The 120,414-nt window shown below is 47.5% G+C and overlaps 14 protein-coding genes and 2 long non-coding RNA genes across 20 annotated transcripts; 9 read left to right on the top strand and 7 right to left on the bottom strand.

Moving 5' to 3' along the window:
• The first annotated feature begins 3,682 nt into the window (after positions 1-3,682).
• mad2l1bp (MAD2L1 binding protein) lies at positions 3,683-6,400 on the top strand. Its single transcript, XM_088610524.1, has 3 exons — positions 3,683-4,605; positions 5,221-5,483; positions 5,614-6,400. The coding sequence occupies exons 1-3, from the start codon at positions 4,353-4,355 to the stop codon at positions 6,130-6,132; spliced, it is 1,035 nt and encodes a 344-aa protein (XP_088466650.1). The 5' UTR covers positions 3,683-4,352; the 3' UTR covers positions 6,133-6,400.
• A 70-nt stretch (positions 6,401-6,470) lies between these two features.
• Positions 6,471-25,688, bottom strand: ephx5 (epoxide hydrolase 5). 2 transcript variants are annotated; one of them, XM_088610521.1, is made up of 9 exons: positions 25,549-25,688; positions 23,341-23,560; positions 22,297-22,477; positions 9,711-9,923; positions 9,397-9,526; positions 8,657-8,871; positions 7,921-8,029; positions 7,470-7,595; positions 6,471-7,051 (listed from the first exon to the last, which is right to left on the bottom strand). In XM_088610521.1, the coding sequence occupies exons 1-9, from the start codon at positions 25,569-25,571 to the stop codon at positions 6,841-6,843; spliced, it is 1,428 nt and encodes a 475-aa protein (XP_088466647.1). In that variant the 5' UTR covers positions 25,572-25,688; the 3' UTR covers positions 6,471-6,840. The 2 variants fall into 2 exon arrangements, with proteins under 2 accessions (XP_088466647.1, XP_088466648.1); XM_088610522.1 differs by lacking the exon at positions 23,341-23,560 and having other exon boundaries at positions 25,549-25,682.
• On the top strand, positions 25,160-28,591 carry LOC148645942 (uncharacterized). Its single transcript, XR_015927993.1, has 3 exons — positions 25,160-25,174; positions 25,552-27,344; positions 27,456-28,591. It is a non-coding gene; the product is annotated as an uncharacterized LOC148645942 (long non-coding RNA).
• Positions 25,860-27,704, bottom strand: LOC148645943 (cystatin-POGU1-like). 2 transcript variants are annotated; one of them, XM_088610527.1, is made up of 3 exons: positions 27,513-27,704; positions 26,937-27,056; positions 25,860-26,342 (listed from the first exon to the last, which is right to left on the bottom strand). In XM_088610527.1, the coding sequence occupies exons 1-3, from the start codon at positions 27,702-27,704 to the stop codon at positions 26,259-26,261; spliced, it is 396 nt and encodes a 131-aa protein (XP_088466653.1). In that variant the 3' UTR covers positions 25,860-26,258. The 2 variants fall into 2 exon arrangements, with proteins under 2 accessions (XP_088466653.1, XP_088466654.1); XM_088610528.1 differs by having other exon boundaries at positions 26,210-26,423; positions 26,917-27,056.
• Positions 28,592-32,926: 4,335 nt separating the features above from the next.
• On the top strand, positions 32,927-35,719 carry LOC148645941 (cystatin-like). The gene is made up of 3 exons (XM_088610525.1): positions 32,927-33,334; positions 34,458-34,574; positions 35,399-35,719. The coding sequence occupies exons 1-3, from the start codon at positions 33,116-33,118 to the stop codon at positions 35,477-35,479; spliced, it is 417 nt and encodes a 138-aa protein (XP_088466651.1). The 5' UTR covers positions 32,927-33,115; the 3' UTR covers positions 35,480-35,719.
• A 2,664-nt stretch (positions 35,720-38,383) lies between these two features.
• On the top strand, positions 38,384-41,012 carry LOC148645940 (cystatin-like). The gene is made up of 3 exons (XM_088610526.1): positions 38,384-38,841; positions 39,101-39,217; positions 40,683-41,012. The coding sequence occupies exons 1-3, from the start codon at positions 38,623-38,625 to the stop codon at positions 40,761-40,763; spliced, it is 417 nt and encodes a 138-aa protein (XP_088466652.1). The 5' UTR covers positions 38,384-38,622; the 3' UTR covers positions 40,764-41,012.
• A 2,014-nt stretch (positions 41,013-43,026) lies between these two features.
• Positions 43,027-48,245, top strand: LOC148645939 (glycine N-acyltransferase-like protein 3). Its single transcript, XM_088609536.1, has 5 exons — positions 43,027-43,321; positions 43,500-43,607; positions 43,694-43,814; positions 44,304-44,436; positions 45,567-48,245. The coding sequence occupies exons 1-5, from the start codon at positions 43,247-43,249 to the stop codon at positions 45,964-45,966; spliced, it is 837 nt and encodes a 278-aa protein (XP_088465662.1). The 5' UTR covers positions 43,027-43,246; the 3' UTR covers positions 45,967-48,245.
• Positions 48,246-48,753: 508 nt separating this feature from the next.
• On the top strand, positions 48,754-55,091 carry LOC148645938 (glycine N-acyltransferase-like protein 3). Its single transcript, XM_088609534.1, has 5 exons — positions 48,754-49,034; positions 49,641-49,748; positions 50,923-51,046; positions 51,983-52,115; positions 52,337-55,091. The coding sequence occupies exons 1-5, from the start codon at positions 48,903-48,905 to the stop codon at positions 52,761-52,763; spliced, it is 924 nt and encodes a 307-aa protein (XP_088465660.1). The 5' UTR covers positions 48,754-48,902; the 3' UTR covers positions 52,764-55,091.
• Positions 55,092-57,601: 2,510 nt separating this feature from the next.
• On the top strand, positions 57,602-61,579 carry rbbp9 (retinoblastoma binding protein 9). The gene is made up of 5 exons (XM_088609537.1): positions 57,602-57,811; positions 58,178-58,220; positions 58,836-58,941; positions 59,194-59,279; positions 60,933-61,579. Exons 1-5 carry the CDS (start codon positions 57,716-57,718, stop codon positions 61,154-61,156), a joined length of 555 nt encoding a protein of 184 aa, XP_088465663.1. The 5' UTR covers positions 57,602-57,715; the 3' UTR covers positions 61,157-61,579.
• Positions 61,375-69,760, bottom strand: polr3f (polymerase (RNA) III (DNA directed) polypeptide F). The gene is made up of 9 exons (XM_088609533.1): positions 69,569-69,760; positions 68,829-68,946; positions 68,285-68,352; positions 67,573-67,640; positions 66,443-66,555; positions 65,983-66,126; positions 63,726-63,833; positions 63,192-63,383; positions 61,375-62,227 (listed from the first exon to the last, which is right to left on the bottom strand). The coding sequence occupies exons 1-9, from the start codon at positions 69,622-69,624 to the stop codon at positions 62,150-62,152; spliced, it is 945 nt and encodes a 314-aa protein (XP_088465659.1). The 5' UTR covers positions 69,625-69,760; the 3' UTR covers positions 61,375-62,149.
• Positions 69,761-70,574: 814 nt separating this feature from the next.
• dzank1 (double zinc ribbon and ankyrin repeat domains 1) lies at positions 70,575-85,047 on the top strand. The gene is made up of 21 exons (XM_088609992.1): positions 70,575-70,784; positions 72,130-72,275; positions 72,775-72,928; positions 73,604-73,796; positions 74,004-74,088; positions 74,641-74,765; positions 75,156-75,238; positions 75,481-75,598; positions 76,162-76,275; positions 76,720-76,812; positions 77,412-77,534; positions 77,955-78,110; positions 78,536-78,767; positions 78,869-78,972; positions 80,276-80,350; positions 80,691-80,790; positions 80,972-81,060; positions 81,292-81,372; positions 82,439-82,566; positions 82,760-82,834; positions 83,779-85,047. The coding sequence occupies exons 2-21, from the start codon at positions 72,167-72,169 to the stop codon at positions 83,942-83,944; spliced, it is 2,403 nt and encodes an 800-aa protein (XP_088466118.1). The 5' UTR covers positions 70,575-70,784; positions 72,130-72,166; the 3' UTR covers positions 83,945-85,047.
• A 393-nt stretch (positions 85,048-85,440) lies between these two features.
• kat14 (lysine acetyltransferase 14) lies at positions 85,441-92,320 on the bottom strand. The gene is made up of 11 exons (XM_088610773.1): positions 92,184-92,320; positions 91,389-91,721; positions 90,355-90,476; positions 90,011-90,132; positions 89,726-89,907; positions 88,853-89,272; positions 87,728-88,323; positions 87,327-87,460; positions 86,987-87,162; positions 86,506-86,696; positions 85,441-86,124 (listed from the first exon to the last, which is right to left on the bottom strand). Exons 1-11 carry the CDS (start codon positions 92,203-92,205, stop codon positions 85,951-85,953), a joined length of 2,472 nt encoding a protein of 823 aa, XP_088466899.1. The 5' UTR covers positions 92,206-92,320; the 3' UTR covers positions 85,441-85,950.
• Positions 92,307-93,307, bottom strand: pet117 (PET117 cytochrome c oxidase chaperone). The gene is made up of 2 exons (XM_088610778.1): positions 93,073-93,307; positions 92,307-92,450 (listed from the first exon to the last, which is right to left on the bottom strand). Exons 1-2 carry the CDS (start codon positions 93,166-93,168, stop codon positions 92,307-92,309), a joined length of 240 nt encoding a protein of 79 aa, XP_088466904.1. The 5' UTR covers positions 93,169-93,307.
• Positions 93,308-93,646: 339 nt separating this feature from the next.
• On the bottom strand, positions 93,647-98,466 carry mgme1 (mitochondrial genome maintenance exonuclease 1). 3 transcript variants are annotated; one of them, XR_015928014.1, is made up of 6 exons: positions 98,309-98,466; positions 97,114-97,730; positions 95,462-95,684; positions 94,863-94,995; positions 94,121-94,558; positions 93,647-93,802 (listed from the first exon to the last, which is right to left on the bottom strand). XR_015928014.1 is itself a non-coding variant. In XM_088610776.1 (5 exons), the coding sequence occupies exons 2-5, from the start codon at positions 97,658-97,660 to the stop codon at positions 94,424-94,426; spliced, it is 1,038 nt and encodes a 345-aa protein (XP_088466902.1). In that variant the 5' UTR covers positions 97,661-97,730; positions 98,309-98,466; the 3' UTR covers positions 93,865-94,423. The 3 variants fall into 3 exon arrangements, 2 of the variants coding, with proteins under 2 accessions (XP_088466902.1, XP_088466903.1); XM_088610776.1 differs by lacking the exon at positions 93,647-93,802 and having other exon boundaries at positions 93,865-94,558; XM_088610777.1 differs by lacking the exons at positions 93,647-93,802; positions 98,309-98,466 and adding an exon at positions 98,209-98,292 and having other exon boundaries at positions 93,865-94,558.
• A 133-nt stretch (positions 98,467-98,599) lies between these two features.
• Positions 98,600-109,388, top strand: snx5 (sorting nexin 5). The gene is made up of 13 exons (XM_088610775.1): positions 98,600-98,805; positions 102,288-102,392; positions 102,681-102,791; positions 103,035-103,156; positions 103,530-103,653; positions 104,813-104,908; positions 105,420-105,525; positions 105,619-105,694; positions 105,865-105,904; positions 106,158-106,244; positions 106,328-106,487; positions 107,372-107,457; positions 107,683-109,388. Exons 1-13 carry the CDS (start codon positions 98,770-98,772, stop codon positions 107,731-107,733), a joined length of 1,200 nt encoding a protein of 399 aa, XP_088466901.1. The 5' UTR covers positions 98,600-98,769; the 3' UTR covers positions 107,734-109,388.
• Positions 109,389-111,702: 2,314 nt separating this feature from the next.
• Positions 111,703-114,831, bottom strand: LOC148645930 (uncharacterized). Its single transcript, XR_015928015.1, has 3 exons — positions 113,293-114,831; positions 112,884-113,001; positions 111,703-111,885 (listed from the first exon to the last, which is right to left on the bottom strand). It is a non-coding gene; the product is annotated as an uncharacterized LOC148645930 (long non-coding RNA).
• Positions 114,832-120,414: the final 5,583 nt, after the last annotated feature.

Raw genomic sequence — 120,414 nt, 5'->3', positions numbered from 1 at the left:
AGGTTGCAAACGCCAAAACATGTTTTCTTAGTTCAACAACAACAAAAACCATGGCCGGCCCAAGCTCCCTGCGGGCCCTAGGCAAGCTCTTGGAAAGGGGCCTCCCTTATTCACGATTTGCACAGACACTACTAGTATCAGCTCCCAACACAACCTTGTTTTACTGTTTAGAACCATTAAATAAATTAATTATTTAACTGGAAAACGTACTGTTCAACTTTGAAGAGCACATGATACGTTACAGACAAGAACAAGAAGCATACATTTTACAAAGATAACAGGCCAAGCAGATGGGAGCATCCAAAAAATGTTCTATAAATCATTCGACTAGATTTTCGGGAGGCAAAATCATCAATTGCATCTTCATGCCATAGTAGTCGACCCACAGCGTGACTGATGCTCATGATGGCCTTGTGCCAGGGCTGACCTCAGGAGTGTTTTAATCATCTTGAGCTCTGAGCAGCTCCTCTCTGCTCCTGCCACTGTCACTGGGAGAGAGACTGCAATCTGAAGGGCTACAGGTTGGGTTCACGATACCCCCATTCATTGAAATACAGCAGAAACCCCAAGGAAAACAAATATGTTTTAACTCTGATCACGTATAAACACTGAACAGTTTTTTGTACTGCGCATTCACCTTCAAGCTTTTGTTTGGCCTAGCAGCACTGATTTTTAGCCAGGTATCCCACACAGCTTGTGTACAATTAGAGAAACATGAATCTGTTAACTTCAAGTAAAACACCTCTCGTAGTCTACATCTTGATCTTGAAAATGTGGTTCGTCTACTATTTGCTACTAACATGGATCTGATAGACTCAAAAGCAAATTAAATCCAAATTACATTATCATGCAAATGATGTATTATTAAAATGATTGGAGCGTACCTCTGTTTTGAGATCGCTTATCCTGCTCTTCTTTTCTGCGCTTCAGAAACTTATTTGGTTATTGGTTATGATTGGTTATTTTTTGAGCGGGCTTCCATTAGGATTATCCACATGGAAATGTTTCCATGGAGATCCTTATCAGTGATCACTGAATATTCATGAGGAACCAAAAGTGGGCTGGGTTCTTAACCCAATCTCTCCTCCTATTGGCTACAACTCAAATCAGAATCCCCGTCCACAGAAGAGGGGATGTCTATGCTTGACTCTTGCCTGTCTTTGCGTCAGCAATGGGTGAGGTTAGAGGTGAAGAATATCAAATGAAGCCAGCAATATTGTTGTCCTCATTGTGAAACTACTCCTAGGTTGCAAACGCCAACATGTTTTCTTAGTTCAACAAAAAAATACTTGCAGGCCCTAGGCAAGGTCTTGGACAGGAGACTCCCCTGATCACGATTTGCACAGACACTACAAGTATCAGCTACAAATACAACACAACAACAGCAGCAACAGAAAGTGCCACACTAGGGAATTTTTCACTCACAAATTGAACATGCTGAGTAAAAAAAATGTTGTGTTGCACATTAAGGGGGATCCCTGATTGCTCTAGACAGTCTCCTAGTTTGCCCGTGCCCACACAACATACTGTAGTGATCTCAGGATCACAGGATCTCATCCAGCTGTGTCTTGGGAGAAGCCAGGCTATCATCTTCAGAAACATGACAGAGTATCCTGTTCCCTACTCTCACAACTCTTTTTGTCATTAGACACCTCAGGATGTTGTCTGTGGAAGTGTAACATTTTTCTTGTTTGAATCGGGGCTGCAGTAGAGCAAATCTCTATCAGGTTCTTTGACTTGGCAATGAAGTACTGAACTGAACCGTAAAGAAATGTCTCCTGTTCTTGGTTTTAAATGCACTCCTACCTAGTTTCCACTTGTGTCCTGTGGTTTGTGTTTCGCTGTTCCACTGGGCTGGAGTTCATTTCAGGATTTTGAATATTTGTATTAGGTATTCTCTGTACAAGCCTAGAAATATTTAGGTCCTTTTGCCCGACAGTGCAGGACATTCCTTTGAGTTCAGGAATGTATGTGGTTACTCTATTCTGGGCTGATTCCAGAGCAACAATATCATTTTTATAACACACAGATAACAGTTGTATACAACATGCTAAATTAGGTCTTTCTGGTACATCAAGTCAAGTCAAAGTCAAGTCAAAGTTTATTTATCAAATGCACAACAATACAGCGTGCAGCAGTAGTTGCTGGCAATGAAATGTCTTTTTCTGCGAGCTCACAAAAATCACAAAAATCACAAAATTCACAAAAACACAAAAATCACAAAACTGAGGTTACATTTTTGAAATTGAATAAAACTCAATATGAGTAGAGCTGTTATGTTTCCATGGTGTGTGCAATATATACATGTAGTGCAGTTATGCTGAATACAGTGAAAACTGTGTGTCCATGTAGCCATTACAGGTGATTTGCTAAAGGAGCTGCAGATTGGCTATTTCGCAGTTTTATTGCCTGGAGGTAGAAGCTGTTCCGTAGTCTGTTGGACTTGGACCGAATGCTTTGGTACCGTTTACCAGACGGTAGGAGGGAAAACAGTTTGTGACTGGAATGACTGGGGTCCTTGAGAATGGACCTGGCCTTCTTCAGACATCTAGCTGAGTAGATCTCCTGGATGCTTGGTAGCTCACAGCCGGTGATGAGCTGCGCTGACTTCACCACCCTCTGCAATACTTTGCGATCCTGGACAGAGCAGTTCCCATACCAGGCAGTGATGCAACCAGTCAGGATGCTCTCAATGGTGCACCTGTAGAAGTTGGCCTGGATATGTGACGGCAAGCTGAACTTCTTTAGCCTGCGGAGAAAGAACAGGCGCTGCCGTGCTGTCCTGACCACGGTGTTGGTGTGGTGGGTCCAGGTTAAGTCCTCTGAAATGTTAACTCCCAGGAACTTAAAACTGCTGACCCTCTCCACTGCAGTCCAATTGATGTAAATAGGTGTGTGGTCTCCTCCCTGATGTTTCCTATAGTCCACAATCATCTCCTTTGTCTTACTGATGTTAAGAGAGAGGTTGTTCTCCTGGCACCATGCTGTCAGGGTTTCAACCTCCTCCCTGTATGCATTGTACAATTTCGACAAAAAAGACCTTGATACAAATTAATTTTGTCTTAAGGTGTGTTCTGTATCTTAGTAAGATCACTTTATTAGCCATATAAAGTTTCTTGCATTAGGAATTCATCTTTCACATACCCCAGCTTGCTCTCCATGAGACACACAGACAGGGAGAGAAGCTTGGGGTCAGAGTGCAGGGTCAGCCATTTATACGGCGCCCCTGGAGCAGCTGGGGTGAAGGGTCTTGCTCAGGGGCCCAACGGAGTAGGATTCCTCTGCCAGCCACGGGACTTGAACCAGCAACCTTCCAGCCACAGGCGCAGATCCTGAGCCACAGAGCCACCACTCCGCCCTGTACATTTGCTGCACTACGTGTCTTAACACTGAGGATATCCATAAGCATAACTGGTAATATTGAGATTTACTCTTCTGCTCTCTATGTCTGCATGACAATTGTGGAGTCCTGATGACTAGTAAAGACAGTGAAAACGTTGACTGTGTGCGCCCAGAGAAATTGAAGTATTAAAGGTGGACAGTGTCTCAGACAGTGGAAGACTGCTGCCGCCTTGTGGTCAGGCGTGAGATAGACCTGAAGACCAGCGGCATGACATCTTTATTCGTGAAAGATAAGAAGGATGAAGTCCACAGCGGCTCGTCGATTGGAGCTCAGCCCGGTTTCCAGCGAGTTAAGCGGACGAGAGAGCACGTGACTCCCCTCCGTGTAGGAATTATCCCCCAACTTATTACACAACTGGGTGAACTGGAGCAAATGGGGTACAGTATCTCACTCAAGGCACACCAGCAGCGCCTGCAGCAGGGACTCGAACCCGCAACCTGCCGCTGTTGTGTTCAAACCCAATAGTTTATACCGCTCCCTTATTCAAGATTCAAGAAGAGCGAGCAGAAAATAAAACAATCTTAATAATAAAGCTGCACGCCGCGGTGACCAGGCGTCAGGAGTGTTTTTTACATTTCACCTTTCAGCGGCATCCGGGGCTATGGCACTTTTCGACAGAGGGTAATGAGATCTTATTTGTGTGCCAGAGTAATTAAGGAAGTGGACTGTACTGTCTAGGCGGTGTCAGACATTAAGATGTCCGCGTGTGCCTCAGCAGCTGGACTGCCGCTGGTGCAGCTGCGCAGACTGTAGGGCTCGGCAGTCCGTCTGACGTACAGGAAGTGACGCGTTTTTAAAAAACCTGAAAGAGATTTAAAAAATAACAATACAAAACCAAATCAAATATACGATTAAAATTAAGAGCGCACGGCACGGCCGGGGCTGAGTTTTGCGCTGGGGCTGTGAGGAGCCCCGTGCTGTCAGACCCGACTTCCTGCGGGCTCCCGTGATGCCGCAGCCGCGGCGGCGGATTCAAACCGAGCCGGGGCTGAGGCTGAGGATGGCGGAGCAGCGGCGGCCGGGCAGCCCGGTGACGGTGTACCGGGACCCGGAGCCCCTGGACCAGAGGATGGCGGTGCTGGACATCGGTGCGGCGGTTACGTCGGAAAACACAGACGTCTCCTTGCCTGGCAAGACGGGAGCGGGCGGCCGCGGCGAGGAGGAGAAGGAGAACCGGCTTCCCGGGCCGGGCCAGGCCGCAGGTGCGCTCGGCGGTGCCGCCCCGGCCGGACAGGGGCCTCCGCTGGCCCAGACACCTCGCGTGTCCTGTATCAGGAATAGGAATCCAGCTAGATTAATAGTAATCATTTAATTGGGTTAAGAAGTTCATTTCCGAAAGAACTACATAAGCATATTAAATATTTTACTACTTTAAACATGTTTGTGGTTTGTGTGGGCATTCAGTATACAGACCTACGTTTTTTTGTACTGTAGCCTAGACGGCTGTACTTTTGAGATTAAATTTGTCATTAAAACGCTCCTGACAGTTTGGTCTAGGCGTCACTGATTGCCAGCACTAGAGAATAGGTGGGTGTTGTTGTCCAACTGTCTGATGTTTCACACGTGGGAGCTCTTTAGGATGAATAATTAACAGCTTTTCAGACCTGGGCGAGCTGAAGCCCCCAGGTGTGTATTTCCAGCACAAATCAAGTTCTGGTTGAGCTGATCTGGAATGGTCTTCCAGGTTAGTGTGGGTTACTGAGCTCCTGTGTTTTACAACAGTGTAGGACTGTCCAGTGTTGTTTTCCTCCTCTGTGCATGTGGTGTAGAAAATTAAATCCCTGACAGGAGGATTTTCCGCTGTGATTTCCTTTCAGTTTTAGTGGAAGTCGACACTGCGACTGGGGGGTCAGCCGGCTGCCCTCGGTGTGTGGACGCCCCGGCCAGAGGCTCTAGGCCTCGCGCGCAGGCGGAGGACGGCCGTGTGTGCGTGGTGTTCCGCGGTGCCGTTGCCCACACCAGCTGCTGCAGGTTTGCCTGCGAGCTGCTCAAGTTCGTGCTGTACGAGCGCCAGCAGCTGCCCGCGCCCTACGACCAGCTCCTGCTGCTGCAGGAGGCGACAGCGCCGGCGGGCCGCCAGGTGAGCTGGGCGCCCGCACTCCTGTGGGCACGGACACGCGGGCCTGGCTTGCTATCGGGACTCCGGGCGGTGCATGGAGCAAGAGTACAGGAAGCGCCGCTCAGGTCTGACCTCTGCCCTTCCTCCGCAGGGCGCCCTCCGCAGGCCCATGAAGACGGGCGGCCTGGACGGCCGGCGCTGTCAACAGACGCTGCGGGAGCTGAAGGAGGTGCTGCAGAACCTGGAGGTGCTGTTCTCCCTCACCCTGGTGCCCCGCGTGCTGCTGCTCCTGGGGGGCAACGTCATGGCGCCCAAGGAGCTGTTCGAGATCGATCTGGAGGCCCTGGTCCTGGGCGAGGAGGCTGGCAGCCTGGGCACGGCCGCATGCCTGCGTCAGCTTTTCCACACCCTCTTCGTGGCGGACGTCCTGTTCAAGCCGCAGCCCAGGAGCCTGGTGGCCACCACGGTCATGGTGCTGGGCCACCGGGACTGCGGCGTGGGCTGGTTCCGGCCCAGGCAGGACTACACGGTGCCCACCAGGGCGAAGAGGCAGGTGATCGCTCTGTCCTCCGACACGCACCCCCCCACCCCCGCCCAGGGCGAACAGCGGGACTGGGAGGATTATATCTGGTTCCAGGCGCCTGTGGTCATCAAGGGGTTTTGCAAATGAGAGACAATGGGGTGAGAGCCAGACGAGATACGCGTTACACTAAGCGATGTGGCAAAATAAAGTTGGGCATGAGTCAGCATGGGACTGTGGGGGTTATCCGCACAGGGAGAAAGCCCCCCTTTCCTGCTTTAAGAAATTTACCTCTGCGGAGCCTCCTCATGGTCAGTGCGGGAGGCCATCGGTGCTGTTTTTTTAACTTGTAAGTTGTGTGGATGTCTTTCAATTCTAATGTAAATTCGTTTAAAGTATTAAAGTTTTAAAGAATGCAGCACAGGAAGTGAGATTTTCCTTCCCTAATGATGTGGAAATTCATTGAAGGTTACAGCAGCAGCCGTCAGTTTCATTGCTGTTGGAAGCTTTTTATTGTGGAGAAGGAGTAGACCTGATGGTTTTTCCATGGGCCTTCTCTAAAGTTTAGATTAAATCTGCTGTAAAGTGCCTTTCTGAAGAGCTGCAGTGTAGTGTGTTGTCAGATTGTGTTAAACTCTTAATCTAAACATCATGTCACCTTTCACAATTAGTGCTAATTTAGAATCCCCTTCAGCAGTATCACAAGCCCATTGTGGAGAACCCAGTCTATCAGGTTTAGATGCCTCATACAATCTCATTGATCTGAACTAACAAAGCCAATTAGTGGTCAGTAAGTAACAGATCTCAAAATCAGAACATGCAGCAGTGCTCCAGGACCAGGCCAGCAGGATCCTCCTCTTAATTTTTTTCAATTTTCTCCACTTTCTTTGCGAACTCGCGGAAGTCGTCGGTAAGCAGCTCTGGCTCCTCGAAGGCGGCAAAGTGCCCCCCCCGGGGCATGTAGGAGTAGGAGACGATGTTCTTGTAGCGCCACCTTGCCCAGGACCGCGGGCAGTGCAGGAGCTCGTGGGGAAAGGCCGCCAGGCCGGTGGGAACGTACACGCCCACCCTGCCAAAACACGCAGGCCAGGGACGGTGTTAAAACAGGCCTTGATTTAGCATCAGACCCACTGCTGTCTCCCCAGCACTGCAGCTCCCTGCTAGAGCTGTTCCACACCTGTTTAACCCAGACCAGCACCGTGGCCAGGAGCCCTACTGAACACCTGGACAGAGGCGGAAGTCAGACATGACCCACTAGTCTGCCTCAACCTGCCTCAGCCTCTACCCAGTGAGGCCCTGCCGGGAGCCTGCACAGCGCCAACTGGAGAGGGAAGTAACAGCTTCCCTGCGCTGTTATGAATGTTTTGAAGTTGCATCCTCCAAGCATGATTTATCTAATTGGGAACCAAAGGGAGAGGAGGCCAGAAACTGAAAGGAGTAACCCTGTAAAGACCCCTTGTTCAGGGTGTCCAGGAAAGTGATCTCACCTGGCATCCACCCTCTTGTGAATGTTCTCCTTCAGGTTCTCTTTGTAAAACCGCATCGAAGGCACAATGGAGCCTGTGGTCCAATACAACATGACGTTCGTCAAGAGATCATCGAGGGAAAACTTCCTGGAAGAAAAGGCGGATCTCCTGTGAACAAACCACCTCGTGTCCTGCTGCTGTCCCCGCTGGGTCACACAGCTCTTGAAACTCGTTCCTAAGCAGAGGCGGGTCCCGGAGCAACTGCAGTATTTCCAGTGCTGGTTTATACCTGCTGCACACAGCACTGGTCCCCAAGGTCTTAGCTCTACCAGTTCTGTGCTCTTAGCATTTTGAAAACAAATTATTAAAATGTTCAAATATACATTAATTTCACAGTCTATGTAGAGAGAGGTCAGCATTTTATTTATTCCAGTCCCTGGAGGGGGTTTTGGGAGCAGCAAGAGGTTCTTACCTCTCCAGCCCCCCGTCCTCCAGGCCTCTGTGCTGGAAGTCTGTCCAGGTGGAGAACTTCTCCAGGATGTAGGCAGCCAGGCCCACAGGGGAGTCGTTCAGCCCACAGCCTGCAGGGGGGAGACACAGCCCCTCTGAGCTCTGGTGAGCAGCAGACCAGCTGCATTTCAGAGCCCAGTGTTCTCCCAGATCATTTTCATCCCAGTTTAACATTAACTGGGCTAATATCGGCTGACTGCTCACGTTCTTCATTTCCAGATTTTTAATTCCCCTATTTTAATTTACATTTTTATACAGCAGACGTGAGGCCTTTTCTAATTCAGTTAATCAAAGTAAGATATAAAACAGGTGTTTTGATGTAGTGAAAAGTTTTGGATTTGTCTTTTCCTGAATATGGGTTTTACCTGTTTATTCATGGTCCTACTCCTATGTGTTCTCATACAGTAGGTGCTCAGAGTTGTCTATTGTCTACAAACAAGTTTTTTTTAATAAAGTTTAAATAATCAAATTAAGCACTTGCATTTTAACCATGTGTGAAAACCCTCACAGTTCCATCCACACCATTGATCATAAAGAAGCAGTGCAATCAGAGCTATCTCCCCCTTACATATAAATTGACACAACATACTTTACAATACAGCTCTGTAGCTCATCTGCAGAAGAAACTGCAGTCAGAGGTTCACCCAGCAGTTGGGCTCCCGGTTCAAATGGCTCCAGCTGTGCGCTGCTACACTCACCTGCGCTGTCTGGCTTGGTGGCCTGGATGTGCAGGTACCCTGACTCCCTCAGGATCTCATACACGTTCCTCTCCATGTAGGGGAAGAGCCGCCTGACGTCCTCTCGGGTGAGCCCCACCAGGAATGGCAGGTAGGGCCCAACCAGCAGGGAAAGGAGCATCCCCAGCCCCCCCCGCGTCACCGAGAACATGTTGAGGTGGAGCCCCTTCACGCACCTGGGGGAACACGCAGAGCATCTCCTGACCTGATTTGCTCACCTTCCAACTTCCTGATCTCCTGACCTCCTTCTCCCCTCCCCTTCCGTCTTCCTGATCTCCTGACCTCCTCGTCCCATCACCTCCTGACTTCCTGATCTCCTGAACTCATGATCTCCTAACCTCCTCACCTTCTGACGTCCTCAGATGCTGGCTCACCAGGATGAACTCAGACTTTAACCACTGAAAAGCCTAATTTCAGAACTCAAGATGCATCTCAAAACTCAAAACCTCTTCCTTGAGACTGATTAAATCAGGGTCCTTGTCTCAGAGGGCCAGACTATCTGCAGGTTTTCTTTCTTTTAAAAATGCTGCATCAAAAGAGCTGGGAGAAGTTGTTAAAATCATCCAGATAGTCCAGCAGCAAGCTGATTTAGCACATTAGCTGCCAAATTGAAATGAAATTCTGCAGACAGCCTGGCCCTTCAACATGAGGACTGGACACCCTTGGTGCCGCCCCAGGGCTGTGTAAAGGTGGGCTCTTACTCAGGCTTCATCTGGGCCATGTTGGTGGTGATCAGGGACCCCCAGTCCCCCCCCTGCAGGTAGAAGTCAGTGAAGCCCAGCCGCTCCATGAGCTTGAGGAAGACCCGGGCTGCAGCCAGCGAGTCAAAGCCTGGAAACAGCAGTGGGGACACACTGTTAGAGACAGGAATACACAAGGCAGACATTTATATTTTTAAATTGCAGCAATATTCTGGATTCCCAAAATAAATGGATTACTCAGTTTTGGATTACTCTGCTAAAATTGACTCCGGCTTTACAAGAGCAGCTGGCCTCCGTCTCTGCACATCTCTCACCCTGCTTGTGGGGGGCTTGGGAGTAGCCATAGCCAGGGATGGACGGGCAGATGACCTCGAAGACCAGGCCGTCCCGGGGCTGTGTGAGCAGGGGCAGGACCCTGTAGAACTCGTAGAAGGAGCCTGGCCAGCCGTGGACCAGCATCAGGGGTCTGGGGGTGCAGCCCGGCGGGACTGTGGCAGGGCGCACATGGATGAAGTGCACATCCAGGCCTGAGCGGCAAAGAGACTGGCATCACGTCACCTGCTGCACAATGCCCAATACACACACCCTCCGCACACACACACACACACACACCCCACACACCCTCCGCACACACACACACCCTCCGCACACACACACACCCCACACACCCTCCGCACACACACACACCCCACACACACACCCCACACACACACACCCCACACACCCTCCGCACACACACACACCCCACACACCCTCCGCACGCACCCTCCGGACACACACACCCTCCGCACACACACACCCTCCGCACACACACACCCTCCGCACACACACACACCCCACACACCCCACCCCACACACACCCTGCAAACACACCCCGCCCCCACACACCCTCCGCACACATCCTGCACACACACAGACACCCCACACACACCCTGCAAACACACCCCGCAAGCACACCCCACCCCACACACCCTCCGCATACTCTCCACACAAACCCCACACACACACAAGATTTAATTCCCAGAACAATTTACAGGTCACGTCACCTGCTGCACAATGCCCAATACACACACCCTCCGCACACACACACACCCCACACACCCTCCGCACACACACACCCCACACACCCTCCGCACACACACACACCCCACACACCCTCCGCACACACACACCCCACACACCCTCCGCACACACACACACCCCACACACCCTCCGCACACACACACACCCCACACACCCTCCGCACACACACACACCCCACACACCCTCCGCACACACCCTCCGCACACACACCCTCCGCACACACACACACCCCACACACACACACCCCACACACACACACCCCACACACCCTCCGCACACACACACACCCCACACACCCTCCGCACACACCCTCCGCACACACACCCTCCGCACACACACACACCCCACACACCCTCCGCACACACACACACCCCACACACCCTCCGCACACACACACACCCCACACACCCTCCGCGCACACACACACCCCACACACCCTCCGCGCACACACACACCCCACACACCCTCCGCACACACACACACACACCCCACACACCCTCCGCACACACACACACCCCACACACACACCCCACACACCCTCCACACACCCCACACACCCTCCGCACACACACACCCCACACACCCTCCGCACACACACACACCCCACACACCCTCCGCACACACACACACCCCACACACCCTCCGCACACACACACACCCCACACACACACACACACCCCACACACACACACACACCCCACACACCCTCCGCACACACACACCCCACACACCCTCCGCACACACACACACCCCGCCCCCACACACCCTCCGCACACACACACACCCCACACACCCTCCGCACACACACACACCCCGCCCCCACACACCCTCCGCACACACACACACCCCACACACCCTCCGCACACACACACACCCCACACACCCTCCGCACACACCCTCCGCACACACACCCTCCGCACACACACACACCCCACACACCCTCCGCACACACACACACCCCACACACCCTCCGCACACACACACACCCCACACACCCTCCGCGCACACACACACCCCACACACCCTCCGCACACACACACACCCCACACACCCTCCGCACACACACACACCCTCCGCACGCACCCTCCGCACACACACACACCCCACACACCCTCCGCACGCACCCTCCGCACACACACACACCCCACACACCCTCCGCACACACACACACCCCACACACCCTCCGCACACACACACACCCCACACACCCCACACACCCTCCGCACACACACACACCCCACACACCCCACACACCCTCCGCACACACACACCCCACACACCCTCCGCACACACACACACCCCACACACACACCCCACACACACACCCCACACACACACACCCCACACACCCTCCGCACACACACACACCCCACACACCCTCCGCACACACACACCCCACACACCCTCCGCACGCACCCTCCGCACACACACACACCCCACACACCCTCCGCACACACACACACCCCACACACCCTCCGCACACACACACACCCCACACACCCCACACACCCTCCGCACACACACACACCCCACACACCCCACACACCCTCCGCACACACACACCCCACACACCCTCCGCACACACACACACCCCACACACACACCCCACACACACACCCCACACACACACACCCCACACACCCTCCGCACACACACACACCCCACACACCCTCCGCACACACACACCCCACACACCCTCCGCACACACACACACCCCACACACCCTCCGCACACACACACCCCACACACCCTCCGCACACACACACACCCCACACACCCTCCGCACACACACACACCCCACACACCCTCCGCACACACACACACCCCACACACCCTCCGCACACACACACCCCACACACCCTCCGCACACACACACACCCCACACACCCTCCGCACACACACACACCCCACACACCTTCCACACACACACACACCCCACACACCCTCCGCAGACACACACCCCACACACCCTCCGCGCACACACACACCCCACACACCCTCCGCGCACACACACACCCCACACACCCTCCGCACACACACACACCCCACACACCCTCCGCACGCACCCTCCACACACACACACACCCCACACACCCTCCGCACACACACACACCCCACACACCCTCCGCACACACACACACCCCACACACACACCCCACACACCCTCCACACACCCCACACACCCCACACACCCTCCGCACACACACACCCCACACACCCTCCGCACACACACACACCCCACACACCCTCCGCACACACACACACCCCACACACCCTCCGCACACACACACACCCCACACACCCTCCGCACACACCCTCCGCACACACACCCTCCGCACACACACACACCCCACACACACACACCCCACACACACACACCCCACACACCCTCCGCACACACACACACCCCACACACCCTCCGCACACACCCTCCGCACACACACCCTCCGCACACACCCTCCGCACACACACCCTCCGCACACACACACACCCCACACACCCTCCGCACGCACCCTCCGGACACACACACCCTCCGCACACACACACACCCCACACACCCTCCGCACGCACCCTCCGCACACACACCCTCCGCACACACACACCCCACACACCCTCCGCACACACACACACCCCGCCCCCACACACCCTCAGCACACACACACACCCCACACACCCTCCGCACACACACACACCCCGCCCCCACACACCCTCCGCACACACACACACCCCACACACACACACACCCCGCCCCCACACACCCTCCGCACACACACACACCCCACACACCCTCCGCACACACACACCCCACACACCCTCCGCACGCACCCTCCGCACACACACACACCCCACACACCCTCCGCACACACACACACCCCACACACCCTCCGCACACACACACACCCCACACACCCCACACACCCTCCGCACACACACACACCCCACACACCCTCCGCACACACACACACCCCACACACACACCCCACACACACACACCCCGCCCCCACACACCCTCCGCACACACACACACCCCACACACACACACACCCCGCCCCCACACACCCTCCGCACACACACACACCCCACACACCCTCCGCACACACACACACCCCACACACCCTCCGCACACACACACACCCCACACACCCTCCGCACACACACACCCCACACACCCTCCGCACACACACACACCCCACACACCCTCCGCACACACACACACCCCACACACCCTCCGCACACACACACCCCACACACCCTCCGCACACACACACACCCCACACACCCTCCGCACACACACCCCACACACCCTCCGCACACACACACCCCACACACCCTCCGCACACACACACCCCACACACCCTCCGCACACACACACACCCCACACACCCTCCGCACACACACACACCCCACACACCTTCCACACACACACACACCCCACACACCCTCCGCAGACACACACCCCACACACCCTCCGCACACACACACACCCCACACACCCTCCGCACACACACACACCCCACACACACACCCCACACACACACCCCACACACCCTCCGCACACACACACACACCCCACACACACACACCCCACACACCCTCCGCACACACACACACCCCACACACCCTCCGCACACACACACACCCCACACACCCTCCGCACACACACACACCCTCCGCACACACACACACCCCACACACCCTCCGCAGACACCCCACACACCCTCCGCACACACACACACCCCACACACACACACCCCACACACACACCCCACACACACACACACCCCACACACCCTCCGCACACACACACACCCCACACACCCCACACACCCTCCGCACACACACACACCCCACACACCCTCCGCACACACACACCCCACACACCCTCCGCACACACACACACCCCACACACACACCCCACACACACACACCCCACACACCCTCCGCACACACACACACCCCACACACCCTCCGCACACACACACCCCACACACCCTCCGCACACACACACACCCCACACACCCTCCGCACACACACACCCCACACACCCTCCGCACACACACACACCCCACACACCCTCCGCACACACACCCCACACACCCTCCGCACACACACACCCCACACACCCTCCGCACACACACACACCCCACACACACACACCCCACACACCCTCCGCACACACACACACCCCACACACCTTCCACACACACACACACCCCACACACCCTCCGCAGACACACACCCCACACACCCTCCGCACACACACACACCCCACACACCCTCCGCACACACACACACCCCACACACACACCCCACACACACACCCCACACACCCTCCGCACACACACACACACCCCACACACACACCCCACACACACACACCCCACACACCCTCCGCACACACACACACCCCACACACCCTCCGCACACACACACACCCCACACACCCTCCGCACACACACACACCCTCCGCACACCCTCCGCGCACACACACCCCACACACCCTCCGCACACACACACACCCCACACACCCTCCGCACACACACACACCCCACACACCCTCCGCACACACACACACCCCACACACCCTCCGCACACACACACACCCCACACACCCTCCGCACACACACACCCCACACACCCTCCGCACACACACACACCCCACACACCCTCCGCACACACACACACCCCACACACCCTCCGCACACACACACCCCACACACCCTCCGCACGCACCCTCCACACACACACACACCCCACACACCCTCCGCACACACACACCCCACACACCCTCCGCACACACACACCCCACACACCCTCCGCACACACACACACCCCACACACCCCGTCCCCCCACACCCTGCAAACACACCCCGCCCCCACACACCCTCCGCACACACACACACCCCACACACCCTCCGCACACACACACACCCCACACACCCTCCGCACACACACACACCCCACACACCCTCCGCACACACACACACCCCACACACCCTCCGCAGACACACACCCCACACACCCTCCGCACACACACACACCCCACACACACACCCCACACACACACCCCACACACCCTCCGCACACACACACACCCCACACACCCTCCGCACACACACACACCCCACACACCCTCCGCACACACACACACCCCACACACCCTCCGCACGCACCCTCCACACACACACACACCCCACACACCCTCCGCACACACACACACCACACACCCTCCGCACACACCCTCCGCACACACACACACCCCACACACCCTCCGCACACACACACACCCCACACACCCTCCACACACACACACACCCCACACACCCTCCGCACACACACACACCCCACACACCCTCCGCACACACACACACCCCACACACCCTCCGCACACACACACCCTCCGCACACACACCCTCCGCACACACACCCTCCGCACACACCCTCCGCACACACACACACCCCACACACCCTCCGCACACACACACACCCCACACACCCTCCGCACACACACACCCCACACACCCTCCGCACACACACACACCCCACACACCCTCCGCACACACACACACCCCACACACCCTCCGCACACACACACACCCCACACACCCTCCGCACACACACCCCACACACCCTCCGCACACACACACCCCACACACACACACCCCACACACCCTCCGCACACACACACACCCCACACACCCTCCGCACACACACACACCCCACACACCCTCCGCACACACACACACCCCACACACCCTCCGCACACACACACACCCCACACACCCTCCGCACACACACACACCCCACACACCCTCCACACACACACACCCCACACACCCTCCGCACACACCCCGTCCCCCCACACCCTCCGCACACACACACACCCCACACACACACCCCACACACACACCCCACACACACACACCCCGCACACCCTCCGCACACACACACACCCCACACACCCTCCGCACACACACACCCCACACACCCTCCGCACACACACACACCCCACACACCCTCCGCACACACACACACCCCACACACCCTCCGCACACACACACCCCACACACCCTCCGCACACACACACACCCCACACACCCTCCGCACACACACACACCCCACACACCCTCCGCACACACACACCCCACACACCCTCCGCACGCACCCTCCACACACACACACACCCCACGCACCCTCCGCACACACACACACCACACACCCTCCGCACACACACACACCACACACCCTCCGCACACACACACCCCACACACCCTCCGCACACACACACCCCACACACCCTCCGCACACACACACCCCACACACCCTCCGCACACACACACACCCCACACACCCTCCGCACACACACACCCCACACACCCTCCGCACACACACACACCCCACACACCCTCCGCACACACACACACCCCACACACCCTCCGCACACACACACACCCCACACACCCTCCGCACACACACACACCCCACACACCCTCCGCACACACACACCCCACACACCCTCCGCACACACACACACCCCACACACCCTCCGCACACACACACCCCACACACCCTCCGCACACACACACCCCACACACCCTCCGCACACACACACACCCCACACACCCTCCGCACACACACACACCCCACACACCCTCCGCACACACACACACCCCACACACCCTCCGCACACACACACCCCACACACCCTCCGCACACACACACACCCCACACACCCTCCGCACACACACACCCCACACACCCTCCGCACACACACACCCCACACACCCTCCGCACACACACACACCCCACACACCCTCCGCACACACACACACCCCACACACCCTCCGCACACACACACACCCCACACACCCTCCGCACACACACACACCCCACACACCCTCCGCACACACACACACCCCACACACCCTCCGCACACACACACCCCACACACCCTCCGCACACACACACACCCCACACACCCTCCGCACACACACACACCCCACACACCCCGTCCCCCCACACCCTGCAAACACACCCCGCCCCCACACACCCTCCGCACACACACACACCCCACACACCCTCCGCACACACACACACCCCACACACCCTCCGCACACACACACACCCCACACACCCTCCGCACACACACCCCACACACCCTCCGCACACACACACCCCACACACCCTCCGCACACACACACACCCCACACACCCTCCGCACACACACACACCCCACACACCTTCCACACACACACACACCCCACACACCCTCCGCAGACACACACCCCACACACCCTCCGCACACACACACACCCCACACACCCTCCGCACACACACACACCCCACACACACACCCCACACACCCTCCGCACACACACACACACCCCACACACACACCCCACACACACACCCCACACACACCCTCCGCACACACACACACCCCACACACCCTCCGCACACACACACACCCCACACACCCTCCGCACACACACACACCCTCCGCACACACACACACCCTCCGCACACCCTCCGCAGACACCCCACACACCCTCCGCACACACACCCTCCGCACACACACACACCCCACACACCCTCCGCACACACACACACCCCACACACCCTCCGCACACACACACACCCCACACACCCTCCGCACACACACACACCCCACACACCCTCCGCACACACACACCCCACACACCCTCCGCACACACACACACCCCACACACCCTCCGCACACACACACACCCCACACACCCTCCGCACACACACAGACCCCACACACCCTCCGCACACACACACACCCCACACACCCTCCGCACACACACACCCCACACACCCTCCGCACGCACCCTCCACACACACACACACCCCACACACCCTCCGCACACACACACCCCACACACCCTCCGCACACACACACACCCCACACACCCTCCGCACACACACACACCCCACACACCCTCCGCACACACACACACCCCACACACACACCCCACACACCCTCCGCACACACACACACCCCACACACCCTCCGCACACACACACACCCCACACACCCTCCGCACACACACACACCCCACACACCCTCCGCACACACACACACCCCACACACCCTCCGCACACACACACACCCCACACACCCTCCGCACACACACACCCCACACACCCTCCGCACGCACCCTCCACACACACACACACCCCACACACCCTCCGCACACACACACACCACACACCCTCCGCACACACCCTCCGCACACACACACACCCCACACACCCTCCGCACACACACACACCCCACACACCCTCCACACACACACACACCCCACACACCCTCCGCACGCACCCTCCACACACACACACACCCCACACACCCTCCGCACGCACCCTCCGCACACACACACACCCCACACACCCTCCGCACACACACACACACCACACACCCTCCGCACACACACACACCCCACACACCCTCCGCACGCACCCTCCACACACACACACACCCCACACACCCTCCGCACACACACACACCCCACACACCCTCCGCACACACACACACCCCACACACCCTCCGCACACACACACCCCGCACACCCTCCGCACGCACCCTCCGCACACACCCTCCGCACACACACACACCCCACACACCCTCCGCACACACACACACCCCACACACCCTCCGCACACACACACACCCCACACACCCTCCGCACACACACACCCCACACACCCTCCGCACGCACCCTCCACACACACACACACCCCACACACCCTCCGCACACACACACACCACACACCCTCCGCACACACCCTCCGCACACACACACACCCCACACACCCTCCGCACACACACACACCCCACACACCCTCCACACACACACACACCCCACACACCCTCCGCACGCACCCTCCACACACACACACACCCCACACACCCTCCGCACGCACCCTCCGCACACACACACACCCCACACACCCTCCGCACACACACACACACCACACACCCTCCGCACACACACACACCCCACACACCCTCCGCACGCACCCTCCACACACACACACACACCCCACACACCCTCCGCACACACACACACCCCACACACCCTCCGCACACACACACACCCCACACACCCTCCGCACACACACACCCCGCACACCCTCCGCACGCACCCTCCGCACACACACACACCCCACACACCCTCCGCACACACACACACACCACACACCCTCCGCACACACCCTCCGCACACACACACACCCCACACACCCTCCGCACACACACACACCCCACACACCCTCCGCACACACACACCCTCCGCACACACACCCTCCGCACACACACACACCCCACACACCCTCCGCACACACACACACCCCACACACCCTCCGCACACACACACACCCCACACACCCTCCGCACACACACACACCCCACACACCCTCCGCACACACACACCCCACACACCCTCCGCACACACACACACCCCACACACCCTCCGCACACACACACACCCCACACACCCTCCGCACACACACACCCCACACACACACACCCCACACACCCTCCGCACACACACACACCCCACACACCCTCCGCACACACACACACCCCACACACCCTCCGCACACACACACACCCCACACACCCTCCGCACACACACACACCCCACACACCCTCCGCACACACACACACCCCACACACCCTCCACACACACACACCCCACACACCCTCCGCACACACCCCGTCCCCCCACACCCTCCGCACACACACACACCCCACACACACACCCCACACACACACCCCACACACACACACCCCGCACACCCTCCGCACACACACACACCCCACACACCCTCCGCACACACACACCCCACACACCCTCCGCACACACACACACCCCACACACCCTCCGCACACACACACACCCCACACACCCTCCGCACACACACACACCCCACACACCCTCCGCACACACACACCCCACACACCCTCCGCACACACACACACCCCACACACCCTCCGCACACACACACACCCCACACACCCTCCGCACACACACACACCCCACACACCCTCCGCACACACACACCCCACACACCCTCCGCACGCACCCTCCACACACACACACACCCCACACACCCTCCGCACACACACACACCACACACCCTCCGCACACACACACACCACACACCCTCCGCACACACACACCCCACACACCCTCCGCACACACACACCCCACACACCCTCCGCACACACACACACCCCACACACCCTCCGCACACACACACCCCACACACCCTCCGCACACACACACACCCCACACACCCTCCGCACACACACACACCCCACACACCCTCCGCACACACACACACCCCACACACCCTCCGCACACACACACACCCCACACACCCTCCGCACACACACACACCCCACACACCCTCCGCACACACACACCCCACACACCCTCCGCACACACACACCCCACACACCCTCCGCACACACACACACCCCACACACCCTCCGCACACACACACACCCCACACACCCTCCGCACACACACACACCCCACACACCCTCCGCACACACACACACCCCACACACCCTCCGCACACACACACCCCACACACCCTCCGCACGCACCCTCCACACACACACACACCCCACACACCCTCCGCACACACACACCCCACACACCCTCCGCACGCACCCTCCACACACACACCCCACACACCCTCCGCACACACACACACCCCACACACCCTCCGCACGCACCCTCCACACACACACACACCCCACACACCCTCCGCACACACACACACCCCACACACCCCGTCCCCCCACACCCTGCAAACACACCCCGCCCCCACACACCCTCCGCACACACACACACCCCACACACCCTCCGCACGCACCCTCCACACACACACACACCCCACACACCCTCCGCACACACACACCCCACACACCCTCCGCACGCACCCTCCACACACACACACACCCCACACACCCTCCGCACACACACACACCCCACACACCCCGTCCCCCCACACCCTGCAAACACACCCCGCCCCCACACACCCTCCGCACACACACACACCCCACACACCCTCCGCACACACACACACCCCACACACCCTCCGCACACACACACCCCACACACCCTCCACACACACACACACCCCACACACCCTCCGCACACACACACACCCCACACACCCTCCGCACACACACACACACCACACACCCTCCGCACGCACCCTCCGCACGCACACACCCTGCAAACACACCCCGCCCCCACACACCCTCCGCACACATCCTGCACACACACAGACACCCCACACACCCTGCAAACACACCCCACAAGCACACCCCACCCCACACACACCCTACACACACCCCGCACACACACCCCACACACACCCTCCGCATACTCTCCACACAAACCCCACACACACACACACCCCACACACACACGCCCCACACACACACGCCCCACACACACCCTGCAAACACACCCCGCCCCCACACACCCTCCGCACACATCCTGCACACACACAGGCACCCCACACACACCCTGCAAACACACCCCGCAAGCACACCCCACCCCACACACCCTCCGCATACTCTCCACACAAACCCCACACACACACACAAGATTTAATTCCCAGAACAATTTACAGGTTGGTGGGAGCTCATGAAACTTCTGGTTTGGCAGTGGAGATTCTCATTGTTGTGAATTTGTTTCATGTCCTACAGTTAAAGAGACACTAATAAAACTTCATTTGCCTCAGCAGTATGGCTCACCAGAGTCTTACCTTCGATTCTGGTTTTGAAGTGGGGGTATTTGTTGAGGACTTTTATTTGCTTTTTCCAGTCAAACTGGTTCCTCCAGTAAGAAACCACCTTCTGCAGGTAAGTGAGATTGAAGCCATAATGGAAGCAGCTGTTCTCCAGGGGCACACTGAACCTCATCTGATCAATACGCCTGTGAAGATCCTGACAGAGATACCACAACCAACACATCAGGAATCAGTGGAGGCTGCATATTCTCACTCTCTCCCTCACACACCTCAAGAGGATCCATAATTGTGTTCTTCTTCTTTTACTTTTCAGTGTGGAGTTAATGAAGTCAGTGGGCATTCTCTTACCTCAAGTATTCTAGCTGAAAGCAGGACAGGGCTTATAAATTGCCTGGTGTTGATATGTTTACCACCCCTCAGCTGCATAAAAACTTTTAAAGTGTACAATTTTTCAACTCCATTCAGTTTCACATACACTTTTTTAATCCTTCACATACTATCAAGACATAAAAGTCTGGTCAGTTGAAAAATCTCCATCTGTGTACTCTGAATCTGGGCTTTTAGTCAGGCAGGACTGCAGTATAATGTCCAAAGGCACCAGACTGCAGAGACCTCAGCTTAGTTCTCCTTTACATGAATAAAAAAAACTGCTTTTATGAGTTACACCGCACATAATAAAATGTTTTTTTCATTTAACTCTTTGATTTGTAACTGAATCATTATTATCGAATTAATCATTCATTATTCTATGAATGTATCTCACTTTATTATCTTTGCAAAATCTATGCACTGTGTGTGGAAAACAATCATTAACCAACCGAACAGCATCAAGATATTCCACGTGGGTGCAGAGACCTGTTAGCAGCCTATACCTATTCTGCTGTAACAAAGAAATTCTTTATATTTTCTATTAACCAAAGCCTTTCTACAGTATTATGGCAATTGCTTCTATTTTTTTCTTCAGTCCATAAAAGTTTAAAGCACAGACTATTACAAAAGAGACCTGGAATGCGGCACCACTCTTGGGAGTGGACACACGTCCAGCAAGCCTGGTGTTACCTCGATTTCTGTGTCCGAAGTCGTAATGACGAAAGGCCGAATCTCCTGGTCCTCCACAGCCGGCCTGTCCCCAGCCCCCCACCAGCCCTCCCCCACTGGCAGGGTCCTCGCTCTCCTGCGGCAGGCCAGGTACCCCACCAGCAGCCCCCCGACACCCACCGCCGTGGACACCGCCAGGAGCCGCAGGCCAGGCGCCTCCAGGGAGCAGGCAAGAGCCTGGCTGCAGGACAGGAGGCACTGCTTTACCCAGAGGGTGGTGGGGGGGTGGAACAAGCTGCCAAGCTATGATGCTGAAGCAGATATCCTGGCTTCTCTCAAGACACAGCAAGATGTGCTTCTCCAGTCAGGACAGGAGGCACTGCTGTACACAATGGGGTGTGGGAGTGTGGAACAAGCTGCCCAGCCAGCCAGCAGATACCATGGCTTCTGTCAGGACATAGTTGAATGAGCTCCTGGGATCAATTAACTAATAATTACCAAAGGGACAAAATGTTTGTAAACTTTCTTAAAATTCTTGAAAGCTTATTTTTCTAAATTGCACTTCAGGTTGCCATTTTTGTTCTCTGAGTTACTACCATTAGAATTGTTAAGTGACTCAGACAACAGATGTATGGCCATTTGCAGTTTTACTGTGCAAATTAAGGTGATGATAATATTGATATACAGTTTAAGATGAAAAAGGGTGTAAAAATGTGTAACTGCAGTACAAATAATTAAAGAAAACAATAACCTCCTTTTGTCACCAGGACAAGTGGTTATAAGTAAACAGAAAGAAGGATAACGTTCTATTTTAATTTTAACTTTAATAAACGCTCTCTGCTGAGAGCTCACACCAGAAGAAGGCTCCACGGTGGAAACGTTGTGTTTTCTTTCTTCTTTTAAACCTATTACTTGTTCTTCTGCAGCCTACGCATGCTGATGCAGCTCCCCACCTGAACTACAACAGCCTAAACCAGCATTTCGTCTCTTCACAGCTATCTGTTCCAAGACCAGGCTTTCTAACCACCTCCTATTCCTTTACAGATGTCGTCGACATAATATCATCCCTAAAGGATTTCGCCTGAAATTTAATACCTTTTATTTTGACTCTGATACCACCCAGAGTAACACTCAGAGACTTCTAAAACAATTTTCTAGGAAACTGATGCTCTCTACCATTTTCTCCCTCAAAACAGATTATCCTTTCCAATAACAACAACAAAGAGGCTAAGGAATTTCTACGGCAGACAGCTCCGCATCATCTTCCCAGCTAACACCTGAAGAAGGCTCCGCACTGACCTTTCTTCTTTTTTTTTCAGCATGGAATAAGCCTGTTACTTGTTCCTTTGCATCCTCGTATAACGTTCAACAAAAATATATTTGAATGTGATACTAAAATCCATCCATCCACCCAGAGCCGGGTTTTGGTGTTCATAGGCCCTAGGTACTTTCACTCCGAAATGTGCAAGAAGAGGGGTAAACTATTTAAACCGATTTCGATTTTTAAGAACTTTATTTTCTTTTTCACAAAAAAATACAGGGCATCACATATTAGAATTGATTGATGGAGGGGAGCCGAGCTACCAATCAATTCGAGACTTTTAGTTTCTAGAACAGCCGCTAGAGAGCGTATGATTATTGATTTAGAGCACCTAGAGTCGATCGCAAGCATGTTGTTTCAGCTCGTTTTTTGTCAGTCACTAATGTTTCCCTCCTTCGTAGGCCCTAGGCCCTGTGCCTAGAGTGCCCAATGGGATATCCAGCTCGGCATCCACCCATTTTCTAACCGCTTCTTCTAACTCAAGAGTCGCGGAGGAGCTGGAGCTTATCCCGGCAAGCAATGGGCGCAGGGCAGGTACAGCTACAATCGGCGTTTCTTGTGTCGGCGCTGCCGCCCATTTAGAACAAGTAACCGTTCATTTTATACAAATATACTGCACGAACTGTGATATCTACATGACACAATGACTTCTAACAAGGGCGTTTTCGACAAGTTGTGGAAAAGGATTAGTTAATCGTTTCAAAATTAGGAAAACTTTCAGAATAATGAAGGGGAATCTTATTTTAATTCCGTCTTGACCCTACATCGACAGATTTTTAAAGCTACATTGCTGTAATTGAACTAAACAAATATGGTAGAAAAAAAGCGTATAAAATACAATTTGAATATTTTACACACAAATATACAGTGACTTCGGTGCAATTTGTACACTTTTTGTTTTTACTCACTAGGCGGCTTCCAGAGATTGCATATCAGGATCCGTAGAGTACAAGACGAAGCACACCTGAAGGACTCGGATTGTAAACCTGAGTCAACACTCTGCAGCGCACTGGGTAGTTTGTGTCGACGCTTTAAAACACACGACCTTAGTTCAGAAGTTCAGAAGTTGGAGGCTCGTCACTGCCACCGTGTGGAGAAGTAAGAGTGCAACTATTTTGCTGTTAACGTACTGATCTCAGTGTTGAGTTAACCTGTCGACTCAATTTTTTTAATAATGTAATGAGGACTTTAAGAGACAATAAGAATAAAACCACTCAAATGAACTTCATCCATAAAACACTTTATTGACGCATCAGCAGATGAATGGGAGGAATCCTGCAAGATCTAGCAGCTTTTGAAGACAGCGGATTGTTTCAATTGAAATTTGTTTTCCCCAATAAAATCTCATTTTGAATATTCAGTGAAAGAAAATGTAAAGTCTAGCTGCATTCCCCACTATAGACTTTGAAAAGGAAACAACATCAGTGGCATCTGTAAGGTCATACAGCCATTATAGGTGGTAAGAAAACTGCTCGCTACCTGTGTCAAGCACAGATCAAACACTTCAGTGCGTTCTTCTGCATGCCCACTCCGTGTCTTGTGCAGGATTATAAAGGCCAGATTTAAAACGGGACGAGTCCTGGGCTCCACCCTTCCAAACCGTCTGCTGAAGTTCAGTCTATTCCTGGCACTGGTCTTCCAGGAGGTGGCTGGGGACGCTGGAGTTCGGCACGGCCAACACAACAAACCTACACACCACGGTCTGAAAGGGAACAGAGAGGAACCTCGGATGTCAGGTTCTCCCCAGTAGAAGGAGAAAGCAGCAGCAGCAGTAGTAGTATCGCTGGAGTTGCATCTCTTCTACCTTGACTGAAAGGGATAAACATCGAGACACTTTGAATCAGGCCTTCGAAGGCAGAGGTTTGGAATAGCTTTACTCCAGACACAAAGCTTTAGCTTGGTTTCACCCTTCCTGTGAAAACCACCCAGCGTCCTCAGTGCTCAGATAACACCCTGAGCAAGGCCATTGGCATCGACAGGCTCTCCTAACGCACCACCGCAAATCCTGTTCAGGTGTTACTATCAGACAGGAATAAGAGCCTGTAAATCCTGAATACATACTGAAGGAAGAGATGGATAGAGAACTTTATTAAGTGAGATAGGTTCTACTTTACTTGAAACTGAATTTTCAATGCATTGTATCTTTAATTGGGAAAAATAGCCATAGTGGGCACGCTCTATGTTTATCTTCAGTCGATAGCAAGAGAACTGTTGACTCAATACATAGTCTGGTAGCTTCTGGATTCCGGGTAACTGAACACAACTGTGGCTGCGACTGTATGAGACGTCATCGTACCTTGGCGTCTGCTCCGCTCTGCAGGGCGCAGCCCGATGGGTTCAAACCCTGCTCGTTCCTGCACACGGTCCTGCCCACTTCTGCTGTCAGGAAGTACTCCACTCGAGATGGGGGAAACATCTGCACCAAGAACACAGGCGTCTGCTTTAAACCTGCAGCCACACAGGCGTGTAGTCTGAATGAGATCCTATTGTAACACAGTAATGCCAGTAATCTTGATCACTGGGAGCAGGGGGTTCATTCAAAGTGAAAGTGACAGTGTAGAATTTAACACCCTTGACATCTCTCTGTAATATTCCTCAACATCAGCACACATTCCTTACAGACTCCTGGAACCACACCATGGGGCTCCTTCAGGAATTCTGCTGTAAGGACAGGAAAGGGACACTTGTGGATTTTCGGGAGTCGGTAAGGATCTGGGCCTTTTTGTCAAATCTACTGTGATTTGTTTGCTTGCAGAAGCTGATCTGTTTTCTAGCAGGTCGAGAGTGCATGACGGCTTGTTTTCTGCGCTATCAGGAGGAAATCAGGCCTTACCCAGAGGACTGCAGGCCAACTGAGAACAGAACACTTTACCTCAAAGCTGGCCGACTCGATCCTGATGATTCGGAAGGCGTACTCGTTCTTGGAGAGCTCGTTGTGAACCTGCATTGCGAAGTCCGCCGCATGGCGCGCCCCTGGGTCACTGGTGCTGATGGGCTCCGGCGCGGCGCTCACCGAGAGGGTCGCCACGACGATGGGGAGCAGGAAGCGCAGAAGTCCGCTCATCGTTCCACTGAGGCTGCAGGAACAAGGTGCAGGTCTGCGCAGAGGTCCGCAGTATTTAAGGATGTCTTATCACAGAACAAACTCTTCAGATTCTAATCAAGAGATAGGTAAACATGATCTCAGCACTTTCTAACAATAGGGTGCCACAAAAGCCACTTAATGGAAATTAAAAACACATTACCAGCAAATATTATCATCGATTTTTGGAACACATTTCTCTACCATTTTGCAATACTTTATTTGCAGATTGTATCAGACAAGGGGCTTGAAATGGCTTCAATTTGTTTTGTGATGAAATTAACAAATATTACCTCATAATGCAAATACTTGCAACCTTTTGAAGCATGCTACAGAGGGGAATAGAGAGGAAAGAAGAAAAAGACTATTCACATCTTCTAATGCAGTCGAAAAAAACTCTTTATGTACTTTGCTGTCGCTTGTATAGAGTAAAGCACAGCTCCCCACAGTATGGTCCTTCAGACCAGTAAGAGCTACTGTCTAAACACTGCCTGGCTACGTTTCGTCTCGAAAAGGAGTCAGTACTGTCTTTTTTGCACTCTGATATTTTATATCACCACATTACTGTATCTTATTAAAATCTCTGTCCTCCAGACTGACCACAGTGTGACAGGTTCTCTTTACAATAGCCAGCTGAGGATTAGACTTTGTCCTCTCCATTCAGCACATTACACAGGAGGTCTGGCAGAAGGAGAAAAAACAAGCACATGTAAAAGGAACACATACTGGTTATCTAAGAAGAGTATTTACGTACATCTTCATTTTCTTTATCTGGGATATTATCTATGGGAGTCTGATTCTTTGATGTTGCTTATTTGTTGCCTTTATTATGATTTTCTTTTCACTAATAATAATGATTCCATTCAAAATATGTTTCTGAAAAGATTTCTTTAACCTAATATTCCAAGATCGTGAGTCAAGAGTATCTGAGGTACAATCCTTCAGGGTTCAGTCTGTTGCCCTCAGTCACTTTCTGATTGATTACTAGACTGATCAATGTTCTGATTCGGCACACGGCAGCTGGAATTGAGTGTGGGTGGCAGGTCCCTGCAGCTTTCCTAGCCCCAGACTGGAAACCCCAGTGACCAGTAGTTAGGAAACGAGGAGGAAATTAGACAAGATAAGAAAACAGGCAGCAGAAAATCCCTTTTAAAAACACTGCTCCAACCCCGGAACAGCACTGATTGCTGTACTGCTCAGGGACTGCATCCTGGAAAGCCATGCAAATGTGAAGAAAATAGTTAAGCCCCCTTACCAGCCATCCTGATGCTTAAAAAACATGGATTCCTGTTAAGTTGACATCTGTAGTGTACATCTATGTCAGCACTGCTGCCAGCTGCTGCACTTCCTGCTAGCAGCACATCCTGCTTCCTGGTCACCTGACACTCCTCTTTCCACACAGGGCCCTTCCCTGAGATGGCCTGCAAAGTTCCTGCTAGGAAATAGGCAGGAATTCAGGCCAGAGCCCTCACTACCTCTGAGACGCTGGATGTTACAAAAAATGTCCTGCAGTTATTTCAGCATGGAACTTAAAACATGAAGGGGCACCGATATCAGATTTAATTGAAACATAATACACCTAAACATCACATCGGCATCACATCACTTTCAGTAGCTGTTTTTGTCCAATCCCAGGAAGCATTGGGCACAAGGTGGGATACACCCTGGATGGGACTCCAGTCCAATGCAGAGCTCACTCAAGTAAATATGCACACACTCACATCAGGGCCAGTGTTAATTAACCTACCAATTAACCTACCAGCACCTCTTTTGACTGTGGGAGGACAAAAGAGCACCTGCTCTTAGGAGGAAACCCATGTGAACACAGGGAGAATGTGCAAACGTCGTGCAGATATTACCCCAGTAATTGAACCCAGGGCCTCAGCTTTGTGAGGCAGCAATACTTACACTGTGCCACCCTCCCAAATACCATTATTCTAATTACGTTGCCACCACAACATGAACACGGCACGTTTGAGTTTCTAATACTTGAATTTCAAACATAGAGAACTGAATGTTTCTTGATTAAATACATTGATCTCCAGAATTTAAGCTGATAAAACAGATAAGGCAGTTATACTTCTGAACTCTGTTGGCATGAACTAACAGCTAAACCCAGAGGGAGCAGCTGCTCCCTGCTAAAAAGAGAATGTAGAACATGTACATTTGGATGGAAATAATATTTTGAATAAGAGTGGGCTCTCTTGGTCCGAAAAATAATGTCATGGCTGCTGCCCTGCAAGGAATAAACTAATTATGTTGGGTTCACCAAGGTCTTAAGAAAGAAACGCTGTTGTAACAGTTTAGCAAATTACATGGTTTGATGTGACTGTCTCACCAGCTCTGCTTGAGAGTGACAACACGGAGCAGACTACCTGCCTGACATTCCAATCTATTTATTTCTTATGGAAGATAAAGACTCTAAAACCGTCCTGTCTCAATTACAGACTCTGTCTAACACTCAGTCTCAGAGTGCATCATAGTTAAGGCCTGCTGGTAGTCCTCTGCTCTTCACCAGTATATCACTGTCTCTTGCCCAGTACTCTCATTATTTGTGCTTCTGGAGATCCTCTGGTCTGGCTTCTGCTTACTCTGTTATTTGCCTGCAGTCTGGGACTTAAAGACACGTCTCGAAGCCCTGCCAGGGGAGAGCAGAGGGAGGCACTTGTGACTGTGGCATTGCATTGCAGCTCAGGCACAGAGATTTGAGATTAGAGATTAAAGAAAGTCTGTACAGCCAGAAGGTCTGATTAATTTTCCAACTAGTGCCCATGGCTTCAAAAACAGAACTTTCTGTCAGGTGTGGAGCAGTAAGTAGAATGGCTTTAGTACAATGTGACAGAAGCCCCCGATGATGCCTCATCCATTTCAGAAACAAAGCATTTCAGATCCTGCAGTTCAAGTTGTTGGTTTTAAAACTTGGAAGAAAGCAAATGAAAGATGCCAGGAACACTGACCGAAGCGAGAGTGCTATCTATCTGCCATTGCTGAAAGGAAGGATAAACAGATTTGTAAAACTAGGAGTGTTGCATATCGGCTTGACAATCAGGACAAAAACGACTAAGGAAAGAACGACTGAGGAAACATACTGATTTCTGATTAAGAAACTCTCTAGATTCCTCAATACTGTGGGGGCTCCGTGATAGCCACAGTGCTGAGTCATGCAGAAAACTTGACCTAGAGTATTTGTGGCCACTCATTTGAGTCACAGTATAATGGCAACAGTCAGTCAATTTTAGACAGCTTTCCTGCATTTCTGCCACCTCCTGTTCACTTCTACTGAAGCTCTGCTGTCTGGGCCAAACCAAACACTATAAAGACACTATTCCAGCAACTGTGACCCCAGGAACAAGGGGACATCGGAAACACAACATGGCTGGCCAGCTTGTTCCATGCTCACACAACCCTTTGAGTAACAAAGTGCCTCCAGCTCGGTTTAAAATGCACTCCTACACAGTTTCCACTATTGCCCTCTGGTTCACTTTTCAACAGATTCATCTGAAGGGTAAATTCATCACAGGCTAGAAGGCAGCAGCCCACACAACAATGCTTTAAGTGAAACTTTAAGACATGACCTAAAAAGAACGTACCTGCCAAGAAAGAATTGCCAATACAGGTAAGAAAGATATTACAGGAGAGTGTGGCAGAGAATGGCACAAAACACTCAACCCAACCTGCAGGGCAGCTTGTACTGCACAGCTGCCCCCTGCGGAGTCCAGCAAGCAGATCCCAGGTGCAGCTCCTGCAGCTGCAAGACTGCATCAGGGACCCTTTCCCTTCCACAGGCTGCTGCTATATTATATTATAATAATAATTCCTTACACTTGTATAGCACGTTTCTGGACACTCCACTCAAAGCGCTTCACAAATAATGGGGACTGTCCTCCACCACCTGGATGATGAGACAGCAGCCAGATAGCGCCAGTTTGCTCCCCACACACCAGGCCAGCGGAGAAACACCCTGGGATTTTTAAAGACCAACGAGAGTCAGGAGCTTGGTTTCATGTCTCAGTCGAAGAATGGTGCCTTTTTACAGTATAGTGTCCCCATCACTATACTGGGGCATTAGGAGCCACAGACCACCCCCTACTGGCCCCACTATCACCTCTACCAGCAGCAACCTTAGTTTTTCCCAGGTCTCCCATCCAGGTACTGACCAGGCTCACACCTGCTGAGCTCCAGTGGGCTGCCAGCTGTGAGTTGCAGGGTGACGTGGCTGCTGGCTGGTTTTGGAAATCAAAGTCCATGAACAAAACACAAGAGAATTTTTAAGTCGGTTTGTCAACATTTTTCTCACGGGTAAATCCAAGAGCAAGTTTCAGAAAAGGGATATTAACCGTTGGCTCACATGTGACCATCAGTATCACTCCATCAGCCTGGAGTGGAGCATTAATACCCCAGCGTGGTTCTGACTAATATTTGCTCTGCAGGCTCTGTCTGGAGATCCGGCACAAAGGCCGATTAACCGATTAAGGCCGATCCTGATTATCTGAGTTGGACGACAGAGCCTCAGCGCGCAGAGGAGTCAAGGTCACAGGGCTCAACTGCACACCCTGTCTCTGTCCTCACAGGCCCGCGTGGACTTCGTGGGGTCTGATTCAGATAAGAAGCTCCACAAACATGACAGCACATTCACAGACAATCTGTGTAGCCGAGCGTATTACAGTACAGCCGTGTGGGGTTTGACCAGACAGTAACTCGAGTGAACTGCAGTGACCTCGGTTTATCCAATTACAGGACCTGCGCACCATCAAAAAGACACGCTGACGTGAACGTGATCAAAAACAAGTCTGCTTGGTGTCAACAGGTTTCCATTCTACAAGCGAAGTTAGGGATAACAATAACATTGTTTAGGTGAAGATTACTGTCATTGTAGCGCCGATAAGTCTGAAATGTCAGTGTTGTATTGCTTTAAAAGATAAATGCCAGTACCAGAGAGATCAGAAGAAACAGATTTAGGCACGTGTTGTTGACAACGAATACAGACTTTGGACGAACAATCAACACAATCTACAGATAATAATTCCGTTCCCTATTGGTCTGTAATGTAAATATCTTTATAATCAGAGGGTGACGTATTGTTACGCCCGAGACTATGCGGTAACCAGTGAAACGTAACATTAAGACAAGCAAGTCTGCCGCCCTGTTATTCATCAGAGTACACTGCGCATTACGAAAATTAGAGGTTGAGTTGAATATTTACAGCAGCTACCGAATCCCGCCTCCGCTTCCCGGTTCGGCCCGCTGACTCGGAGCGGGGGCCGCCGCTCACGTGCCCGGGAGGGGCAGACCGCTGCTGACGTCAGTGTTTAAAGTCCCCCGCAACCAGGCTGCGCTTGTTTACCCCGCTGAGAGGCTGTAAGAGGAGGCTGTTTGCGCAGAGATCAGCAGAGATGGCGATGTCCTGGAAGACGAGCTGGCCGCTGCTCGCCGTCATGTGTGCGGCTGCAGTCGTCGGCGCTTTAGGGGGCTTAGCCGGAGCCCCCATTCAGGCAGACCTTTCGGAAGATGGGGTGAAGGAGGCCTTGAATTTTGCAGTGGCCGAGTATAACAAAGTCAGTAACGACATGTTCTTCAGCAAGCCTGCCCGTGTCATCGACGTCAAGAAGCAGGTAAGTAACGGACTTTCGCCGGAAAGAAGCTGGGAAACCGGACAGGACCGTTCGGAGGACAGAGCTTATTTTCTCCTCCGGCTCTCCAGTGTTTGCCAAGACAGATCGCCTGCAGGCCTACAAGGCACTGCAAGAGCACTGACTTAGACACAGATTTCCAATTAGATATTAAAATGGTGTTGGTTCCGGAAATGTGTTGTGTTTAATTCTTAGTGCCTCTCAGTATATATTTACTCCTTAATGTTTCTTGTGTTTTGTTAATTTGATTGTTCGCAGTAGTGTATCTCTTAAGAGTACTCGCAGTAATACATTAGCGTCATTCATAAGCCGTGTGCAACAAAACGGGTGAATGCAGCGATTTTCAAACATTGTATGGGGAAGAACTGATTTGTGTTGAAATATGGACGCAGGGTCGTTCTATTTTCAGTTATTAGTGTTGGGAAACCTGTGGTTTGGCACAGAATCATTACGTCACGGCGTAGACATTGTGTTGATTTGTTTGTGTTCTGCCAGTTGTCCTACGGACATACGCCTCACAAAAATATGTAACGGGTGTGTCTAAATTATGTTTTATTATACTCGGAACAGGCTGGGACAACAGCTTCACACACGGTTTCTGTTCATCAGGAACACGTGACATGTTTGGAAGCAGAGTTATCAATCATGACGTAAATATTTTCCAAAACAAGAACATGGAACTTATTCAAAATTTTTTGTGATTTAATAGCTAATAAAGAGTCCAACACCCTTGTTAATACCACTTTCTTTCCAAACTAGATTGTGTCCCAGCAGTATGAAAAGATCTTTAATCACTGCTTGTGCAAATTCCTGGTGCTGTTGGCAACAAGTCCCTCCAGGTGCTCTGGACATGTGGAATTCCAGCTGTGCCTACAGCTGTTTTCCATTCCTGTAGCTCCAGAGTGGAGCTCATCCAGGCCGAAGTCCGGACCAGGGGGGCATCATGGCATGTGACAAGGCAGCCCATTTCCCTGAGCAGTAGCTGCAGGCCTCAGGCTGCTGTACCTCCGTTTACAGCTGTGCGCCTCAAGCTGTGGAACAAGGCCTGGATCTTGCACTGCGCCCGTCAGCAATAAAAGTGTCGGATTTTGTGCGTCTGTTCCAGGTGGTTGCAGGGATGAAGTACATCATTACGGTGGAGATGGGGCGCACAGCCTGCAGGAAGGGGGCAGAGGGGAACGTGGGTGTCTGCGCCATGCAAGATGACACTCAGCCTGCCACGGTAACCACACAGCTCTGCACCTCTAGACTATCAGAGGGGATCATCAGTTTAAATTTAACTTGGCGCTTAGGTGAAATGTGATTTTCAAGCACTGGGTACTATTTTGTTGCTATTTCTGTCAGTCAGACTTTTAATAATTTGAAAAGCTTGAAAAAGATCTCCTTAGTCATAAGCAGCTCAACTGAAAGGAGAAGCAGCTGAAACCTCACCCTTTCCTTGGGAACAGCACCAGGATGAGTAAGATTAACTGCAACAGCCTTTCCCAAGATCTGCACGCATCTTATAAAGCATCATGCTGGCAAATCTGCTACAGTTTTCCAAAGGAAAAGCTCAAGCTGAGGCACAGACAGCACATTAGTGTACCACTGTGGTGCCCCCTCCTGGTCATTTAGTATCTTATTTTCTTCCACACCTGACCTGTGGATGGTGCAGTATTTTCGCTGCTCTGAACCCAATGTAAATTATTTAAGACCCTATTGATTATAGGGGACTTCAACTGCTTTTACTCAAGTTGTTGATTATACAGCTATTGAAATAAGTACATAAATATTGTTGTAGTCAAAACCATTGGCAGTGTTTTCCAATTTATCGGATTTTGCAGTCAAAGGTTTGAAAGCTTTTTCTTTACCATAGATGCTACTTTTTTAAGATGGCAGTCTCCAAACAGATATTGCACAAGGAATTAAAATGCCTTTGATCAAGATACAACCAGAAAGCATGATACACTAATGGCAAAAGTAGATATAGTAACTCACAACATACAGTAGCTGCTGAGGTATTTATTCATAGTATTGTATTCAGAACTTTTCCCCTTTCAATTTCAGACTGAGACGTGTACATTTGAGGTGTGGTCCCGCCCCTGGTTGACCGATATCAGGATGTTGAAGAATACTTGCCAGAAGTGAAGACCTGCAGAGCCCTGGCGGACAGTGTCCAGACACATCCACCCTATTATTAACAAGCTTCTGCAGCCAGAGCTAAGAAAGCAAAAACTAACGTCTCTTTCAGGCTTATTAACCAGTGTTATGGAAATATAGTGAGATTTAACTCTTACTAATTCTGTTTATTTTTGAAAGCCAGACTGATTAATATTGTAGTTGAAAGCTATGCAATTTGTCAAAGTGAAATAAACACTTATTAAGGTCTTTTAGGTTTGGGTGTCATTTTTAAGAGGTTTTCCTACATAAGGGATAAGGAGTGACTAATTTAACTAATCGGAGAACACAGTGTTTGCCATCTGGAGTCCAGTTAGATTCAAGGCAAAACAAAAAGAGGATGTATTCTTCTAAAAATGCAAAAGATGTTAAAATGAGCAGGGAGCCACTGGGTCTATTTACTCATTTGGTTGCCAATAGCCTAGGGATCCAAACATCTACTCCAGCTGTTTCATGAAAAAACCCAGGGTATTGGAGCTCAACATCCCAGCTTAAAGGTTTTCTGAATCTAGAATTCAAATAGGTGGAAAACTTGAGTTTACTTTCTTGTAAGACATTGTAAAAAGGCAGAAACTTTAGTCCAAATAAAAGCTGAATTCAAGCAGGATTCAGAAGAAAGTCAGGTAGTGAGTCTCAGTGGTGGCTGTGCTGAAGCCAGAAACCTCAATTGTTCAAAACAAAAAGTCACAGCTGGAAACCAAGAGGGAATCACAACACAGGGAGAAAATGTTTCTTCACTCACATGAGTTGGGAGAGTCTGGAACAGGCTTCCTAGACAGCAGGTTTTTAGAATTTATATTCTTGATTCACTTAGAACCAAACTACCCAATGAGCAGGATGGGCTGAATGGCAGGTGATGGCAAAACCTCTTCATTTTTCCGTTTCAGTCTGTGAATTTCTAAGATGCTGAAAGCTGGATTTCCAACTTTCATGATGCTGAAAGTTGGAAAGCTGCTGCTCATGCATGGATGAGCTTCTTATCTAAAGTGCTGTCGTCACTCCAGTACACTGTGTCTACTTTAGCCCTTCCTGTGCAGCTGGACTCGGGAACTGATGTCCAGCTCTGAAGAGTCTTTCCAGGGATTTGCCTGCCGGTGCAGAATGGAGAGCAAGGTTTGTTCTTGATTTACCATTGTATGCTGGCAGCCAGGAAAGGCTACAACGATGTATGATGTCTCTTTAAGGGTTAAACTCCAGCTGTTCAAATACTTAAGTTAAAGATTAACAGAGGCAATTGAACATGATCAAATGTTCATCATAATTCATGTTTATAAAGAATGAAAATTGAGGCTTGTCAGATGAATGTAAGCCTATTTGTATGCTGTGGTTATTGATAAGTTTGGATTCATTATGCGGCCTGACACTCAGTCTCAGAGTGCATCATAGTTAAGGCCTGCTGGGAGTCCTCTGCTCTTCACCAGTATTTCACTGTCTCTTGCCCAGTACTCTCATTACTTGTGCTTCTGGAGATGCTCTGGTCTGGCTTCTGCTTACTGTTATCTGCCAGTAGACTGGGCTTTAAAGACACGGCTCGAAGCCCTTCCATGGGAGAGCAAGAGGGAGGGAGGCACATGTAACTGTGGCACTGCACTGAGATTCAATAGCATAGCTGGGCAGCTTCTTCCAGACTCCCACAACCCTTTGGGTTAAGAAGTGCCCCCTGTTCTCGGTTACAAATGCACTTCCACGTGGTTTCATCTTGTGTCCTCTGCTTATTGTTTCCCTGTCTGTTCTACTGATATATATTACAGTTACAGAAGTGCATTCTATCACAAAAATGAGCACTAACAAAGTCCTGCTTACATTAAACAAAAAAACAGTGTGTCAACGTGGTGCTTTGAAACATAACTTTGCGAATTCTCAAAAAAAACTTAACTGTCCCGGACTGCCATCATCACCTAGTTCCTGCTCCAAGTGAAACAAGGTCCAGAATTTAACTTCAGGCTCAAATTTGAAAGTGGTTCTTGTGAAGAGCTGACAGTCACAGCCAGACGTCCACCTCGAGCCCCACCTGTTCCTTTGCTAAGCCAACGCAACCTGCAGGGCAGCTCTTACTGCAGGAGTCTAGCAAGCAGATCCCAGGTGCAGCTCCTGCAGCTGCAAGACTGCATCAGGGACCCTTTCCCTTCCACAGGCTGCTGACCTCTGTGACCGGGGAGAAAATCGAAGTCCATGAACAAAACACAAGAGTATTTTTAAGTCAGTTTGTCAACATTTTTCTCACGGGTAAATCCAAGAGCAAGTTTCAGAAAAGGGATATTAACCGTTTGCTTACATGTGACCATCAGTATCACTCCATCAGCCTGGAGTGGAGCATTAATACCCCAGCGTGGTTCTGACTAATATTTGCTTTGCAGGCTCTGTCTGGAGATCCGGCACAAAGGCCGATGAACCGGGTTATCTGAGCTGGACGGCAGAGCCTCAGCGCGCAGAGGAGTCAAGGTCACGGGGTTTAACTGCACACCCTGTCTCTGTCCTCACAGGCCCGCGTGGACTTCCTGGGGTCTGATTCAGATAAGAAGCTCCACAAACATGACAGCACGTTCACAGACTCCAGTCTGTACAGCCTGCTTGGTGTTAACAGATTTTGCTTCTACAAGCACAGTTAGCGATAATAAAATTGTTTAGGTGGAGATTTGTTTGAAATTATCAGTGTTGCATTGCTTTAAAACATTAATACCCATACCAGAGAGATCAGAAAACACAGATTTAGACATGTGATGCTGTCAATTTTGAGTAGAGTATTTGGTTGATTTCTGGAATTAATCAACATGGGAAGCAATGATTTATTATGTGGACTATATTAGCAAAGATTTACTTTTATAATTACAGCTGTTGTATCGTGATGCCCAAGGCTTGCGGTATCCAGTGAAACGTTCTGTTGGGACACACAAGTCTACAACCATTCATCGGAGTACACTACGCATTACGAAAATTAGAGGTTAAGTTGAACATTTACAGCAGCTACCGAATCCCGCCTCCGGTTCCCGGTTCGGCCCGCTGACTCGGAGCGGAAGCCGCCGCTCACGTGCCCGGGAGGGGCAGACCGCTGTTGACGTCAGTGTTTAAATCCCCCCGCGGAGAGGCTGCGAGAGGAGGCTGTTTGCGCAGAGATGGCGATGTCTTGTAAGACGAGCTGGCCGCTGCTCGCCGTCCTGTGTGCGGCTGCAGTCGTCGCGGATCAATCCCCCAGTGGCGGAGCCCCTGTCAAGGCTGACATTTCGGAAGAAGGGGTACAGAAGGCTTTGAAGTTTGCAATTGCTGAATATAACAAAGGCAACAACGACGTGTTCTTCAGCAAGCCTGTCCGTGTCATCGACGTCAAGAAGCAGGTAAGTAACGGGCTTTCGGCGGAAAGAAGTTGGGAAACCTGACAGGACCGCTTATTTTCTCCTCCGGCTCTCCAGTGTTTAACAAGACTGATCGCCTGCAGTTCTACAAGGCACTGCAAGAGCAGTGACCTATACACAGTACCAGAGATATTAAAATGGTGTTGGTGGCACTGCTGGAATAAGGCCTGGATCTTGCACTGTGCTGAATAGCTCTGCTTTGTTAACAATAAAAGTGTCGGATTTTGTGCATCTGTTCCAGGTGGTCGAAGGGATGAAGTACATCATTACGGTGGAGATGGGGCGCACGGCTTGCAGGAGGGGGACAGAGGGGAATCTGGAGGTCTGTGCCATCTATAACGATCCTCAGCTTGCCAAGGTAATGAAACACACTGTTGCCACACAGCTCTGCACCTCATGATCACGCATGGCGCTGTGATTGTTTTTCATACCAAAGGATCCATTTTCGAACTACTTCTTCCAATTCAGGGTTGCGGGGAACTGGAGTCTATCTGGGCAAGCAACGGGCACAAGGCAGGGTATGCAGTCACAAACATGCAGACACTCACACCAGGGCCAATTTTTACAGAAACCAGTTAACCTACCAGTTTCTCTCTGAACTGTGGAAGGAAACCACATGGGGAGAACATGCAGACTCCACACAGATAGCATTTCGGAGCTCCAGAGCTGTGAGGCAGCAATGCTAACCACTGTGCTGGCCTGCTCATCAATTTAAATTTAACTCAGCAAGTGTTTATGGGAAATGTAGTTTTCAAGCCACGTACCCAGTTTTGATTTTGGACAATCAGGCTTTTAATAACTGGAAATGATTAAAAAAGATCTTCTCTAACTGTTTAACAATCTCCATCGTCATGAGCAGCTCAGCTGGAAGGAGAAGCAGCTGAAACCTTACCCTTTCCTTGGGAACAGCACCAGGATGAGTAAGATTAACTGCACAGCCTTTCCCAAGATCTGCAGCATCTTCTAAAGCATTGTACTGACAAATCTGCTACAGTTCTCCCAAAGGAAAAGCTCAAGCTGAGACACAGACAGCACCTTAGTGTACCACTGTGGTGCCCCCTCCTGGTCATTTAGTAACATCTTATTTTCTTCCACACCTGACCTGTGGGTGGTGCAGTATTTAGCTGCTCTGGAGCCAATGCAAGTTATTTAAAACCCTGGTTGTTAGGGGACTTCAAGTGTTTTTACTCCATAGTTAAAGTTGATGATCATACTGACATTAGAATTACATTCACACATTGTTGATTATAGTGAAAACCATTGGCAGTCTTTTCCAATTTATTGGATTTTGTATTATTAGAATTCTGTTCAAGATACTTTATTCATCCCGGGGTGGCAATTTAACAACACAAAACAAAAACAAAGGCAAAACAAAAAAAAAATCAAGAAAAAGTATACATAGGTATAATGGCAAATGAACCATAGAAGCAATTGACAGTAACAGTGTGTAGTATTAGGAAGGTATTAGTACAGGCCCATCTGTGGGGGGCTCTGTCCAAAGGACATAATTTACAGTCATTGTCTGTGAGCCTGATGGCCTCTGGAGCGAAGCTGAATTTCCTTCTGTTTGTCTTGCACTGTGGACAGCGAAAGCCTTTTCTTTATTGATGCCACTGTTTTAATCTCTGGGCAGTTTTAAAGTCATTAAACAGATATTATACAAAGAATTAAAATGTTTTTGCTCAGCCAGAAAGCATGATAACTCCTTTTGCTATTAGTGTAACATATAGCAGCTACTGAGGTATTTATTTAATTCACAGTACTGTTCCGAAAGTATTTCTATGGAGTACTTTCATGTTCATACATCTCTCTTTCAATTTCAGACCAAGAGATGTACATTTGAGGTGTGGTCCCGCCCCTGGTTGTCCAATATTAGGATGGTGAAGAATATTTGCCAGAAGTGAAGACCTGCAGAGCCCTGGCGGACAGTGTCCAGACACATCCACCCTATTATTAACAAGCTTCTGCAGCCAGAGCTAAGAAAGAAAAAACTCACGTCTCTTTCAGGCTTATTAACCAGTGTTACGGAAATATAGTGAGATTTAACTCTTACTAATTCTGTTTATTTTTAAAAGCCTGACTGATTTATATTGGAGTTGAAAGCTATGCAATTTGTGCAACTTGTTAAAGTGAAATAAACATTTATTAAGGTCTTTTAGGTTTGGGTGTCATTTTTAAGAGGTTTTCCTACATAAGGGATAAGGAGTAACTAATTTAACTAATCGGAGAACACAGTGTTTGCCATCTGGAGTCCAGTTAGATTCAAGGCAAAACAAAAAGAGGATTTATTCTTCTAAAAATGCAAAAGATGTTAAAATGAGCAGGGAGACACTGGGTTTATTTTACTCATTTGGTTGCCAGCTGTTTCATGAAAAAACCCAGGGAATCTGCTTCAGGAGCTTGGCCCCATTTGGCCTATCGGGAACCTTAGGTAGTTACTAATTGACATGAGAATCTCCTCCATCTGTTTCTTGAAGGAAACCAGGGTATTGGATCTCAACGTCACAGCTTAAAGGTTTTCTGAATCTAGAATTCAAATCAGTGGAAAACTTGAGTTTACTTTCTTGTAAGACATTGTAAAAAGGCAGAAACTTTAGTCCAAATAAAAGCTGAATTCAAGTAGGATTCAGGAGAAAGTCAGGTAGTGAGTCTCAGTGGTGGCTGTGCTGAAGCTGCAAACCTCAATTGTTCAAAACAAAAAGTGTCACAGCTGGAAACCAAGAGGGAATGTTCCCTCTAAGCTGTGCACATAGGAAATTGAACTGCACATAAAAACATGAATTCCAAAAAAAGTATGATAATAATAAAACATACACGGTCGTCAATTGAAAAATGTTAAATTGACCACATGTAACTGGCTGCGAGAGGCCCACCTTGGCTGTGTGCATTATTACTGCTACTCGATCCTCGATATCTCTGCTCTCATAGTCTCGTACCTCCCTGCTCATGCTGACTGGGCTCCTTGAATTGCTGTCTTTTGGATCTCTATGCTTCTATGAGAATGCCTATATGAATTTCAGGTGTATAATTTTACATACACTCACTGGGGAAATACTTTGCACAACTTGAAATGTTTGTGCACACAGGCCATTACAAATTAGAGGGAACATTGCCAAGAGGGAATCACAACAGAGGGAGAAAATGTTTCTTCACTCACAGAGTTGGGAGAATCTGGAGCAGGCTTCCTAGACAGCAGGTTTTTAGAATTTACATTATTGATTCACTTAGAACCAAACTACCTAACGAGCAGGATGGGCTGAATGCCCTATGTTATCTTTTCTCATGTTCAGCTGAGGCTTGCTGCCAGAGCCTACAGTCCAGCTCTGACAGTCACACCAGGTAAACGCCTTCGGTCACATCACGGCCATTCCCTTTGACTCGTATGGCAGGAGCCCTGGGTCAGTACTTTGTGTGCAGAAGATGTGAACTGTCAGGGACAGACAGAAAAACCTTGACAACTATCAGTGCAAAGATCAGAAACAAAATTCTGGGAGGTTTTCTAACCCCAGCAGACCCACACAAAAGCACAACTGTACTTTGAATTCTTGTGCAATGGCAAGCATTTAATCGTGTTTTAGTGTGTAAGTGACCAACATGTGGCAAGAGTGACCTGAAGTTAAAGAAAAAAACAAAGGCAATAAGGGACAAAATTATCATTTGTATTTTTCAGAGTTTGTTCGACTGACAAAACTATATTAAGATGGAGACTGCAGCCAGCAAAAGCCTTGACAACGACTGATGTCTTATCAAGGGCTACGAAAGACTGAGAGGCGAATTAACACAATCGAATGCTGAAAATAATTAACAAGTTCATGAAAACGTCGTGACTGTAATCAGTGGTTTAAACCGAAATATACATACACACCTGGTACAGAAATATAAAGATGTTATTTCAAATCGGATAGATTCACTTGCCTTTTCGCTCTTTAACGACACATCCTTACTCAATATATATTCCTTTCAATTACCAAACTTTAAAGAAAATTAATCATTTAATGTTCACCCAACTAGAATCTCTTATAAAATAAACACCCACATTTAATTAATATACTAGCTCTCTGCTGAGAGTTCCTTTAGAACAGCCACTCACACATCTGCATACGACGCCTCATTTATATGTCGTCACGAGAGCCGGCAAGGAGCTTTTTTACGGTCCCCGCAATTGTACGTCATTCTATAAGTCCCTCCCATTTCGTGCTAGGTAGTCGCTATTACACTTTATGTGTTTCTGTATAGACCACAAAGTTATTTTATTCATTTCATTGTGGGATTTAATAAAAATATATTGTTTAATACGGTCACAAAATAAGGAAAATGTACACTTAATGACGCAAAGACACTTTTAGATACACAGCAACCTTACAACGCGGCAGGAAGAAGTAGGACGATGAAGGTTTTAAACTCAGAAGAACTGGGGACAGTGGAGACAGCTCTGGAGTCGTACTTTCCTCAGAGTCTGAAGGTAAAATAACTGTCTAACTGGACAATCCACGGTGATCTAGCGCTTTCCACTGGGCGAGTTGATGTTCTGCTGTTTCACTTAGCGACTTATGGTACAACTGGAGGAACACAATGACCAACCAGGGCAACCAACTTCTCTAACGTTTCACAAAGGGTTCTCTGCGCCTCTCTCTTCGCAGGTGTACGGATACATCTTCGCCATTAACAGAAATAAACCCCACACTCTGGATGTCCTGGTGGATTCCTGGCCGGATTTTAAAACCGTCATTTGCCGACCAGACTCGAAGGTGCATGTTTCCCTGTGATAACTTGTTGAGCTCTCAGTGTCCCCTCGATTGGAACCCTTAGCTAACTTGTCTTGTCCCCTGAACAGAATGAGAGGTCGGCTGATTTCCTGAACAAGGTCACAGTTTTCAGCAAGGAGGCTGAGGGCCTCAGGAGTGTCCTGGCTGAGCACAGCGCTGTAGACTGGAGCGCCTGTTTCATGGTAGGAGGTGAGGCTGTTTAAGTAGATTCTTTTGCTTATCAAGCACAGCAATCAATATTTTTTTTAACACCTGTAACGTGTTTGCATTACGTATCTCTTTAAATTTGGAGAAGAAGTGACTTCTGTTTGAATTTGTTCTTAATTTCTTGCCCTGATTTGTTTTAATGTCTTTTCTTCCTGTGAATGAACTGTAAATGGATGTTTTATCTAACAGTTGGGGGAAACTAAGAGAAAAATAAAAGTTGTAAATGAGGGGAGCTCATTCCTGCCAGCCTTCTCTTGCTGGTTACTTGTCATTTATTGACTCTTTTCCTCGAAGGATCTTGTGAAACCAGCTGCAGTGCTGAAGGGTTTATACTCCTGTCTCCTGCCTGGACAGCTACAGTCTGACAGCTGATGGAGCCCCAGTTTCCTGTTGCTTTCCTCCCATTTTACCATTGAGAGTGAGACCATACTTGTTTTGTCCTGAAGCTGTTTTCATTTTCTTTTTTGAAAGGACTAGATGTCAACTATGCCACCGTACTGAAGGAGGCTGCTGCCTACAGGGGCATCAGAATTAAACTCCTCACTGTTGAGCATTTAATGAGATTGCAGGACCCAAGTCGCCTGCCTGACCTCAAGATTGACAGGTAAAAGACTGAATCTGTGTGATATTAATGCACTCAGCATATCATTACAAGTCCATGGTAAAAACTACATCATGCATTGCTTCTGGTTCAGTGAATTGTGGGCATTGAATTTAGCTTTCATTCATTTTGCAATAACAAGAGCAACAAAGGGCAGAAGAAAAAAATTCCTTACACTTATATAGTGCTTTTCTGGACACTCCACTCAAAGTGCTTTACTCGGGACTCTCCTCCACCTCTGCCACTAGTGTGCAGCCCCACCTGGATGATGTGACAGCAGCCAGAGTGCGCCAGTATGCTCCCCACACACCAGCTCTCAGTGGGGAGGAGAGCAGAGTGATGAAGCCAGTTCAGAGATGGGGATTATTAGGAGGCCATGACTGGTGAAGACCTGGAGAAAAGTTGGCCAGGAGTAACACCCCTACTCTTTTTGAGAAACACTCTGGGATATTTAATGACCACAGAGAGTCAGGACCTCAGTTTTACGTCTCACCTGAAGGATGGCACCTGAATGAAAGAAAAATATACAATTCTAGCTATTTGGTCATTGAGGATACCTGGGCAAGTTTGTCCTCGCTAAATTCTACTCTAGGCTTTTAAAATCTGGCATTCTTAATGCACACCCTTAGTTTAATTGGACAAATCATTTCTTACTTCTGCACCTGATCAGCTCTGCGGTGGAGCTGCTCTTCAGCAGTGGGTGAGGTGGGTCTTCTCCTGTAGGAGAGGGACTTTGGGATCCTTCAGGATGGAAAGCACTGTATAAGAGCAGTCCACAAAGTACTTGATGTGGCTTGAGGTTTGTCCAAGACATTATGCTTCAATGCAAAGGACACAAGCCGTCCAGGATTGTGTTTGTAATTGGTCCCTGGGTGAAGTTTTAATGCAGCTCAGGTCTGAAAAACAGTTCCTGAGAGGGGACTTTGTGAAAATATTTGTGACTGTATATTTTAGAGCCCTGGCATCTACTCTGGAAAGAAAACACATTTGTAAGTTTCTTACTTGTGTGGAATCTGAACCGAGCACATTATTCTGAAGGAGGCAAGCTGAAACGTGTAACCAAGAGTTTTAGTTTTTCAGAGAACATACACATGTTCTGTTTTTTAACAACTAAGTTCATTTCCTTTTCTCAGCGACATGGCGGCCAGAATTTCCTCTCTGAACGAGTCTCATGTGGGCCTAGTGAACCAGGCCTGGAAGTTTGGAGGTGGCGAGCAGGGCTTACGGCTCATTAACAAACTGATATCCTGCTTCCCTTCATGCTGCATCACAGATGACGGTGGGAGCCCAATCTCCTGGGTGCTTCTGTACGATTACTGCGCGCTGGGAATGTTGTACACTGCGCCGGAGCACCGCGGGAAGGGCTATGCCAAGATTCTGGTCAGCACCATTGCCAGAAGGCTGCATGCCCAGGGCTACCCAGTCTACTGCTTCATTGAAGAAGAGAACGAGCTATCTTACAGGCTGTTCAAAGGCCTGGGCTTCACGGAGGCCCCTGACTACAGAGCCTCTTGGTATGAGCTGAATTATTAACAAGGTGTTGTGGTCCATGTGATACAAAGACAAATCCATTTGCTGGAACTCTTTCTCCTGGAAAATCTTTAGTTGGGATTTTGTGTCACATTTTATCATGCTTCCCTGACTATGAGCACACTTTTAACATGGTTTTCCTATGCTCTGCTGCAATGTGCTGCTTTCCCCTGTATGCTACAGTAAACAATCTTATTAAAGGAATGCTAACGTGTGACTGAAGCTAAGGTAATGCAATCTTCTGGTCATGGCTTGGTGCCAGTCAGAAGACAAGCAAGAGTGACTCTGCTGGATGACAAGACAGAGACAGGAGATGCTGTCAAGCTGCAATACTGAGATTCACCTGCCAGCTCTGTCTGGGCTAGTGCAGGCCAATATCCATTTTGTAATCCATCTTGAAGCTAAGCAGGTATAAGCCTGGTCAGTACCTGGATAGGAGACCTCCTGGGAAAAACTAAGGTTGCTGCTGGAAGAAGGTGTTAGTGGGGCCAGCAGGGGGCGCTCACCCTGTGGTCCATGTGGGTCCTAATGCCCCAGTATAGTGACGGGGACACTGTACTGTAAACAGGCGCCATCCTTCGGATGAGACGTAAAACCGAGGTCCTGACCTGTGGTCATTAAAAAATCCCAAGGCGTTTCTCGAAAAGAGTAGGGGTGTAACCCCGGCAAGACCTTACCAATCATGGCCTCCTAATAATCCCCCTCTATGAATTGGCTACATTACTTTGCTCTCCTCCCCACTGATAGCTGATGTGTGGTGAGCGTTCTGGCGCACTATGGCTGCTGTTGCATCATCTAGGTGGGGCTGCAGACTGGTGGTGGTGGAGGGGAGTCCCCATTACCTGTAAAGCGCTTTGAGTGGAGTGTCCAGAAAAGCTCTATATAAGTGTAAGTAATTATTATTATTATTATTATTAATCCTGGCATCTGAGACTGATCAGCAGTACCTGGTACCTGGCTTACCTCTGCTTGTCTGTACACCAGCTGTAATACGCAGAGGCTTCCAGCAGGTGGCGATCACCTTGAAATACTGGGATTCCTGGCCAGTCACACACCAAAACAGTCCTGCATTGCACGGTGTTGCAAGATGTTTATCAGTGTGACGTGTTTAATTCAGGATGCTTAATACTGTTCAATCATACACTCAGATGAGTGAGGAGAATTGTATTGCTTGAAATGCAGCTCTGGTCCTGACTTGACCTGAGAGAGTTAGCTCTTGCTGGTGTCCTTGAATTCAGTGCTGCTGGGTCAGTCCGACTCTCCATCTTTGACCTGCAGCAGGTAAGGGGAGCAGCTGGTCTCTTTTTAAAAGTTTTTTATTTTAGACATTTTTAATATTTTAAAAAGACAAAATCTAAGAAACATAAAACCACAACATGTAAAAAACAAAGAAAAACAACAGCCAGACAAAGAACAAAAAGCTCAAAATTTGCTAATGCATTTACAGTTTTCTTATGGAGATAAGCATCTAGAAGTAATCACAGAATGACTGGATGTGTAAAATAATCGGGGATCTGTATAAAGCTCAGTCTCTTTCAAAACATTCAAGGAAGGGACCCCAAATCCTATAGGGATTACATTGTAATTTAAATTATCCTCTCATCGAGCCAGCTCTTGACACTGGGTTCAATGACACATTTCCACTCTTTAAGAATAATGTTTTTGGCCACAACCATTCTGATCGTCAGTGCTGATTACTCTTCCTTTGTCTGTCTGAGTGTTGCCTCTGTACAAGAATGCTTGTTAAGGATCTGGGGGTGTGTTTTCTCTCTAACACTTTTTGAGTACTCCTGACAGCTTTCTGCACAGAACTGATGTAACTGAGGCAGAGAAACGGAGCAGCTGGTCTCTGTAGGAAAAGCAGATCTGCATGTCACAGAGGGGGGTGGGTTTCCAAGGCTTTGATCACAGGGAATAATGGAGCTGCTTTCCCAGCAGGAGAGGCTGAGGCCTGGGGCAGTTAGTGCACGCTTGCTGTCTCTGAGGAGCTCGTTGCTCAGAGTTGCCTGACTGGTGCTGTGCGACTGCTCTGCTCCGGGACCATGGAGGAGAGACAGAAGAGGTGTGGGGAAGATTTGGTAAAGAGTTAAAGGGCTCACTCAAGTTTTTGTACAAGAGTGAGAATGAAGATATTCATTGTTTAAGTTGCCTCCCTCTGTGATATCATGCAACATCTTTCTTCTGGCTTCTTTTAGTTTTATTTGCCCAGTTTATAACAGCATTGTTGTGCACCTCTGTACAGTGTGGTTTAAGCATTTTATAAATAAAAACTTTCTACTCTGTTTCCAACAGTATAATTATGTCTTAACATAAATAAAAAAGTCACAAAACAGGAGCTGGACTAAAAGTTCATATTGCAGGATCACAATCCACCTGAAGACTTTTTAAAATGCAGTTTTAGCACAGACTCTCACAGAGAGTCCCTTCAGGGTGCAGAGACAGCAGAAGAACGTGAATGTTTCAGCACAGAGCCTGTGCACATTACAGTCAATGTCTTTATAATTACTTTTTAACCATAGCCTGCACTACACTAACCTGTTTTAATTCTCAATCATTGTAAGTGGCTTTTTCTAATATATGTACATAATTAACAATGTATGGTGATGAGCAATTAAGAGTATCTACCAATATTAAGTCCATTTTACTGTACTCACATATATTTAATACAACTTTTGTTCATTGTTTTTTTTAATGTATTGTATTTAAATGAATTGGACACAGTCTTGGAGAACATGAACATTAGTATCTGATGATAAACAAGTTTTTTTTTTAAAGACAGAAAAGATGAAAGTCCACATATTATCCTTCATGTCTGAGGGAGTGTTTATGAGTCAGATCTGGCCAGTGTTGAAGAGATCTTCCTTAGCTGCCAGACTCCACACCACAGCCCATCCCATTCAAGCAGCACTGCCTCCTCCCTGAGTGACGTTTTAGGTCAAATGACCTCCTGCCGCAGCTGCGATCCTGTCAGCTACACAATAGAGCTTTGCAACAGAATGGCAGTGCTGGAGTCAGAACAGCTCCAGATAGCAGAGGGGATACTGAGACAGTTCTTCCCAGAGTCCCTGAAGGTGAGCTGTTGACAGAACAAAATTGAAGCAGACCACGTTTTCATTTTGATAACTTTTTTTAACAGCTGTAATAGTGTCGGTAGATTTAGGAGGCTGCCTGAACACCGGCAGAGCGCGTGATGTTTTCTCTGCGGTGTGCCGGTGTGTAGTCGTCTGCAAAGATTGCGGTTCTCTCGTACAGGAGGAAAATCTTTCTCTAAGGGAGAAATTCGGCTCTATAGTGAACGAGTGAACGCCGTCTGTGGGCGTGTGGGGATCTTAATTCGCAGCGCGTATTGGCGTCAGGTGTGGAAGCTGCACACTCCCACGCGCCGCTCAGTAGGAAGTGCAGTGGGAGAGGCGTTTCACTGTCACACAGCATTTTAACCTAAATCCTTCACTTCTTACACAGTATTTAAGCAAATATAGTAATGTAGACATTATCCTCCTCAGCATTCAGATACTTTTATTGTGAGCAAATGTTTATTAGCTTCAGTGCTTCATACATGGAGGCACAAATACAAAACAAAAACAGTTACATCAATTATTGTAGCTAATTCTGGAGGATAATCTGCTGCATTCATGTCTGGTTAGCTTGCTGCCTGTGTCTGTACTTTGTTTCTTCAGGTGTATGGCTGCCTTTTCAACATCAACAGAGGCAAACCGCACAACATAGAAGTCATTGCTGACTCCTGGCCTGCCTTTAAAGTCATCCTCTGTCGACCAAAACGACAGGTAAAGACTTGTAGGGCAAGGCTTTGTGCTGAGAAACAATTCAGTCGGTCCTGGTACGTTTCTTTCTGGAGTCTTCTGATAACTACAGTTTACAGAACCATGACGCAGTACCCAGAATTCACAGCGTGTTCCCGATCTTGCATGTGCGCTGTGAAATACCGCAGTGCTAGAAACTTTGCCATCTGTTAATTTTGTGTTGTTTCTTTGTTTCTTACTTGTTACATTTCTATAATACAATTTTTCAGAATCTATCTAATCTAGAGGAATCTCTTTCTTTTTTAAAAGTGAGAGAAATAATAGTCAGTTAATACAACTTCAAAAACAGTCAGGAAGCAGTAAAAAGTTGATTAATTCTAGTTTTATAATGCAGCAGCAAAGTTACTTCATTTAGACAGGGTTTTGCTCCTTTGTAACACAAAAACAAAAAGTGAAAACAAAAAGATACAAAAAATATCCTTGCAGGCAGCTGCACTGCCAAATGAGTTACAAATGTGAGAAACCCATTTGAATAATCTAATCTAGCTAGTTGACGATTTCCAGGTTGTTTGCTTTAACAACACAATTGTTCCCAATGACTGTTTCAGACTCTCACGATTCTTTATAACAATAAGTGCATCCTATTCTCAGTCATAAAGGCACTTTAGTCCTCACACACTTGATCTGTGTCCTCTGGTCAGTGACAATCTTTCTTTGCACAGAACAGAAGTTTCATCACAGTGCAGATGCCCAGATTAGACTTCAGATCTAACACATATTCCTGAAGTGAAGCAGCTCTTTCCTCTCGGATTGACATGCTGAGCCATGTTTTGTACACCTGGCAGCATACCAACTGTGTCAACTGCCCAGACTATCAGCTTCAGGACACTTTGTCTGAGCATTAATCATCTAGACATGGAAGACTTAAATAATTAAATGATACAGTCCTTCCAGCCTGATCTGGGAAGTCACAGCTGGACTTCATACCCTGTGATTAACATCTTACTCATCTCACCTGTCTCACCCATTTCTTGTTAAAGCGTTTGTTGCTTAGGAGAGTGGATTGCAGTTCTTTTGATTAATTCACTGCTTGGAGAAAAACAAGCTGCATGAGTTGAAAGGGCTCCTCTCGTTTATACCCCACTCTGCCTGAGCTTCTGTAGGAGTGTAGCCCTGACGCTGTTGTGCTGTGTCACAGGGGGTCCTGGACCGAGAGGGAGACTTCAACATACATAGCATCTTCTCCAGGGACAAAGAGAGTTTGGGGAAACTGCTGCAAAGGCCTGGTGTTATTGACTGGAACCGGTTTTCTCTGCTAGCAGGTGAAAAGAGCTAATCCTTTCCTATGGAAGGTGACACGCACCACTACAGATCAGTAACTGACTAAATTTTTTTGCACAGCTCAAGACGTCTTATGGTGCAGCTTCATCAGTGACCTGTGCTGAAAGAGCTGTTATGATTTTCCTTCAATGCACAGGCTGGTGAATTTGTGCGATCCAAGGGCTACTTAAAAAAATAAAACCTTGTATATCAGAAAACAGAAAAGATGAGTCATGCTTCAGTTCAGATATTCTCCTGGACCCCTGTCCCTCTGCAGCAGCCCTGAGCAGTGACTGGCCAGGGGCACAGAGGGCACAAGTCTGGGAATCATATCTCAGGAGGACACACAGATGTTGAAAACCTTTTTGTCAGCAGTCAGTGGACATTATATGTCAATATGAGTAAAGTCTTCCATCCCATCCATCCATTTTCTAACCACTTCATCCAATTCAGGGTTGCAGGGAGCTGGAGCCCATCCTGGCAGGGAACAGGCTCAATACAGGATACACCCTGGACTGACACCAGTCCATCACAGTGCAGAGACACACATACACAGGCAAAGACATGCAGAAACTCACACCAGGACCAGTTATCCCAGATGCCAAATAGCCTACCAATATGTCTCTGGACTGCAGGAGAAAACTGGAGCACCCAAAGGAAACCTGCATGAACACAGATTGAACATATAAATTCCATGCTGAAAGAACACCAGGAATTGAATTGGACCCAGGGCCCCAGTAATGTTAACCACCATGCTACCCCAGAAAAAACTTCACTAGGAGTTATTTTTTAATAAAGCATTAATCATACCAGCAGTATGATCAATGATGTGATCAATGATTTCTTTCATGCGTGTCTTCATGTGTGTCTTTCATGTATCTTCCTATCCTGAAAAAGTAAAGGTCAGACAAGGGTTTTCATCTTTGCCTCTGTTTAAGGTGTCGACCTCAACCATCTGGATGTTGTGAAGGATCTGGCACTTTCAAGAAATGTTCCTGCAAGAACACAAACTGTTGTCTATGTGATGACACTGGAAGACAGCAGTCAGCTCAGGCAGCTGCCTGAACACAGGTAATAATTTGGAGAAGGAAACTGAGGACGTGTCCACTGGTCACTGGTAGCCATGGGCTTTTGGTTATTCGGTTGACTTGACCGCCGATTGCAGTTGGTGGAGGCAATATTGGCTCACACTTGTCCTGCCTTTTTAAGATCAGAAGGGCCTTGTCCACTTTTTGGCTCATAGGTGTGTTTTCATCAGTTCACCTGTGGCTCTGTTTTATTTGCTTTGTCAGTGATGCCGGATGCAGGTTGGCACGGCTCAGTCCCTCTCATGCTGAGCTGGTGAATGCAAAGTGGTCATTTGGAGGTGACAGGAACAGCTACAACTCCGTTCTGAATTACATCTCCCACAATCCCAGCTTGTGTGTGCTGGACGAGAGGGGGAAGCCCATCTCCTGGATCCTGATGTACCAGCACTGCGCCCTGGGGCTCCTGTACACCCTCCCAGACCACCGACGGCAGGGGCACGCCAGGCTTCTGGTCACCGAGATGTCCAGGCAGCTCCTGGAGCAGGGCTACCCTGTCTACTGCTTCGTGGAAGAAGAAAACCAAATATCCTACCAGTTATTCACCTCTCTGGGCTTCAGACACAAACCAGATTACAGAGCAGTCTGGTTCCAGCTTGGTCTCCGACACAGCAGTGGAGATCCTGCCTTGTGATGGCCCTGGAGTCCTGCCCTGAAGTGCTGTCCTCACCCTCTCGAGAACAGACACCCGGTTCGGAAAGACAGCTGCTCTGTGTTGAAGGCTTTCATGTGCAGCATTGTCAGAGTAAAATACTCTTAGAGTACAAACAAATAGTTTAAAGAGCAGTGAATGAATCAGAAATAATGAATGAACATTTTTTAGCACTCATGGCAGTTTGTTTCCTGCATAGTACTGAAAATTATAAATTTTTCTGACAGTTTAAAAGTTAGTTTTATTAAACTGCATTCTCACAACTACTCACAATATTTTGTATGAATTGCTCTAGGCACCAGCTTTATTCAAATAAGCATAAGAAGCTACACCTTAGGAATCGTTTGACTGCAGAACCTGCCTGCCATAGTCTTGGGGTCTGCAGCCAACCCAATGAAGCTCAGCAGGTGTGAGCCTGGTCAGTACCTGGATAGGAGACCTCCTGGGAAAAACTAAGGTTGCTGCTGGAAGAGGTGTTAGTGGGGCCAGCAGGGGGCGCTCACCCTGTGGTCCATGGGGGCCCCATTATAGCGATGGGGACGCTATACTGTAAAAAGGCGCCATCCTTCAAATGAGATGTAAAACCGAGGTCCTGACTCTCTGTAGTCATTAAAAATCCCAGGGTGTTTCTCGAAAAGAGTAGGGGTGTAACCCCGGCGTCCTGGCCAAATTTCCCATTGGCCCTTACCAATCATGGCCTCCTTTATAATCCTCATAAATGAATTGGCTTCATTACTCTGCTCTCCTCACCACTAATAGCTGGTGTGTGGTGAGTGTTCTCGCGCACTATAGCTGCCTTCGCATCATCATCATCTGGATGCTGCACATTGGTGGTGGTGGAGGGGAGTCCCCATTACCTGTAAAGCGCTTTGAGTGGAGTGTCCAGAAAAGCGCTATATAAGTGTAAGCAATTATTATTATTACAGCTATAGCTGCAGGTGGGTGTGTCCTGTTGTGTCCTGTTGTTTCTCCACCTGCTGGTGAAGCCTCAGAGAGAGCTCTTGCAGGGGTGTTTCAGTTACACAGGTAGGACACTCAGCAGGACACAGGGTTAGAGCTGTATTGACTCTGGAGCTTTAATATTTTGATGGGACCAAGCTTATTTATGTTGGTTGGATTATTTTTTTCTCCCACATATTTTAAAAGAGTTTTGAGTGTGGATCTGGTTAATTAAATTAATTCAAGGTTAATTCTGCACTGAAAAGCAAAAGGAGAAACACACTGTCTGGGTTGTTAAGCCTTCTTCTGGTGTGAAGAAGAGAGAGTAACAGTGATCTGGGTTTGGGACTTATTACTTTACAGCTGGTGGGTTCAAAGCCCAAGAAGACACAGCTCTTGTTCCCCTGAGCAAGGTGCTGTAGTAAACTCCCAGCTGTATAAATGGAAAATCATACAACTATACACTGTACAAATGTAAGTTGCTCCGAATAAAAGATCAGGAAGTAATCAGAGAGGAAAGCAGCAGGGAACAAAAGACAATGGGTGAGAAAAGTATCCAGACAGAAGGACATCCAGGGAAGAGGTTTTAAATGTAAAAAAAAATCTAAACTTCTGGATGTCAACTTGTGAAATGTGTCAAAGTTACAGACAAGTGGGAACTTGTGTTTCAGTGAAACTAAGGCTGGTATGTGGTCTGATGGCCATATTTGATTTGTAGCAAAATTGACTTTTTTTATAATTCTACTTCAATGAAATCTGCAGCAGTAGAAAGCTGAATCTAGGACAATGATTAAATCACATGTTCAAGAATTAGATCTGTTCAGGACGCGTCCATTTAGGATTTGACAAAAACACATGCAATTCTATTCCTATTGATATGGGGTTTTTTATGTTTTTTTTCCTCCTTTTTGGGAGGAATGCAGGAAAAACAATAATAAACTTTATTTTATATAGCGCCTTTAAAGGTGGTTTCTCAAAGAGCTTTACAGGATGACAATAATAAAAAATAAGAAGACTACAACAATAAATAAGAAGAATACACAAGATAAGACACAATTACAATTACAACAATACAACAATAACAATGGAGGAGACCATGGATGGTGGTACTAAGAAGAGCAAAGGGGTGAAGAATGTAACCAGTTAAGTAAAGGCTTTTCTGAAGAAGAAGGTTTTGAGTTTGGATTTGAAGGAGTTTAGAGAAGGTGACTCTCTGATATCCTTGGGCAAAGAGTTCCAGAGCTTGGGGGCATAGCAGGAGAAGGCCCTGTCGCCCATACAATGTAGACGGGCTTGGGGGACAGTAAGGAGGGCAGAATTAGAAGAGCGAAGGTTGTGAGGTGGGGAGTAGGGCGATAATAGTTCAGACAGGTATTGAGGTGCCAAGCCACGTAGAGCCTTATAGGTGAGCATGAGGATTTTAAAGTCTATGCGGAATTTGACCGGAAGCCAGTGCAAGGACTCCAGGATAGGAGTAATGTGAACACTTGCACTAGACCTGGTCAGGATTCTGGTTGCTGAATTTTGGACATACTGCAGTTTGTTCAGAGTAGATTTAGATACCCCAGCGAGTAGAGCATTGCAGTAGTCAATTCGAGAGAATACAAATATGTTGATCAGCTTTTCAGCCACAGTTAATGATAGCATAGGGCGTAGTCTTGCGATATTTCTAAGGTGAAAAAAAGATGTTTTGACAGTATGCTGTACATGTGGGTCGAATTTCAAGCCAGAATCAAATATAACCCCAAGGTTTTTCAACCTTGGATGGATGGATGTATATTTGAGTATCGTCAGCATAAAAATGAAAGCTGAGGCCATGTGATCTTAAAAGCTGACCAAGTGGGAACATGTAAATGCTGAAGAGCAAGGGGCACAGTATTGAGCCCTGGGGGACACCAGACTTGACAAGACCAATTTCAGACCTGTACCCATTGACAGAGACAAAGTGACAGCGATCAGTGAGGTAAGACTTAAACCATTTGAGGACAGTGTCAGAGACTCCAAACACAGTCTCGAGACGAGAAAGTAAGATGTTATGGTTCACAGTGTCAAAGGCAGCACTGAGATCAAGAAGGATGAGTATGGAAAGAGAACCAGAATCAGAAGCTATTAGGAGATCGTTGGTGACTTTGACTAGGGCGGTTTCTGTATTGTGAAGTTGACGGGGTTCGAAAAGGTTGTTTGTCATGAGGTGGTTATGTAACTGAAGTGTGACAGCATGTTCTAGAATTTTAGAGAGAAAGGGTAAGTTGGAGATGGGGCGGAAGTTGTTAAGATTGTCAAGAGCCATGTTAGGCTTCTTTGGCACGGGGGTAATAGCAGCAGTTTTGAGGACCGCTGGTACAATGCCAGTGCTCAAGGATTCATGTACAGTATAATATTGAGGACAATGGGACAGAGAGAAGAGAAACAGGACTGGAATAAAGTGGTGGGAATGGGATCTAAAATAGATATGGTGGGTTTCATGCACGTAACTAGTTTGTTTAGGGATGCTGAGTCAAGAAGAGAGAAGCTGGAGAGATGGGAACCAGAGAAGTTGGATGAGGAGGGAGGAGGTATGGAAATTATATCCGTAGTGGAGAGAATGTGATGCCGGATGTTTTCAATCTTAGAACTAAAGAAATCTAAGAATGTGTTGCAAAGTTGTGATGAGGCAGGTAATGTGGTAGGGCAGTTTGGCTTGAGCAGTCTGTTGATGGTGGAGAAAAGATGTCTGGGATTGTTTTGGTGATTTTCAGTGATGTGAGAGAAGTAGGTGGATCTAGCAGACTCTATAGTAACCTTATAATCAGATAAGTAATCTCTCCAGGCCCGATAATGTACATTTAGGCCGGAAAGACGCCACCTACGCTCAAGTTTGCGAGAGGCTGCCTTCATGAAACGCAGATGGTCATTGTACCAGGGGGCAGGGCGAGAGAAGGAGATGGTTCGAGTTTTTAAAGGAGCAAAGGTGTCGAGGGTAGATAAAAGAGCATTGTGAAGTAACTGTATTTTGTCCTCTAGAGGGTCAGAGGAAGAGAAACAGGATAAGGAGGACAGAACAGAATTTGCAAACCTTGGGTGATCAATTGATCGCCAGTTGCGGAAATTGACAGAGCGTGAGGGGGAGGAGGTGTTAGAAACAGGTAATTCCAGATTGAAGAGAATGGCTAAGTGGTCAGAGAGGCCTAGATCAAGGGGAGAGCAGTGGGAGACAAAGGACTCATTTGCAATAATTAGATCTAAGGTGTGTCCTTTGTTATGTGTAGGGGTACAAAAAAACTGAGTAAGGTCAAAGCATCCCAAAAGAGAAAGGAAGTCTTTAGCCAGACTGGAAGAGGTTGAATCAATGTGTATATTAAAGTCCCTTAGAATAAGGATCCTTTTAAACTTAAGGGATAAGAATGAGAGAAAATCACCAAACTCACCTAAGAAGACTCCACTGGGTTTGGGTGGTCTGTAAACTGTGGCAATAATAGTAGATTGGGGGATGGAAACATTTAAAACAAGACACTCAAAAGAAGGTATAGTTATAGTTATAGGACTGGGAGGAATGGGAAGCGAGGAGGAGTTTAATAACAGTGTAACATGGCTGAAGGACATGTGCTTTGGCAGGCATATGCCACCCATGACGAAATGCAGACAGACATCTATGAACACATCTTCATGGTCTGCCCAAGAATAATCTTGAGTGAGCTTCTGGCCTCTTCTGAAGTTAAATACAAAGCTGTCTCATTGCATGTTTTATTTTATACGACTCTCTGCTTGTAATTCTAGAGTCAATATCCGTTTAAATTTCTAAAAGTTAAAATGTTGTAACTATCTTCCACTACATTTAGGCGATGCCTGATTTAAACGCGTCGATAATCACTTCCGTTAGACATGCTTGCTGTTCGAATGTTTATTCGCTGGACAAAAACTACAACGTCCATGGTGCGTCACTCATCGGAGCTTGTGCGGGACGGCTAAGAAAACCGAACCCAGTGTTTTCTGAAAACGAAAGAAACGAGACGAAAATGCCCCCAAATAAGGCTGTTATTGTACCCGGGAACGGCGCTGGGGATGTGGAACACTGCAACTGGTACGGCTGGGTGAAAAAAGAGCTGAATAAGGTAAATAAGATGTCTGTCGCGGGAGCTCTTTCACCGCCGACGTGGCGCAGTCTGAGCAGCAGGGCAGGAGAGCTCCAGCCTTACTGCCGTCTCCAGCAATGCGTCTCATTCCTGTCTCCCGTTTCCTTTACACAGACCCATCCAAAATTAATCCTACGTGGAATCCTTTCAGCGGTGAATATTTTATGAAAACCATTTCAGAAAGTCGTTTTCTGTTTCGTCATTGCACTACTACCACATGCTCGGCTCATCCCAGCTGCAGCGAAATTCAGTGCGAGACGACCAAATGATCTGGGTTGTTTGCAGAAAATCAGAAATATCACGTTAATTAAAAAATTCTAACGCTTGGCGATTTTCCCGTTGCAGATTCCAGACATGTCGTGTTTGCTTAGAAACATGCCTGATCCCAGTAAGTCCGAAGTCTTTTCATATTATCGGAAATCTGTCAGTCCATCTAGAAAAACTGCACCTGTGCTTGTTTACTGCACTTTCTCTGGATAGGCCAGGTTTCCACAGTTAAGAACAAGATCTTCATTTTTATTAGAACTGCCAAGTGAACCATGAAATCCAGGTTTGAGCAGACTGTCCCACATGCCTGGACACGCAGCCCAGAGTGACTGGACTGTCTCACATGCCTGGACATGCAACCCAGAGGGACTGTCCAACATGCCTAGACACAGCCCAGAGCGACTGTCACATGCCTGGACACGCAGTCCAGAGCCGACAATCCCACGCCTGGACACACAGGCTAGAGCGACTGTCCCACATGGGTGGACGCACAACCCAGAGCCAACTGTCCCACACCTGGACATGCAGCCCAGAGTGACTGTCCCACGCACCTGGACACACAGCCCATAGCGACTGTCCCACATGACTGGACACATCCCAGAGCAACTGTCAAACCTGTGGACATAGAGCCCAGAGCGACTCTCACCAACCTGACTATCAGGGTCCAGTAAGCGATTCTAATCCAACAGTTCACATCTTGTGTGAGACTCAGCGGCGTGTCGTCCTCTCCCTGCAGTCACAGCCCGGGAGAGCGTGTGGCTGCCCTTCATGGAGCAGGAGCTGCAGTGCGACCAGGACACGGTGATCATCGGACACAGCTCTGGGGCTGCGGCCGCCATGAGGTTGGTGCCCAGTGTGGAGTCCACACAGAGAAAGAAAGTCAAAGACACTTCCAAATCTGCTGTTACTTAAATGGGATCTTCTTAATTAAAAGCTTATTGAAAATGGGATTCTAGTAAGTGGAAGACAGCTGTTTGTCAGACAGTCAGGTGCTGTAATAAACACCCATTCGACACAGAAAATATCCTACTGGGTTTTCCAGCACAGGAGTTCTGTGTCCTTGATTCACGTGAAGCGGCTGTTTCTCGGCACAGGTACGCAGAGACACACAAGGTGTATGCTCTTGTGCTGGTGGGCGCCTACATCTCGGACCTGGGTGATGAAAACGAGCAGGAGAGTGGTGAGTGTGTTGTATAGGCAGGGATTTCCATAACAGGGGCTATCCCACGAGAGAGTGTAAAAAGTAAAAGGGGATTGTGCTACCCAATCAGCATTTTATAAGTTTTTAGGTGCATCTAATTTGAGAAGAATAGTCTAGCCTTAGTTGTCTTGACACCTCTGGCTTGTCAGTAAAGGCCAGTGTGGAGCCTCCAGAACAACAGTGACACACAGGGCTGGCCCTTTCTTGGGGTCTCTAGGCAAGATCTTGGAAAGGGGCTCTCCGCGTCATGATTTGCAGAGACACTGCTGTTATCAACTCCCAACACAACCTCATTTTGCTATTTAGAACAATTTAAAAAAAGAATTATTTAACTAGAAAACATATCAACTAGCACAGTATTAAAAGCACAAATTTTACTAAGACAATATATTTCAATGTTGACTGTAAAAAGTAGAACCATTAATAATAAATAACGATCAATAGAATCACCAATTAGTTCTTCATACAGTAGTGGTTGACTCCCTGCATGATTGATGCTCATGATGGCCAGTCCATTGAGACACACTGGTGCCAGGGCTGACCTCAGCTGTGTTTTAATCAGCTTGTGCTTCAGAACATCCTCTCTGCTCCTGGCACTATCACTTGGAGAGTGACTGTAACCCCAAGGGCTACATACAGGCTGAGTTCACTGTACCCCCATTCATTGAAATACAGGAGACACTGCAAGGAAAAAAACAATGTGTTTTAATGCCAATTACACATAATTGCTGAGCAGTCTTTGTACTCTACATTTGTTTTCACACTTTTGTTTGTTGGCCAGTGCTGAGTTTTAGGCAGGCAACCCACATGGCATGTGTTCAATTGCAGGAAACATGAATTTGTTAACTATTAAAACACCTCCAGAAGGCTACGCGTGTAGCTTGAAAATGTGGCTCGTCTACCTTTCACTAGTGACATGGATCTGACAGACTCAAATCCAAATGAAAAACAAATGCATTATCACTCTGACCTCTATTTTGAGAGCTTTTATCCTGCTCTTCTTTTCTGCACTGCAAAAACAAATTACATACTCGATTATAATTGTTCGTTTTTTGACTGGCCTTCCATTAGGACGGCCTACAGTGGAAACAGGAAGAGCCGCTACAGGGATTTTTTCTCTACATTTGAATGTGGTTATAAAAAACCTCTAGGGGCCCCTGGGCAGTTGCCTAGTTCTCCTGTGCCTAGAGCCAACCCTGGAAACGCTAGGTGTCCTGTTGACGTCTCAGTAGCGACATGCTGGGTTTTGGCTCTCACTCAAGACTCATTCTCATTCAGAAGACCAGAAGACAACGGAGGAGAGGAACCAAAACCTCCTTAGTAAGGAGAGAAAAAACCTCTAGGGGTCCAAGGTCAACTGGTTGCCCAACCACTCTGGGCATGCTAACATTATATAATTTAAAAAAGGAAAGGATGAGGGTATTAATCCATCCAGCCATCATGTCTTCTGTGTGCAGATCTCTGTAGACCAGTAAATTCCTCCTAAACAATAGCTTTATCCACAATGTCCCTCTTGGATCCATGGCAGTGATGCAGCATCCAACTCAGTATGATCCTTTCATACAGGATGCCTGATTGTTGATGTAGTTGCTCAGGGCTGGATCTTAACACCCCTCTGCTGTTCTCCCTCAGGCTACTTCAACCGTCCCTGGCTGTGGGAGGAGATCAAGGCCAACTGCAGGCACATCGTGCAGTTCGGCTCCGCCGATGACCCCTTCCTCCCCTGGAGCGAGCAGCAGGCTGTGGCGGACGGGCTGGGCTCGCAGCTGCACAAGTACTCTGACCGCGGGCACTTCCAGAGCTTGCACTTCCCGGAGCTCGTCAGCGCCATTCTCAGCATCCATGTGGGAGTGTGAGGAGGAGGAGCCCCCCGGCAAGCACAGCTCGCTCTCGGAGTCCTGCTCTCACCCAGCAAACCGAGCCTTCACAACCTCGACTTGTACCGTCCCGGAGCAAATGGGAAAAAGACTCGGAAATAGTTTGGCAATGTAGGACATTGAGCCCAGGACTGGTGCCTCTTAGCGAGTCAGTTCAACACCAAACCTCACACAGAAATGACAAACTGAGACAGATATACAGGTTCGTTATATACACATTTATTTATACTAAAGGTGCTTGTGTTTCGCCATTCACATGACAGGACTTTACCATTTAAAAGGCTGCCCTGCATCGTGATGCAGAAACTCTTAATTTCTGTTAAACACTCTGGTCTTTCCTGTACAGCTGATGTATTAAAATATCTAGAATCCATCAAAAAATAAAACAACCTTACAACACAACCAGATGAGCGACACGTCCAAGACGCGGGCAGCTGGAGTCCCAGCACTGTGTGGCTCTGCTCACAAAGCACTGTGCTGTGCAGAGGAGGCAGCACCAGTGACGACAGGTGGACAGGTGGGTGGTGCTGTCCAGGTCTCCTATGAGGCCACATAGGTGGATTCACTGCTGGGCTACACCACTGGTATCCACAGACTCTTTTACACAGGACTGTCCCCATACTGAGCTGTAAGTGCAGATACTGGGATACAGCTGCGAGGTGGTGTAGTTGAAATTGCAATACTATTGAAACACTGCAGCACACATCACAGGTCCAAAGGAGAAAGAAAAACTTTAGATCTCCCTACGGGTGTATTTGGTACAGTGTTGTGGCAGTTACTTTTTTATTTTAGGAGATATAAATAATTTTGACAAAATAAAATATTTTTGCTGCAGGTTAAATAAAACAAAACTGCTGCCATCACTTCGGTCTCTCTCTTTAGACCAAATTAAAGTTGGCGATCTTGCAACGACCCCTGTGGCAAAGTCCGGCACGCGGAAGAGTCCAGAATCCAGAACACATGGGAGCCCAGTCAGAACTCCAGCCACTCGGTCATGTAGATGCAGTTAGAGGGTGAGATCTCGCCTCCCGGATGGCAGTCATCAAATACCTTCAAGAAAAAGGATTTCACTCACTTCAGGTCTGAGCTTTGAACTGCTCACCCAACTAGTAGCATGGGGAAATTAGTAGATTCTTCTAGATGAAAAAAATACCCATTTTTACAATGTAACCAAAACTACAAAATTAATGTAGCTTTAAAAGACATCTGTAAGGATTCTACACTTTTCTATCATTCAAAATGTTCTTTTCTGAGAGTTGAAACCTAAAAGCTAATCGGTCACAAATCCCGTGGGCTTCGTACATGGATCTCATTAAGGCTCAAGAAATGAACCGAAGGTGCTGGTATTACATTGTTATAAACCACACACAGCATGCAAGAGGAAGCAAGCTGTAAGGGTCACGTACACTAAATCTAGAAGGATACTCGTATAAAATCCCTCAAAATTCTCAGTATAAAGGACTACTTGTGTGACAGGTGTGGTGTCCCCTGGGACAGGCTCTGGCTTGCCATGACGCCAGACAGCAGCGGCTTTCTGATAAAGAGATGTTTTGTGGACATTAGGTTACATTAACTTTCAGAAGAGTGGTTAAGTTTGGGCTCAGTTTAAATCAGAATATTGACCCAAACTGCAGCTGCATGTCCTCAGAGAGAAGAAACGGTTCCCCGGCAAAGAGCGTCAGAAACCAATACCGTGGCTAAAAATCTAGAAATATCTGCACAATCTTCCACGATGCGTCACACGTGACCCCAGGGGTGCACAGGCAGCTCTGGCAAATTGGCCTCCGACAACGGCAACAAGTCACGTGACTCCCCGGCTGTATCTCAGGAACGTAAGCAACACAAATGGTACTTTCAGCAGTGCAAACGAGCATGGTGGGTTTCACTGTGCTGTTTGTACGGGTGCCAACTTTACTGGTCATCCCAGCACCCACAGTTGGTGATATATGGGGGTTAATATCACATGGCCCAAGATGAGATGTAACCAAAACACGAGTAAATAACAGGGGCTCACAGGACACACGCCACAGGGCGTCTTCACCAGGCCTGTGGGCTGGATGATGGGATTCACCCCTCTGTAGAGCTTCATCTGTCCATCCACACTGCCCACAGTGCCCTCTTTGGCCGCGATGATGGTCATCTCCACCTTCCCATCATAGATCAGGGTGTTCAAGATGGTCTCGATATCCTCCATCGATAGCTCCACCTGCCGAACAAGCAGTTGCATGGAAAACTAGCAGTTGTGGATGTTTTTCTTTAACCAAATAATAAGATCCATTCAATAAGGAAGAGCCTCCCCAGGAATCTAAAATCCCAGAGTTGGACTGTAGCAACAGCACATAAGGACTAATGGAGGAGCTGCCGTATTTTTATAGTGACGGAGAAAGAGGGCAAGGCAGCAGATACTATGAAAAGGCCACATTAACTGTTGTTCATACCAATGGGTTGTGTAGTGGAAGTTTTGTTAAGAACCCAACCAAACACCAAGAATCCATGAGCACAGCTCAGACAGACCGGCTTCCTGTGTCCGTGACGGATACTGCCTCACCTTGCTGATGCCCAGCTCACAGATGTACTTCCACACCTCGTGGGAAGAGGCGAAGGAGCTGTTTCTCTGCACCATGGGGCTCTGCTTGCTGTCCCTGGCTGCCTCCGCCTACAGAGGGACACCAGCGTTAAGAAGTGAATCTTCTCTTTAAAGAACCCAGCTGTGAAGCCAATGAGCTCTCTGGGGACACAGTTATACAACTGCAAGTGTAAGTCAATTTGATTTACGTGAGGTGAAGACTCCATAATCAAACCTCTAATGCAATGGTTCTCAAACTTTTTGGACCAAGTACCACCCCTAATCCAACCGAAGAATCCAAGTACCACCTACAAGTCATCATCTCATAGCAACCACAGAAATTCTCAATGACCAACATGAGCGCGTGTGCACACACACTCACACATACATATAATAAATATTATAATAATAAACTTTATTTAATATAGCACCTTTAAAGGTGGCTTCTCAAAGTGTTTTAGAGAAAAAAAAAACATTAACAACAACTAATAAAGAAGCACCATTTCAGTGAGAGAGGTGAGCCTGTTTAGTTGAGCAAAGCAGATGTGAATTAATTTTTCGAGCCTTGATACAATTCACAACAGAGTCTAACAGATATTAAATCGTCAGGCACTTTATTGACGGCAAAGGTCTCGCGGTGGATGTTGTAATGCGTACATTAATTTCTGGAGCAACCTATCTAATTCGTGCAACTACACCGCTGTGTCGGCTTGTCATCGCTCTAGCACCATCTGTACAAATTTTATCCAGTTGAGGCCATTCTCTTCGATAAATTCATTCAGAAGCTGAAATATGTGCTCTCCTGTAGTTCCTGTTGGCAGCGGTTTACAGAACAGAAAGTCTTCATGGGACATGCCCTCAAACTCGTATCTAACGTAAACAAGGAAATTGGCCAAATCGACTACAGACTCATTTAATTACAGTGAAAAACATCTGCTCATCTTAACGCGCTCTATCAGTGTACTTTTGATATAATCCTTCATTTCAATAATTCTATGACTGACTGTGTCTTTCAGGGGGAGGGGGGCAGCAGCCTTTTCTCTACACATAATACGTGTCAGCTCTTTTGCCAACGGTAAATAAGGTTCTTCAAAAATAGTGTAGCTTAACTGCTTTAGCAATCCGCAAGCTTGCATTTTCCGTTTTTATTTCCGTATTTATTTAAATTTTTATTTCATGCGCAAGGGAGCGAAACACAGAGACGCTCGGTGTATTTTTCTCAAATTAGAACAGTTCTTAAATATTTTTCTGTTATCACGCTTTCGTATGCTCACAAGATTACCTGCGTTCGTAGCACATATTTCTATGCATTCCTGTGTTTACAACTTTGGCATTGTTCCAAAATCACGCACATTCTCCTTTCTCCCTATTTGCTGGAGATACAGTAGCTTTTTTTTTAAATACAATTGGTCACTTGCATCCGTAGCACGCATTCCTATAGAGTACATTCCTATAGAGTCTATAGTCCTATAGACTTCCTATAGAGTGGTATAGAATTACAGAGTATCTCTTGTGTCCACTGAAGTATTAGCGCGCACTGTATCGTAGTACGTAGGCTGCGTATTCGACACATATTAAAATACAAAATATGAAAACCCGTCCCGATTTTTCAGCGCACACGACACAGTTCCAGGGTCATTTGGCGTACCACTTGGCGGCACTCCACGTACCACTGCCGGTACGCGTACCACAGTTTGAGAACCACTGCTCTAATGATTGTCATTGTCATTTCACACAATGAATACAGCACAACAATACTACACAATACAACACAGAGACCTAGGGGTGCAATGAAGCCCCGATGCACCTCACTGATAACACTGCCAGCTCACAGCAGACTGCTACTTTCTGTTTAAAGATCCCAGCTGTGTCAGCAAATCACCAAAGCCAATGAGCTCTCTGGGTCACAGTTACACAACTACAGTTTTTGTCTTCCAATGTAGAATGGGGGATTTTGGTCATGGGATTCACACTATGGTCTCTGGAGTTTTGCAATTGCCAACTGTAAGTCAACTCGATTTACTCTTGTTGGGTGATAACACTGCCAGCTCAGAGCAGACTGATGAGGCAGGCTGAGGAAGCCATGGCTGATTTCACAGCTACTCAACCCCTGCAACTCTCAGTCAATCTGTGTGCAGTACCGAGAGAGTGCTTGTCGAATGTTGGACAGCGACTGATATTCTGGGATTTAGGCACAGTTTCAGGCTCATAGCTCCCAGCAGTATTTTTTTTTTCTTACCTTGCTCTGCAGGAATTTAAAGCACTGCTGATTCAGTACTTCCACAAACTCAGACTCAAAGTCCTGGTCACTGTACCATGCCCCTCCTGTCACTGAGCGATCTGGCTGAAGGTTGTACAGCATGTACACCTTCTTCTTAGAGGCCTGGAATTCACAAGAGCATCAATCAATCAGTAAACTGCATTACTTCAATGCTGTGTACAAATGGAGGAGACTGCTGCAGCAGCACTGCACCATTTAACACCTGGAACACATGATCATTCTCACCCACTTATATTACAATAATCTTTTGACTATTTAACCAATTAATGACCAACACATTACTAAACTTTGTTTAGATAAACAAACTAGAAGACCTCAAGGAAAAGAACTGTCAAGAACTGTCCAGCCCTTCTTCAGAGAACTGCCCTGGGCAGTGAGAGAAACCTGGCCCAAAGATGATCCAGAAGAGTCCACTCACAGCCACTGACTTCACAGCCTTGATGAGCTTTTTGCTCTCCAGGTTCTTCAAGATCTTGTTAATCTCCGTCAGAGGGAGGTTGCTTTTGTACCGGATATCCCTGCTCCAGATTCCTGCCAAAGTCAAGGGAAAGATTAATGTGTTTATAATACAAATTTATGTTACAAAGACCACTGTAATCAAAATTTCTTTCCACTAGAAATATCTTTGAGTTAAAGATCTATCTTTAATGAAGACACTGGGCATGTTGGTAAATAATAAAACAGTTTTAGTTATTAGTTCTTTTCAAAGAGCCCAACAGTGCACGTATAGTACTAAGGACATCAGCCATGCTGAGCTACTGGTTTGGATTTTCTGTTTGTGATGAATTAGTGCCTCCTGGTAGTGCCCCAGAGTTACTTCTGTCAGAAACCTGAATATCCTAGTGTGCCCCATCCCAGTACTACCTGACCTGCTCCAGCCCTGCTTAGCTTCAGAGACCTGAGGAGGTGAAGCTTCTAAGTGGCAATGAATATAGACAAGCTGTGTAACAGTTTTAATACGTGTAATCTTACTAAAGGTGTGTTCTCTGTGATTCTCTTTAACCAAAGATTATTAATAATGCAATGCAAAAAACACACTGAAAATATATGACAAACTCAGGTCCATGGAGGTCTGCAAATATGAACCAATGAAACAGAAGCATTGTACTCATTTACTTTCAAAGAACAGCAGTAGTGCAGCCCACCGATTTACTCAGAACTGTGAAGCAATGCTACCCCACTCGCGGCCTCAGTGCTCCAGTTTCATTTGTGCTCTAGATAACTAAGTCAGACTATGACGTTCAATGATAATGATGGGACATATTAAGGATTTTGACAGGTAGGCAGTGGCTTTGAGCTGAACAAACTTCTGATGTCAATCTGAAGAAGTGATTGGAAAACAAACGGCTCAAGGCAAACAACTTCTCCATATGAAGAGGTTATTACAGTTTCTTAACCTCCTGTTCTCTCATGTCTTCATCTCCTACACAGATAATTAATGTAACGTCTACAGCTACCCTGTAGACAGCAGTGCAGCAGTGTTACCGTTAATGTGGTGAAGCACATGTGCAAATGAGCAGATTTTGATTTCCACACCAGAAAGCTCACCTTTGTTTCCGGCATCCTCTATGACCTGATACACCAGCTTCTCCTGGTTGTCTGAGCCCTTCATCTTACTGGTGAAAAGAGTACATTTCACTTTAAATCACTAGCATGTGATTTAAATCACTAGCACACAGGAGTGCATGAATGATGATGAACTGATATTCAATTTAATCATATAACCAAATGCAAAATGTTAAGATATAGGTGTCCATCAGTGTAAGTACAGACAGAGTGCATTTTCTTTAAACTCACTGAGAAGACATTATACAATGCTGACCACCTTACATTACAAAGAGAATCACAAATTCAGCTTGCATGCATAAGACCTATTTCCTTGACTGAAGGTCACTACAGCTCTAGGCAGACTCTAAGGTGGCAGAAAATCTGTGGTTCACTTAGTTTGTCGAGCCTCTTGAACACTGCTACATAATCATGAGAAACATTTTTACCCTACTGGACAACTCTCATTTTTGAGTCATGTTACAGTGATTACACTAAATACCACACAGTTGAAGAAATATCTAACTGCTTAGAAATAATTTCTGTGTGCACAAAGAAGTCCTTCTATGGCAGAGCAGTACAGCGCCAAAATATCACCCTCTCAGACTGGAATACAACTTCAGCTTTCTACAGAAAAACTGCTCATCTCCAATTTTAGTTCAATCAAAGCAGGGTCTGTCACGTCCAATGGTGTTGAGGTAAAAGGTATGAGCACCTGGCCACCTGTGCGTCTTTCAGCCTGTACAGAAGACCATTGCTGTTTCTCAGGAGGTCCAGCTGACCCTGAAAGATACAAGAGACAAATCTTACATATTTATCATCCAATAACCAGATATCAAGCAGCTTCTCAGCATGGAATAAACTCCTTAGATTTGTTTCCCTGTGTGTCAATTATTAATTTCCTGCATTGAATGTACAATTTTAGGTCCTCTGTCTTTCTATTGTCTGAGGACAGCAGTATTAGGTGAAAAGAAAGAAGGAGAAGGCTCAGTTTACGATCCCCACATAATAACTGAATAGTTATCACAATGTTCCAATAACAGGAGATTATAAAAAGATGTTTAAAGGCATCTTAATAATCTGCCAAATACCAACCATTGTACATTAAAATAAATGAGTAACTAATGAATGAAATGGAAAATAGTTTGGAAACAAACCATTCCTCTTCCTCTAAACCAGCGTGGTCTCCCCAGTCCCTGACAGGAGCGCAGCGCTAGCTAGTGTGCTGACAGCAATGAAAGAGGGTTTGCGGGATGTACCATGGAGAGCAGCCTGTTGATGGCCATGGCCCGCTGCTGTGGCTCCACATGCGGCATGTCGTTCTGGATCACCTGGTCTGTAATTCCGTGCGGGAACTGCTGGCACAGCTCCTTTATTCTGGAAGTCGGGAATGACTGAGGGTCAGTTATCCAGGTTCTCATGCTGTCATTTCTCAGTTGTCCTCTACGTGTTTAATGTACAACACGCCTTATTTAAAGCTCCTTGAAGGACTGCATACAAAGTTTTGGTTTGGACAAATTATCCAACACTTAGACAAGCAGAACCCAGCAAGACATTACAACAACTCGGTACACGTCATATAAAAGGAGACCTAAACTAATCTACTGTTGAAACGCATAGCCTTCCCTGCTCTCAGAAACTATTGGACGAGTTCCTAAAATCGATCAAATCCATTATCCTAACGATCTACACAGAGCCCATGACCTCTCGTTCGTGAACTGTCTTATTGTAACTTGTATCTTCAAAACTGCACGAGTTACAAAGGTCGCTGCATTTAAGAATATCGCGACACTTTCAGCTCCAGCGAACTTCAATTTTTAAAATAATCTAATTCTAAGGTGAAATGGCGCTAGGCAAAACCACGTGACTTGAACACTTTATTAATCAACCTAACAGCCTAAATATTATTCTTTTGTCGGAGACGGTGTGTAACGTTTCTTGAGCGTTTTTGTCTTGTTAACTTCGTGTTGACATACGGTTAAAAGAAGACAAACCTAACCTGTTTTCAATGTCCACGGGATCCGCAGATTCTTGTTTTACTTTAACTTCTGCCATGTTCAACTGACAGAAGAACACAACTGAACTATCCAGTAATCCCTAATTCACGATGAACTCCGGAACACCACCTCTATGTCAACACAGCTTCTCTAAGTGGTAACCATGCTGCATTTCCGAAAAGGTTGGGGTCCTTCTACCTCGTGTCGCAGTTTTAGTAGTCTCTCTGAGTGCCTGACCAAAACGTGAAGTTAAAAAGCCTATACCGCGTAGGAAATCTTTCAAATATTTTTTTATTTTATGTTGAAGTGCACGAGAAATTAAGACTATTTAAACACCCAGACATAATTGAATTGTAATACTATTGTATATACGTGATGTACTTTACGTTTGTAAAACAGATATTTCATTTAAATGGATTTTTAGAATATATGTTTTTAAATTGATCTTTAGGTTTAATCGTCTTAATTAGTGATTTAAAGATGATATTTGTGTTATTAGTCTCAAGAATAGGTTTCAATAGCCAGCAGCCATATCACCCTGCAACTCACAACTGGAAACCCACTGAAGCTCAGCAGGTGTGAGCCTGGTCAGTACCTAGAATAGAGTAGGGGTGTAACCCTGGCGTCCTGGCCAAATTTCCCATTGGCCTTTACCAGTCATGGCCTCCTAATAATCCCCATCTATGAATTGGCTACATTACTCTGCTCTCCTCCCCACTGATAGCTGGTGTGTGGGGAGCGTTCTGGCGCACTATGGCTGCAGTCGCATCATCCAGCTGGGGGAGGGAACTCCCCATTACCTGTAAAGAGCTTTGAGTGGAGTGTCCAGAAAAGCGCTATATAAGTGTAAGCAATTATTATTATCGGTTTCCACTCCAGGTGAATGCAGCTCGTAAATTAGGTGTCCGAGCTTTGCTGTTTTAGCAGCCATTGGTCCGCTGGTTGCTAGGGGCCAAGCTGTCCTCCAATGGGATTCTGAGCTGCGCTGTTGTGTTGGTTACCGTAGCGTAGCTGGTTGCACGCAATTCTGGTGCGGAGCGCGACTGCACAGTCCGGTCATTGATTGATTGTATATGTGCAGATATTAAATTAAATAGATACAATTTATTTTTTCTTGGGATTTTAAAATATACATCATCGCAGTTCGTGCGGGGGACGAATGGAAAGATCGTGAAATCACCTTAAATCCATATCCAGGATTTGTTTCGCCATCAGCTGGTAATTGGAATAAGAATGCACACTTGTCGTGTTTCTTGTACGCTTAAAATTGATCGGAAACTGATTCAGAGGTAGCCCGACAGTTTTCCAATTACAGTTCTTTTTAAATAGCCTTAAGATCAGAAAAAGAGGTCTTCAATAGCGTGTCCCGTTGTGTGACGTTGAGTGAAGTCCTGACTGCTTGTTCATTTGTTCATGACAGATTCCAGCGCTGTTTGTAAGAGCAGGGCTGTAACCCTCAGGTTCGGGCTAAGTTCCGCTCTGGGTCTTCACAGTCTCACAACCCTCACGCTCTCATTAATTCAGTAGCTGAACTCAGTGAGGGGCGTGATGGGTCTCTTCCTGTGTTGAACGATCCTTTTGGACCCTTTGTGTAGCAAGATGTTGTTTTCTGTACTGATACTGGTTCCAGTGGATTATTATTATTGTTGTTCTTATTGTTATTACACAGAGCGATCTAGACCTGAGTAACTTGTGAGTAGTTTTCAATCACACATGGTAAATATCTGCCTCCTTCATGCTGCCTTAAGTGTGCCCGTCATAGAAATGAATTGCATTAAATCATAGGTTTGGAACGTTTTGGTTCAAATGGTTTATTTAAAAAGAAAGGACAAAACAGCCAATCGCTTTGATCAGCAGGTAGAATATCCTACAGCTGCTCTATCCGCCCTCAGGAGCCCCACACTGCATGTGCATGTAAAGGACTGCTCAATGCGTGGTTCGAGAGTGTTGTGTAATGCAGCCTAGGGTCAGATCCTGGCTCAAGAGCACCAGGCCGGAGGGGTGCAGGCTGGGCTGGCGCTCCAGGTTGTGACTCCAGGCTGTGACCCCCACCCTGTGGGGGCTGCAGGACGGAGGTCAACATTCCGGCTTCACTGTCCGGATGAGCTTTTCCTCTCTCCGGCTGTCCTCTGGGATGCAGACACACCTTCCTGCTGCGCTGGCTGCAGGGCGTGTTCTGTCCAGTTCTGATCCTGGGCAGGATACCCAGGCACAGCTAGTGGAGAGGTTCGGGTTCGGGGTTTGGAGGGGGTGTCTGGGTTTCTGTGGAGAGGGTTGTGTTTTTCTGGAGCAGGACAACAGCAGTTCATGCCTGGGATCTGGTTCAGCACCTCTACTGGCCTGGGAAAAGGGGTACTAGCCTTGCTCTCACCAGAAGCAGTTTTCTGAAAATGAGAGAATGGATCCTTCTGCATGGAAAATAGATGAAAAACCAGACCTGCCCTGTAGTCATGAGTGATCACAAATGAGACGCTGTATTATAGCCATATACTGTTCTGCGTCACTGTCTGCTGAGTGCATGAAAACTATGCATCTATATTTGACTGGACTTCTACTTTTCCAGGCTCAGTTCGACAGAGCTGTCGTTTTCTTGAGTGAACATGACGGCAGGCTCGATCGTGGCACCTCAGATCATTCCCATCAGAATTCCCCTGCCTGGCAAGGCCAAGCACCAGATAGACACCAACACACCCGTGGAGATCAAGTCAGGTAAGAGCCAGGAGCACCAGGTCCAAAGTCTTCATCGTGGAACCATCGACGTCCTGCCGGGGAGCTGCTGTGTTTTCTGGGATTGTGCTTGTCTTGCTGAACATCCTCCAGCATGTTATTCAAGTCACTGGAAATGCCAGAGGCTGCAGTGATGTCCTGATAATGTTGTGCAATTTTTTTCTCAGGTAGATAATAATGCTGTACCTTGTAGAAACTGACCTTTATATAAGGATATCCTCCACATGTCAGTCGGTCACTCTCCCACTAAAACAAACCAATCAGTTTCAAAACGAATTGATCCAATTCAATGGAACTTCCTCAGCTGGAGTTGCAGGCCGTGTGCAGAGGCAGTGCTGGCCAGCAGACCTATCACTCTCTGCAGGGAAGGGATGGCAAATGGGATTCAGGGCTTTCTCTACGCGACGAGGGGAATATGAGGGACTAGGCTGGTGTGTCAAATTTGAGTGGCTGACGAGGTTACAGCACGTCTCCTTCACAGACACCCCAGACGTCAGTATTTTCTTCACCCTGGACGGAAGTAAACCGGAGGTGCTGAAGAAGCCGGGGTTTGGAGAGAGCAGCACACTGCGGTACCGGGGGCCCGTAGCCTTACCTGAGGGGAAGGTAACGGTGAAAGCACTCGCTGTTAGCAGGTGGGTCGCAAAGGAAGGTCCAGGGTGCTTCTGGCCCCCTCCCACCGAACCAGGGAGTTTGGTTTAGAAATCCTGATTCAGAGAGAAAAGAGGAAATCGCGCCACCTACTGGTCGACACCTCCAGTAACAGCTTGATCCTGATACCTCCCATCCTAGCACTGACCTGACCTTGCCCTGCGTATATCCCGGGAGATAATGATGTTAGAAAACAAAGGAGGATCAGCTGTTAACTAGCAGCCTGAAAGTGGTTGATTGCAACAAGCAAGGACTGGGCATTAGTCAAAGAAGTTAGCAAAGGTGCAGGAGGCTCAATGTGGACACCCTGATTTGAAGTTTCCAGCTTCTGTAGAGTGCAGTTAGAATGTACCTGTGTCACTGAGGTGTCCAGAGCCTTCAGACACTCTAACAGACTCTCTCTGCAGCAGCTGTTTGCAATTTAAATACCAGCCTTCTGAAGGCTAACATGTAAAACTTTGCTTTGCTGCTTTCAGATTTTTAGTTAAGTGCTGAATTTGACAAAGTTTTGTGTTTCCAAGTAGAATATTTTTGTTATGTCTTGTGTGTGCAGTTTGTTTCAGGGGCATCTGATCACCGTGGTGTCACCAAGAAGCTGAGCTTCCTCAGCCCTGCACGTACAGCGGTGCTGATGACGGCGTGTTCTCGTTGTGTTTCAGGGATGGCAGGGAGAGTGCAGTCGTCACCAAGTTCTTCCTGGTAGAGTATCTTCCTCCTCCTGATGACCCAGCCTTACTTGAAGATGATAAAGACAACTTTCTTGAAGAGTACACCCAGGACACGGCCCGCGACACTGCCTGGGACACGGCCCGAGACACTGCCCGCGACACGGCCCGGGACACTGCCCGCAAGGCAAGCGAAGTCTCACCCGTCACAACTCGCTCCAGCGAGGCTCTTAGACACAGACCTGCTGATGCTGCTGATGCTCGAGTGTGCTCAGAGTGAAGTTCTCTGGTCCTGGCAGGGTGAATCAGTGAGACCAGGGCTCAGGTCTTTGTTGCTGCTGCAGTGCACAGCCGTGCTGGTCTCACCACACTCTCAATGCCTTTCTACCTGCAGGAATCCCTGGAAGGAAGCGCTTTCTTTCCGGGCGGGAGAAGAGCAGCAGGCAGCGCCTGGGAGGAGACGGCACAGAAGCTCCAAGGTGTGTTTGAGGTTTCAGGCAGAGTGGACGAGAAGCTGCTGTGCCTCCCGGAGAGACTGCTTCAAGATGCTTAAGAACCTGGTCACAATCACTCTTGAAGGAGGCCATGTCCACTAATCCTTGTTCCTCTCTGGACAGATCAATCGGCAGACAGATACACAGGTGGACAGATCAGTGGGCAGACAGATACACAGGTGGACAGATCAGCGGGTGGACAGACACACACACACACTACAGGACTTGTCACAGTGATCTGTATCACAAATCCACTGATCTAAACAGCAATTTTAAAGCCTGTGTTTGCAACAGACATGCTAATTAAGAAGATTGTTGTGGGGTTGGCATGCATTTTTACATAGCCAGAAAGCCATTCATCTGTAGTCGTTTCCAGATTTACATTGAATGTGTGAGCGTTACAGTGCAGCACTAAGACTCAGACTCAGCATATTGTCAGTCTTGTAGCACCCAGGCTGTGATGACACATGTTGTGATGGGTTTCCAGTGAACTCTTTGATCTGCTCTTCAGCTGACTCATCCTTCAATGTCTCTCAGCTGTGAAGATCCAGGGCCGCCACTCCCACAAGCCTCCCAAGGGACCCCACTACCTGACCACTCGCCTGGGTCCCCTCTGGCCAGGCTCAGAGCCTGTCTCCGCCCTGTCCTCTCACCGGCTACAGGTACAGCAGGCACCATCTGGGTGGGACAGCAGTTAAAGCCTTTGTACCACTTGGTCCACAGTTCAGACCTTCGCTGTGCCGTTTTGCTTTGTGTCACCTTGTGTGAAATTGTTCTCCTTGTGCTCCTTCAGCTGAGACATCAGACTGAGATCCTGTTGTTATTGGCTGTGCTGCAGGGGCTACTGATGTGTAACTCATGCCTATAGACTCTTTAATTTGATTTGGCAGACAGGTTCTAGTAAATGAATAGACGCCGATCAAAATGGACTAACAAGGGGGTTCTGAACATCTGAGTGGCGGGTGGGTTGAAGGTCTGGTGTGGCCTCCTGCTGTCTGAAGTGATAGCTGTCACCTCGGGGCAGCCAGAAGTATCTTCTCCTGTCGTTTCAGGCAGAGGAATCTGTAGACAATCCCCGGAAAAGTGTGACTAGCACCCAGATGTCCCGAATCCAAAGAGAAACAGACTTCCTTAGGTGAGAGCGCTGCATCTGGAGTTGTGCTGTAAATCCCTCCTCTGTGTGTTTACTCGTGTCTGGGCCCTGGGGCTGGTGACTTTAACTTGTTGGTCTTTCAACTCAAATGATGGGCCAGTTGGACATCCCAGTCAGGATAGTTTTGGGATTTTCAGCAGCCAGATAATAGCTGCCTGTTTACTGTGGTGTTCTCCAGCACTGCCCCAGTGACACAACGGTACTGTCCACTGGTGTCCCTGTAGGTGTGCCCAGTGCCTTTCTCCTCGCCCATCGGACCCCTTTGCCCGTTTCTGCCTGCAGTGCGGCGCCCCTGTGCCCCCAGTGCCGGGCCAACGACTGCCCCCCCCAGAAGGAGGACAGGTACTGTGGGGATGATTCAGGAACACTGAAGCACCACTGGGGCTGAACCTCATCAGTGCTGTGTGGCTTCTAGAGGGTCAGAGAACCCTGAACCAGGACCTGTCCTGTAGCCGCATGGTCATTTTGTTAGGTTATTAAGCAGTTCGAAGTTTTGCCCTCTATGTTTTATTCCTCTGCCTGTCGAGTAGGGTTTTCTGTGGAAATTCCTATAAATAAGAATTGTGAGAAACTACCCTTTATGAATACCAATACAAGGAATGTTTTTGACAAGCATACTATTGGTTCTGTCAGCTTTGTGACCTGCTAGACTCCTGCAGGCCTGCAGTGATGTCAGTGCTCCACCAGGTGTTGCTGGAACACCTGTAGGGAGGATTGTGTCAGGTGCTGTAGGCTGTAGGCTCTGTAGGCGGGTGACTGGGTGTCTAGTTCTCTCCCAAAATAATAAAAAAAGGTAATTGTATATTATAAAAATGAATAGCCAGTGTCACAGGGACCTGTTACAGTAATTGTATATTGCGCTCAGTTACAGTGTTAGTCTGGTCTCACTTGTCTTTTTTCCACAGATGGTGATGTGTGTCCACTGCAAAACAATGGTGCCCTTGAACACCTCCACCTGCGTCATCTGTGAGGCTCCTCTGGCCCCGCAGCTGCAGGCCCAGGCCGGCGTCAGGCTCCAGGTGCAGCTAGGGGAGGCGCTGTTGTTGTGGTTACGCTCTGGCCTGACAGCTACTGAAATCTCTGACAGGGTTCGGGTGGCTGTCAATAGCAGTGGAATTTGAAACTTAATTTCTTTCTACATGTCTCATGCTACCCCAGAGCAAACGGACAGGGACATTTTCTGTGATCATGTGTATCCCAAATATCTACAGCAGTTACTGTGTTCATTTTCATTGTATGAACAGAACAGAATGCAGATAGGTATGCTGTAGTACACATAGTTTCATTGTAAGGGGTTGTGCTTCAGGAAGGATGTTATTTGTTTCTAATAGAGAAAGAAAGTTCCTTCTTTGCCAACTCATGAAATGTTGACCTATGAACAGTGCTTTTGTGCTTGCTGACTTAAGAGGAAATACTAGCCTGTTGACCTTGAGCCTGTCTTCTGCTGTCCCCTGCTGTTTTAGGACAAGCTCATATGTCAGGTGTGTGGGACAGGCAACCCAGTGCACATCAGTCACTGCGTCACCTGTGAGACCAAGCTGCCTGAATCTCTGAATGTAAGTGACTGAAGAGACCCAGGTTACACAGAGCTCTGAACATCATAGTGCTCAGTGTAAGAGATGAAGGTTACACACAGCTCTGAACATCACAGTGCTCAGTGTAAGAGATTAAGAGGCCCAGGTTACACATGGCTCTGAACATCACTGTGCTCAGTGTAAGAGATGAAGGTTACACACAGCTCTGAACATCATAGTGCTCAGTGTAAGAGATGAAGGTTACACACAGCTCTGAACATCACAGTGCTCAGTGTAAGAGATGAAGCGGCCTAGGTTACACACAGCTCTGAACATCACAGTGCTCAGTGTAAGAGATAAAGCGGCCTAGGTTACACAGAGCTCTGAACATCACTCTCCTCAGTGTAAGAGATGAAGCGGCCCAGGTTACACACAGCTCTGAACATCACTGTGCTCAATGTAAGAGACGAAGAGGTCCAGGTTACACAGAGCTCTGAATATCACAGTGCTCATTTCTGACTTGTTCGTTGGAGTAACACACAGTGTTGCAGAAATGTACCGTCCTGCTTGCCCGCGGATGTCTTCAGCTGTTTAAAGTGTTAAACACACTGGTCTGACTGCATGCCTTGTTCAATGTGTAGGCTGTCTTTGGCGGGCAGAGTGCAACACCTGTGCCCATTTCTGATGGCAAGATGCTCTCCTGCTCCAAATGTGGGAGAGTCAACACATCAGATGCCCGTTTCTGTGACTGGTGTGGCGCCAAGGTGGGCAACCTTCATCTGTACTTAAACCAGAAAGCCCCCATTTGTCGTTTTTTTGGTTCATGTTTCTGTCAGGTAAGATGTACGGTGTAGGTTCTACATGTAAGAACCTTCTGTTTTGATTTCTGCACTTTGATTTTGTTATTACTGAAGACAGGAAATTGTTATTGTCATTTAAAATGTAATTTTTGGGGGAGCTGCACAGACCGATTTCATTTATTCTTTTCAATTGCATGCATTTTTAGAACCTTGTCGCTGGAGGACAGCTTTCATTAACATAAATTTGCAGGTTCTGCTCTCTGAGAGATTGCCATACTGCATGTGCTGCTCTCTGAAAAGATAACTGTGGCTCACCAGCCTGTGAAATCAGCCCCTTCCTTTAAGAGCCTGTCCTGTTGACGTGTCTGTCTCTTTGGTCACCAGCCTGCGCAGCCAGTGAGCTACGTGACCTGTTCTCGGTGTGGGGCAAGCAGTCACCCCTATGCCAACTTCTGTGGCTCCTGTGGGGTGTACCTGGAGGCCCCCCCCAGACCAGACTCTCGCGCCAGCATGTCCTGGTCAGCTCTAGACCCAGACCAGGTCTGTCCGTGTGTTCAGACAGGCTTATGTGTGCCTGAAATACAGCAGATTCCCAAGAGCATTTAGTAATATTTCCCAGTGTACTTTAAATTACTATTTGCTGTGTAATGTTGCAGTAGGTGATAATACTTTCAATTCCAATAATTATTATTCCAGAGGTGGAAAAATAATCCCAATGTAATTATACATGGAGTAATGTGTGACTTCATTGTTAGTTCCCATTGAATATGTCTAGTCAGCTGGGTGCATGAAATTATCTATATTTGTTTAGGATTTTTTGTATTGTTTAATCATGAAATGCTGCTTTTGAAGGGCTTTGTCTGCTTTTCAATTTAAAATGTTTTTCAATTTCATAACACACCTGTGCCCACCACTGCTCATGTGTGCCCACCTTTGCCCACCTGTGCTCACCCATGTCCTCGCAGATCCGCTCAATGCAGGCGCAGGATGCCACCTGGCAGCCCCTCTCCCTGTCCCTGCCACAGTCCTGGGCAGAGCAGACCCAGAGAGTGGACCGGCAGACCCAGACAGTCGGGCTGTTCTACCCGTCCAGCACCGAGCTGCAGAAGAAGGAGCAGCAGGTGGCCCAGCAGCTGGAGAAGCAGGAGCAGATGAGGGACCGCAAACCCTTGCTCACGGCCGTCAGCCCCGGCAGAGGTAGAGCTGGTGCTGGTCAGGGGCTCGGGCTCAGGGTCAGACACGCTGACCCCCGACACGAGGCCACGTCTTACTGACTCAGCTCTCCTCTGCCCCTTCAGGGTACTGGAGGAAACAGCTGGATCACATCTGCGCCCACCTCCGGAGCTACACGCAGAACAACACCGAATTCCGAGCCCTGATCGGCGAGCCCCGGATGGGGAAGGTCATACATTTATTTGATTAATTGGTTAGTTTATAATCTTGTAAGAAGGTTAAGTCAGATCTGAGTGTGATTTTACAAAATCTTGATTCAGATACATGTGCTAAAGCAAACAGATAGATACTTTATTGAACCCGTGAGGGAAATTGCAGAACTAAGCAGCACTAAGATGAAACAGTGGATTCTATCTGACATCTAAAGGAGATACAAGATCCAGATTATCCAGATCAACAAGAGTCCAATGATCACTCTCACATACAAGATGGAATCAGTACATAGTATTACAGTGTTTTGCTCAAAAGTAGTAAGACACTTTCTATAGTGTCTCATTTTGAATTGAAATTACAAAATGATGTATATATATATTTTTATCTTAATATTATACTCAAATCTTAATGCTTATACTTAATGCTTAATACTTTCAAGGTGAAGAATAAGTGACAGCAAAACTGGAGAAAAAAGTAAACTATGTTGATTGCATACATATTCAGATCTGTGAAGTGTATGGTGGAAGCACCTGTGGCAGCATTTACAGCTTACTGTAATTTTGGGTAACTCTCCACTAGCAAATGGACAAGCACTTGGTGCAATCCCTGCACATTCTTCTCGAGAGATTTGCTCAAGATCTCTCAGGTTGCTTTGGGAGTTTTCAGGTGATCCCACAGAGTCTCGGTAGGATTCAAGTCAGAACTTTGACTTGGACACTCCAGGACACTGCACTCCAGTGTAGCATTAGGCTTGTGCTTTGGATCGCTGTCCTACTAAAAAGTGTTTTTTTTTGTCAGTTTTAGATCCAAAGCAGATTTTCCTCTAAGATTTGCCAGTACTCTGCTCCATGTATGTTCCTATCAGACTTCCCAGTGTCTGCTGGTGAGAAGCAGAAGTGTAACATACTCCTGCCATTGCCATACTGGACAGGGATTAAGGTCTCTTTCAAGTTTTACTGAAGCAGTAAAGAAGCATTTTTAATATTTAACACGACACAAATATCATGAGCTGTCATCTTGCCTGCTGACATCAGCCTGCTGCAGATCTTGAAATCTGTAACACCTGAAATGGATCGAATTCTTGTGCAATGGAAGCCTCATCTATTTTTCAACTTTGACTGAATACTGATCCTCAGTAAGGGGTTGTACAGTTTGTTAGGATTGGTGTTTTTTAAGTTCTTTTTACTTTAGTATTTCTCAAGGGTTGTGTTCTTGCATGATGTTTCTAGGATATGTTATTGTTTGTATAGAAAGAGGTTAACTCTTTTTATATTGATGGCTGAAGTTTTCCCACAAAATTCAATTCTGATAATTCACAGATGATCTCAGCTGTTATACAGGAAGACAACTACGAAGTCAGTCTGAGAATCAATTTCGTTCTGGCAGGAGACAAGGTCTGTAAATCAGTTTTCATCCTATTAGCACTAATACTGTCAATAGAATTACTGGTATTGCACACAAAGTAGTGTAGATTAGGGTTTTTAAATCCTAGCCATGCACTATCAGATAATAAGGTATTGTAGTTGTCTAGCTGCGTTTTCAATTAAATAATCTGTTTAGAACTCATTTGGAATGAGAGGCAGTAGAGACGGGGATCTGGCTGGAAACCCCAGAAAGTTGTAAAATGCAGTACAATTTAATACATTTGTATTTGAATGTGCGTCAGCCAAACGGTCTGGCTGTGAGACGGGAGACGGGAGACTGGTACTCATGTCGCTCCTTCCCTCCTGCCAGCACGGCCTCACAGGCAATCCGTTCAGGCCGTCCGGGAACAACCTGCTGAGCAGCGTGACGGAGGGGAGGAGCAGCCTGTCGGGCAGCCAGGCCAGCCTAGGTGAGGAGATGTTTCTGCTCGGGGTGTTCAGGACGTGAGGCACTGAACTGACATTAGTTGGCTTGTGTAAGCTTGGGTCACTGGGGTCTCAAGCGACCTCATTTGAAATCTTTGTGATGTCTGTGTGCTCCGTACGCAGGATGGACAAATGTCTGTAAGTCTGTTTTCTGCGTGTTTGCAGGAAGTGAAAACAATGTCCTGTTTGCTGCAGTTCCCAAGAAATCCAAAAAGAAGAAAAGAAAGCCCTTGGAGACGCAGGACAGTGTACAAGTAAGTTGTTTTCGCAAGGCATGTTGGCTACAAACCTGCTGAATATAGGCGAGGGGCTGTAATAACTTTACATTCTCCCTTTGCCTTCTAAACCTAGAACAGAAAACAAGTTGGAGAACTGTGTCATTCCCTTACCCACCTCACAGCCTGTGTGTCTCTCATGCATTGCCTCCACTGGGACAACAGGGGGGTGGTTTGGGGTCTGAGTCTTGTTTCCTTGTCTCCTCGCAGTCCCGGGACAGGCAGCTGCTGCAGGAGCTGGGGCCCCAGGGGAGAGGCCGGATTTCCGTGGTGCAGCAGCTACTGGATGAGGTGAGAGTGAGAGGCCGCGTGCTAGCACGCCCCCTGTGTCAAAGCAGACCTGCAGCAGCGTACTGTCCACTCCTGCCTCACAGGGGCTCCTGCCCATTGTAGCTTGCGTGTTTCTGGGCAGGAGAAAGATGTTTTTGCTATATTTGAGATCTTAAAAATGATTTTCCTTGTGCAAGACTTACCGTGGTTGGTATAGATTGTATCCTGCTTTACTATCCTCTCTAGGCTTTATAATAATAATAATAATAATAATAATAATAATAATAAACTTTTTTTTATATAGCGCCTTTAAAGGTGGCTTCTTAAAGCGCTTTACAGGATGACAAGAACCATAAATAAGAAGAATACACAAGGTAAAACACAATTACAATATATAGAGGAGACCGTGATGGTGGTACTAAGAAGAGCAGAGGGGTGAAGAATGGAACCAGTTAAGTAAAGGCTTTTCTGAAGAAGAAGGTTTTGAGTCTGGATTTGAAGGAGCTTAGAGAAGGTGACTCTCTGATATTCTTGGGCAGAGAGTTCCAGAGCTTGGGGGCATAGCAGGTGAAGGCCCTGTCACCCATACAATGTAGACGGGCTTGGGGGACAGTAAGGAGGGCAGAATTAGAAGAGCGAAGGTTGTGAGGTGGGGAGTAGGGCGATAATAGTTCAGACAGGTATTGAGGTGCCAAGCCACGTAGAGCCTCATAGGTGAGCATGAGGATTTTAAAGTCTACACGGAATTTGACCAGAAGCCAGTGCAAGGACTCCAGGATAGGAGTAATGTGAACACTTGCACTAGACCTGGTCAGGATTCTGGCTGCTGAATTTTGGACATACTGCAGTTTGTTCAGAGTAGATTTAGATACCCCACGGTGCTCTCTGTTCAGGAGGCAGAATCAAAGGGCAGAGCTGTGCTTCGTCTGCCTGAGAGCAGAGGTTTCTGGGACGTTCCTAAGGCTGTAATGCTTGAGGCCTGGGCTTCTCAGGAAGCGTGTCCACGACAGGAAGGAGGTGTCCTCAGAGCACTGCCCACAGCCTGCAGGTCAGACCTGTGCAGAAACCTCATGTCTTTTCCTTGTAGGGCGCTGACCCGAACCATCTGAACAGCGACGGGCGCCCAGCTCTCACTGTGGCTGTGCTGGGTGGGCACCATGAGGCTATCCCTGTGCTGGTTCACAAAGGAGCCGACATTGACCAACAGTCGGGACCGTGAGTAACGCTTAATGTTAAGGCAGTTAAGGCTCTATTCTATTTTAAGTGATGCCCATTAACGTACTGAAAAGGGGATAATTCTCATCGCTCTGCTGAGCCTGTGACACCCAGATCTGTGGTGCAAATAATCTACAGAAGCCGTTATGGACTATTTTCACATTGTGTGTCACTGTTGTCCTCTGCTACACAGGGTGAACAACACAGCCCTGCACGAGGTGGCTGCTCTGGGGAACCAGGGGCTGCAGTGCGCCGAGACACTGCTGGGGTGAGAACCGCCTGTCTGGCTCGTCTGTGTCCTTCCAGAGCCGAAGTCGAGTTCAGTGAGAACCTTGTACTGCCTGTAGAACGCCTTCGAGAAGTGCCTTTTGCAGGGATTATCCAGCTTGCAAGTAAAAACTAAGCAGCATCAGTAACAGAGTAGGTTGTTTCGTGTCTGTAGTAGAGCACAGTGAGATTAAGGGAAAACCCACCACTTAAACTCACTGCAATACTGCAGTACACTCATACTCATGTTCGGAAGGCGGGAGTAAATTGAAAATAAAGATTCCCTTATTTCTTATGGGGAAAATTCCACCCCGTTCTGAACCGAAGACAAGTTCATTCAAAAACCACCCTAAATATATAATATCATACAGAGCGTTATAGGAACCTTATTGAACAATGCAGTTCTACTCAAAAAAGCCAACTATAGCTGTAAAATAATTGACATCATATTTACATTTTTCATTCTTTCGTAATAGACCGCTATCGAAGCGATCGGCTAGAACGATGTGCATACCGTTGTCGATTATCACGCTAAAGAATCTTTTCTCTTCCTTAGGGCCCATAATGAACAGCAACTACAAAACAAACACTTTGAAAATGAGAGCATAAGCTTTCGCTGGTATCGTAAAACAAAGCACTGCTCCCTCACGGCGTCCTCAACCACAATGCCTCGCGCCCGCTCAGAAACAAGCAGCTGTTCGTTGGCGCTGAATTCGCAGGAGATTCTTGGCCAAAATCGGTTACTTTCGAACTTCAAAATTCAGATTAGCAAAATGTTGTTCTTGTAACGAATTACAAGTTATCAATTCTTCATGTTCGGATTTGTGAATATTCGGATACCAAACGTTCTTATACCAGGGTATGAGTGTATTCAAGAGAAAGGCCACTGTCTGGGTCTTGCTGGTTTGCATGTGATCAGACTGTGGCTGTTTGTGTGTCTTTCAGATGTAACGCCAGCATCAGGAAGAAGAACGACAAGGGTCTGACGGTTTATGACTTGGCTGTGAAGTCGGGCTGCAATCCACTCATTTCGTTGTTTGCTGCCAAAATGGGCCAGGGCCTGGTGGACAAACTGTCCAAGCCCAGGACCGTTAGTTTAGATGCATTTTAACAACAGGCACCAAGGCCCACATACACATACATATGCTTCCTACGGTCCTCTACTGAGAGGCCTGTTTCTGTTAAGTGGAATTTCACAATGTCAGATTATGGGAGTGTATTTTTTTTTTGTTTAAATCAAACCAATTTATGGACTCTTTTCTATTGCGTGTGCTAGGATTTGTCTTGGTTGGCAATCCATCCACCAGTGCAGTAGGCAAATGAATTACAGTGAAGTAATTTCAATCACAATGAAAGAGTGTTTTCTTAACGGATTCTGACAGACGTAGGCCAAAATAAGGTTCTTAAGAAGATAAGACCATTTGGCCTATCTGGTAGTCAGTAGTTTATTGATCCCAGGATCTCATCTATCTGTTTCTTGAAAGAAGCCAGTGTATCAGCTTCAACAACATTTTGAATACTTGTATCAGGTCCCATCTTAGTCTTCGCTGCTTTGTTCCCTCAGTGATATTAATACAGGACATTTGCCTTGAGCCCCAGAATGTTTCTGGTTGCTGTTCTCTGGGCTGATTCCAGAACAGCAATATCTTTTTTGTCAAGTGGTGACCAAAATTGTGCACAGTATTCTGAAGAAGGAATCCTTACTGGCGTATATACTGTAAAACTACATAACATCCCGTAATTTGAATTATACACCGTTGATAGCCCTTATAGCCTAACATTTTGTTTGGCTTTAGCTTTCTGCTTATTGTTAATGTTCAACTATTATTAATGGTAAGAACAAAGGATTGATAAGGGGTTGTGAGTTTTACACATGAAAATTCACTTAAGATAAATCTTACTTCAGAACAGCCTTTTGTGTTTTTGATCTATTGCATCATCAGCTGTGTGTGTGGATAAATCATAATACTATAAATTACACTTGTCACCTTTATGCCTCTGAAATACAAACTTTTTAGATCAATCATTTTAAAATATTTCTTGCTTCATGTTTTTGCTGGTGCCAACATCAAATGGAATTAAATGACTATTCAGAGCCCATTAATTAGCTATTAGAAATGAAGGTGAGGCTATATGATGATTTCCCTGTGTAACGCTAAGGATTTTCATGTGAAAATACAATATTTTAATTAAAACACGTTACATTTGATGAAAGCGTTTCTTATCTTCAGTCTTAAAAGAACAAAGGTCTTCTACTTTTTATTCAAGAGTGTTTGTAATCTAACTCAATTATTCAGTGAAATCAGTGTTACCATTTTCATCTGTGCAGCATTGCAGCTCTTCTTGTGGGTTAAGCAACATTTATCCAGTTAACACTAAACAGATGTCTGAATAATCCTCTGGTTCAGTTCTGCTTTAATGCCTGCTATTGTCACCAACCTGTTGCTGAAGAACTGCACATTTTATAAGCCATGAAGTTTAAAATATACTGGATACCGTTTTCCAAATTCTCTACTTTTTAAAAGAGTTGATCAGTCTTTTAAATAAAACATATTCCTCCATAAAACACTGCTGCTATAGCTGATATAAATAGGAAAGACAAACACATGTAAGAAAAACTTTTAATAGGAAAAGTAACAGATGGGCTACACATCAGAATGTTTAAAAACATGGATTTACAAGACCGATAATTTAGAAACATGACTTTCCAAAATCAAGAACAATGCTGATAACACTGACCAGTCCTTAAAATAAGAAAAAACAGTCCCAGAGTAAATCCCTGGATGTTGTACTAACCTTTGAAACACGTTTCGTGGATGCTGCAGCCCAAACACAACACTAAATTAACAAAAGAAACTCATTTCTGTGAGAAGATTCCCTTTGTTTCTCTGTCGAAACTGAAGACAGAAAACAGCCTGGGCACCGTTTTCAGTGCGAGGTGTTTTTTTCCTACAACTGTCTGGATTTCACCACAGGAACGAGGGTTCTGGACACACACTCGAAACAGAAGAAGTTCTCTCTGTGCTCCTACGGCCGCGGGCCCCTGCACTCAGGCACGGCGGGCTCAGTGCCCTCGCAGTCAGCCAGGAGAGGGGTGCCCAGCGGAGTCAGAGGCCCTTACCGGCGCAGGCGCAGGAAGAATGCGTGGCGACACTCCTTGCTGTCCACGGGGTAGTACTTGTCATAGAAGTCCAGGATGTACTCCTCCGTCTTGAAGCCAAACTTCTGGTACAGCAGCATGGCAGGGTTACTGGCAGAAACATGCAAGGTCACGTCCTTGCCCATACAGGTCTGAAGGAGAGAAAAGGCGTTTGCAGACTTAGCCAGGGGACCTGGAAAGACACACTGCAGTTTCACCGGTCATCTGCATGTTTTTTTCATTTCAGATGCGTCTTGCTACAGTCTGAAACAAGATGTAATTCATAGTCAGATTTGAAGCTTTACACTCATGCCCAAACTTGCTTTAGAGCATTAAAAACATTGACCTTGAAACAGTTACAGATGATGATATTTCCAAAGGCTGGGGTCTTGGTCCTACAAAGTAACATTAATGACAGTGTTTGTATAAGACAATGCCTGTATAAGATTATAAGATCGCACCTCTTTAAGATGATACCCTGTAACAGAACTTGCCTTTGCTACACCCAAGGTAACAGCTTTACGGGCAAATACCTGTATAAGATGGTAAATCATGAAGGTGGCAATGCCTGCTCTTCTCCACTCCGGGTGAACCAGCAGGAATGATATGTAGGCTTCATTGTACTTCACATCTGGGACCATGAACCCAAACCCAATGACCACTTTCTTGTACAGAACCACAACACTGAAGTCTGGATACTGCAAGCACTCTGACAGATCGATGCCTGTTGAACACACACAGGTGATAAAGAATCTTAGATATAACATGACCAAGGCTGTAGGAACTGTCAAGGATGAACGACATGTGCAGGCATGAAAACTTTCTGAGGTTGTTCTGATCACAGGAAGACCTGCTGCTCTTCAGTGAATTCTGTAAACGTCTGCCTGCTCATTTTATCAACCCAGAAACAGGAGCATGCCGCTGGACCTAATCTCACTAAAGCGAGACATGACATTATGTCAGCTGCAGTCCCAACAAAGAGCAGTAAAAATAGGGAGAGAAGTGCAGGAGTACCAGGCCAGAAGATCTCCTGGCACATGGAGTTGACCGAGGGGATGTGGTTGGGCCGGACGTAGCAGTAGTCGATTGGGGCCTCTGGCTCGGGCTTCCAGCTGGGGTCGTTCCTGTGGGGGTAGGCTCTGATCTCGGCCAGCAGGCGCAATTTAAGCGGCTTGCTCTCAAAGTCTCTCCTGCATACACACACACGACACACTGAAACTGCTGCTGGAAAGGACAAACATTTTATTACAAAAACATCAAGCAAAACTGCATGAGGCCGTAATAAAACCCCAGACTCCTTTTACAATGTGGCGCTGGCTACCGGGATTCCTATACTACACATGCACAACTGTACCTTATGAATGGCTTCAGGGTGCGGGAGGTGTAGGGGCTTCTGATGCCTTGGTTGAGGGTGCAGTCCAACCCCATCAACCGATGCCAAAAAGAGGTGGTGGGCTGATTGTACCCTTTCCTCGCGGACACAGTGGTCTAGAAGATCAAACAAAACAAAGCTGACCACTAACCCTTAAGAAGGCTTTCCTCAGCCAGCTGTAAGTGTGGCCCAGACTTTGTGCCCCCAGATCAGGTCTGCACTGCGCCACCAGTCACAGCATGTCTGGCCAAGCGCCATGGCCCTTCAAGAAGCACCTGCACTCTGAGCAACTAGGCAACCAGCAGCCAAGTGAGCAAGAGGAGCCGACTGTGCCTGATCTCACTCGCACACTAATGGCCACGAGGTCGGAGTCCTGTCCGTACCTGGAAGCGATCGAGGATTCGGAGGTCCTGGCTGGTGGTACGGTAGGTGCCCACAGAGGCCCCCCCGCGCTGGCCTGCAGCCTCCTCTCGGGCGCCGTAGACACCCCCCACCAGGCTGAGCGCGGCGCTGACAGCCTGGTCCAGGTCCAGCAGGGGGAGCCCCCTCTCGCGCTTGGCCTGCCGCACCAGCAGCTTCCTGTGCAGCCGCCTGGCCTCGGGGGTGACGGCCAGGGCCTGCGGGCAGGCCTCCAGCCGCCGCAGCAGCAGCCGCTCCTCGTACAGGCTCAGGGGGGCGTAGTGCGGGCTGGCGGCGGCCGCAGGGCAGCCGTCCTCTCTCTCCGAGGACAGCGGCTTCTTCCTGTCCCCCCTGCCCCGGCTGGCCTGTGCAGATCCGCCCTCGTCCGGGCCGCGGTCTGATTCTTCCTCGCCCCGCTCACCGCCCCTCTCCTCCTCGCTCTCCACCTCCTGCTTAATGTGATCGGCCGGCTGCAGCTTCTTCCGCATGATCAGGGCGCCCGTGGCCAGGGGCAGGCTGGGAGGGGGAATGTACTCTATTCCAGGGTCGATCACACCCTCCCCATCCAGCTCTTCATCGTCTGTGGGAAGAAAAGCAAGATGGATTCAGCACATCTACGCTTTCCATACAGAAACATTAAATACATATGACATTAAAGCAACAGTCTTCAGCCCTATTCCTAGAGATTCACAGCTCTGCATTCTTCATAGGAAACTGCAACTCCCCCAAGACCACAAACAATGCCAATCAATACCAGCTGCAGGAATGAAGAGCTTGGAGTGAAGATCTCTGGTTTAATTTTTTTAAATAGAATTATTCTTCCTAAAAATGATCCATCCGTGTCCATGTTATTCACTTAAATATTGTTGGTTACAAAAACGTATTAAAAGTGAAAAAAGGTCGGACATGATTTGTCTTGACTTCAGCCTTGACATTTCCACTGCATCTGTGATACAGCTGCTGGTCAGACCCCAGGGTCTCTTTCAAACCCCCTGTGTTTACATGGCGAAAACTCAAGCCCTTACAGACACCCATCGTCAGGAAGATGGAAAAGGCTCTCGGGCCCGGTCTGCTGCAGCCCAGCCGCACATGAGAGAGGGCAGCCTCACCGTGGAAGAGCGCCTGGGGGGGCATGACGTCCGGGATGAGGTCAGCCTCGGACAGCAGGCTGGGGGTGGCGGAGTGGGAGGCCGGAGTGCCGGGGGCGGAGAAGTCAGGCGAGGGGGACGGGGAGGGGCTGGTGAGCGGTGTGCGGTCCGAGGAGCTGAGGGAGGAGAAATCGATCACCTCCCCCTTCTCCAGCACCAGTTCCGGCCGCCGACCCCGGCTGCCGAACTTGACGGGCGTGGAGGAGGCGCTGCGGTCCAGGAAGCCGGCCGCCTCCTTCTGGGCCCGACGGATGTCCTTCGCCTCCTGGGTGCGCGAACGCTTCTCCTTCAGCTGCATGGCGCTCTCCACCGGGTTGCGCCCCCCGCGCTTCCTCAGGCCCTCCACCGTGATGATGGGGTCCAGCGGGGGCTTGGAGGGGGCTGAGGGGGCAAAACACACCACAGTCAGATGAGGAAAACGGCCTCCTCCCCCCTCCCCACAGACACAGGGGAGCAGGAACTGAGCACTGACTAGAATGAGAACTTCTCCATGCACAAGTTCAGCAGTACAGGCAAAACAGATTTACTGCTGAAGCTTTCCCCAGGCAGGCCTGCAAGAAAAAGCTGGACCAAGACTCTTGCAGGTGTTTGTAACCTTGCTGATGTTTGGGAAGCCCATCATGTCATGGTGAAAAAGTCCTTTGTCTCCCTTGATTGACTGCTGGCATTAAGCTTTGAGAAGCCATTTTCCAAGAACAGTTGATCAGCAAGGCCATATGACCTCTATCCAGACAGAAATATGAGATGCTGGAACACCATTCCTTTGGATTGTTTTACTCCTGTGCTCCAGGCACATGCCTCAGCTCAGAACCAGAGGAGAGAGCAGCGTTTCACCTTTTGTCTTCAGCAAGGAGACGGAGGTCTTGTCCCCCTCGGGCCTCAGGGTGGGTGGTCGGTTGTGTACCAGCTTCCACCAGCCTGGCTCCCCAAACTCCTGGGCTCCAGAACGGAAGAACATGGGGCTCCCCACCGACAAACACCCCGCCACTGTGCTCCACCATGTGGATGTCTTCTTCCTGCACGGTAGAGTCAGAGGGAGCAGATCAGCCACACACACCGCTGTCGTCCGTTCTCTCTGTTTCCAATTGCCAGTGCTAGCAATTACCCCCAGTGCCCTACCTGGATCCCAGAAGGAAGGTCCAGTGTCTCCCGATAAAGGCACAGATGTCCTCCTTCCACCGGAAGTAGCCCTGTCGGCCGGTGCCCTCCAGCGAGAGGTTGTACATGGCCAGCATGACCACCTGGAGGACAGGAAGTCATGACCACTTCAAACATCAACAGGTGTCAACAGTGTTAATAACGTCATAGTATTATATGGCCCAAAATCGTAAATGTCAGCATGAGTAATTATTTTTCTGGAGAGCTGAAATAAGACCTTTAAACTGGACTCAATCAGATGATTTGGAGCCAGGAGACCCTTGAGCAGTCAGGGGTGGCCCAGAGAGAATATCCCTGGTTCATACCTGCTGCCAGGTGAGCCTCATCCTCTCAAAGTGCTCCTTGTCATCCTCTGAGCACTCACAGCAGGTGAACTTAAAGAAGTTGTCGCCTTTCAGGTAGCTGGGCTGGTCTCCTCGCAGCTGACCTGGATGTTGAACAAGGAAGCTAATGTTCAGAATCAGCACAGAAAAATAGGATTTTACTTTACTTGGGGCAACCTTGGGCAACCTTGTTGTAAAAGGCGCTATATTAAAATAAATTGAATTGAATTACTCTAAGGTCAACGCCCTCCCAAGAATAGTCAGAGTTCAGACAGTGTGAATATGGAGCTGTGATGTCAACACCCTGTAAGTCTGTATGCCTTCTTTACTGTGAGGAACTTAACTTAGCAAGCCCCTTTACCAGTCTAAGAATTAGCAATTTTATTGCAGCATGAGGGTTACTGAAGGATGCAGATGAGAGCTGAGATCCCAGGAGCTGTCTACACAGGCCAGTCTTGAGCAGGTGCCGAAAGGTGGTCAGGGACCGAGTGAGCAGTTTTAATTTCTGGGGGAGGTCCACTCCACTTCTGAGGGGTGAGGGTGGAGAATGAACAGACTCTAGACGTGAGGGAATGAAGAGGAGGAGCAGAGATGGGGTGGAGAAGGCTGAGAGATAAGGGACTGAAGACCAGCAGGAGCAGAGGCGCTGAGTAATCAGTGTGCAAGAACAAGGGCTTCGAGGGGGATGTGTGTGTTAATAAGGAGCCAACAGAGTGACTAGAGCAATGGAGTGGCAGTAGAGCAGGGAGGAATAGAAAGGACAAGGAGAGCCACAGAGGTGTAGCTGACATCTGTCAGAGTCCGTCATCCGGCTGGCTGAGTCAGAGAGGGAGGTTGGCCAAGAGGGAATTGAGTGCATTGGGGAGAGCTTCCCGGCTGCAGAGATAACCCTTCCCTTCTTTACAAGAGCCAGTATTAGACTGTAGTTTAAAAAGGAAAAAAGCTTTAATCCCACAGTCACCATTACAGATTCGGAAGCTGGCAGTGAGCTGTAACGTGCTGCAGGTGCGTCTCACCGGCTGGGATCCACTTGTGACACTTATCACAGTAGAAGGACATCTCCTCCGTCCAGCTGGAGTCGGGCTCGTCGCCGAGGTCGCTGTTGAGGGAATCCCCGCTGTGGTCATGGGAGAGGTCCACAGAGGCCTGGTCCTCTGACTCCACGATCAGCAGCGTCTCCCCCTCCACCTCCCCCTCCTCCAGCCCCTCCGAGGCCGAGGTGCGAGTGGCCTCATCGTCCATCCGCTGGCTGGACAGGCCCCTCATCTCGCCAGATCCCCCGTCCATCGCTGGCACGTACTCGCTCGACAGGGGCGCTCTGGGCCGGCTGCCTGCAGAGCCCCACAACCCTGCGGGACAGGGGACAGTTTCACTCCAACAGATACATTCAGGAAACAAGATGCAACTGGCAAAGCAGGTCCTGCGCTGATACTACAGAGGAAGAGAGAGAATCAGTAATAATAGGATTTTATCCAGACCAGTGTTGCAACAAGGTCTCTCAAGGAGCAAGGCCTTTTGTAGTTCTGATGAGCTGAATGGCCTGTACACATCATGAAATTTTCTTACACGTCCCATGTAAAGCAGACTCCCACACCCTCAAGGAAACTTACTAAGTATTCCAGCTCAACCCTCAGTTAAATGATTGAGCCTGGGATTGAACAGATCGCTTGCTTAAGCACCACATTTTGAAATTATGTTTATCTGCTGAAAATTTCAAACAATTTCAAGTAAGTAACTGAGACCTTGACTGGAACTAAAACTTGAAGACACTTCTGGCCTAGAGCCCATCAACCACCTTCAGGTACACACACCTGGCTTGGAGGACAGAGTCATTCAGCATCGGCCACACAGGCCAGAACACCCAGTCAGCGGACCAGCCTGACTCACATAAGCTGTTGGAGATGTCTGAGCCTCTCTCAGGGTGGCCTGCCAGTCTAGGAGCCCTGAGCGCCTGCTGCTCTCCTCTCCCGCTCCTTCTCCAGCTCCCTGGTCAGACTGATCTGCTCTTCCAGTTGCCGCAGGTTCTCCCTTTTCCTGGCCTGCCGCTCCAGGTCCCGGACAACACCCTCCCGAAGTCTCTGCCGGAGATGCAAGAGCAGCACGATCAGAACAAGAGCATCAACAGGTGGCTCTCACACTCCTTGAGACAACTCTGTTAGATTTGCAATTGACTTAACCCCTTAAACGTCTCTTTAAAGCACAGGAGGACTAGTTCATTCTTTAGACTAATTCATGACAAACAAGTATAGATACACGGCTATATGCGTGCACACATACACAAGATTCTGACATTCATCAGCTAAAACTAACTTACTGAGGTAGCAGCATAGCAACAGAGTGTTTTCATAGAAAAAAACAACGTTTTTTCAATTCACACTGTTGTTAATGTATTTTACAGGTCTGTGTCCAGAATGTTTTTAAATCTGTTGACCTTCAATTAACTCGCCCATATATCCTGTATCCAGTCAGTACCTCACAGGGGACCTCTTACGCCAAAATCTATGCATTGCTAAAAGTCCTTTATTCTCCCCACACCACCCAGACTTATTGGTGCATTCGTTTACAAGCCTTTGCCCGTGTAGAGAAGGAAACAAATGCTGCGACGATGTGAGTTCTCACGGGAATACAGCAGCAGAAGCTGAAACACTATCGAAATAAACAAACCGGCCTGGGAAAGCTGAGGCGTCTCCGGGCTCTCACCTCTCGATCCAGACTTTGTTTGATGTGAACTCCCGCCACCGTTCCCAGAGTCAGAGCAAGAGAAATCCCTAACACCACCTTGGAGGTTGTAGACATAGCTAAAGGAAGGCACTTAAAAATCCGAAACGCTCCAACACCATATTATCTGTCAAGGGCACTACTTCGAGTAAAACCAATGTGTTTTCACAGCAGACCCGTCCCGGCGCATGGCGATGACGCAATAATCGCGCAGTCAAAATCAATTGAGTATAGAACTATTCGAGGTTCACCACAGCGTGGTCAGGAACAGTCTGAAAGCGGTGAATAGATGCACAACGTTGTACGTACCCAGGTCCTGGCAGGTGGCTTCACGGTTTTCCCCTTAAGCCGACAGTACGAGCGCACACAAGGGATGAAAGTTTTTACTAACATATGATCTCCTATGATCTCTTCGTAGACAATTTTTTTCATTATAAATAAGATTTAATTCCAATTACTTTCATCGGGTATAAACGTTCCCATTTATCGACTTGCTTAATTTATCGTCACAAATTAAAAAAATATATATTTTATGAAAATAATAGACAGGAGTAGATAAGATTGTACCACGTTTTTAATTCTGACAGAGGACAAGAAAAACTCATATTAAGCACCTGAAATCACAAGGGAACCCAGGAGACGCAGTACGTTAAATCAAGGACCTCCTGTCCTCTGCTCTGAACTCCCAGAGTCCCGCAGGGTCTGCAGGTCCCTATGAAATTATTATCCGTGAAGATAGAAAAGAATAATTAGTAATTAACACAACTCAAAATATTTTATTCATCCCCAGAGGGGCAATTTAAGAGTTTTATTTATTTATTAGAAGTCTGACTTAAATGTAAATACAGTAGATCCTTTGCCGTGAAGGAACAGAACAAACATACAGTGCATCAAGATGATGGCGATTACAGACACGCGTTTTCTTCAATCACAGGTGTGGTAATTAACCCTGCTCTCCGAGGTCAATTTGAAGAATAAAACCCAGGGGTGCTGCCTATGATGGGTTCTTTGTTTTCCCGTTTTTCCTTGCCTTGGCTATGGCTGTGTCCACACATGCACGCGTGTATTCACCCCAGTGCAACAAGAGCACAGGCAGCCTGGTTCCAGGCTCTGGCTCAGACCTGCCCCAACACCCTCGGCCACGACTGTTCACCACCGAGAACTGAAAAAGAAAACACTTTTTGATTTGAAAACAACCAGAAAGGAAAGCGGGTGAATGTGACAAACGCACTGTTAGCGTGCCGCGGCCGCACGTGACGAGTGTGCGAAAGGGTAGCAGCCTGGAAGCCGTGTAAAGAGCTGTGCACTCCTGGGCTCTTCTCTCCTGCTCCCTCTACTGCTTCTCCAGGTACTCCTCCAGCCGGAAGAGCCACTTGGTCCAGTACTCCAGGCACAGAGCGGAGTCCATGAAGTGAGGGTGGGCAGGGGACCCGTCCTTGTAGGCCACCACAATCAGCCCGTCTTCCACCTGAAGGCAAGCAGAAGGGAAACATCTCGATTAAATTTAATATATTTATTACCGAGATCTTTGCAGTCTCTATATAAAAGGCACTTCTATGTGCAATCCTTTCTGTACTTCAGTGTACTGGAGTTTCATAACAGGAGAATTACAGGGCTCACAATTCACAGAACTCAAACTTCTCTAGCTAGATCACCAGTGACAACTTGAAACATGAAGAAACAGTAACTACTCAAAGTACATGAGATTAAAAATGTTTATATGACAAAAAAAAGCACATATAGAAGAAGTCATCAGTTTGAATCACACAAACCTGAAAACCGTAGTTGTCATCATTGTTTATGGCTCCTATATAGGCTGCAACTTGTAAGGGGTTGTCAAATGTGTTGTGCAGAAGTGGCTTGGGCTTCTCTGAGGTCTTCCAGTCAATCACACACAGCTTCCCCCTGTGAGGAAAGAATCATGGGTCACACCGTGTCTCTCATGAATCAGACACTCATAGACAGAGCTTCTATGTTGTCGCTAAAAAAATCTAAAAACACAAAGTAAACGCCACAGATGACAATTCCACCTAAATAAATATTAAAGATGATAATATTCTACAAGGATGATATTAAGCTAAAATGAAGGATACGTTGATTTTCAGTTCACATGCCTGTGTGTGGTGACATTTACAAAGCATGATGGTCCTCCAGTGTTACAATTTCTCAATTTTCTCAGGAAGATTCTGGGGTGCCGAATTAAACACAGTATTTATTACCTTTGAGCCTAGTAATGGCTGCCTTTCTCCTGTGTTTTGAAGGGAGAGAGCCTGGAGATCGATCCTCAATGTCAGAGTAAGGAGTTCAATGCATCATGGGATGCCGCATGACCGAATTCAAGGAGCAAACTGACTGTTAAGAGGCCATTCACCTGTACTGGGCGACGCAGTCCACCAGGCCGACGTACTGCAGAGTCTGATGGGTCACGGCACTCTCTATGGCGCGCACCCCGCTGATGTCCGCCAGCACGTGCTGCACACTCTGCACGTACCCACACACGCCCCCCGCAGGCACCTCCGCCTCTTCGGGCACCTCTGTCGACATCAGGATGGCCTCTAGTGCTGCATGGAACTGGTTTCCTTGCCTAAAAAGATCTAGAGAGACAGATTTGACTAATTGAGCAGTCAGGTGTTTATAACAAGCCACTGCTCAGCTGACAATTAAGAGATCCTTGCTTTCAGTGAGTATTTGTGGGCAATATTCTTCTCAGTCAGGGTTCCTGCATTTATAAATATTACAGCCAGCTCCTTAGTCATCATCAGTAGGGGTGTAACCCCGGTGTCCTGGCCAAATTTCCAATTGGCCCTTACCGATCATGGCCTCCTAATAATCCCCCTCTATGAATTGGCTACATTACTCTGCTCTCCTCCCCACTGAGAGCTGATGTGTGGGGAGCGTTCTGGCACACTATGGCTGCCGTCGCATCATCCAGGCGGATGCTGCACATTGCTGGTGGTGGAGGGGAGTCCCCATTACCTGTAAAGTGCTTTGAGTGGAGTGTCCAGAAAAGCGCTATATAAGTGTAAGCAATTATTATTATTATTATTATTATTATTATTATTATTATCATGACTGCCCTTGGCTTGTAACCGATAAACACCAAAGACCTGCAGGCACCATGCCAGCAGCCGGAGTTTGCACTGTTGTGTTAGCGTAACCTCTTAGACCAGGGCAGCAGTGTGGGACAGTGGTCAGAGTAACTGGAAGGTTGTAGGTTCAAATCCAAGGTGAAGCACAGCTATTGCACCCTTGAGATTCACCCTGATTGCTACACTGAAATCCCCAGCTGTGTAAACACGTGCTTTGGATGGAAGTGTCAGATGAACAAGTGAGTAGGCAGTAACTCAAACTCAGTTACTGAAGAGACTCAATCCAGCAGGTCTCATGACTCTCTTTGAATTCCCCTCTCCTGAAGAACTAGAGGACACCAATTAACCTAGTTATCAGCCCCATTAGGTAAATAAAGGCTTGTATGGAACACAAAGCTGCAACCTTGTGGGCCCTGCAGGTCAGGAGCTGGGCTTCCCTGTCCAAGTGTCTGTTGGTTTTTACTCCAACCTCCGTAATCAGTTAAGCAAAGAACCTAATTATTTCTTAGTTACACACATATGTGATTTTATGAAGGTCTTTCAAAGTTGAAAACTCACAAGAATCTTTGTTAAAGGTAGTTACTGAAGAACACATAGGGATCTCATTAGAAGTATTACAGTTAAGATGTCAATTAATTAGACCAACTATATAATAGAGCTGTGAAGGTTAAAAATCAGAGGACAGTAAATCCAGTAAATCCAAGCGGAGCTTGAAGCCCCTGCTGTAGAAGGACTGAGGCCCAGGCTCAAACTCAGGTTCTCCTTGCTGGGGAAACAGAACTCCACAGCTGGAGCCTTCCCAGAGGACTGAGCTGCTCCAGCCAAGCACGGCGTGGCAGAGCTCCGCAGGCAGGGAAGACAACCTCAGACACAGCGCCGTGCGTCTGGGGCCTGACGCTCAGCCTTGACGCTGGAGCAGGGCTAGTTGGCTTACTGGCAGTGTACTCCTTGAAGCCTTCCTCTCCCAGCTCCCCGATCATCCTCTTCCTCCACCTCTCCAGGTAGAAGGCCTGCTCCAGAGGCATGCTGTGCTGCAGGATGCGTGTCACACTGGGGGCGGCGGGCCTGCCCTGGGCTTTCCGCAGGGCGATGCGCATGGGTGGGGGCAGCTCTGCCTCTACAGTCTGCTGCTCCAGCACCTTCGCGTTGTTCAGCAAAGGGACGATGTTCTTCAGAGTCTTGGCCTCGGTTCCCTTAGCAGCAGGCTTGGATTTGACCACAGGTCCATAGAGCTGTCCGTCCTCTTCCTCTAGACTGGCTGGAGTCTGGTAGCTAACTTTCGAGGACACAACCGAGTGAACCAGCGAGGAGTATTTCTCCGTGTCCACGGAGTCGTACTGGCTGCCCTTTCTGCGTCCATTCCAGGGGCAGGATGTGGATAAACACCGGACCACACTGACGCTGCCCTGGGAAACCAGCGCGACGGACAAGCTCCGTGATTTCGCGCTCCTGACTGCGCTCACGAGCCGATAGATCCTCATTCTCCCAGCACTCGGTTCACACCGAGCTCTTCTGCAGCTTCTTCTATATGTACAACCGCAGGAAACACGCCTTTAAAAGCCAAGGGAAATACATCAGTGACTCAATGAAAGTGAATTAAGAACCTAAGATATTTTGTAGAATAAAAAGATTTTGATAAAACTAGTCAATACTGAAATGCAGTGTAAAAGAAAAAAAGCATGTGTCGTATTGCGCCAAGATTTGTTTTAGATATAGTGGATATGTAGTGGAAACACCTCTATTAATATCTGAATACAACTTCAATTCATTAATTTGCATTATTATTGCATTACTAAATTCCATTTAAATCGTGGTTCATAACTCAGATGAATGAACTGGTTCATGGTGAAGGTGTTGGACGGTTATACAGTAGAAAATCCGTGTCAATAACATATCGAGTCACGTTCGTCAGTTTATTACAACACATCCCTGGTTCTCCGCATTTAACGTTTCACCAAGGAAAATAAACTTTGTACTTAGTATTAAAAAATAAAAAACAGACACGAGGCCCTTTACTGTACAACAGTACCATATAGATGTAGCAATGAAAAAGACACCAGTAGATAACTGTAAGATATGAAGTTAAAGTGCACACAATCAATCCCGATGCAATTCATTTTCATTCTTACCATTGAACTAGAACTAGACGAGCGCCTGGGCATTGTTTTATTTCCGGTTGTGGGTGTCGGGAATCATAGTTTCTCGTGGCGCCAAAGACTTCAGTCCACGTCTGTAAACTACAGATCCCACAGTGTAGTACTTCCGCTCCTGTGCGTCTTTCAATCCCGTCCGTGTGGGTACAGCAAGTTCCTGCCTCGACTGGAGTTAACTGAAACGATGGGATCTGCTGTGATTGACAAGCAATCTATACAATAGGAACACGGTAGTCGCTGACCCCCCGCCAATCGGAAGCGGTGGTGGGCGGGGCTTGAGCAGGGTTAGTGGAAGTGGTGGAGTGACAGGGACGGTACGGCGAAACGGCGGAGGGAGGTATCTGGGCAGCTGTGAGTTGATGTACCAACTTACTGTCACTGTGCGAAAAGCTTTTGAGTTCTGAGATAGTTGCTATTTCGACGTCGTTTCGCATAAGATGGCATCAGTTCCCGAGGAAATGGAAAACGACAAGGTAAGGAAGAAATACCAGAGTTACTGGAAAAGTGTTGTTTTCCACAGACAGCTGGCCATCCGCAGCTCGAGTCATGTGGGTTTCCTGTTCAGGACGCGTTTCCAGCGGAGTCGGTCTGTGAAGTTCGGCGGCGCTTTGCGCTGTGGGATCCGGGGAGGTTCGGATCAAGAAACCGCAGATCGTCGCCCTGCTGTCATGCGTGTCAGCAGGCATAAGACTGATAGAAGAATTGTATGTCGTTCACTTCTGGTGTTTAGTCAGTTCTCTCGAAAGTGTAGCAATAAACTTCCCATTCCGGATACTCCGTTTTTGGATTTTTGTCCGTTAAAAAAGCTGTAGCCCCTGAGATAGTGTTAAAGAAATTAGTTGATCAAATTTCAGCATTCCTTATATAAAATTCCTTATTAAGTGGTAGCGTTTGATGCATTGATTGGATGGTGAATTATTGCACCCGTGGTCTGTTAATGAAAGAGAAGGTTTAGGATGCTTGCAAGAGATTGAAATTACACTTTGCAGAGGGGCTGTCGATTGAGAGCAGCCTATCTCCAGTCTTTTCGTTGTGGTTTTGGTTATAAATATCAGTTTTTACTCCATTGCTGCTCTTCTTTTGCACTGGCCTCTGTGGGTCATGGACAAAGCCGTTCCCAAGGATAAGATGAGATGCTGAGGCCTACTGCTTCAAAGAAATAGCTTGCAGCTGTGGGCAGGTTGTTGGTGGACCAGTAGGTGGCGCACAGCCCCCTGGACAGGAATTTTCAAACTGTTATGGTGGCCAGGGACACTGTAGGAGGTGCTATCCCCTCTGAAATGCCCATGTCGGTATGTGATTTAGTGTAAACTCTGGTGCAGTCCTGCAGAGGATGATGCAGTGTTAACATGCACAGGTATCGGGCAGAAAAGGTTTAGTTACAGGCATCCTCAGATATGAAGTTTCAGCTCTCTCTGCGGGTTGTCCTAGTGACTGTTAGCAGCAGCTCGAAAGGACTTGCATTTCAAAACGTTGTGGAGAACACAGTAAATGTCCGGGATAGGAAGGTGTTTTCCAAGTCACCAGCTGGGCCCCTGGTTGCCTGTCTTGGCTGGGCAGTTAATTGAATTAGCTTTTGATGACATTTTCTTCTTCGTGCGACTTGGATGCTTTGTGTCTTTATTAGGAGTGTGCAAGAGTTAATAAAGCACAGGGAGAAACCTCAGGAGTCAGCATTTCACAGGTCCTGTTTGTTTAAAACTTCCTGAAAGGCATTCCAGAGGAAACGGTTATTTCCAGCTTATCCTTTCTGCCCTTTCTGCTGAGTCATCAGTCCACACAGTGCAGTCAGCTGTGTAAAGCACAGACTCAAGAGTACTTTGAACTTCTTAAGGTTTTAGCAGTGGCTCTTAGATCTGTAGTTTTCTTTGTTTCAAAATAATCTCAGAAGAAGATTACCAGCTCATGAACTCACTTTATTTGATCTTGTCCTGCTCACTATTGAGAGAGTTAATTGAATCACTGAATCGTTTCCACAGCCTGGTTGGGAAGTTTGTTCCGAATGCCCACATTTTTAAAGAAGACATACCTCAGTGTTTGAGTTTCTAAATAACTCCCATTTTCCTTTTCAGTCCTTGCTTCCTTTTTGATCCCATAGTAAGATTACCTTGTTAGATTTGACATTGAGATATTCCTCTGGGTTTGGTGAGCTGTGGTCTGGTCCACACAGCCTTCTCGGTTCAGGACGAGAGGAACAAGTCTGTGTCTGTCATGAAGTTCTGTGGCCTGTCATTGAACTCTTTCTAGAGCAGGATCATCTAGACCTTGAGTTACTGGCCAGATGGGAATCGTGGGATTGACTCATCATATTTTTGATTCAAAAGTGATTGCTGGACATGTGATATCAACACAGATATCAATGTGGCCAGTGTACCATTCACCATTCCATACGTGTATAAGCTACAAGTGCACAGAAACCCTGTTTTTATAGTCTCAGTCAGGTACACAGAAATGGGGTGTGTTGAGATTTGTGCATCATCTATGGGTACCACGTGTTTGCAATGAGCACCTTGAAGTTTAAATCTCACTGATTCTCGTTTGGACTCGAGATATGTGTAACGTGATGCAGTTTCATACTGTATGCCTGTCAAGTTATGTCAGCCAGTGTGAGACACTTATTGCCAGTGTCAGCGCAGGCGAGTGCAGTTGTATTGCTGCAGCCACACATCTGGCTAGCTGGTGAGTTTAGAAGTAATGTCAACAGAAAGATGTTTGTAGGGCTGGGTTTTCCTACAACTTGAAATGAATAGGACCTTTAAAAGCTTCCGTATGGCAAACGTAGTATTGGCACGTAGCTGTTCGTGTCCCAGTCGCAGTGTGACAAGGCCAGGAGGTGGCTGATTCACGCCAGGACTCCAGACCACCTCTGCTTGTTTAGTTGCTAAACAGGGGGCATGATAAATCAAAACAGATCATTGAAATATGGGGGGATGAGAATAACATAATTTTTCTGCTTTGGCAGCCATCTAATCTGAGCTAACAAACGGTGCGGAAAAGTGCCATTTGGATGCACGTCTCTGAGAAACATCTGGAGTTGTTGAAACTCTTGTGGAACGTGTAGCCAGATGTTTTAGCTGTTCCCATTAGAACTGGACTCTCTGCACTGTAAGCTCTCCTCCCTGAGGTCTAACAAATGCTTCATATTTTCCCATTAGTCATTTAATTCTGGTCTTTGTGCATGTTTTAACTTCCGACACTGCCTCTTTGTCCTTTCATTGTAACACAGCCGGTGTGGAAATGCTGTTATGATTTATTATTTATCAGGGAAAACAGTTTATTTCCAGGCTTGTGCTTCTGACTCTGGAAGAACGTTAAACACAAGCTTGTTGCACATCTGAGTGTAACTTCCCTATTTAAATACTTGAAGAAACACTCCGCTGTGCTGCTGTAGCGTTCTGAGGTGCAGGAGTGCTACTTCAGCTTCGGTTCAGGGAACAGAGATCCCTTTGCTATTAATGACTGCCTTGTCAAGCAGTGGCATGATTTTTCAAGGGGTTTGGCTCTTTGGCTGTTTTGCAGACAGTGTGCATTCTGACGTGCAGAGGCAGAACACAGCCCTGGTTGCCAAATACTCTGCAGTCTGTTGCAAGACACCACACATCACATGGGCAGGTCCCGATTGTGCGAGTGCCTTAGCAGTCAGCTGCTGTGATGTGTCCTGCCCAGGGCTCAGGATGTTTCTGCAGCACTGCATGGTTAGGAATAGTGCTCTTGGTGTGTCCCAGATTCTCAGATATTTCAGGTTTTTTTAGTCATCTGATCTTCGATTCAAAATTATTCTTGCTAATAGCTGTCATATCCATCTTAAAAATGTTTAAAATACTTCTTGCATTTCACCAGTGTGCTTGGAACTCATTCAGCAAAGGGGAATTTGTCTGTGAACATTTTCAGTAGTGTGTAGTGATAAAGATTGCTTGCTTGCTGCCAGCCTGTCTCTCCTTCACTCTGCCCCCAGGTGCGCTCGGTGTCCGTGGATCTGAACAACGACTCCTCCCTCATGATCGACATTCCCGACGCCCTGTGTGAGCGAGACAAGGTCAAGTTCACAGTGCACACCAAGGTAAGGGTGCCGGAGGAAGGACTTCACTGTCTTGGATTCTTGATATATAGAGTCAGAAACGACAGGCCACATAGTCCCTGAGCTTTAACGTAATGATGCAGCATGAAAGCATGAAGATTGTCCATTGTTTTCTAAGTGCTGATTTATTCATCTTCTTGATCTGCTCCACCTTCGTGTGCAGACATCAGCACGTGCTCCGCTTGGCCCTTTGTCGAGCAGCTCAGCATGGGTCCTGCCTGGGAAACACGTTCTTCCTTTGTGCTGATCTTTCTCCTGGCTGTGTTTCAGACCACGCTGGGCACCTTCCAGAAGCCGGAGTCCTCGGTGCCCAGGCAGCACGAGGACTTCATCTGGCTGCATGACACCCTGGTGGAGACGGAGGAGTACGCCGGCCTTATTGTGAGTGTCCAGCAAGGGGGCCACCGGGCCCGCGGCGGCCCTGGAGGCTTGTTGGGGAGTCGACATTCGTATTCCTGACCTAGCTGGGAGGTTTGCTTGTCACTGTTACAATCCTGTAAAAAGGTGACAGTTGCAGAAGAAAACAATGAAGGGCTCTGATCCTCCCAAGCCTTGTTGCAGAGCCGTGTCTGCAGCCCCTGTGTTGCCTGGCACCTGTGCTCACGGGAGTCCTGTGTCCCGCAGATCCCCCCAGCACCCCCGAAGCCCGACTTCGAGAGCCCCCGGGAGAAGATGCACAAGCTGGGGGAAGGGGAGGCCTCCATGACGAAGGAGGAGTACGCCAAGATGAAGCAGGAGCTGGAGGCGTAAGAATAAGCCCGGCAGTTCCTGGGGTTCAGGTGGGGTCAGGGTGGGGTTACGGGAAGCAGAGCACCAGGCGGCCTGAGGGCGTGGTCCTGCTCAGAGAGCTGCGCTGGCCTCTGTAGCCTGAGCGGCTGCTCTAAAACTACCCAGCAGTGATGAGGGCTGGGTTCAGGGCTGGGCTCCGAGCTGTGTGGTGCAGGAGTACCAGGTGCGCCTCTGCAGTCCTGGCCAGGACAGACTGGGAGAGCTCACACTCCTCAGGGGTATTGACAGTCAGCTGCAGTGACCAAGTTTCAGGCTACTAATTCAAGCAACGTTCCTCCTCATGGAGCCTCCCTAGAAGTCTCCCATGACGTTCTCTCTCGCTTGCGCTAGGGAGTACCTGGCAGTGTTTAAGAAGACAGTGCAAGTCCATGAAGTGTTCCTGCAGAGACTCTCCTCTCATCCCGTGTTCAGCAAAGATCGCAACTTCCAGATATTCCTGGAATACGAGCAGGATGTAAGCAGCTTTCTTTCATTTCCTCTTCCCCAGTCCGCACAGGAGGCAGAGAGGGGATGCTTGCTTTCCGTTTTGAATTTCCTTCCAAACACCCTGCATTTTTCAGTGAGAGTGAATTAGCATTTGGCAGAAGCATTGTGCTGAGGTCTTCACAAACCCTAGTTTCAAGGTACTTAGAGGCTTCTTGATGTGAGGAATCTGTGACATCAGGTTGCATGCTGTCCTTTTCATCTGATGCAGAGTGGTTCAGATTTGATGCTGATATTGATTTAGAATCATGTGCATTCCTGACCAAAAGCTGTTTGTCACAGAAGGCACAGACACAGCGGAGTCTGGTATCTTGGCCCTATATGTTGTGCCTGGCCTGAGCTCTGACAGTCATACAAAAAGGTGGCTGTTTTTACAGTGGGCTGAAAGAGACCTGGGGGAAACTTGAACAGTAGCTCTGTTTTAATTCTGTTTTTGGTGGGTGTACACTGTCCCTCTTTGTGGTGATTAGGGTTAGGGTTTCCTGTTACACAAGTACTGTTCCGAATCTGAATTTTAAACTTTATAATAAAACGAATCCACAAATGAGTATAATGTAGAGCTGTTGTCAGCCGTTTTCTTAAGATCTAAGATCACTTTACTGTCCATATGCAATTTCTTGTATTAGGAATTTGTCTTTTCGCATACCCCAGCTTGCTCTCCGTGAGACACACAGGCACACAGGGAGAAGCTTGGGGTCAGAGCGCAGGGTCAGCCATTTAAATGGCACCCCTGGAGCAGTTGGGTTTTTTTTTTATACATCATAATGGAAAATTAAGATAGGCAAACTAAGAACTGCAGGCACAGAGAGGATTCATACAAGTTGAACTAGGCCATTTTGCATCAGAGAGACCAAAGGAGCTGCAGACATTATTCCCAGAATATTGAAAAAAAACAAAACTAGGCCAGCAGGATCTTGTATATTGGTGTTGCCCCACCCAGGCTTCGGGCTGAGACATGAGTAGCTGTTGCCCCCATCAAGCAATCTCTTCACTGTTGGAAAAATCCAAGTTCAAAATCTGGGCTTCTCTTTTAGTGTTACTTTCTATTATGAGACTGATTGCAGGCCTGCATGTGAATAGCACAAGACTTGTAGATGCCAAAGCTCTTTTCTCGGGTCGCACTTGTGCAGCTCAGCGTCCGGAGAAAGAACGCCAAGGAGATGTTTGGGGGTTTCCTGAAGAACATGGTGAAGACTGCGGACGAAGTTATCATCTCTGGGATAAGGGTCAGTTGTGTTTCCTCCTAAATGAGCTCCCACTTGGCGCCAAAACACTGACAGGGACTTGTGGGCCAGACCTGCTGCGCAGCACTGTCTCGCTCAGAAGGGTCTCGAGATAAACATACGAGATGCAGGCCAGTGAGGGGGTGAGTTAAGCACCTTCATTTCGCCTCACTTGCACTCAACATACCAGAATTACCTGTAGAATAACAAATTACAGGGGCTATACCAGCATGTGAGCAGTTTCTACCCCATTATTCCACCTCTGAGGGAGTAGAGGTGGAATAGATGTGCCATTATCCAGTTTTCTCCTTGTCTTCACCTCTTGTCTCAATGAGTGGAGCTGATTAATGATTTACAGTTATGAAAGCAAAATAAATTGGTAATTCCAATGCTGGAGTGTCAGTTTTCCTAGGAGAGCACTTTCACTCCAGGCTCTTATAACCAGATTTTTGAATACAGGTCTTCAGTTTTTTTGGAGTGTTTTTATCGTGCTTAACCAATTCCTGTCTTCCAGGAGGTGGATGACTTTTTCGACCAGGAAAAGACTTTCCTCCTCGACTATTTCAGCAAGATCAAAGACTCCACTGCCAAAGCTGAGAGAATGACCCAGTCCCACAAAAGTGTGTTTTTATTTCACTTTCTTGTCCTTGTTAAGATTCTTAATGAACTGTTGTTTTTAGGAATGGCCTGATTGCTCCTGTTTGCTTCCTTAGATGTGGCTGATGATTACATCCTTATCTCGACCAGCCTGAACAGCCTGTCTGCAGGTGAAAACACAGTGCTGAAGGGGTGAGATCCCATCCACACTGTCTTATAACAACCTCAAGATCTGTCACAATCTGAAAGGAATTACTAACAAGTCATTTATTGTCCTGTACTGGAACTGTGCTTTGCCTGATTTTATTACATCTACTTGTTCAAAGATGGGATTTTAAAGCCTGATCTTTCACCTGTTGTAGGCACCTGGTAAAACTAGCAGAGCTGTTTGAGAAGCTGAAGGTAAGATTTGGGTTTGGTAATGATTTGCTTTAATAGAATTTATAAAATTGTGGATAATATTTTTAGTCCTAATTTGGAACAGAAGCCCTGGCTGAATCATTTATAAGGCAACACAGCAGGCAAGGGAACTGAAAGATGTTCAGGTAGCCTTGACTTATGGCCTGCTGAGAGCCCTGCGTGACGCTGGTGTCAAGCTTCTCGGAGAGAGGACACGGCTGTTCCTGCTCACTTTCTGTTTCCTGTGATCCTGCAGAAAGTGGAAGCGCGAGTGGCTTCGGACCAGGAGCTGAAGCTGACCGAGCTGCTGAGATACTACATGAGAGACATACAGGCAGCCAAGGTAAGCGCGTGGCTCAGAGCAGTGGTGTGACACGTCCGCCCGTGCCAGGGAACCACACTGTATGCGTTGCTCTCTCCTGTCAGGACCTGCTGTACCGGCGCGCGCGGGCGCTGGCCAACTACGAGAACTCCAACAAGGCCCTGGATAAGGCCCGCCTGAAGAGCAAGGATGTGAAGCAAGCGGAGGAACAGCAGCAGCTGTGCTGTCGGAAATTCGAAATGCTCTCTGAGTCAGCGAAGAAAGGTACCCTGTCGCTAAGGGCTCTGTGTCCTCACTGTACACTAGCTAACAGGTTCCAGGTAGTAGACCTTCCAGCATGTTCCACAGCAGGATTTTGCAGCACCAAGCTTGTTTGTGACATGACTGCCTGAAAATCAAGTCAATTATATGACAGCAGGTTATATCAGACCCTGGACAGGGTCAGACTGGCCAAACCGCTAAATTCTAAAATATTTCCTAAATTGGGGGTGCTCAGTCGTTGTCCTGTGGGGCATTTGTGTTTGTGAGCTTTTATTCCATCTCAGCTCTTATTGAGCAAAATGAACATGGACCAAATCAACAGCTTCTCCTCGCTTTCCAGATACTGCCACTTTAAAGTGGCAGGGTGGCCCACTCTTATCCCAGATGTTGACCTCCAGTCATTACTGGGTTTTGAAGTAGTTTTCCTACCCCATGCCACAGTCAGCTCTGCATGGTTTTATCTTCTAACCCAGAGTGCTTAAGCATCACAGCTGGGATGAACTGCTATGCTATGTGAGGTGTGAGCTTTGGTGCTCCAAGCACAGAAACATCCAGAGCTACAGCAGCAGTGGGGTAGTGCTGACCATGCAGTGAAAAATACACTGTTAAAGGAACAGGAACTGGGAGATGATAAGATTTTCCAGAAGCACATTCTATTTTAGGACAGATTAGTTTCTTTGCATTTGTTCCCACAGTTGTGGATGAATAAGAGCCTGCAGTGTGTACGGTTTGGTAGGAAGAATAGAGCCTGTCGTGTGATTCTCTCTCATTTCTCTCCATAGGCCCTGGGCTCTCTTGTCCAGGGTGGAGAAACGGAAAATGCCAGTGAAAGATGAGAAAACCCTGCGTGTTGTGCAGATAAAAATCCTTGTTTTGTCGTTTTACAGAACTAACAACCTTTAAGGCACGCAGAGTGGTGGCTTTTCGCAAGAATCTCATAGAAATGGCAGAGTTAGAAATCAAACATGCCAAAGTAAGTTCTCATTGCAGTGAAAGTGTGCACATTTAAAATCTAGGTCAAATTAATGCTAAATATAACTTAAATTCTCATTGTTTCTTATTCCAATTGTTTTTTCTTAGCTCTGTGTTTTTTCTTATCTTTGCTCTGTAAAAATAATTTAAGATTTTAGAGAATTGGAAGCAGAGCATAACGTACAGAAGTCACGCTTAGTATTCTCTGTGCTGCTTTTATTTCCAGAGCAACATGTCCCTCTTACAAAACTGCATTGAGCTGCTGAAGACCAACTGAGGGCGCAGGCTGGTGCAGTTTAGGGCTGAGCAGGAGCTTTGGGGGCCGTGGTCAGTCTCCACAGCACCTGCACAGCTGCCTCTGTGTTTACATGACCAGCCTTCCCTGTCCTGAACCTCCCAGCCTCTTCTCCCTTTCTGTCTTGTCCAGCGGGCAGCTTCGTTTGTGTGTCTCCCATGTGCTGGGGGGTTGTGAAGAAATTCTGTGCCAGTTTTGCAAAAGGCTTCCAGGTGGCAGACCTGCTAAATCAAGCTCAATAGTATTAAAGAATTCAGAACGGATGCAAAGGAAACATTTCATCTTTCAGCCATCTGAATGTCTTCAGGTCGTATTTGTAAGCTAGAGGGCTGCTAACTGGAGGAGCTTGGTGAAACTGTCCTCTGTCTCTTATTGTCCCCGCAGTCCTTTTCAAAACACGTGAAACAAAGCCATGCTTGCACCTTCCTCTCGCGCTGCTGTTTGACTGGTAACTGTGGGAATCCAGTCGATGTGTGTTTTCCCCCAGGGGCTCTGCCACGCGACCGCGGGCTCAGCAGCCTGTAAGGCATCCTGCTGAGCACAGTCGCAACAGCATGGCGACGTTGAGCTGCAGGGAAAAACAATGTGCTGATTTTTCAGGAGCCTACAAGAGTTTGGCACTTGGCGGCTCAGGAATCCAGCCCTCCACTCCTCAGGAGGCTAGGAGCTGGGAGGACTGCAGTCTCTGGTGCTGTGACGGGGAAAGGGCATCCTGGCAGCATGAGAAAGTCCTGCCAGGAGTTAGAAAACCGCTCTTCAGTGTTGGCGTCCACATAAATTTTAAAAACCTCTGTTCTGCGTGCAAACAGGGTCCTGTAGTCCACAGTTCCTCAGCCAGCTGGGAAACAGCGCCCCTCTGTGGCGTGGCCACACTCCTGCCAGCACCGTTGTTCTAAGAGCTGTATCTGTCCGCCGTTAGAAGCGCGGCGTGGGGACCCCACGTTGGACCGTGACGGCGTCGTCATCCGAGCTCAGGAGCAACAGTCGATTCCGAAACTGGGGGGTCGAAAAGGGAAAGCAATTGGCCGTCCCGTATTGTTTTCGTACAGAACGGCGCGTGTTGTAACGCGAGGGCCGCGAAGGAATGTACCATCCCACATCACCCGCGATGCAGACAGACGGGTTTGGAAGTCCTATGTGCCTACACCCTCCTGTACTGTAACTGCTCTAAGGCGTTTTGAGACTTTCTCCCCTCGGTTCCGACTCGGACAGGCGCATGTGCCCTCACCCAGCTCCTCGTGTCCGGTCATCTCTATGCACAGCGTACGGGGCCGTGTCTGGGATAGATATGCATTAATTTGTTTTGTAGTTTTACAATTGCGTGGTGTTGAATTCTTCAGATAGTACCAAGCTTATTTACCTGTGGAAGCGACACTTTGTAAGGGACCAAAATGTTTAATCTTGTCACACTAATAAAAACGAAGCAATAATAAAAAAATGTATTACAGAAACTGTCATAGAATGTCAGTATCTCATCGGAGGGCAAGTGAAAATTATGTTTTTTATAACTGTTTCTAATAGAGAAAAAACTTTCAGACTCTTTAGATGTGATTTCTCCCACAGAATGGCTGGAGTTGTTCGTTTTATGAAGAAACTTGTTATACTGAAAACACTTAAATAAAGGACTCTAGCCATTCTGATCTGTGCACGAGTCTTTATCACACGGACACGGAGACTCAGCGTCGCTTGGATTCTTAAAACACTCTTGTGAGTTTAAGTGTTAAAAAGTAGACGTTTCTGAAACAGATTATGCCTTGAATGTGCAATTAATTATTTTTTCACACAGTATTTTTTTTTTGTATATCATCAATACACCATTACAGCCTTCTACATGGGAACGTCTACTAAGTAGGTACGTGCTGTAGCAATTTTTTTTAAGTGCAGATATTGTAATGTAAACAGATGAAGCTGCAACTTAATTTCTTATCATCAGAGGGCAGTATTCGACGATCTCCAGAATGTAATGGCACACGAGGCTAAAGCTACGTGGCTGTTCTTCAGCAGCTCAAGTGTGCTGATGGTGAGTGAAGACTTTGTGTCGCTCTGTTGAGTTGTTATACGAGCCATACTTTCACACAGTCTGCTGTACTCTTTCCTGCAAGGATTACCATTCACCGAGCTGGAGAGAGAAGAACATGGATCTCTGATCTCTGGTCCTGAGTTGCTACTGACTTGAACATTTCCTACAGACTGGGTTAATTCAGCTCACAGCATTACTTTCAGATCATGTGCTTGAACACACATTGGGTCAATGTTTGTAAAGGTCCTGCAGGTTTCATAGAAACTGTACTGTGTTTGGCAATTTAAGACCTGGAACAGTGAAAATGCAGCTTTGTTCATACAATAAGGCTGCTGCAGGATTCCAATACAATAATTCCCTCAGTTCACCTTTTAAAAGGCAACTCTGGTGTTTAATTTGAGTGCCACAACCTGTTTTGCTCCACAATACACATTGAAATCAATTCAATTTTGGAAAATTCCGGCAGAGTCCATGTCCTGAGCTGCTATTGATCTGAACATTTCCTACAAACTAGATTATCAGACCACAGCATTTCTTTTGGAACATGTGATTAAACATATTGTACATTGGGTCAATCTAGATTTAAATCAAACCTCCAAAATCTGGAAATAGTAAAACCGGGTTATTTTGCTCTTAATTTGTGTCTGTTTATTTCAACTTGCTTTGCAAGGTCATTCTGCCACACAACCTAAGCAAGGAGGAATGCAGCAGGGAAACAGAGGCCTAAAAGAGCCCCAGTAGACCAGGACTCTAGACCTGGAACACTGCAGGAGAGCTGGGTTGGCACTGCTCTCCTTATTACATTTGGTTTAATGCATTAAGTCAACAGCAATGTTTGCTTTTCCTCTAGGCGTTTTACATACCGGAATGCTATCTTAGTCTTCTGTAAATACCCTCTGTGCTGGAGATCCTGTTCAATTAGGAACTGTCCGGCTTATTTGTCCAGTCCCTGCCTATGCTGCTGATCCTGTCTCTCGTACAGATCCAGACTCTCATACAGACTGTCGACCAGCACATGAGAGAGATCTCTAAGCTGACGAGCGCTGCCTTGCTCAGCTAGGATCCACACTTCCTGCTTCAGGCACTGACTGGACTGTAAGTAAACAGGATTCAACAGAAATCTGCAGCCCTTCAGGCAGGCTGAAAATGAACCGCCAGAAACCTTAGGATTAAAGGACGCTGTGGAGGAGAAAAGATGCTAGAGCTATCTAACAGCTATCTTTTTTTTTAAAAAAAACTGTACTATAAATAAAGGTGTGAAAGAATACAAATGGTGCATTGTTTTGCTGAATTTATTCTTGGATTTATGGAAATATCTATTTGTGTGTCTGATCATGCCAGGAATCCCAGTCTGTTGCTATGGAGTACAGGAAATCCTGTACTGGACTGAGACAGGGGAACCTTAGCAGCTGTCTGACTCTGGATTGGCTGTGTGTTGCAAAAGGAAACTACACATTTTCTCGCTCTAATACAGCTGTACAGATGTGTTGTAAAGCACAAAACTGCTTTCCTAACTTCCAAACTTAACAAAAAAGGAAGCCAAATTTTTTTTTTTTTGCTTCTATTTAGTTTTTTCACATGGTTTTGCCTGAGTCTATGTTTTATTTGCCCTTTACCTTTCTCTGTGTTAACCCTGTCTTCCCATCTGTGCTCCGTGTGAAACCATATCAAGATCATGGCTCCCTGTTGAGAAACAAGGCGCAGGATTGGGAAAAGTGTTGCTATTCTTCTGGATTGGGGGGTCAGTTTGACCGAGCAGACCTGAATGCTCCCCAGGCAGGGCCACTGAAGTGAAAATCAGGTAAACACACAGGCAAATGGAGAGACAGCAAGTTCAATTTAAGCATTTAATCACAATCCAATATGCAGCTCCCTACTGTTGCTCCTACATCACAGAGCATCCTTAGAAACATTGATGTCCTTGACCCAGCTGTGCTCCAGTTACAGTCAGCTGCATGAAAGCTGTTTTCCAAAAGAGGAGTTTTAAATTTAGCGTGCAGGCTTCCCCCAAGCTGCCAGAAGGGAGATCCCCAGGGCAGAATCACAGCAGGGGCAGGCTGCCCTCTGTGATCCGAAGGCACAGGAGCAGGTGCCCGGTGGAGAGAAGAAGGACCCTAACAGTCAGACCAGAAAAGGAACCAGGTTGTTGTGTTTATACCCTCCATCTCCATTCACACCCTGTGCACCAAGGACATGATGAAATGCAATTTAAAGACCTTTTTTTTTAAACCCACCTCCACCCCCCCAACTTTGGAGGACTTCCTTTTTTTCACTCTCTCATTTCTGTTCTTATTAGACAATAACAAAAATAATGTTCACAAAAAATATTCATTCAAAAACTTCCTACTAATATTCTTAACATCCAGTGCCATTCAAGTATGTCTCTAATGGGCCCCAAACATTCCTATACCCATTAAGTTTCCCCTCTAAATTATATTAAATATTTTCAAATTTAACTTACAGCCTTTTAATCCATTCTTTGTGCAACAGTCCTGTACTGTCCACCCATTTTCGCAATATTATTTTTTTAGAAATAATTCAGAGAGTCAAAAAAGTATTTTTATATTGAATTGCTACTTTAACCTTTGATAAATCACCAAGGATACATATAATGGGAGTAAGCGGAATTGAGTTATTTAGGTACCGTAGAGCTGTCCCCATTGTTAAGGTCCAGAATGACTGTATACCATATTAAGTGCAATAGTGATCCTTTATGTGTGTTACATTTTGAACAAATTCCTGTATTATTAATCTTTTTCAAATTCTCTGGGGTATAACAGTCTGTTTAAAATTCTGTACTGAAGCAGTTTGCTATGTATAGCTCTAAATGGATAACTAACATTATGCCACACGGTGTCCCAGTCTATGTCCTCTGACCCTACAGAGATCGGCTGTCCACTGAGATGCACAACTATCAAAAGACTTGTCTGACCTTGCATTAAGAAGGTTGTAAAAAAAAAAAGATCTTATGTTATTCATTTCTTGTGGATGATTATTCCTTTGTACAATCAAATTAGCTAAAGCAATAATAATTAGTAAAACAATTACAGAAAATATATTACTAGTTTTAGATATTTAGAACAAAAATATAAGTTTTATTTGAGAGACTGACTCTGTGTTCCCTTGGCTTGACAGGATTATACTGGGCTGCAGCTTCTGTTGAGTTTCCTCCCCCAGCAGGACTAGAAGATGTTCTGATTCAGGCAGGTGTGGAATTTCCGGGATTAGATCTGTCATTGTAAGAAACAATATTTGTCTGATCCTGGAGTATTTACTATTTATTCTGTATAATGCACATTAGATAAAGCTGCAATCAACAACAAATGCCCTTCAAATATGATTTGCAGAAAGTAAAACTGATCAGTGGTTGGTAATAGAAATAATATACTGATAGAAAGGAAAAGCCAGGAAATCCCATTTCGTAATTAACAGTTTTGTTACAGGCTCCTCCTACCTTTCAATGACTCTTTAAACTGGATTTAAGGACTGAGGACATTAAGAAACACCTTCCAGATTCTCACCTGTGTTTTCTGTACCAGCCCCCACCGTGTTACTGTGGCTGGAGTAGGTCTAGAAAGTCTTGTGTGTTCTCAGTACATTTGTTTGACGTTTGCTTTCTGGCAGAAAAAACAATGACTTTTCATAGCAGCTTGCTCAGACCAGTGGGCACTGTGAGAGCCATTGGGGTGGTGTTGCTCTGTTTCTTACACAAAAGGGCCAGAGCCATCAGACTCCTGTCTGGAGTGCTGTACCAGCAGAGCCAGTCAGACGCAATGGAATGTTTTGGCATCTCCTTTGACTCTCTGATGCTTCAGATCCTAATCTGCGTGGAACCAAGCCAGGATTGGAGAGCCGACCAGACTCTGCAGTCGGGCTGCACTGAGCACTCAACCCTGGTTTCCTGTTTTGAAAACATTAACCCCATAAAAGTGGTGATTACATTTCCATTTTTAGTCCAATAGCATCTGTTTATCAAGAAAATTAGGAGCAATTTGTTTTTCACTATGTATAGCACTCTTTGTGCCACCCATTCCTTGGGCAGTACAGAGATCTCTGCCTCCTGAAAGATCAGGCCCAAGGGTAGATTATGGTACTTACATCTCTCCTTTACAGTTTACAGCCTTTACACTGTTGTCAGCACAGGACCTGAAGTATCCACCTATAGGAGACACATCAGACCATGGACTCTTCCACCAAAGGGTTTCTATGGATAAACACACAGCAATGCAATCTTGTGTCTTCTGCTGATGAGATGAAAAGTTGGCTTCTGACTGTGTGGACCTAAGTACCAGAGCAACATGTTTAGAGAGAAATGTACAGGTGTGATTTCATCTCAGCCTGGAAAAAATTCACTGCAATGAAATCACTTCTTATTTTTAAGACCAATTGCCATCCCTGCTCCTAGAGAGAGCCAGACAGGCCCGCACTGTCTTCAGTACACAAATGAAAGTGATGATGTACAAGGCCAGCCAGACTCTACAATAAAACCACAATGTTGAGACACTTGAGACATCTGTGCTTCTCATGCTTCTGCCACTGTATGCTGCACACAGCGGCCAACGTGCTTGAAATGATCTAAAGCTTAAAGCCTTCTGTAGCTACTGTAACTTATCAGTCGTGACACTTTAAACACAGAGGCAGGACTCTGCATGGAGACAGAATGCAGATGTAATTGAGCTGTGAGTGGTGATGCTGAGAGCTGCAGAAACTTGCGAGTAGACTGGCCTCAAGGTGAGCTCCATCTGACACAGAGGGACAACAGGAAATGCCAAAGACCTCCAGAGAATTGCCACAACCAAAACACACACTCCACTTCCTGTTAGGGGCAGTGTTGCCTAGCAACAGGATCCAAACAAAACAGGCTCTCTTCAGAAGGCCTGTAATGTACTGTGCAGACATCCTACTGTCGGAGTTTCCTGGCTGCTGTGTAACTTGGCCGGATCAGATGTTTGTCCAGCACCCATGCAGTCCAGTCTAAGGCTTGCAATCACCACACTGACACTCCTTTATCCTGACACTCAGCTTCTATCAGGTGGAGCTGTTCCGGCCTGCTGAGGTTCTTAGCCATCACACTTAACCGAATACTAGCCCAACCCCGTGTGACCTCTGACTGAAAAAGAGTGAGATAGGAGTGAGAAACTTCACTACACTAATGTATCCTAAAATAAATAAAGGTATATCAGGAAATGAGCCTGATTCTCTTTCTGTGATGTGCTGTGAAGTTCCTTCATGAATCTGGGATCTTTTCTGAAGCGAGCAAGTCTCCAAACAGTATGGGAATATTTGAAGGTTATTTTAAAATATGATTGTTTAATCTATGAATTGTTTTTGTTTTTTTATATGCAGCACATGATTGTAAATATGTTTCTGTACTATATCTGTGCATGTTTCTCTGTAGTGAGGCTGTGTGGACTCTGGAGCCAGACCCCCTGCTGACTGACATATTCCAGTCAGACAGGGGCTAAACACTACCTAAATTAAATTCCACAGGCAAAGCAAGTAAACACATAGCACTGCTCCAGTGCAGAGTTCCCTGCTCTGCAGCAACCTGCCACCTGCCCTATGCCAACAGGAAATTTACGCTGGCACCTTGAAAAGTGAAGCACAGATAAAATAAATGACACAGTTCACACACACTGGAGTTTTGCTGACTTGATTTGTTCATTTTCTAGAAATGACTAAGTGGAATGTATTTACCCTCTGGAATTTTAAAGCCAAACTGCAGTAACTCAGTTTTCATGACTACAACTTTAGAAAACCTGGTTATGCATAAGAACATAACATAAAAAGTGAGGTCAGTTACAAGCAAGAGCATTTGTCTTTTCTTTGGAAGTCAGAAGCTAATTGATGTCTGGATCTTATGTTCTTGAGAGAAGCCAGGGTATCGGTTTCAACAATATGGCTCGGTAGCTTGTTCCATACTCCCACCACCCTTTGTGTAAAGATGTGTTTCCTGTTCTTGGTTCAAAATGCACTTTCCTGTAGTTCCCACCTTTGTCCCCCGTGTCATGTTTCACTGTTCCTGCATGTACTGCCCTTGTTAAAAACAGCTTCACATCTGCTAATGTCAGCAACTCCAGGATGTAAAATGTTTGAATATAAAGCCAAGAAGAGTAATAACAAAATATGCAATGCTACAAAACTGTAACTCAGTTAAAAAACAAAGAAAACATAATAGTGTAAGACTACAAACAGTGTGGAACAGTTTACAGTTAAAGAGAACATTTTTAAAAACTTTTCTCCATGTGAGATAGATATCTCAAGTATGTGCTGTGAAGAAAGTTGGACAAACAATGTGTCAGGTGCTCTTGTGGGTCTCATTCCACTTATTCTCAATAGGCAGCACAAGACATGTAAAAGTCTCCTGTGTCCAAGATTCTGATTTCTCTCCTGTAGTGTGTGTCTTTGTGTGTTTGTTGACAGGCAGGACTTCACTGGCCACTGTTACCTTCTTAAGCTGCCGAATTCTGGAACAGAAAGCAGGCCTCTCTCAGCTTCGCTTTCTAACTCATTTTTCCAGGTCAATGATTAGACATGTAGCAGTGGCTGACTCATGGAGACCCATTCTGCAGGGTGAATAAACACTGAGGGGAGAGGAACACTGCAACACTGCATGCGCTCCATGGTCTACAAGCCACATATTTAAATCCTGAGTGTGAAATTATAGACTTCCCACGAGAAGAGACACAATTCGGCTCAGTTGCTTCAAGTTCAACAAGGAACCTAGGACTGGAAGACAGCGATGGGATTTAAGAGCAGCTTTATGTTGGTCAGACAATTGGAGAAAATGTGATGAAAGCAAATTGTCGTGAACTTCACCATGTTTTTTCTCACGTTACAGAAATGCTTTTAGCTGAGCCATGGGAGAGCACATCTTTTCATATGATAGAACATGTCGTGTTTGAATGAAGTGTGTTCTGGAGAATGTGTTATTGCCACAGTTCAGTCAGGGAAGAGAGGTGTCAAACTAGTCTTTATATACCCCACAACCAAAAACATCAAGTCAATAAATGTGCTCTTGGGCTGTGTCACTTTTTAAACGGATCCCCTCATCACAACAACAGAAATTCTGAAACGAAACTGCTTGCCGGATCTCGTGCCGGGATCTGGAACTGCCCATGGAGGAATGCAGAGCCTCGTCTCTCCACTGCCTCACTCCTCCTCTCCCTCTCCTCTTCCTCACTCCTCCTCTCCCTTTTCTGTGCCTCACTCCTCCTCTCCCTCTCCTGTGCCTCACTCCTCCTCTCCCTCTCCTGTGCTTCACTCCTCCTCTCCCTCTCCTCTTCCTCACTCCTCCTCTCCCTCTCCTCCTCCTCACTCCTCCTCTCCTTCTCCTGTGCCTTGTTACTGGTCCCTGTTTCCCAGACAGCTGTGGTGGAAATCTTGTCCAACTCTTGCCTTTTTTTGCCATTAGGCGGCTCACTCAGTGTGGCTGCCTACAGACTCTGCACATGAGCAGGAACAGGAGGAAACACCAGCCGGGAGCTCCTTGCAGACCCAGGGACTGAGAGGAGTGTGGCTGGCACAGATTTCTGAGGCAGCTTCAGTGCCAGAGGTAACCCAATTTGCTGCATTTCTGTTTCGTTTAGTAAAACACACACATCAGGATAGGCAGAAGCTACCCCTTTAATATTCTGACAACAGCTCTGGATGGAAAACAACATGGATGTAACAGACAGACAGCCCAGGGCACACAGTGGTTGGACAGCAAGCTCAGTGAGGGCTCCAGTGAGCTTAGCATTCTGCTATGACTGGGAACAGGAAGTTTTTCAGCAGAAGTGGCGAGAGTTCAAAGTGACTGGTAATGACTTCCAGGCCTAAGAACTGAAACTGGACTGGGAGATGTCTGGGAAAGTGTTCCCACAGCTGTGTAACGGGAGCTGGTCCAGGCTCCCGTGAAGCGTAGTTTAGGACCCTATGCAGACAGAAGTAAGTGGAGAAGGACAACAGGGAAAAGACATAGAGGATCAGGACAGGTTGACAGACAGGAGGGTGTGACAACGGTGATCCTGTGCTCGGGGGGAGTAGCGCAGGCAAACAAATCCAGACAGTCCAAAGGGGGAATCTGGGGCGCAGTCCAGGGTCCAGGAACTGGGAGATCCATCCAAGACAAACAAGGTTAAAATCCGGAACATGATCTTGAACAGGAACAGGGAGTAAAACCAGGGTAACGAGGTTAACGGGGCGCCCCGAGCCCCGGACTCAGATGGTCAGGACGCCATGATGAAGCCTTTGCCATCAAGTCTCTCCTGGACCCGCTGGTAGGCGGGCTTCTGGGCGTCCGTCTCCCAATTCTGAGCCAGGAATACTGAGAGCACCAGGCTTAAATAATAACAGACAAAACTGGGGGCAGGTGCACGTAATCAACTAAAATACGAAAGGGTCAGAGCGCCCTTAAGAGGAGGGATTACGATCGTGACAATCTGACTGCGTGCTGCAACGGATTGGGAAATTGCTCTGGTTGGCACTCTGCTGCAACACTTACTCTCTGCGTGTCCAGTGGACAGTTCAGCTATAAAGCCTAGTTTCATATCATATAAGAAGCACACCAGTGTTCTGCCACCATTCTTGGAAAAGGGTTAATCTGGAATCAGCTGAAAACATAGTAGCATAGAAGAGGGGGTGGAGAGAGGAGGAACTGCAGATGGAAGTGGCTGATGGTGGGCAGGACAGCAGGCGAAAGCAGGAGTGGAGACAGGTGGCCAAGGGCTCTTGGCTGCACCAGGCCCAGCCCGTGTCCAGGCCACAGGAGCAGTTCTGCACTCAGTTCTGCATGCCGCTCAAATGGACTCTTTCTTACTGTGTGACTGTTCTGGGCTCCGTTCAGATCTAGTTTAGTTTCCTGAGTGTTTTGAGGTGGGAGAAGGCCAATAAAAAAAGAGCACCAGCATGACTCTAAACTGCAGAAATGTACAGTGGCTGCAAAGAATGAAGATCATTCCTATTCTTACCAGTAGAAAAAGCCTTTTTTAAGGCATTCATACCCAAACACCTGCAGCTCTTCTGCAAATCAAGGGACTACCAACAGGAGAGGCGGCGTGAGGTTGCTCTGCCTCTGCAAGTGCCACCTTCGAACCTGAGTGCGCAAGACAGTCATGCAGCCTGGTCCTTTACAGCTGCTGCCACAAGGAAGGGCTGCTTTCGAATGATTGCAACAAAGTCTATTAAAAAACACTGGGGGTTTCCCTTCACATTCTGAGAACCGAAATGCAGCTGCATATCGAAGATAATGCAATGTGACCAAGTCACGCAGTGAAAAGGGTTCATTAGGGCATAGTAACTAGTCAGACCCCATTCACAATACAGTATATGATTGTGGTCACCATGACACAAAAAGTTTAATCTGGAATCAGTCCAGAAAAGTCCCATTCTGGGACTTAAGGGACTATCCTACACTCTAATATTCAACAGGCTCAAAAAACCAAAACTCTTCAATTGCAGAAACAGAAGACTACGAGAGGATTTTTTTCCACATATCCAAAAGCCTCAAAGTCACTGTCACAGCTTAACCTAGCAGACGTCTTCAGCATCAACACTGCAACATGAATTAGAGATTCCAACAATGTGGTAGTGTGAAACAAACTAACTAACCACATTGTTAAAACTGATACCCTTTTTTCTTTTAAAAAATTGATTAATCAATTACTAACTACCAAACAGGTCAAATAGTTTGTAACTGTTGTTGTGTTCTTACAATGTCTGCCATTCAGCACAGCACCTCAGCACAAGATAAGAATAAAGCCAAATGTAGGTTTTAGTCGATATGTGCAGCAATAAGTCACATTTTTTAAAGGACTTTTCAAGGACTGTTGTCTCGTGATTTAATATATCCACTATGGATGTTTTACAGATAAATTCTATTTTTATCATTATATAAAAGCAGAGCCACAGGATTATTTAACAGGCCTGGAATTGTCGTTTGTCTCTAGGGCCTAGGGACTCTGAGAAATATGCCTTGTCAGAAGAGTCTGAAGTAATGACTGGGACAAATCAGTCTTTGAGCAACAGCTGCCTGAGCTGAGGTGATCGTTAGCACTGAAAAGCAGACCTAGTCTCCTGAAATGCTCAGGAGAAGAATGTTCTGTGATGCATCTTCTAACATTGTTGGTTTTCTGGAATTTGCATTGTCCTTTTTTAGAAAGATGCTCTTGTCTCAGCCGTTTCTGTCAGTGCAGTGAACTGGGTCGCTGTTATTTCTCCCAAGGAGGAACAGCCAAAACTCTGTGCTCGATGCCCAGAGGGGAGAGCCTGAATGTCCTGCTCCAGCACTGTGGTGTTCGCCTCCTCAATGCAGCAGCAGATTCTAAACTCTTCCCGTTTGAACAGCCTGGGGGAAGGAATTTTTCTGTTTATTTTTCTGATGGCTCTTTGCAGAGGAAGTTATTTTAATTCACGAAGAACCGAGGCAACTACTTCAGCTACCCATAAGGACATAAAAACCTAAGAAAGGTTACAAAGGAGAGGAGGCCTTTTGACCTGTTTAGCTCAATACAGTATATGTTTAGAAAGGTAGGGCCTCCTGTTTTCATTTCTACATGAGCCGTTCGTTACATTTCTTTTCGTGTCTTTGCTTTACTTCTGATCTTAAAGTTTTCACTTTGCTTGGTTATGGGCTGTCAATACATTTGAGGATATTGAATACT

Source organism: Lepisosteus platostomus, chromosome 17 (genome assembly GCF_059453375.1).
Source record: "Lepisosteus platostomus isolate fLepPlt1 chromosome 17, fLepPlt1.hap1, whole genome shotgun sequence".
NCBI lineage: Eukaryota > Metazoa > Chordata > Actinopteri > Semionotiformes > Lepisosteidae > Lepisosteus > Lepisosteus platostomus.
This window is presented reverse-complemented; position numbering and strand designations above follow the sequence as displayed.

Coding starts and splice junctions, on each gene's coding strand:
- mad2l1bp (XM_088610524.1), top strand. CDS start 4,353: ATGCCGCAGCCGCGGCGGCGGATTCAAACCGAGCCGGGGCTGAGGCTG. Junction 4,606..5,220: donor CGGGCCGGGCCAGGCCGCAG/GTGCGCTCGGCG, acceptor ATTTCCTTTCAG/TTTTAGTGGAAGTCGACACT. Junction 5,484..5,613: donor CAGCGCCGGCGGGCCGCCAG/GTGAGCTGGGCG, acceptor CTTCCTCCGCAG/GGCGCCCTCCGCAGGCCCAT.
- ephx5 (XM_088610521.1), bottom strand. CDS start 25,571: ATGCAATCTCTGGAAGCCGCCTA. Junction 23,561..25,548: donor CAATCTCTGGAAGCCGCCTA/GTGAGTAAAAAC, acceptor CCTGTCCTGCAG/CCAGGCTCTTGCCTGCTCCC. Junction 9,924..22,296: donor CTTCAAAACCAGAATCGAAG/GTAAGACTCTGG, acceptor TTTGCCGCTCAG/GCCTGGATGTGCACTTCATC.
- LOC148645943 (XM_088610527.1), bottom strand. CDS start 27,704: ATGAGCGGACTTCTGCGCTTCCTGCTCCCCATCGTCGTGGCGACCCTC. Junction 27,057..27,512: donor TCGAGTCGGCCAGCTTTGAG/GTAAAGTGTTCT, acceptor TTCTTGGTGCAG/ATGTTTCCCCCATCTCGAGT. Junction 26,343..26,936: donor AGAGCGGAGCAGACGCCAAG/GTACGATGACGT, acceptor GTTCCCTTTCAG/ACCGTGGTGTGTAGGTTTGT.
- LOC148645941 (XM_088610525.1), top strand. CDS start 33,116: ATGGCGATGTCCTGGAAGACGAGCTGGCCGCTGCTCGCCGTCATGTGT. Junction 33,335..34,457: donor TCATCGACGTCAAGAAGCAG/GTAAGTAACGGA, acceptor CGTCTGTTCCAG/GTGGTTGCAGGGATGAAGTA. Junction 34,575..35,398: donor ATGACACTCAGCCTGCCACG/GTAACCACACAG, acceptor TTTCAATTTCAG/ACTGAGACGTGTACATTTGA.
- LOC148645940 (XM_088610526.1), top strand. CDS start 38,623: ATGGCGATGTCTTGTAAGACGAGCTGGCCGCTGCTCGCCGTCCTGTGT. Junction 38,842..39,100: donor TCATCGACGTCAAGAAGCAG/GTAAGTAACGGG, acceptor CATCTGTTCCAG/GTGGTCGAAGGGATGAAGTA. Junction 39,218..40,682: donor ACGATCCTCAGCTTGCCAAG/GTAATGAAACAC, acceptor TTTCAATTTCAG/ACCAAGAGATGTACATTTGA.
- LOC148645939 (XM_088609536.1), top strand. CDS start 43,247: ATGAAGGTTTTAAACTCAGAAGAACTGGGGACAGTGGAGACAGCTCTG. Junction 43,608..43,693: donor TTTGCCGACCAGACTCGAAG/GTGCATGTTTCC, acceptor TCCCCTGAACAG/AATGAGAGGTCGGCTGATTT. Junction 43,815..44,303: donor CGCCTGTTTCATGGTAGGAG/GTGAGGCTGTTT, acceptor CTTTTTTGAAAG/GACTAGATGTCAACTATGCC.
- LOC148645938 (XM_088609534.1), top strand. CDS start 48,903: ATGACCTCCTGCCGCAGCTGCGATCCTGTCAGCTACACAATAGAGCTT. Junction 49,749..50,922: donor TCTGTCGACCAAAACGACAG/GTAAAGACTTGT, acceptor GCTGTGTCACAG/GGGGTCCTGGACCGAGAGGG. Junction 51,047..51,982: donor CCGGTTTTCTCTGCTAGCAG/GTGAAAAGAGCT, acceptor CCTCTGTTTAAG/GTGTCGACCTCAACCATCTG.
- rbbp9 (XM_088609537.1), top strand. CDS start 57,716: ATGCCCCCAAATAAGGCTGTTATTGTACCCGGGAACGGCGCTGGGGAT. Junction 58,221..58,835: donor TAGAAACATGCCTGATCCCA/GTAAGTCCGAAG, acceptor CTCTCCCTGCAG/TCACAGCCCGGGAGAGCGTG. Junction 59,280..60,932: donor TGAAAACGAGCAGGAGAGTG/GTGAGTGTGTTG, acceptor GTTCTCCCTCAG/GCTACTTCAACCGTCCCTGG.
- polr3f (XM_088609533.1), bottom strand. CDS start 69,624: ATGGCAGAAGTTAAAGTAAAACAAGAATCTGCGGATCCCGTGGACATT. Junction 66,127..66,442: donor AGGCTGTGAAGTCAGTGGCT/GTGAGTGGACTC, acceptor TGTGAATTCCAG/GCCTCTAAGAAGAAGGTGTA. Junction 63,384..63,725: donor GTGAGCTGGGCATCAGCAAG/GTGAGGCAGTAT, acceptor CTTGTTCGGCAG/GTGGAGCTATCGATGGAGGA.
- dzank1 (XM_088609992.1), top strand. CDS start 72,167: ATGACGGCAGGCTCGATCGTGGCACCTCAGATCATTCCCATCAGAATT. Junction 76,813..77,411: donor AGCTGCCTGAATCTCTGAAT/GTAAGTGACTGA, acceptor TTCAATGTGTAG/GCTGTCTTTGGCGGGCAGAG. Junction 82,835..83,778: donor TGCGCCGAGACACTGCTGGG/GTGAGAACCGCC, acceptor TGTGTCTTTCAG/ATGTAACGCCAGCATCAGGA.
- kat14 (XM_088610773.1), bottom strand. CDS start 92,205: ATGACTCTGTCCTCCAAGCCAG. Junction 90,133..90,354: donor TGAGGCTCACCTGGCAGCAG/GTATGAACCAGG, acceptor CCTGTCCTCCAG/GTGGTCATGCTGGCCATGTA. Junction 86,125..86,505: donor TGATTTACCATCTTATACAG/GTATTTGCCCGT, acceptor TCTCTCCTTCAG/ACCTGTATGGGCAAGGACGT.
- pet117 (XM_088610778.1), bottom strand. CDS start 93,168: ATGTCTACAACCTCCAAGGTGGTGTTAGGGATTTCTCTTGCTCTGACT. Junction 92,451..93,072: donor AACAAAGTCTGGATCGAGAG/GTGAGAGCCCGG, acceptor CATCTCCGGCAG/AGACTTCGGGAGGGTGTTGT.
- mgme1 (XM_088610776.1), bottom strand. CDS start 97,660: ATGAGGATCTATCGGCTCGTGAGCGCAGTCAGGAGCGCGAAATCACGG. Junction 94,996..95,461: donor GACTGCGTCGCCCAGTACAG/GTGAATGGCCTC, acceptor CTTTCCTCACAG/GGGGAAGCTGTGTGTGATTG. Junction 94,559..94,862: donor ATGACAACTACGGTTTTCAG/GTTTGTGTGATT, acceptor GCTTGCCTTCAG/GTGGAAGACGGGCTGATTGT.
- snx5 (XM_088610775.1), top strand. CDS start 98,770: ATGGCATCAGTTCCCGAGGAAATGGAAAACGACAAG. Junction 102,393..102,680: donor AGTTCACAGTGCACACCAAG/GTAAGGGTGCCG, acceptor GCTGTGTTTCAG/ACCACGCTGGGCACCTTCCA. Junction 104,909..105,419: donor TTATCATCTCTGGGATAAGG/GTCAGTTGTGTT, acceptor CCTGTCTTCCAG/GAGGTGGATGACTTTTTCGA.